Here is a 144,179-nt window from a genome sequence, read left to right as displayed (position 1 = left end):
AACGAGACAATGTGATATGCGCAACAACGACGGTTAGGGTTGAGAAGTATACAAAGGGAATTAGGTCATATGTGTTGGTCATGGGAGTCTGTCACTAGTGAGGCAGGATGATTAAGGCGAGGGAGACAACAAATTTGTATAGAGAACGAAAGATATAATCAGTTAGGGTATGCTTGGCTAAACAGGAGGAAACAAGGGAAAAAGAGGGAAAATGAAAAATAAGTGTGGGATTTTTAATTTTTAGTGAAAAATTGTAACAACCAAATATTATTGTTTAAGGGTTAAGGATTAGGACTTGTGGGTTATGACCTAAGGCTTATGGCTTAATGCTTATGGATTAGGGCTTTTGGCTTATGAGATATGGCATATAGCTTGTGTCTTAATCCTTAAGGCTTATAACTTATTGCCTAAAGCCCATTCCTACATTACCACACTACTTCCTACCCGACTACCCCACTCCACCTCAACACCATACACACCACACCCACCTACCCATCAACCCAACTCTGCCCACACCCATAGCCATACCACCACCTCGCCCCACATCTACATCCATATCCACTTTCCCACACCCACCAACCCTTACCCTATATAACCTACACCACCCACCCACATGCTTGACCCATGCACCACCTACCTGTCCAACCTCTGACTCACCTCATACATCCATAGGATAGACGCAACCCATACACCACTACCTACCATCCTCCCTACACACACACCCATCACCACACCTACATTCCCACCCCACCCTTACACCAACCAACCCCACTCATCCACCCACACTTACACTCACACTAACAACTACATGTATTACTCTATAAATATGTTTACGTTTCATTTTCATATTTAACCCTTCAAGTTAAGTTTATATATATAATATTTCACCATCAACCCACCTGCACACTTATCCCTACCCTACCCCACCTTACCCCTACGCTACCCATCCGAACATCCAAAACCACATACACATCGCCCCATTGAATATAGACTCACCCACTACACCTAACCCCTACACTACCCGTCCTAAATGTGAGTTATAGTTTTATATGTGAAGTATTAAAGACTAGCAAAACACATTTGAAATTGATTTTTAATCACAACAAAAGTATAATCTCCATTTATGTGTCTTGTGTGTGTGTCTGTGTATATATATACATATATATATATATATATATATATATATATATATATATATATATATATATATATATATATATAATATATGGTTAATTTATTGAATATTTATTTAATACTCAATATATATCAACAAAAACTTTGAGAGTTTAAGAATTTTTGTTTTTGTATTAATTTTCAAAATTAAATAAAATAATTTCAAGTTTTAGAGTTTGAAAATTTTATGTTTTTATAAATTTTCAAAATTAATTTGATAATTTTAGGTTGCCGCTCTCATTTCATTTCCCCCCTTCCCACTTTCAATTTTCCCCATTTGTAGATCTAATTCCATTTTGGAGCACACATGATACGCTCAACCCTCTCTAACCTACCCTCTATCTTCTCTCTAACCTACGTCGGCAACTCATATCATCGGTCCACACATCGTCCTCGCTTCTCATTGATGAATGAGTCGATTTCGGCTGCTAAACGAGGTTTTATAGTTTTTCCTTCCCAATTTCTTGCTTGATCGGCGTACAAGGAGGCGATAGTCAAGGAACCACCTGTAAAATTTGGTCGTCCGTCATGAGAACATTGAGAGAAACTTACTCTATCGGCAATTTCTCGTCCATTGATTTGGTGTTACACATTCAAGGTTGTTGGTATGAGTTCACTAATCCCTTTCAACCCTTCATCACATATTTAACCCTAGATCTTCTGATTCTTTAACAATTAGAGATCAATTGATAGGGAAACGTCATTTAACTCTTCCTTTTTCTTGACTTTTGTTAATTTTGGAATTAGGAGCAACCTCCGTCTTGCTAACACTTCTACTTCCCTCCCTTCAGCGTGATCGAAACCTCATAGAATCATAGGTCAGTATTCATTACGAAATTTCAATTATTTAGTTCCTGATTTGGTAAAAGAAAATTAAAAGAGCAAGCCCTAGTTTGGTTTAATTTCTTGGAGATGTTTGTTACAGGTATTTTGAGTTGTTTATTATATGGAATTGGACCTTGTTATTTACTGCTGAAGATTCCGTTTTAGAACTGGTTGAAACACGATCTAACAAAACAATATTAGTCCAACTGTTTTTTTTTCTTTTTTGCTTTAAAACCTAGTTCAATGGGGGTTAACCACTGCAGGTCACGGTCTAAGTAGTTAAAACTTGATCAAGTTATATGACTTTATCTTTTTAAGCACACGTGTCACTTTGACTTCCATTAAACTTCTTTCATTCTTTACATGCTAAGTAAGCATACTCCCAACACAAGTGTAAACCTTTAATTCAAGATTACATAATGGGTAATAATTTAAATATTTACCAGACCCATGAATGATGAATCCTTATGGGTCTCTCTGTTTTTTGTTTATCATTTGTCACCTTATACCATATCTTGATTTACTTCTCATATCTATAATATAAGTTCTGTTTCAACCATATTTAACATGTCTGTATTATTCATTAGACTTTAGACTTTGATCAGTGTTAATCGTCCTATCTTTATTGTATATTCACTTAATACGTAGTTTTGATTACCATGTGGCATTTTAGATTTTCATCAGTCTGCTTGTCTACTCTATATGGGGTATATACTTCATATGATTTGTAACACCAGTCAAATTTAGGTCAACAATAAATTGTTCAATAATCTTAATTGTGATGAACAAAGTGGTAGAGATTGTAACAAGGTTTCCAAAAATATAAAGAACACTGAAATCCGAGTTATAACGAAGAAGTTATGACCAGTCGAAGATCCGCGAAAAATCCGGCAAAACACTGTTCAGTGTAAAAAGTGAATTTTCAATAAAAGGCTTTTTAGCCATATTAATCTAAATGAAAGTTGTAGATTATGTTAAACCGAGAACTTTCATAAAAAGAACGTCAAAATCTGACTTCGTATGAGGAAGTTATGATTTTTCTAAGTTTCGGTTTAGCAGTAGACAGCTAAAAATTTAAAATAAAAATCAATCGATATTTAGCCGACACAACTTAAACGAGAATCGAAGGTCTCATCAAAAGTAGTACAATGGTAAAAAGACAGACGAAAACAGACTTCGGATGAAGAAGTTATGAATTTTTAACCGATTTCCTGTCCCGGTCTGTTAAAAATAATGATATTAAAAATAAAGTCAAAACTAGCCGACGAAGTCTAAACGAAAGTCGTAGAGTATAACTTTACCTACGCGTGCATATAAAGAACGTCGGAAACGGAGCTCGTATACGAAAATTGTGAATTTCGCAAGTTTTGGGCACTAAAATCAAAAAATGTTGGAAACCGGGAAATTTCGCATGGTCACCATTCGGGCACATCGCCTCGCATGCGAGGCTTCCCCGTGTCCGACATGCGTCGCCTTCTGATTCGACCGAAGCCGCGGTCCAATGGCCATCCGACATCCTTCGCATGAACAGTAACCGCCACACCCGGATCCGACACACGCCTCGCCTCCCTGTCTCGCATCCGAACTTCGGCCTCGTGGCCTTCACTGCTGATGACGCGTGGCTGCTGACTCATCTCCTCGGCCGAACCCTCGCCACTATATAAAGGGTGCGAGACTCTCTGGTTCCTTCACCATTTTTACACCATTTTTGATCCTTTTTCACTTCTTTCACCTCCCTAAACTTTCTTACACCCCCCCCCAAAGCCCCGGTATCATATCTATAACCTGAAGCAAGCCCCAAAGACCCGAAATTCTCGAGAAGCTAACCTCTTTCCAGTCGTAGTGCTGCCCACGTAAAGCCCGGTTTTTAATCAAAAACTCGCGGTTTCTTCGAGAAAGATCATTTATCGAAACGAAATGCTGCCCAAATCACCACTTATCAAGTGAGTTCATACCCCTATAATATACCTTTTTAAATGGTTCTAAATGCTTTATAAGGGGGGGAATACAAGTTTAACACAATTATATTGTGTTAATAATTCATGTGATATCAATCGCATAAAAGTTCTTCTTATGCTTTTAAATATGGACTTTAAAATAAAGGATTACCAATTGTTTCCAGAATAAATTGAAGTCATATAAATTCTTCTTTAATAACGTTAAACTCTTTTAAATGTTTTTATAACTCTTTAAACTTATAGTTGCCTAAATCATGTTTATATATGTATAAATATATAAATAAGATTTGAAGGGCTTAGGACTAATGAATTATCTTATTTCCTTTTCCTTGTTTGGATGTGGAATTAAGGTGGTGTTATTTGTCCAATGGTCGTTTCCTTTTTAATTATATATATATATATATATATATATATATATATATATATATATATATATATATATATATATATATATATATATATATATATATATATATATATATATATATATTATACATATATGAATATAAAAGATTACTTCATTCGGTATCATTATCTTTGTATCATGCTGAACAAAGGTATTCATCCATGAAAAATCATGCTAATCAGATAGAACATATAAATTATAATAGGTGTGATTTATGGGTCAATTCTCAATATCAATCATCTTAAACTTATATATGGAAAAGTTTCATCATTACTGTTAAAAGGCTTTTTCCACTGTATTACTCGTAATCTCGTTGAAACAATAAATTTGTGAGAGGCTTCATGGTGTACTTATCTAAGTACGACCTTAAGACCTGACTTATTAACCAGAATCTCCTTGAGGGAGAGCGTGAATTTGTGTATAGATCTATACGGGACTGACAATCCCTCACCTTAACTGTTTGCTACAGTTTGGCCGGCAGGCCTAGGGTGATAAATGTCATATCGTTTCCGACGCCTAAAGAACGTCGCAGCAGGCACATCAGTCATATTAGTATGGTTAATAGAACTCGCATGGAGAATACAACGATTAATTTACGTAGTAATATACTTCTTTTAAAATAATATGAAAAGATAATACATCATACCGGGTTTGCATTAACAGGGGTACAAATATAACGTACCAGGGTTAGCAAATCACAGGGTAATAATATACATCATACCGGGTTTGCATTAACAGGGGTACAAATACAACGTACCAGGGTTAGCAAATCACGGGGTAATAATACATCATACCGGGTTTGCATTAACAGGGGTACAAATACAACGTACCAGGGTTAGAAAATCACGAGGTAATAATACATCATATCGAGTTATCATTAACAGGGGTACAAATACAACATACCAGGGTTAGCAATCACGGGGTGATAATACAAACTGAATTAGAAACTAACGAGAAATCTATTTTTCTAAATAAGTATACGAGGTCTAAATTACTTTGTCAAGAACAGGATTAATATCTATGTTTTACTATAGAACGGATATAACTAAGAATACTTTTACAAATGGAACGGTTTATGGGATTAAACTACTTTTACAAATGGAAAGGTTTTATGGGGATTTAAAACTACTATTCAGAAACGGTTTTATAGGGATTTAAAACTACTATTCAGAAACGGTTTTATGGGGATTTAAAACTACTTACCAGATGGAACTTAGTCATTCACTCTCATTAGACTAGTATAACATAAAGGACCTTTAGTGGCTAATTCTATAATTCCTTGGTTTATACATCAGAGTCATATATAAGTAATATCCGATTGACAGTGAAATGTGTGACTTTCGCCTTACTTCCTGTTCCTTGTTTGGTTCTGGGCTTAGGGCAGATTCACCCATTTAACTTTCCATTCGATATTACGTTATATATAACTAGTATCAACTAAGTAAATGCAGAGGGAACTATTGAGGTTATCATTTTATCACATCAGGAAATATAGGTTTTTCTGGAGGAACCAGCGAACTTTTCTAGAGAACTTAGAGTATACTTTATAGAACTAAAATACTTATGAACTCACCAGCTTTACTGCTGATCTTACTCTTTCAAAATAACTTGTATTCTCAAGAATCCAGTAGACAGGTACACTCCCGAAGCTTTTGAGAAGACTACCTAGTATCGTACTGCGACTCTTGTCTTCTACTGTATCTACTTTGATGTTTGAATATGTAATGTTTAAACACTTATATAAAACTTATACTTATTAATGCAATGGTTTCTTGTACTTTGATTACTATATTGCATGTGTTGTGATACTTACATGACGTCCTCCGCCCCCGAACGTTTCCACCGTTTTGGTTTGGGGGTGTGACAGCTTGGTATCAGAGCATTGTTTATAGTGAACTCAATATATCAGTCATAAAAGATATACAACTATAAACCCATTGGGATAAAAACACTCTGACCAAGAGTTTTACTTTAAAAATATATCAGTATTTTATAAAAGTATAAATACATGCAGAGTATGTATATACTAAAATGAGTATCACAAGAAGAACAAAACAAAAGTATTTGGATGTTGGACATTACAGTTAAACTTGGACAGTTATGTAATCATATCTGGGATCAATATAGCCTGATCAACTATATTTATTTGAGATATGACCAACATGTGTTTAGGAGTGATTGTAGTGTTGCAACAAGTCTAAAACTTACCTACGTACCAGAAGAATTCTAGAACCAAACATAAAGGTTAAAATACTATAGGAGTATTTTAGGATGCTATAACAAGAAAACTGAAAACTTATCAACTTCTTATCCCTAGAAGTCCAAGAATCAAACTTATAATTAAAATACCATGGAAGTATTTTAGATACCATAAATAAACTTTTGGGAAATTTTAAAAGATATTTTCTGGTAAGTCTATAATTACTAGGTGGATACGTTAAAGTTATATATAGTTGAGATTTTATAGACTTAGAATATGTGATTTTCACTCTACTTCCTTTTCCTTGTTTGGATGTGGTTTTAGAGTAGGTTTACTTACTCAAAGGTCTATTTGATCTGGATTATATATAATCGGTACACACTATGTGATTATAGAAGGACCAGAAAGGATCACCTTCGTAAAAATTTAAATTTTCTCATAGATTCTTTAAACATTCCCATTCTCGTATAAACCCCTTAGATAAATGCAGTTACTCCAGAAATCAATAGAAGAGTCAAGGAGGATCCAACATAATTTCATTAGGAGAATTTTGAGAAAGAAACTGATGAGAAGTAAAGAAACTATAGAAATAATTTAGTGCCCTTACCCTAATAAGGACACCAATGGGAGGTTCGCATGAACTTTCGAGATTCAAAATCTTCATTACGAAGTAATGGGGATCAGTGTCAGAATCGGAAGTAAGACAGCTTAGGAATTCAATATACCTACGGAGGAGAAGGACATCCTATAGATACCAGGAGAGAACAAATCATTACCGCCCAGAATAGAACAGAGAATAGAGGAAAACCACGCGTGATTCATGTGAAGTGTTTGAGCGCGTTTTCATCTAAGTAATAACTAGTAAATCGATTCAACCTAGTGAGTTAGTATTTACATTACTCACATTAGGTTTTGAGCATATCTTCTTTTCCTGTCACGGCTAATAAGAATAAATCGGATCACGAAATCTCATATGATAGTGATTACTTCTCAAATTCATAAGTCTATTTTATGTAGACTTTATTATGAATTGTTTTCAAATCATTTCGAAAGTTGGAAAACGATATCCACCAATCGAAGGTAACTTAGTTCGGATGACACTCGGTTCACAACCATGCTAGAAACTTATTTCTGCTCCTTACCAAGACTGCATCATAGGGATGCAGGTCGAATCATTGAGAACAGTATAACAAAACGAAAGATTTATATGTAGATACAAATGATTAGAATACATCTAGAGCCAACGATAGTCGCTCACGAGCTCATTTTCTTATCATGTAACAAAATCATGCCTCCGAAGAAACATAACCAACCCACCAGCAAAACACCAATCCTTCAAATAGATGCAACTACGTTTCAAGCTGCAGTCACAGCAGTTGTAGCAGCTGTCATGGCACACCTTAATGCTAACAACGCAAATGTTAGTGGTAATGCTATCGGCAATCCCGATCGTGGTGATGACCAAGTACAGCAACGAGTACCTATTTGTAAGGACACTTCGACCCTTAAGCCTAATATCTTGAAACGAAAGTTCAAGAACAAGAAAGAGGGTTGTTCAACTCAAGAACCTAACAGAGGGCAACGAACTGGGGTAGTCAATACCCCCATCAGCCCTGTTATACCAGCACCAACCACGCCGTACTTAGGAAACCTCCCACACTGCAGCAAGTACAACTACCATCATCATGGAGTTTTCTGAGAGCTGCATTGCAATAGATGCAACCTGAAGGGGCACACCGCCTGCATCTGTAGAACTCCGATTGAGTTCATCACTTCAACTACCAATGTTGGAACCATTCCAATATGTCACCTTTGTAGTGAAATAGGACATTACAAGAGGGATTGTCCAACAGAGAAGAACGACGGGGCAGCAGGAGGAGTTTGACCCCAATGTATGGGAAGGCATCAAAGAACACTGCTATATTTTTGGTACGCTTCCAAACCCCAATAATTATCTATAATTATGATTACTCTCCCGTTCAAATTAAATCACAACATTCATATAAAATTTGAAACCCTAAGAGGTAAGCTATGATGACTTAGTGTATACATAAGGGTCATTTATAATTAAGATTTGTAGACTTAGAGTGAGTAATCCCGCCTCATTTCCTGTTCCTTGTTTGGTTGTGGATTTAAGGCAGGGTTGCTGAGTCAAACGTCTTACCAATCTTAATTATACATGACTTGTATACACCAAGCGATTTCAGATAGACCTAGTAAGGATCATTTCATGGAAGTTCGTAATGTCAAATTATCATAACCCTCGTATTGGTAGTACCTGCCAATTTCGAATCAAAAAGGAGGTACATAACAGTAATAACAAAATAAAACCGGAAGCGCTGGAAACTTAGGTACATAGGATAGTTCATCATCCTAGTAATCATTCCTCCCAGAACGACTTAATATCTATTTCATCGAGAAAATTCCGACATCCTCATTTGACATGGTTTGGCCTGGTCCTTACCATGTGAAAATTCTTATACTGTGTAAGAGAACTTTTTTTTCCTTAATCAGCCGCAAGATGAAATTCTTCCAATCCATAACACAAACCCTTAGGTCATCTCTCATTTCAAAACTTCAGAAGTACCCATGCGAAGGATACCCCACCTCCTAGCCTGCTCAGTAGATAGAAAACTTCAAACGAAAAGCACCGAAGTAGTCTTAGAAGTCAGTAACCACCGAAGTACCCTAATAGATCTCATAGGAAAATCATTGTACCGCAGGTCAAGTTCAAGAATAGAGACTAAGAACTCATTAGGTTAATCTATCGCTTCTAACTGTATACGCGAGAGTGGTATATAATTTAGATTTAACAAGATTTAGGATGTGTAATTTCGCCCTATCTCCTGTTCCTTGTTTGGTTGTGGACCTGGGGCAGAGTCACCCATCCGAACGTTTTGTGAAATCTAAATTATATACGACTTGTATACACGAGGTGATGGTAGATGAGCCAAGTATGAGTCTTATCATGAACTTCAGAGCAAAAGCCTTCATCATATATTCTACCAGGAGGAATTCAACGTGAGACCACGACAGTCGGTCGAGCTACTAAATGACTACAAATTCGAAATTCGTTATCATCCCGACAAAGCCAATATAATAGCTGACACCCTAAGTCGGAAAGAGTACTCAGGTCGTAGAGCCAATCATTGACTATGATAAGCCATTGCAATCTGTCCACACAAAGTAAGGAGGTCCAACAGGAAGCCTTGAAACCTGAAAAGGTGGCAGGTGAAACCTTGGGAAGAATGGATAAGAACTTGGAAAAATAAGTCAAAACCGTATACTTCATGCCATTAAAACAAACACGGAAGATAAAGAAACAAACTATTAAGTGTGTCCGAGAGATTAGCTAGACTGCACGGTGTTCCAAAATCTGTTATCTTTGTTCAAAATAGTAGAATCATCTCCTAGTTCAGGCAATCACTTCAGAAATCTCTAAGAACTAGGCTAAACATAAGAATAACCTACTAATCCACAAACCGGCAGACAAAATGAGAGAACGATTCAACCATTAGAAGTCATGCTAAGAATGTATGTGATCGACCTTGGTAAAGCATGGGATACCCATTTATCAATTATTCAAGTCCTTTATCATGTTAGCATTTGAGTTGCTCCATTCAAAACATTTTGTGGTCGCAAGTGCAGATCCTATCTGCACTGGACTAAATTAGGTGACACACAACTAGCTAAAGGTCCAATTTCCACACAGCACCTTCGCTGGTCCGGAATTCATCCGAGAAACTACCGAAAAGAAAATACGAATCAGGAAGCGACATAAAGCTTCCAGAGTTAATCAGAGAAGCTACAACTTCAATAAAAGAAAACCCTTGGAATTCTAGGTTTATGACCTTGTCATATGAATGTCTCACCCCGGAAGAGCAAGATACGCTTCAGAAAGCGTGGAATACAAAATCCAAGTTACATAGGATCATTCGAGATTCTTGCCAGAATCGGTCTTGTAGCTTATAAACTTAAACTACCACAAAAAGAACTTAATGACATTCATCCCACCTTTCACATATCTAATCTAAAAGAGGTGTCTATCCGATAAAACACTTGTTATTTCACTCGATGAAATCAAGTTAAATAAAAGTCTACATTTTGTAAAAGAACCAATAGAACTCATGGATAGGGAAATCAAAAGAACCAAGCAAAGCCTTATCCCGATAGTGAAGGTTCGTTGGATTGCAAACCGGGGACCTGAATTCACTTGGGAAAGGGAAAATTAGATGAAACGAAAATAATCACATCTTTTCCCTAGTCCATGAGTATCACTTTAGACTTAATTTCGGGACGAAATTCCCTATAACGGGGGATAATGTAACAACAGTCAAATTTAGGTCAGAAATAAATTGTTCAATAATCTTAATTGGGATGAACAAAGTGGTAGATATTGTAACAAGGTTTCCAAAAATATAAAGAACACTGAAATCCAAGTTATAACGAAGAAGTTATGACCAATCGAAGATCTGCGACAAAACCGGCAAAACATTGTTCAGTGTAAAAACTGAATTTTGAATAAAAGGCTTTTTAGCCATAACAATCTAGATGAAAGTTATAGATTATGTTAAACCAAGAACTTTCATGAAAAGAACGTCAAAATCTGACTTCGTATGAGGAAGTTATGATTTTTCTAAGTTTCGGTTTAGCAGTAGACAGCTAAAAATTCGAAATAAAAATCAATCGATATTTAGCCGACACAACTTAAACGAGAATAGAAGGTCTCGTCAAAAGTACTACAACGGTAAAAAGACAGACGAAAATGGACTTCGGATGAAGAAGTTATGAATTTTTAACGGATTTCCTGTCCCGATCTATTAAAAATATAAATATTAAAAATAAAATCAAAATTAGCCAACGAAGTCTAAATGAAGGTCGTAGAGTATAATTTTACCTACGCGTGCATATAAAAAACGTCGAAAACGGAGCTCGTATGCGAAAGTTATGAATTTCGCAAGTTTTGGGCACAAAAATCGAAAAATGTTGGAAACCGGGAAATTTCGCATGGTCACCATTCGGCCACGTCACCTCGCATGCGAGGCTTCCCCGTGTCCGACACGTGTCGCCTTCTGATTCGACCGAAGCCGCGGTTCAATGGCCATCCGACATCCTTCGCATGAACAGTAACCGCCACACCCGAATCCGACACGCGCCTCGCATCCCTGTCTCGCATCCGAACTTCGGCCTCGTGGCCTTCGCTGCTGAGGACGCGTGGCTGCTGACCCATCTCCTCGGCCGAACCCTCGCCCTTATATAAAGGGTGCGACACTCTCCGGTTCCTTCACCATTTTTACACCATTTTTGATCCTTTTTCACTTCTTTCACCTCCCTAAACTTTCTTACAACCCCCCCCCCCCCCCCAAAGCCCCGATATCATATCTAAAACCCGAAGCAAGCCCCGAAATTCTTGAGAAGATAACCTCTTTCCAGTTGCAGTGATGCCCGCATAAAGCCCGGTTTTTAATCAAACACTCGCGGTTTCTTCGAGAAAGATCATTTATAGAAACAAAACGCTGTCCAAATCACCACTTATCAAGTGAGTTCATACCCCTATAATATACTTTTTTAAATGGTTTTAAATGCTTTATAAGGGGGGGATACAAGTTGAACATAATTATATTGTGTTAATAATTCATGTGATATCAATCGCATAAAAGTTCTTCTTATGCTTTTAAATATGGACTTTAAAATAAAGGATTACCTTTTGTTTCCAGAATAAATTGAAGTCATATAAATTCTTCTAGAATAACGTTAAACTCTTTTAAATGTTTTTATAACTCTTTAAACTTATAATTGCCAAAATCATGTTTATATATGTATAAATATATAAATAAGATTTGAAGGGCTTAGGACTAATGAATGATCTTATTTCATTTTCCTTGTTTGGATGTGGAATTAAGGTGGTGTTATTTGTCCGAATGCCGTTTCCTTTTTAATTATATATATATATATATATATATATATATATATATATATATATATATATATATATATATATATATATATATATATATATATATATTATCAATATATGAATATAAACGATTACTTCATTCGGTATCATTACCTTTGTATCATGTTGAACAAAGGTGTTCATCCATGAAAAATCATGCTAATCAGATCGAACATATAAATTATAATAGGTATGATTTATGGGTCAATTCTCAGTATCAATCATCTTAACTTATATATGGAAAAGTTTCATCATTACTGTTAAAAGGCTTTTTCCACTGTATTACTCGTAATCTCGTTGAAACAATAAATTTTTGAGACGCTTCATGGTGTACTTATCTAAGTACGACCTTAAGACCTGACTTATTAACCAGAATCTCCTGGAGGGAGAGCGTGAATTTGTGTATAGATCTATATGGGACTGACAATCCTGAACCTTAATTGTTCGCTACAGTTTGGCCGGCAGGCCTAGGGTGACAAATGTCATATCGTTTCCGACGCCTAAAGAACGTCGCAGCAGGCACATTAGTCATATTAGTATGGTTAATAGAACTCGCATGGAGAATACAACGATTAATTTACGTAGTAATATACTTCTTTTAAAACAATAAGAAAAGATAATACATCATACCGAGTTTGCATTAACAGGGGTACATATACAACGTACCAGGGTTAGCAAATCACGGGGTAATAATACATCATACCGGGTTTGCATTAACAGGGGTACAAATACAACGTACCAGGGTTAGCAAATCACAGGGTAATAATACATCATACCGGGTTTGCATTAACAGGGGTACAAATACAACGTACCAGGGTTAGCAAATCACGGGGTAATAATACATCATATCGGGTTTGCATTAACAGGGGTACAAATACAACGTACCAGGGTTAGCAATAACGGGGTGATAATACAAACTGAATTAGAAACAAACGAGAAATATATTTTTCTGAATAAGTATACGAGGTCTAAATTACTTTGTCAAGAACAAGATTAATATGAATGTTTTACTATAGAACGGATATAACTAAGAATACTTTTACGAATGGAACGGTTTATGGGATTAAACTACTTTTACAAATGGAACGATTTTATGGGCATTTAAAACTACTATTCAGAAACAATTTTATGGGGATTTAAAACTACTATTCAGAAACGGTTTTATGGGGATTTAAAACTATTTACCAGATGGAACTTAGTCATTCACTCTCATTAGACTAGTATAACATAAAGGACCTTTAGTGGCTATTTCTATAATTCCTTAGTTTATACATCAGAGTCGTATATAAGTAATATCCGATTGACAGTGAAGTGTGTGACTTCCGCCTTACTTCATGTTCCTTGTTTGGTTGTGGGCTTAGGGCAGATCACCCATTTAACTGTCCATTCGATATTAGGTTATATATAACTAGTATCAACTAAGTAATTGCAGAGGGAACTATTGAGGTTATCATTTTATCACATCAGGAAATATAGGATTTTCTGGAGGAACCAACGAACTTTTCCAAAGAACTCAGAGTATACTTTATAGAACTAAAATACTTATGAACTCACCAGCTTTAATGCTGATCTACTCTTTCAAAATAAATTTTATTCTCAGGAATCCAGTAGACAGGTACACTCCCGAAGCTTTTGAGAAGACTACCTAGTACCGTACTGCGACTCTTGTCTTCTACTGTATCTACTTTGATGTTTGAATATGTAATGTTTAAACACTTATGTAAAACTTATACTTATTAATGCAATGGTTTCTTGTACTTTGATTACTATATTGTATGTGTTGTGATACTTACATGACGTCCTCCGCCCCCGAACGTTTCCGTCGTTTTGGTTTGGGGGTGTGACATGATCTCTTTAAAAATCCAGTTACTAATTGATAGGTTGGATGATATATTGATGTTGATATTGGTGTTGTTCAACCAAAACAATTGGAAATTGATATTAATATATAATATTTCCAAATTTCAGGTTCATATTACACCCTTTAATGGAACTTTGGCCAGAGTTGCAGACATACCGCTGCTTCAACAGGTATTATAGTGTGGTTTTTGTTAGTTTCTTGATAGTATATGTTATGCATGTACTATACTAATAAATAATTGATACAAAAACATGCTTCCTTATAGATTCTTTTTATATGATCATGTATGATTCGACTTATAAATGGTTTATTTCCATTTTCTATTCACAGGCATATTAGCATATATGAAGCCCTAGAATTAAGAGATGCAGATTTTGAGTATCTATGAAAAGGAGTGTTCTCATTTGATATTTTCTATCACAATTTGCATTAAGGAAATTTTTCAGAAGGATAAATGGTTATTAGATGTAGAAAGTTGAGTATTTTTGGCTTATGGTTTTTTTGTTTTCTTTACCATATTTTTAGACTTGTTATAAGTACAAGTTCTTTTTGCTATTTTAATTAGGGATCTTATGTATGGATTTGTATTTCAATTATTAATAATATTGATTTCTTTTTATCGTTTCATATTGTTGATTTATGGTTACTTTCATTTATATTGTTTTGATGTGTATGAAATATAACAAAAGTAACAATAAAAATTGAATTAATGTCACTGAATGTTAAACAATAATCACACTTTAAAATTTTCTTGTGTCTGTAATATAAATGTGGCCATGTTTTTAAGTTTTTCAATATCTCCACAATTATTCAATAGTCACTTTACATCATTTTTGACATGTGGCTAAACAGTTAACAATAACCATGATCTAAACTAAATATGTGTCTACATGTGCTTTAAGCTCATGTTTTTCTCAAGTTTTTGTGACGATAACTTAACCAATAACAACATCGAAAAAAATGATGTGTCAAATAAATCACATTTCACTAAATTCAATACTCTGTGACAAATAATTCATATATCGTCACGTCTAGATAATATTTGTGTGTCAGAATATATAAAAAAACGACATGTTAATATACATATAATGTGCCAATATGGAAGACAATAGTCATGTTCATCTATTGTTTCTATACGATAGGCAATAATCACAATAAAAAATTATTTTTGTGACTAATTAATACTAAATCGCCACTTATGAAATTAATTACACGTGGCCATTTAGCGAACATTGTCATGTTCACTATAATTACATGTTTACAAAAGATACTCAATAGTCTTAATAAACTTTAAACTGTGTGACAATATATTAGTAAAACACCACACTAAAAAAACATGAGTGTCGCAAGTTGGTAACATACATGCATTACAATTACTAAATAAATGTGTCCACTGACGGTTTAACACCACAATATTGGATAAAAGGATTGATTTTAGCAACAAAATTCCCTACCGAATAGCCAAACTTTTATTATACGGTTACATTTTTTCATATCATACGGACACTACATTTTAAAGTGACCATAAGACCCATACGATGATGTCACCTTCTGTCACACTTTTAGTGAAAAAATAAAATGTCACTATACATATATGGTCACACTTTTATGGTGTGTCTGTAGGTCATTTTTGTACTATTGTTACCATAGAAAATCCTATATTTTCTATAAAACCGACTGGTTGTCTATATTGTTCCAAGTTTGAAAATTACAAATATACTCAATATACATACTCAAATGACATCTAGTTTTGTTGATATGTTAATACTGAATAAAGTCTTGGTTGTTCTGGAAAACCTGATGTGACGATACTACCCTCATATGATCACTTAATACATACTGTAACATCCCAATTTCCAAGCCCAATTTTTTTTTTAAAATCAACATAGTTTAACAAAACATTTCCCATGCCATATCAATTGCAAACAAAACTATAACAATGTGTCTGAAAATCATAATGTCAAAGTAAAATCAATCAGAGTACAATCCTAGAAAACTCCATGCAGAAATCATGTGTGTGTGATGTGCTGCTACACTGCCGACTCCTTCCCCTTAGACGAAGAGGTACCTGAAACCAAAACTAAAACTGTAAGCACAAAGCTTAGTGAGTTCCCCCATCATACCACATACCATACAGACATATCGCATTCATACTGCCGGGCAATTCTGGGGTGCCCGACCTACCCAGTACGACCATTCTGGGGTGCCGACCTACCCGAGTCAAGCCATTCTGGGGTGCTGACCTACCCATGTCAAGCCATTCTGGGGTGCTGACCTACCCTTCGGTCCTATCAACCGAACCACGGGGACTATTCCACCCCCTACTGCTACTATCACATATATCATAACGTAAACATACTATCAAACGTTTCTGGGGTGTCCGACCTACCCTTCGGTCCTAACAACCGAACTTGGGGACTATTCCCTCCCTACTACCACTATCACATATAACATATCATGCCAGCATATAATCATATCATCACATACTGTCAGACATATCTGGGCTGTCTGACCTACCCTCCGGTCCTAACAACCGGACTCTACTACTGTCACATATACATATCATGCTAGCATATAACATATCAGGTAGTAGCAAACCTAGATGAATATCACAAAGACAATCATCCAACATACAACTCCTACTGGTGAGCCGGCATTGTGGCCGTAGACCCACCGCTACTGGAAGGTAACTCACCTCGAACGAGTAGCTGCTGATAATCTGTGCGGGAAATCCCTGTCTGCTGCTGCTCTGGAAATCCTCCGGCTATAATCCCCACAAAACACTTAATCAGAGTCTGATATCTATTCTTAGGGTAAAACGACCATTCTACCCCTGACCAAGTCCAAGTCAAAGTCAAAGTCAACTTCCAGTTGACCCGACTCGCCGAGTTGGGCCGCCAACTCGTCGAGTCCCTATCTCTTCAACTGTCCTCATCCACGACTCTACTCATTGAGTTGGTCCGCCAACTTGTCGAGTCCCTATCTCTTCAACTGTCCTCATCCACGACTCTACTCGTCGAGTTTAGCACGGACTCGACGAGTTCTCCTTCTAACACAACCCCGGATGAACCTTCATCCGACTCGTCGAGTTGTATGAACAACTCGTCGAGTCCATCTTCATCCTATGAACACGTCATGTCCTCGACTCGCCAAGTTGTATGAACAACTCGTCGAGTTTATCTTCAAGAGTTGGGAGATTGCCTTGGACTCGCCGAGTCGACTCATGCACTCGCCGAGTCCTATGAACTCCAGGACTATGGCTTATCCCGATACGTGTGGGTCACTCTCCTGGACCCTCTAAAACCTTTCTTTCACTCAACTGGGTCTCTTGGACCATAACAGAAAAAGGGAAGTCAAGTCTCGGACTCGCCGAGTCCCAAGAACGACTCGCCGAGTCGATACAGTCCCAAGTCTATTCCTTCGATTTCTGGTGTACTACTCTTGTCCAAATGATAGATCTAGGCCCCTAAACTCGATCTAGCACGTAAAGTTACGAACTTTACGTGCATGCATGGGACTTTGAGCCAAAAAGGCTCTAAAAGAGGCTCTTAAGTTGCATGGTGCTTCCATGGGTGCAAAAGCAGCCTTTTTCTGCCTTGTAACTCTTCCATGGGCCTAGATCCGAAGCCTCAACCCCCAACCATGCTTGCAATCATGGTTGGTTAACAAGAATGGCTTATAAAATCCCTAAATCTCCCCAAAAAGGGATCTAACGAATAAGCAAGAAAGGTACAGACTTTATACCTTTCAAACACTGCAAATGATGCACCAAACTCGAATCCTTCAGTCTCCTCTTGATCCTTCTATGCTCTTCCTTCTTCCTTGTGGTCAAAGCCCACCAAAATCACTCAAAAGCCTTAGATCTTGCACCAAAACACTTAGGGTTTGCTATGGAGGGTTTCTGGGAGCATAAAGGGGCGATGGAGGCTGTATAAGGTTGTTTAAATAGGGTGCAAACCCTCATATTAGGGTTTTGTCCAGTCAGAGCCTACTCGTCGAGTCCAGGACCTGACTCGACGAGTCCCCTACTTAAATCCCGCGTCTCATCCCGCTTCTACTCGGCGAGTTGGGCCTTCAACTCGCCGAGTCCCAGGCCAAAAATGCAAAATTGCTTAAATAAAATACATACCAGGAACCGGGTGCTACAATTCTCCCCCACTTATTTCAGACTTCGACCTCGAAGTCTGCTGCTCGATCCTGGAACAGCTCTGGGTAATGCTCCATCATCTCATCCACCGGTTCCCAAGTCCATTCCGAGCCCTTCCGGTGCTGCCATTGCACCTTTACCAGCTCGACCCTCTTGTTCCTCAGATCCTTCGACTTCCGGTCAAGAATCGCTACAGGTCGCTCAATGTAATTCAGGCTGTCATCGACCTGAATGTCCTCTAATGGTACCACTGCCGAATCGTCCGCCAAACATTTCCGTAACTGGGAGACGTGGAAAGTGCTATGAATCTGACTGAGTTCGGCTGGCAGATCCAACCTATATGCCACCTTGCCCACCCGGGCTATAACCCTGAAGGGTCCAATATACATGGGACCCAACTTGCCCCGCTTCCTGAATCGGATGACGCCCTTCCATGGCGACACCTTCAGGAGAACCATATCCCCGACCTGGAATTCCAGGTCCGATCGGCGCTTGTCGGCATAACTTTTCTGCCGACTCTGAGCAGTCTAACGTCTGCTCCGAACCTGCTGAATCCTCTCTGTCGTCTTGAGCACCACTTCGGTGCTCCCCATGACCGTCTGGCCAACCTCACCCCAACATATCGGCGTCCTGCACTTCCTCCCGTATAACATCTCGAAGGGAGGACGGTCAATACTCGCATGATAGCTATTATTATATGAGAACTCCGCCAACGGAAGTTAGGTATCCCAGCTACCTCCGAAGTCTAAAACACATGCCCGCAGCATATCCTCTAGCGTCTGGATGGTCCACTCGCTCTGACCATCCGTCTGCGGGTGAAAGGCAGTGCTAAAATGCAGACGAGTACCCAGCTCATCATGAAACTTCTTCCAAAACCTGGAAGTGAACCGCACATCCCTGTCGGAAATCACTGAAACTGGCACTCCGTGCCGAGCTACCACCTCTCGGATATAGATGTCGGCCAACTTCTCGGCCGAGATGCTCTCCTGGATCGGTATGAAATGGGCACTCTTGGTCAACTGATCCACGATTACGCAAATCAAATCCACTCCCCGTGCAGTCTTGGGAAGCTTGGTGATGAAATCCATGGTAATATCTTCCCATTTCCACATGGGAATATCTAACGGCTGCATATTGCCGTGTGGCCTCTGGTGCTCGGCCTTGACCTTCCTACGTCCCGTGCAGGTCAATCACCGCTCCACATACCATGCTACGTCCCGCTTCATGCAGGGCCACCAATAATCAGGACGAAGAACTCTATACATCTTCGTTGCTCCGGGATGGATAGAAAATCTGGATTTGTGAGCTTCCTCCATCAGGACCTGGCGTACACCTCCATGATAAGGGACCCACACCCTACGGTGAAGAGTCAATAATCCTCGGCTATCATAGTCGAAGGAGGAAACCTGACCCACTATACGCTCGCTCTTCCGATGTTCCTCCTTAATAGCCTCCTGCTGAGCCTCCCGGATCCGCTCCAACAGTGGAGTCACCACTGTCATCCTCAGACAAATGTCCCTGATTGGCGCTGCCTTGCGGCTAAGCGTATCGGCCACGACATTGGCCTTCCCCGGGTGGTAGAGGATCTCGCAATCATAATCCTTAACCACATCCAGCCATCGACGCTGCCTTATGTTCAGGTTCGGCTGATCCATGAGGTACCTCAAACTCTTGTGGTCCGTGTAAATGGTACAACGAACACCATAGAGGTAATGACGCCAAATCTTGAGGGCAAAAACGACAGCTCCCAGCTCCAAATCATGCGTCGGGTAATTCGCCTCGTGAAGCTTTAGCTGCCTCGAAGCGTATGCAATAACATGCCCTCTCTGCATCAGTACCGTGCCCAAACCTGAGATGGACGCATCAAAATATACCACAAAATCCTCCATGCCCTCTGGCAGGGCTAAGATTGGCGCCTCGCACAATCTCTGTCTCAGTGTCTCGAATGCGGCCTGCTGCTCAGGCCCCCAACGAAAGACCACGGCTTTCCTCGTCAGCCTGTTCAGGGGCACGACTATCTTGGAGAAGTCCTGAATGAATCTCCGATAGTAGCCTGCCAATCCCAGAAAGCTCCAAATCTCAGATGGAGACCTCGGAATTTCCCATCTCATCACGGCCTCAACCTTGGCCGGGTCCACCGATATCCCGTTCTGGTTGACAAGGTGCCCAAGAAACTGCACCTCGCGTAAACAGAACTCACACTTAGAGAACTTAGCATACAAGCTCTCCCTTCTCAAAGTCTCTAGAACCTCTCGCAGATGCTCTTCGTGCTCCTTCTGCGTCTTGGAGTAAACCAAGATATCATCAATAAACACTATCACCGACCGATCTAACATCGGTCTACACACGCGGTTCATGAGGTCCATGAACGCGGCAGGAGCATTGGTGAGCCCGAAAGGCATCACCACGAACTCATAGTGGCCATAACGCGTCCGAAACGCAGTCTTCTGTACGTCCTCCTCTCTGACCCTCATCTGATGATACCCTGAACGCAAATCGATCTTGGAAAACCAAGATGCTCCCTGTAGCTGGTCAAAGAGGTCATCAATCCTCGAGAGTGGGTAACGGTTCTTCACTGTTACCTTATTCAGCTCCCTATAATCTATACACATCCGATGCGACCCATCCTTCTTCTTCACAAACAGAATCGGGGCTCCCCAGGGTGAACTGCTCGGTCTAATGAATCCCTTCTCTAACAGCTCCTGCAGCTGTGTAGACAACTCCTGCATCTCAGGAGGAGCCAACCGATATGGTGCCTTGGCTATCGGAGCCGCACCAGGGACTAGTTCAATCCTGAACTCTACCTGTCTCTCCGGAGGTATCCCAGGCAACTCCTCGGGGAATACGTCCGCAAACTCTCGTACCACGGGCACATCGCTCACCGTTGCCTTACCCATCTACCTGGTATCCATCATATAGGCAACAAATCTTGCGTAACGCTGCTGAAGGTAGCGCCTAGCTCTCGCTGCTGAACATAAAGCTGGTCCTTGCTGTGACGCTCGCACTGACCGGTCGTCCGCAGTCTCGACCTCTAGAGGGCAATCCAACGTGCCCGACGACTCAGGAAACTTCTTGCTAAGCGCAAGAGAGACAAACGATCGGGTAGCACCCGAATCAAACAATACCTGAACTGGGATACCGTTCACATGGAACAATCCTAAACAAAGCACATACATAACATATCAAGATCACAACGCCATAACATAAAAGCACAAGAAAGGAATCATACCCGTCACTACATGAGGTGCAGCGCGTACCCCCTCGGCTTTCAACTGAAATGCTCGGCTCCGCACCACTGGAGCCTCTGTCTTGGCCTTCCGGCCATCTGCAACCCGCACTGTCGCTAAAACCGACGCCACTGCTGGCGCTGCTGCTGACGCTGCTGTCAATCTCGGGCAGTTGGCCTTTTTGTGGCCCCTCTGATTGTAATGGAAGCAAATCAGGTCTGTCATCTGTACTGTGGGGGCGGGGGCAGTACAATCCCTGCCAAAATGCCCCGTCTTGCCGCACTTGTAGCAGCCTGACGATCCTGCTCTACAAGCTCCCTCATGCGGCCTGCGGTACTTCCTGCAGCGGCTCTGGCCCGGCTGGCCCTTCGACCTAACGTCGGATCCCTTGGGTTTCTTCCCCGAAACCCTTGTAACCTGCTCAGACTCAGCTTTCCACTTCCTCACATGCTCCAAATCGAGCTCCCTCTCCCGCGTCCTGGCAATCATGGACTCCAGGGTCGGGCAGGCAGAGTAGCTGACGTGCAACCGAATATCAGCCCTCAACATATCATGGTAGCGGGTCTTCCGCATCTCCTCATCCCCCGCATACTGGGGTACCAACAATGCTCTCTCCCGGAACTTAGCGGTGATCTCCGCCACAGTCTCCGTAGTCTGCCTCATATCCAAAAACTCTCTGGCCAGCAGCTGAAGCTCTACAGCCGGCGCAAACTCAGCTCTGAATCTGGTCACGAAATCTGACCACGTCATAGCCTCGACGGCTGGGGCTCCCAATGAGTCACCAATCGACTCCCACCAGTCTCTAGCTCTATCCCTCAAACATCCCGCAACAAAGCGGACCTTCGACCCTTCCGGGCAGAAGCTTGTCAACTGCGCAGACTCAATGTCTGCGATCCATCTCCTGGCAGCGATGGGGTCTTTCACCCCGTGATAATCCGGTGCACCACTCCCACGAAAGTCCTTAAAGGACAGTGTGGGCGTACTCGTCTGGGTAGATGCCATATCACTCCTGAATGCCCAGAGGCGATCCTTCATCAGCTCAACAATCCCCTCCTTGATCGACCCGAAAATGACCGGGGTCGACACAAGAATGCCTCTCATGATCTCAGACGCGATGAACTCACGCAGCCCGTCATCAACCTGCTCGGATCCTGCACCCGAGCCTGATCCTGATCTTGATCCAGAACCTCCAGCTCCATGTCGCGTGGTCACCATACTGAAAAAAATACATGCATGAATGTCAAGATCACACATACTCTCGAGAGGTCTAACACACTCTCCAAGTTTCCCGGTTCTGTCTAAACCTTCCTTGATTCAAGTACGGATCCTCTGCTTCCAGTAGTACGGGCCCATACTACTTTTCACATCTATCCGTACTTTCCTCAAGGACTGTCTCGACTTCACCAGGTCCCTTTTCCAATATCCCTTTTCAACTAGTCTCATCCCTGGCTTTCCAAGGGCACTCTCCGACCTACTCTCCGCCATCAGCCGCACTAGGAGTCCCTACTTCCTTTCCCTAACTAGTGTGACAACCGTCAATTTTTGGCCAAGTCAAAGTCAACTAAAGTGAACAAGTCAAAACGGTCAACTCATCTGACCCTTGTATATTAGGGTTTCCATTACGTTTCTTATTGTACAACTCGCAATCCTAATACAAAGTATCACTTAGAGTTTTCACGTGTTCGGAAATTCTAAACCCTAATCAGGGTAAGTGATGAATCTACTCGATAAACCATTATTCCTTAACCCTCGGGGGCATATAACAATCATAACGAGACTTAACGAGGTTTACAAACCTTGCGTTATAAAGCCAAACACTCAAAAAGGTCACAAAAGAAGTCTCTCCCAAATCTCTCTCTGTATCACAAATCTCTCCAAGTATGTGAAATCTCTCCCAAATCTCTCTTGGAATGAGAAATCTCTCCAAGGATGTGAAATCTCTCCCAAATCTCTCTCTGTATGAGAAATCTCTCCAAGTGTGTGAAATCCCTCCCAAATCTCTCTCTGAATGAGAAATATCTCCAAGTATGTGAAATCTCTCCCAAATCTCTCTCGGGATGAGAAATCTCTCCAAGTATGTGAAATCTCTCCCAAATATCTCTATGTATGAGAAATCTCTCCAAGTGTGTGAAATATCTCCCAAATCTCTCTTTGAATGAGAAATCTCTCTAAGTATGTGAAATCTCTCCCAAATCTCTCTCTGTATGAGAAATCTCTCCAAGAGTGTGAAATCTCTCCCAAATCTCTCTCTGAATGAGAAATCTCTCCAAGTATGTGAAATCTCTCCCAAATCTCTCTCTGTATGTCAAATCTCTCCAAGTATGTCAAATCTCTCCCAAATCTCTCTCTGTATGTCAAATCTCTCCAAGTATGTCAAATCTCTCCCAAATCTCTCTCAAAATCTCTCTTAAAATCTCTCTCAACTTTTTATAATCACTCGAGGCATCCCGACCCTCGAATTTGACGACAACAGCTCGAAAACGGAAGTCTACGCGAAAAACAGTCTTAAGGAACCGAACCTTCTTAGGAACCGAACCTTCTTAAGAACCGAACCTTCTTAGGAGCAGAAACCTTGCATCAGAACCGAAACCCCCTCAGCCGAAATGGACCGAGGGTTCGGTCTATTTCGGTTCCCTGACCAATCCGAACTGAGACCTGACCTTCGGCTCTTCCCTTCCCACTTTCGGTCCGAGAGGCGACCCTGCGCAGCCGAACCCTACTCTCGGTTCCTCTTCTACTTTCGGTTGTAAGGGCTAGGACCGAACCTCCGGCCCTGAACTTCAGAAATTGGCAGTTTTTGCCTGGTTTTCAATATTTTTAGCGTTTTGAGCCCGATTTTCGAGATTTTAACACGGGATTTTCACCCAAACTCGTATTTTAACATAATAAACCCTAAATGTTCATATTTAATTATATTTTTAAGAAAATCCTTGCTTAGGAATAAAAATCTAATGGGTATGGCTTAGAGGTGGAGCGTTGACTTTGCTTTAGTGTATGACACAAGCAACCACCCCATGCCCACTCCATGAACCACCCTTGTCCTTCCACCATACCTAGTCATTCCATAGTACTTTCCCACCATTTGACCAGCTACACTCTTAGTCAAAGGCTGAAAACTCTTATCTCTCCTCATATTACTCTCATTTCTCTCATTCTCCACCAAAGAACAAACTCCTTTCTCTCTCACTTCTCTCTCTAAATTTCGAGATTCAAGGCTATTCTCCAGACTTTTCTTCTACATTTGGTAAGTATCTTCCTCCTACCTTTAGATATTCTACTATCCTTCATCCAAATGATAGATTGCTTACACAAATATCGTCATATTTGTTGTTAGATCTTCAAATCTTCAAGCATCTCCCAAGTGTTCTTGAGTTGAACACTCCTTTCCTTCATCATCCATCTACTGAATTCACTCAAGGTGAGTTCATACCCCTACATTTTCATGTTTTCTTCAAGTTTTAAGGGGGGAATACAAGTTAAAACACCAAAAACTTAACTAAACTCAAACAACAACTTTCATCAGAAAAGTTGAGTCTTATTCACGGACTGTTTTGACTATCTTAAACTTAATATGTTTCAAAACTGTTTAACATGCAAATAGTTCAGCTTCATACCTTTAAAATGACTACTTGCACATCTCCATACGATTTTTCTACGATTTATGGTGAGTTTTACAAAACTGTCTATCATTTCAGAAACGAATTCGGACTAGTCTGTGAATATGAACATTTTAACACAAGTTAAAACGTCTAAAAATCATAATAAAAATTATGAATAAACTAGACACATTTTGTGAACTCTCAGAATTTACGGATTCAGTTTTCGACTTCGTATGATTTTTCTATAATTTTTCTAAAACAGTATAGAAAGGTTAAAAACTAGTTAACAGCTTACAACTTTCATAACACTTTGTAGTATGTTGAGCAAAGTGCATAACAATAAGTTCTAAATAATGAATGTATTTTCATGTTAGTTTATCATCATAAACTGAAATTTAGTCATTCATGATAAGGTTTACTCATTCATTTCGAACATATATAATAAACTTCAATAAGCATAGTTTATGGATTTTTTACTACATGAAAAAGGTTTTACTCTCAAAACAAATGAGTTTTTCATATCCTACGTGATAAACTATAATAGTAATAGTTTAAGGATTTCATATCACTAATTTATTCAGAAAAGGTGATTTTACTTCCTCCACGGAAGAGGTTTTAATATCAAACTATGTGTAAACTAGTTAACTAAGGTTGTGAGGCAATTCTCTCCCCGTACGTTCGAGTACGGGATCCCAATTCCTGTAAGTTATATAACCAGAGTCTCTTGTAGGTAGAGCGTGATAAGTGTGTATAGATCTATATTGGGATTGACACCCCACACCTCGCTGCTAGCTACAGCCGGACCGGCAGGTCTGCGGGTGACAAGAGTCATAGTATCTTAACGTCTGAAAAACGTTGTGCATGTTATTTCTCGTCATAGTATGGTTATAGCGACTCGCATAGGCAGTTAACAATCTTTCAAGTTTACATGGAAAATTCTACTTTGAAAAGGGGTTTCACTTCTAAACTAAACGAGTTTATGTCGATTTAAACTTGCATGAATTACTTTAAGTATGGAAAAATACTTGTTTGTTCTCGGTCCTGGGATTTAGGACTACATAACTTTTATAAGGAAAATATTGGATTTTCTTTGGAAACATATTTCTATTAAAACTACATTTTCATTTAGAATTGTTAGACTTCAGCTATAATTGCTAAGTGTATATGCTAGAGTTATATAAGAATCTAGTCACAATCGACTTAGAATTGGTAGGCCCGCCTTATCTCCTGTTCCTTGTTTGGTTGTGGACCTAGGGCAGACCCATTATATTCAACGTTTTATTTATCTTAAATTTTATATAACTTATATACGCTGGGCGATTATAGAAGGAATCTACGGGTCCTTCTATGGTTCATTATCGCATAACATAGGAGCATTCATTCCACACTTAACTAAGAAAATATTGGATTTTCTGAAAATCATACTCTATCGCTTTTACAAGAAAAACTGTTTCTCTCTCAAACAAAACTCTTATTAACTCACCAACTTAATTGTTGACACTTTTTCAAAACTACTTGTATTCTCAGGAAATCGGTGAAACAGGAAAACCAACAGCATTTTGAGGATGGGACGATAAATCGTCAAACAGTTCATTTTGTCATCATAATGTAATAGATTTTGAAACATGTAAACTTATTCTATGGTGTAACCTTTTCAATTATATTTATGATGGTTGTATTTACTTTGAGCACTATTATACCCGTTGTTGTGATACTATACATGAAGTCCTCCACCCCCGGACATTTCCGCCATCCTTGGTTTGGGGGTGTGACAGATTGGTATCAGAGCATTGTTTATAGTGAACTAAGTATATCGAACCACGTAAGATATACAAACTATAAATGCATTGGGCCTAAGGTCTCTGAATTAACATTTTCAAATAACTATACTTTTAGAAATAAATAGTTTCTTGTTAAAAGTACATACATGCATACCGGTTTAGTGTCATGTCTAAGGAAAACGCAAAACTTAAAAATAGAGGAGTTGTGCAATGTGAATATGCCCTGGGATATGCAATCAAGTCTGGGAGGGATATAGCCTGATCAACTATATTCGTCCGAGAAATGACTAGCATGTGTCGGGGAATAGTCATGGTGGACAACAAGTCTATCAACTTACCAACGCCCATACAAGAAAATCATTAAGAACCAAACATAATATTAAAATACTATAGGAGTATTTGGTGATACTATGATCAACTTATGTGAAAACTAAAGACCCCTATTAGTAGGCCTATAATGACTGAGAGCATACGCTAAGGTTATACATAATTAAGGATATTATAGACTCATAATCTATGACTATTGCTCTACTTCCTGTTCCTTGTTTGGTTGTGGACTTAGAGTAGAGTCATTTATTGGAAGGTCTATTCTATCTCAGATTATGTATAACTGGTATGCACTATGTGATTATAGACGTGACTAATAAGAATCACCCCTATAAGTAATTATAGGATTAAACGTCTATTAATTACCTCTTCCACCCCTATTCTCGCACGAGCAACATGATGGGTAAATCTTAACGCCCGTACAAAACCTACTTCTACCCACTACCATAACTCCGTCTCAGGGACGTTAGCAGAAACACCGAGAATAGTTCAGTAAAGGTTATGTCTTCACAAGAAGGTAACCAGCCAGCAAGCAAGGCAGCAATCCTGCAGATAGACCCTGCTACCTTTCAAGCTGCAGTCACGGCAGCCGTGACAGCCGTCATGGCGCAACTCAATGCTAACAATGCCAGCAGAGATGGAAGCGGTACCGACGATACAAATCGTTGTAACAATCAGGAACACCGGCGGGTGTCTACCAACGAAGGCGCCTCAGGCCACAAACCTAAGAACAAGAAACGAAAGTTTTGGAACGAAAAGAAGTGTAACCTACCTCAAAAATTTGCTAGAAGACAGCAATCCGTGGCTGCCCCTGCCATTACAACATCAGTCACGACACATGCTTCGACACTAGCCACAAGGTCTGTCACCCCAGCACCGGTCAGACAATATATGGGAACACTCCCAAAGTGTAACAAGTGTAACTTCCATCACAATGGGGTTTTCCGGGTGATGCACTGTAAAAACTGCAACGAGAACGGACATACTGCCCGCTTCTGCAGAAACCAGACCCAACACCTCGCTTCAACCACCAACACCAGGGTAGGCCCAGTATGCTACCTATGCGGTGAGACGGGACACTTCAAGAGAGAATGTCCAACTGAGAAGAATGACGGGGGAGCAGGAGGAGTGTGATGAACAAACCAGCAGGAGCAACAAGGGAACCCTATTAGGACTTTTGTAATGTTTACAACGATAAAAACGTTTAAGTACCATATGTTTGTAATGAATTTGGTATGCTCGCTAAAATTACCGTCTTTCAAAAAGTAGTTAGAATACTCTCTCGTTCAAATCAAATCAAAGACACTCATATTTGACCTTAGGATCATTACCTGTAAGCTGTGATGACTTTGTGCATACATCGGGGTTAATTATAATCAAAATACTAAAGACTTAAAGCGAATAATTCTGTCTTGACTCCTGTTCCATGTCTAGCAGTGGGATTAGGGTAGAGCCACTCACTCGACGATTTCACCAATACCAAATTTCAAGCGACTTGCATATACCACTCGATCATAGAGTGACCGGTCGGGGATCATGATATAAAGTATCATTACTAGCTATTAGAACACACTCACCATCAGTACTAGTAACATCAATACGAAGCAATTGCAGTAACAATAACATCGATCAAAACGGAACACACTGAAAAGAAACACAAGATACTCTATCACTCCAACGAACATTTCATGCGAATACATCTTAACACATGTTTTACCTAAAAAGATATTGTTGTCATCATTCGATTTCGATTGGTATAGTCCTCACCTTCCCGATTAAACGGCTACGAAAGGACCCTTCACCTAACCCACCGAATATCGAAACCTTCGTCTCCCATAAACACAAATCCGACACGGACCTCCAGGTCATCTCTCGCTTTGAAACCCCAAAACACTCACCAGAGGAGTATTATACCTTCCGAAACCTTACCACAAGTATTTCCAGAAGACCCTTCGGGAATGTCACGCATGCAGCAGAGAAGGTTCAAGCACAGAAGCTTGGGACGAATACGGTTAGTCTATCCCTACTAAGTGCATACGCGGGGATAATATATAATTAAGATTCTATGGACATTGGATGTGTGTTTCCGCCCTATTTCCTGTTCCTTGTCTAGTTGTGGACTTGGGGCAGAGTCACCCATCCAACTGTCTCACCAACCTTAATTACATACGACCTATATGCGCAAGTTGATGATAGATGGACCAGGTACGAGTCCTACCATGAACTGCCAGACCAGGCTACCCAGGAGTGCGAGTGAACGTTCTACCATCCGAATAAGTCTAATCGTGTAATCCAAACGCATATGTTCCCTGCCGATCTAATCAAATGGGAAACACTAAAGCAGACCTTATGCAGCGCTCCGAGGAGAAGTTATCACTTATGACTTAGTACAAATTCGAGAAAGGTTCAAAGAATCTCGGGAACACGGCGAAACCCGAATAAGTCTTATCATCTATATAAAAACGCAGGGTTTTTACTGGTGAATCTATGATGGCTAGTGTAAACATTATGGTCATATATCATTAAGATTCTATGGACTTAGAATGTGTGATTCCGCCTCATTTCCTGTTCCTTGTTTGGTTGTGGGCTTAAGGCGGGGTCACTCATCCGAATGCCCTTACAATCTTAATGATATACGATTTGTTTACACCAAAGCGATTATAAAAGATCTGGTAGGACTTATAATGCAAGTTTCGTCTCAAATTGTTGAAGCATTCGTAATGCTGGAACTCGCTAACTACGTTATAAAATCTTCGGAGTAGTAATATCAAGAATAAAGCGGGGAGCCTAAAGGTACACATAGAACACACTATCCTCCCAAAACAATAACTCCTTTTACATCGACTCGGATCAAGTTACAATAAGAAATTCCAAGGTCGTCATTTAACATCGGGCGGGTTGGTCCCCACCATAATCAATTTCTTGTACTGCGAAAAGTTCCCCCATCTTTCCTCCAAATTCTTGGATTCCCAATCGAAACACTAATTTCGGGACGAAATTCTTTCTAACGGGGGGATGATGTGACAACTGTCAATTTTTAGCCAAGTCAAAGTCAACTAAAGTCAACAAGTCAAAACGGTCAACTCATCTGACCCTTGTATATTAGGGTTTCCATTACGTTTCTTATTGTACAACTCGCAATCCTAATACAAAGTATCACTTAGAGTTTTCACGTGTTCGGAAATTCTAAACCCTAATCAGGGTAAGTGATGAATCTACTCGATAAAACATTATTCCTTAACCCTCGGGGGCATATAACAATCATAACGAGACTTAACGAGGTTTACAAACCTTGTGTTATAAAGCCAAACACTCAAAAAGGTCACAAAAGAAGTCTCTCCCAAATCTCTCTCTATATGAGAAATCTCTCCAAGTATGTGAAATCTCTCCCAAATCTCTCTCGGAATGAGAAATCTCTCCAAGTATGTGAAATCTCTCCCAAATATCTCTATGTATGAGAAATCTCTCCAAGTGTGTGAAATCTCTCCCAAATCTCTCTTTGAATGAGAAATCTCTCTAAGTATGTGAAATCTCTCCCAAATCTCTCTCTGTATGAGAAATCTCTCCAAGAGTGTGAAATCTCTCCCAAATCTCTCTCTGAATGATAAATCTCTCCAAGTATGTGAAATCTCTCCCAAATCTCTCTCTGTATGTCAAATCTCTCCCAAATCTCTCTCTGTATGTCAAATCTCTCCAAGTATGTCAAATCTCTCCCAAATCTCTCTCAAAATCTCTCTCAACTTTTCATAATCACTCGGGGCATCCCTACCCTTGAATTTCACGAAAACAGCTCGAAAACGGAAGTCTACGCGAAAAACAGTCTTAAGGAGCCGAACCTTCTTAGGAACCGAACCTTCTTAGGAACCGAACCTTCTTAGGAGCCGAAACCATGCATCAGAACCGAAACCCCCTCAGCCGAGATGGACCGAGGGTTCGGTCTATTTCGGTTCCCTGACCAATCCGAACCGAGACCTGACCTTCGGCTCTTCCCTTCCCACTTTCGGTCTGAGAGGACTGCACCTTCGGTCCGAGAGGCGACCCTGCGCAGCCGAACCCTACTCTCGGTTCCTCTTCTACTTTCGGTTCTAAGGGCTAGGACCGAACCTTCGGCCCTGGACTTCGGAAATTGACAGTTTTTGCCCGGTTTTCAATATTTTTAGCGTTTTGAGCCCGTTTTTCGAGATTTTAACACGGGATTTTCACCCAAACTCGTATTTTAACATAATAAACCCTAAATGTTCATATTTAATTATATTTTTAAGAAAATCCTTGCTTAGGAATAAAAATCTAATGGGTATGGCTTAGAGGTGGAGTGTTGACTTTGCTTTAGTGTATGACACAAGCAACCACCCCATGCCCACTCCATGAACCACCCTTGTCCTTCCACCATACCTAGTCATTCCATAGTACTTTCCCACCATTTGACCAGCTACACTCTTAGTCAAAGGCTGAAAACTCTTATCTCTCCTCATATTACTCTCATTTCTCTCATTCTCCACCAAAGAACAAACTCTTTTCTCTCTCACTTCTCTCTCTAAATTTCGAGATTCAAGGCTATTCTCCAGACTTTTCTTCTACATTTGGTAAGTATCTTCCTCCTACCCTTAGATATTCTACTATCCTTCATCCAAATGATAGATTGCTTACACAAATATCGTCATATTTGTTGTTAGATCTTCAAATCTTCAAGCATCTCCCAAGTGTTCTTGAGTTGAACACTCCTTTCCTTCATCATCCATCTAATGAATTCACTCAAGGTGAGTTCATACCCCTACATTTTCATGTTTTCTTCAAGTTTTAAGGGGGGAATACAAGTTAAAACACCAAAAACTTAACTAAACTCAAACAACAACTTTCATCAGAAAAGTTGAGTCTTATTCACGGACTGTTTTGACTATCTTAAACTTAATATCTTTCAAAACTGTTTAATATGCAAATAGTTCAGCTTCATACCTTTAAAATGACTACTTGCACATCTCCATACGATTTTTCTACGATTTATGGTGAGTTTTACAAAACTGCCTATCATTTCAGAAACGAATTCGGACCAGTCTGTGAATATGAACATTTTAACACAAGTTAAAACTTCTAAAAATCATAATAAAAATTATGAATAAACTAGACACATTTTGTGAACTCTCAGAATTTACGGATTCAGTTTTCGACTTCGTATGATTTTTCTATAATTTTTCTAAAACAGTGTAGAAAGGTTAAAAACTAGTTAACAGCTTACAACTTTCATAACACTTTGTAGTATGTTCAGCAAAGTGCATAACAATAAGTTCTAAATAATGAAGGTATTTTCATGTTAGTTTATCATCATAAACTGAAATTTAGTCATTCATGATAAGGTTTACTCATTCATTTCGAACACATATAATAAACTTCAATAAGCATAGTTTATGGATTTTTACTACATGAAAAAGGTTTTACTCTCAAAACAAATGCGTTTTTCATATCCTACGTGATAAACTATAATAGTAATAGTTTAAGGATTTCATATCACAAATTTATTCAGAAAAGGTGATTTTACTTCCTCCACGGAAGAGGTTTTAATATCAAACTATGTGTAAGCTAGTTAACTTAGGTTGTGAGGCAATTCTCTCCCCGTACGTTCAAGTACGGGATCCCAATTCCTGTAAGTTATAACCAGAGTCTCTTATAGGGAGAGCGTGATAATTGTGTATAGATCTATATTGGGATTGACACCCCACACCTCGTTGCTAGCTACAGCCGGACCGGCAGGTCTGCCGGTGACAAGAGTCATAGTATCTTATCGTCTGAAAAACGTTGTGCAGGTTATTTCTCGTCATAGTATGGTTATAGCGACTCACATAGGTAGTTAACAATCTTTCAAGTTTACATGGAAAATTCTACTTTGAAAAGGGGTTTTACTTCTAAACTAAACGAGTTTATGTCGATTTAAACTTGCATGAATTACTTTAAGTATGAAAAAAATACTTGTTTATTCTCGGTCCTGGGATTTAGGACTACATAACTTTTATAAGGAAAATATTGGATTTTCTTTGGAAACATATTACTATTAAAACTACATTTTCATCTAGAATTGTTAGACTTCAGCTATAATTGCTAAGTGTATATGCTAGAGTTATATAAGAATCTAGTCACAATCGACTTAGAATTGGTGGGCCCGCCTTATCTCTTTCCTTGTTTGGTTGTGGACGTAGGGCAGACCCATTATATTCAACGGTTTATTTAAAATATATTTTATATAACTTATATACGCTGGGCGATTATAGAAGGAATCTACGGGTCCTTCTAGGGTTCATTATCGCATAACATATAAGCATTCATTCCACACTTAACTAAGAAAATATTGGATTTTCTAGAAATCATACTCTATTGCTTTTACAAGGAAAACGGTTTCTCTCTCAAACAAAACTCTTATGAACTCACCAACTTAATTGTTGACACTTTTTCAAAACTACTTGTATTCTCAGGAAATCAGTGAAACAGGAAAACCAACAGCATTTTGAGGATGGGACGATAAATCGTCAAACAGTTCATTTTGTCATCATAATGTAATTGATTTTGAAACATGTAAACTTATTATATGGTGTAAACTTTTCAATTATATTTATGATGGTTGTATTTAATTTAAGCACTATTATACTCGTTGCTGTGATACTATACATGAAGTCCTCCACCCCCGGACATTTCCGCCATCTTTGGTTTGGGGTGTGACAACTAGCTTGCGAGTACTGTTACATATCCGCTCACTAGTTAGTTAAAGTTAGCCAGGACCACTTAAGCACAAAGCAAGCAGCATTCGTGCATCGAGTGACCACATCAGGCATAACCTAATCAGGCTATCCTACTGCTGACTAAACAGTCCTAGCATACAGCTCGTACAACAGGCATATAAGGAATCCTTCCTAGATCCTTGGCCCTACTCTAGCATGCAGTTCTCAGAATCATATACATCAGGCATACAAGGCATCCTCCTAGATCCTTAGCCCTAATCTAGCATGCAGTTCTCAGAATCATATATCATATAACTTATTATAACAAGTATGGGTATCTTGGGGAAAACTTACTTGAGCTCGGCTGGTCGCACGCATCACACACCTTGTTCTTTCTCAAAACCCTTTGACTCAGATTTTAGAAAACCATTTTCTTTGTAAAAATCTTTTAAATCCCTCGGTTTGAGTCCAGACACTCCCGAGGGTGTGTCCGAATCCCTCTCAACATCCCAATTTCCAAGCCCATATTTTTTTTTAAATTAAGTAACTCTCAAAATAGTTTACCAAAACATTTCCCATGCCATATCAATTGCAAACAAAACTATAACAATGTGTCTGAAAATCATAATGTCAAAGTAAAATCAATCAGAGTACAATCCCAGAAAACTCCATGCGGAAATCATGTGTGTGTGTGTGTGATGCGCTGGTACACTGCCGGCTCCTTCCCCTTAGACGAAGAGGTACCTGAAACCAAAACTAAAACTGTAAGCACAAAGCTTAGTGAGTTCCCCCATCATACCACATACCATACAGACATATCACATTCATACTGCCGGGCAATTCTGGGGTGCCCGACCTACCCAGTACAACCATTCTTGGGTGCCGACCTACCCGTGTCAAGCCATTCTTGGGTCCTGACCTACCCATGTCAAGCCATTCTGGGGTGCTGACCTACCCTTCGGTCCTATCAACCGAACCATGGGGACTATTCCACCCCCTACTGCTACTATCACATATATCATAACGTAAACATACTGTCAGACGTTTCTGGGGTGTCCGACCTACCCTCCTGTCCTAACAACCGGACTCTACTACTGTCACATATATATATCATGCTAGCATATAACATATCAGGTAGTAGCAAACCTAGATGAATATCACAAAGACAATCATCCAACATACAACTCCTACTGGTGGGCCGGCATTGTGGCCATAGACCCACCGCTACTGGAAGGTAACTCACCTCGAACGGGTAGCTGCTGATAATTTGTGCGGGAAATCCCTGTATGCTGCTGCTCCGGAAATCCTCCGCCTATAATCCCCACAAAACACTTAATCAGAGTCTGATATCTATTCTTAGGGTAAAATGACCATTCTACGCCTGACTAAGTCCAAGTCAAAGTCAAAGTCAACTTCCAGTTGACCCGACTCGCCGAGTTGGGCCACCAACTCGTCGAGTCCCTATCTCTTCAACTGTCCTCATCCACGACTCTACTCGTCGAGTTGGGACGCCAACTCGTCGAGTCCCTATCTCTTCAACTGTCCTCATCCACGACTCTACTCGTCGAGTTTAGCAACGACTCGACGAGTTCTCCTTCTAACACAACCCCAGATGAACCTTCATCCGACTCGCCGAGTTGTATGAACAACTCGTCGAGTCCATCTTCATCCTATGAACACGTCCTGTCCTCGACTCGCCGAGTTGTATGAACAACTCGTCGAGTTTATCTTCAAGAGTGGGGAGATTGCCTTGGACTCGCCGAGTTGACTCATGCACTTGCCGAGTCCTATGAACTCCAGGACAATGGCTTATCCCGATACGTTTGGGTCACTCTCCTGGACCCTCTAAAACCTTTCTTTCACTCAACTGGGTCTCTTGGACCATAACAGAAAAAGGGAAGTCAAGTCTCGGACTCGCCGAGTCCCAAGAACGACTCGCCGAGTCGATACAGTCCCAAGTCTATTCCTTCGATTTCTGGTGTACTACTCTTGTCCAAATGATAGATCTAGGCCCCTAAACTCGATCTAGCACGTAAAGTTACGAACTTTACGTGCATGCATGGGACTTTGAGCCAAAAAGGCTCTAAAAGAGGCTCTTAAGTTGCATGGGCGCTTCCATGGGTGCAAAAGCAGCCTTTTTCTGCCTTGTAACTCTTCCATGGGCCTAGATCCGAAGCCTCAACCCCCAACCATGCTTTCAATCATGGTTGGTTAACAAGAATGGCTTATAAAATCCCTAAATCTCCCTAAAAAGGGATCTAACGAATAAGCAAGCAAGGTACAGACTTTATACCTTTCAAACACTGCAAATGATGCACCAAACTCGAATCCTTCAGTCTCCTCTTGATCCTTCTATGCTCTTCCTTCTTCTTTGTGGTCAAAACCCACCAAAATCACTCAAAAGCCTTAGATCTTGCACCAAAACACTTAGGGTTTGCTATGGAGGGTTTCTGGGAGCATAAAGGGGCGATGGAGGCTGTATAAGGTTGTTTAAATAGGGTGCAAACCCTCAGATTAGGGTTTTGTCCAGTCAGAGCCTACTCGTCGAGTCCAGGACCCGACTCGACGAGTCCCCTACTTAAATCCCGCGTCACATCCCGCTTCTACTCGGCGAGTTGGGCCTTCAACTCGCCGAGTCCTAGGCCAAAAATGCAAAATTACTTAAATAAAATACATACCAGGAACCGGGTGCTACACATACGAGTTGTATATAACCAAGACCTAACAGACAGTTGAATGGGTGAATCTTCCCCAAGCCCACAACCAAACAAGGAACAGGAAATGAGGCGGAAATCACACATTCCAATGTCTATCGAATTTCAGTTTTATCTAACCCTATGGTATGTACTGAGTAATCACATAGTTATTATCCCTTGAGATTTTTTATGAAACGTATATTACTACGTAAATATATCATTGGTATCTTTTATGAGTTTTACGACCATACTAATTTGACTAGTGTAAAACACGACGTATTGTAGACGTCGAAAAGAATATGACATTTGTCACCCGCAGACCTGCTGGTCCGGATGTAGCTAACAGCAAGGTGCGGGATTGTCAATCTCGTATAGATCTATACACAAATTCACGCTCTCCTTCCAGGAGACTCTGGTCGTAAGGGTAGACTTTCACTGGTACTTATATGAGTACTCGAAGACGTGTCTCACAAGTTAGATTAACGACTTTACAAGTAATAATGTGGAAAACCCGTTTTCTAAGTAACATATAAGTTTATAAAAAGATCCTTTTGTTCCTTAAGTTAAACTTATTAAAGTTTATAAGCTTATTTCTACGCTCTATTCAATGTTTCATGTTCTAAATATAGTTTATTGGTACAAAGACATAATAAGCAATTTATATTTTAAAACACAACATTTCTTGTGTTTTACTTGTATCCCCCCCTAAAACATTTAAAAAGTCGGACAAAGACATGGGGGTATGAACTCGCCTTATGTGGGTGATTCAATAAAAGGTTCGATATAGGATGATAAGTTCCACGAATGAAGTCCCGAGACACAAATGAGTCCTATTTAGCATATTATTACACATATATGTATATAGTTAGTGAATATATCTAAAAAGGTGCTTAGGATATAACTAAGGATGCAAGGATAACTCACCAAAAGAGTGCTAGAAGCAGGTTAGGAGGCTGAAGTGGTGTCCACGGCCCTAAGGAGGGTTCACAGCCCAAGAACACATTAATGTTCACGGCCCATGTTGAAGGGTTCACGAACCTATGAATGGTTAACGGCGCAATGATGTGAAGAACACTTGAAGATCTTGTGGATTGGTGAGTGTTTGGAGGCCCTTTTGTGGTATACCAAATAGATATAAAAGAAAATGGGTGTTTAAGGGATGAAAATGATGTTCTTGAATATGATACTTGAGAGAGAATGGGAAGGATTCACGACCAGAAGATGAATAATGAAAGAAAATGAAGTGAACTCATATATACATGGGAGTGTTTGCGGCCGAGGAGTTCACGGCCGTGAACCGAGGGTTCACGGTACGAGTTCACGGTTGTGAGGTTCACGGCTCGGATGTTCATTGATGCAAGGGTTTTGTGGTCCATGCGAGGGTTCCCAATTCCTAATACTTTTCTGTTCCAAACTATAACACACTTAGTTACAAGGCTTCAAAACTTATAAACCAATAATCCATATAATTTGAGTTAATGGAAGGAATAAGTTTGACCAAAGTTGACCTTATAAGAATAAACTTTTCGGGTTGTCACATGAAGTTCTTCAAGTTTCAGAAGAAAAAGTGACTCCAGATGTTTTTGTTGAGGGGAGTCAAGTGTTTCTACAAAGGCTTGTGATTCAACCTTACATTCCCGAATCTGGTGTTTCAAATAGTGAATCGTAAAGCAAATCTCCTGAAATCATGAAAGTAAAGAAGTTTTGTTCTATTGGAACTCAAACAAAAGATTTTTCATGTTCTGATGATGTTTTTCAAGGAATGGTTCCTTACAGAAAGCCAATCATTCAAGACGTTCAAATGTATGAAACTCAAAACGTTTGTGTACCAAAGGCTTGTGATGTTCAGATACCAATATGTGATGAGGTTGTTCAGATCCGAAAATCATTTCTGAAGCCTTAAAATCTCAAAAGAAAGAAGAATAAGAAGAAGAAGAAGAAGAAGAGTAAAGAGAAGAAGGTTTGGATGCAAAAAGCACAAGTCTCTAATGCTTGTGAAAAAGTTAAGAAAGTTGAAGCCAAGGATAGTGAAAGAAAACTCAATTCTCATTTTTGTTCAAATGAAGATATTAGAAGATGGAGAAAAGAGAAAAATGTTCATGGTTGGGTCAATGAGATTCTTAGAAATTTTTGTTTTCCAACTAAAAAGCGGATATCGTTTTCAGAAGATGATCATTTTTCTTCAAAGAAATGGGTGTGCAAGAAACCAACTTCAAGTTTGAATCTCAAATAGATCCCAAAGGTTTCATAAACCTTTATAAAAAAAGGACAAAATCTGACGAAAATTCAGTAAAAATGGTGAAAAGTGGTTTTTCTGCCAAAAGAGGAGGCTCAAGCTGTCATTTCCTGCAAAAAGGGCTGAAAAGTGTCTTTTTCTGGAAAAAAGAGGCTGAAATCTGACAATTCTGCAAAAAGGGGTGCAAGCTGTAAAATTTTTCTGAAAAAGGGGTCAGAATCGGAATTTTAATGTCTCAAGGGGTCAAATTCGGAATTATTGACAAAAGGGGTTACTTGCCGAATCTTGGGTGAAATCTGCCATTTCTTTAAAATTTAAGGGTTCATTTCGGAATTTGTGGTCAAAATCAGAATGCGTTCGAGGTCTGTTATCGGAATCGGAATTTCATTGAACATCAAAATCACCACTGGGAGCAAGCTATTCAGAAATCAGAATTACTGTTCATCTTCCGAGACGCGGAATCATTCGGAGTTCTGAAATCGGAAACTTGTCAATCGGAATTTACAACATCAAAAACCGAAATCAAAATTTCCGAAATCAAAAACTGAATTAGGTATTGAACAGGAGCTTGAATTCGGAAATCGGAAATCAAAACCGCAATCGGAACGAAACAGCATCAATACAGTAATCTGGTATGGTATTTGTTTCGGAATTGATTCTTCAATCGAATTGGAGTTCTTATTTCAGAAATCGAGCCTAACTTAAAATCGAATTCGGTATTCAATAGCAATCGGAATTTGAAAATCAAGATCGGAATTTTGAAATCGGAAGAGACTAATTTCGGAACTTGGAATTGTACATCAAAACCGAAACCTGAATTGAGTCTAAAATCCGAAATAGGAAATCAAATTCAGAAATCGATTTTGCATCGGAACAAAAACTGCAATCGGAATTCGTTCATCGGAACAAACTGACTCGGAAATCTGTAACTGAAACAAAACCGAAATCGGAATTATATTCGGTATTTGATGATCGCTATAATCAGAAATAAGGATCTGAAATCGGAATCTGAATGCAAATATATTTTAATTTTGACTTTTTTAGTCAAAGAACGTGTTCATAATCCATGCAACTGAAGAAGATGACACTTTTTTCAAATTAAGTCCCCAGTCTATCAGAAATTCACAGTTTCTACCCCATATCCAATATTCTTTACAATTTCTTGGATTTTACCACTTTTACCCCTTCTTCCAAAATATTTTCATTTCTTATCCTTTTCTTTGGTCTAATACATTCAAACCCTTCTAAATAATTGTTTCTTATTCTATTCTTTTTGTCTAAAATTAAAAAAAGCCGAAAAATACAAAATAACTTTTGTTATTTTTCCATTTTTATTTTCTGAAAACACCGAAAATCCAAAAAGAATTTATGTCAACATTCGTTCAAATCTGACTAGTTTTGAAGATCTATTTTGGCAAACTTGTTCCTTATGACAAAGTAGGTTATACGCAGACTTACACTATGAGATAGTGTAGGTTGTTGGTGATTCTTCTTAACTTTTCGGATTCTCTCCATGGTATTTGTTGAAGATTCAAGGGGGATTGATGATTATTCAAGGGGGAGTTCGCATTTGGAAGATGATATTTATTTCTCTCACTTTGTAGACCCCATGTACTGATGAGTCTCACAATTTAGGGGGAGAAATGCCATGAAGATCAAAAATCGTGATCTTCATCAATTTCAACATCTAGGGGAGATTGTTGAGTATTTTTGATATATTGAAACTGATTTGGCATTCTTTGTTATTTAGGGAAGCCTTTTTAGGGTTTTATATTTCTGGTAAATATTTTATGTTCCCTATAAATAATCATTATGTTAGCTTTTGATGTAAGCTTTTCCCAGAAAAGGGTTTCATTGTATGCCCCATTCCAAATCAATAAGAAACAAAACCTATGTAAGATTGCTTGCATATTATGGTGATTGATTCATGATTGTTCTTCAGATTCCGCATTCGTCATCTCGTCATTATTCCTAACAGTCGGTATATAAGGAGGTATAAGGAAACTGGTTATAAAATGGTAGTGGAATGGGTGTCCACTCTCACCCTCCGCTTCCTTGATTGGTGGAGGGTTGTTATTAGAACGAACTTGATAGGACATTAATTCTCATTAAAAGTATAATGATATTGAAAAGTACTAGAACCTTCTTTTATTAAAATCCGAAATCCAGTTACTTTAGGAAAAATATGAATTAGTATGCTAACCCATGAAACTGCACATTACACTTTATAAGTCGTTAGTGGAGCGTGTGTGGTTAACTAGCACACTAATAGGGACTAATAAAGAGTTGTAATGGGTATCTCATTAATTGTCATTGTTGATGGTGCGTGTGTGGTTTACGAGCACATCAATTGGGATGATAAATGACAATGAGGTTAACAAACACATTTTCATGGTTATTCACATCTTATTTCTGATCCTCGGTATCCCAGTCACAAATAAAAGAGCATAATTTGAGATTAAACACGCCATTGAATAGTTTCAATGAATCTCACAAGACCTAGAAATTTCACTTAACTTGATGTCATTTCCTATTGGTGGAATTGGTAAATCGTCATTTACCTACCTTTATAAACATTACAATTAGATTACGACATCCCTTTTCTATGTTGTGAATTATATAGTGGGATCCTAGCCTTAATATTTTATTTTTGGTTACTATAATAAGGATTATTCTTATCTAACTAAAACTGCCTTCCTTTTATAGATGTCTACTCCAACTGATGCTTCTGCTTCCTCCTCCTCCAACCACCATAACTTCCCCTTGCTCTCTATCTGCTCCAAATTCATATTCGATGGTTCCAATTATAATGATTGGATGCAAAATATAAAGATGGCCTTTCGATTTGAAAACAAAGAGTATGTTTCTCAAAAAGGAATTCATTAAAGTCGAAGAAGGAAAAGCTACTCCTGAAGAATACGCCTCCTACCAAAAGCACTATGATGATGCCATAAATTTGCTTGCATCATGGTAGCCACCATGACCCCTGAGTTGCAGAGGTTTTATGAGGACTAGTGACCCTATGAGATGAACAAGGACCTTATGGAAAAGTACCATAAGAGAGTTCATCAAGAAAAGTACAAAGTAGTCAAGTCCCTCATGGCATGCAAGATGAAGAAGGGAGAATCTGTCTGTGGCCACGTGCAAAGAATGCAACGCTACGTGGAGCACCTTGTGAAGCTAGATGTGCCTTTTAATGAGGAGTTGGCTATTGATATAGTCCTAAAATCGTTACCTAGTTGTTATGATCAGTTCATTATGACTTATCATCTTAACAACACTGAGACCACCTTGGCTCAATTTCACAAACTACTTGCAGACAACTGAAGCAGGAATGAAAGGGAAAAGGTTTAGCCTCCAATCCTGCTAGTGCTCCCGTTCTAGCCATTGGATAGGGAAAGGGTAAAAAGAGGAAAGATCCTCCCAAGCAAACCTGGAAGGGAAAGTCTCAAGCAGGGTCGTCCAGTAGTTTCCCTAAAGGTGTAGCATCCCAACCACCAGGTATCATTATTATTCCATTTAGATTTCATGTCTTAAGGTCTACTCGACGAGTTGACGCTGTGACTCGTCGAGTAGCAGCGGGTCAGGACACGTCATTTAATGAGTAACTCGACGAGTCGGCATGGAGACTCGACCAGTAGGAGCTAGCAGAGGAAACCCTAAATTTCAGGGTTTTTGCACCCTATATATTTAACCATTAGCGCCTCCCACTGTCCTCTATCACCCCTTGAGAGCCAGAAACCCTAATTTCCGTGAGTGTAAGCTTGGAGAGTGTTTTGGAGCTTTGGGAAGTGATTTTGTGACGGAAACTTGTAGATCAAGAGGCTAGAATCAAGATTTTCGTGTGGATCCAGAGTCTACTTTAGCTTGGGCACGTTTTGGAGGTAACAAGCTGTTACCTTGATCTCCTTTCTTCTAAGAATCTTTCATATGTGAAGATTAGGGCTTTCTTTAGCTATTCATGAAGGGATTATGGTATGGGAGCTAGATCTGAAGTTGAAACTTCAGATCTAAACCTTTTTTAAGTCCTAAGTCCATAAAGTTCTTAATAGGATCATGAAGGAACCCTTGTTTATGAGTAAAGTCCCATTCAAAGCTTAGATGTGGATTTTGAGTCATGCAAATACGTAAAGGTGGGAACTTTACGTTGCTAATGCACTCTAGGGACCTAGATCTACTGTTTCGATTAAAGGGGTAGTTCAAAATCGCTTGATCAAGAGAGTATGTGTATGGACTCGGCGAGTCTGGAACATGACTCGGCGAGTCGGGTAGGGTTTTGTCCAAATTAGTCCCGCTTGGACTCAGCGAGGTCTGGGAAATGACCCGACGAGTCAGTTTGGACTTCCAAGCTGAGTCGCGTATCGACTCGGTGAGTCTGCTAGAGACTCGGCGAGTCGAGTCAAGAAATTCTGGAATCAGGAGGGGCTCGAAGCGGAGAAAGTTATATTCAGCGAACAGGTCAACATGGACTGTTGACCATTGACCAGAGACTTGACTTGACTGTGGGATGTCTTGTACCTCCTAAGGGCATTGTAACACCCTGTTTATTTATTAAATAAATAAATAAATTAATGAACGAATGGTAGCCTAAAATAAATAATTATATATGCAGGGTGTTGGGTTCGAGGAGTTAATTGCCTCATTTTTAGAAGTCGGGGGTTAAAAGTGTAAGTTCCAGACTCAGTTTATAATTATTTATGAAGACAGGGGCTCTGTGGTAATTATTTTGAATTAATTTAAAAGGAAATGAGGTTGAAGGGCTGATTATGTCATAATTAAAATATCGGGGGTTGTTTGGAAAATCTTGTACCTAAGATGTAAAGTATTTTAATGCTTAGGGTTTAGATGGTAATTATCGGATTTAAGTTGAAGAAGATTTCCAAAGCCAGGGTAGAAAGGGTAAATTTTGGATTACATTTGATAAGATGCTTTAGGGAGGGGCCAAAAGTGTAATTTTTGCAAAAGATGTTGAGTGGTCAGGATTTATAACCCGCCACCCTTACCATTCAAACCCTAACCCTAAGAGACATCTTTCCATCCGCCACCATTCACCCTCTCAACCTCCGGCGCCGCCGCTATGTAGTCTCCGACCACCATCTGACGTCAACACCTCCGGACTTCCGTTCTTCTTCTCCTTCTCCTTTTTCAGTCGCTGCCACGAGAGGTTTCATCCCCCCACTACTTCGCAAACCGGAACGCCACCTCCACTGTCGTATCCTCCATCTGCCGCCGGTGTGCATTTTGTGGGGAGTTGTGTCCGTTTGGGTGGTCGGGAGTAGGCGACCGGAGCTATCGCCACTGTTGGAGCCCTAATGTCGCACCCCCAAACCAGAACGGCGGAAACGTTCGGGGGCGGAGGACTTAAGGTAAGTATCACAACACATGTAACATAGTAATCAAAGTACAAACAACCATTGCATTAATAAGTATAAGTTTTACATAAGTGTTTAAACATTACATATTCAAACACTAAAGTAGGTACAACAGAAGACAAGAGTCGCGGTACGGTACTAGGTAGTCTTCTCAAAAGCTTCTGGAGTGTACCTGTCTACTGGATTCCTGAGAATACAAGTTATTTCAAAAGAGTAGATCAGCATTTAAGCTGGTGAGTTCATAAGTATTTTAATTCTGTTAAGTATACCCTAAGTTCTATGAATGAGTTCACTGATTTCTCCAGGAAATCCTATATCTCCTGAGGTGATTAACTGATAACCTCAATAGTTTCCCTCTGTAATTACTTAGTTTATACTGATTATACATGACATAATATTGAATTGATAGTTAAATGGGTGTATCTGCCCTAAGCCCACAACCAAACAAGGAACAGGAAGTAAGGCGAAGTCACACATTTCACACTCAATCGGACATTACTTATGTACGACTCTGATGTAATAATTAATGAATTATAGAATTAACCACTAAAGGTCTTTTATGTTATACTAGTTTACAAAGATTGAGTGACTAAGTTTCATTTGATAAGTGGTTTAATCCCATAAACCGTTTCATTGGTAAAAGTGTTCTTAGTTATATCTGTTCTACAGTAACAACCTTAGTATTAATCATGGAGAGTATTCTATTATCCATAATACTGCCTTGTGGTTTTAAATGTTCAAAACCAGAAGTACAATACTTGATTTCATGATATATAGCTCTTAATGTAAGTAAAAGCTACTGAAGGTATATCTGGTCGGGATGTAATTAACTTTTCTTACTGTTATAAGAGAAGTATATTACTTTGTAATTCACTCGTTGTTTTATCCATGTGAGTCCTATTAACCGTACTAATATGACGGAAATGCCTGCAACGACGTTCTTCAGGCGTCAGAACGGTATGATATTTGACACCCTAGGCTTGCCGGCCAAACTGTAGCGAACAGTAAAGGTGCGGGATTGTCAGTCCCATATAGATCTATACACAAATTCACGCTCTCCCTACAAGAGATTCTGGATAATAGTTCAGGACTTAAAAGGTCGTACTTAGATAAGTACACCGTGAAGGGTCTCACAAATTTATTGTTTCAACGAGATTTCCGATGTATTATTATTATTACCCGATGAATGCTAACTCTGGTACTTTGAATCGTACCCTTGGTTAATGCAAACCCGGTAAGATGTATTATTACCTCGAGTTTGCTAACTCGGATACTCTGTATAGTACCTTTGCTAATGCCAACTCGGTAGAATGTATTATTACACGTGATTGCTAACTCTGGTACTCTGTATATCGTACCTTTGTTAATGCAAACCCGGTATGACGTATTATTACCCGTGATTGCTAACTCTGGTACTCTGTATATCGTACCTTTGTTAATGCAAACCCGACATTACCATGTGTTTGCTAACCCTGGTACTCTATATCGTACATTTGTTAATGCAAACTAGGTATGATGTATCTTTACTTCTTTAATATGTTGTTCGTATATTAAAGGTATTATACATATCTTGGTATAGTTGAATGAATTTTGGTAATTTCCTTGGAAAGTATACAGTTGTAAATCATACTTGTATCCTTAGTTTTGAATGATAAATTATACCTATTATAATTTATATGTTCTATCTGATTAGCATGGTTTCTCATGGATGAACACCTTTGCTCAGCCTGATACAAAGGTGAAGATACCAAAAGGAGTAACCTTTGGAACTCATATATGTATAATATATATATATATATATATATATATATATATATATATATATATATATATATATATATATATATATATATATATATATATATATATATATATATATATATATATATATATATATATATATATATATATATATATATATATAATTAAGAAGGAAACGACCTTCGGACAAACTATACAACCCTAATTCCACATCCAAACAAGGAAAATGATATAGGATAATTCATTAGTCCTAAGCCCTTCAAATCTTATTTATATATTTATACATATATAAACATGATTTTGACATTTATACTTTGAAATAGCTTATAAAATATTTTTCAAAGAATTTAACGGAGTTTTTACATGACTTTAAAGATTTAACATGGCTTCACGTTATTTTGGAAGTATTTGATAATTCTTAAAAGCATACGGAATCATTTTGTGTGATTATTATCACATACAGTTATTAACACAATTTAATATTGTGTTAAACTTGTATTCCCCCCCTAAAAAGTACTTAAAAACCATTGAAAAGGTAAATTATAGGGGTATGAACTCACCTTGATAAGCGGTGATTCAGGCAGCGTTTCGTTTCCCGTAAAGAGTTTATTTAACGAGAAATCGGCTCAAATTGGGCAGAGTTTCGACAGGAGAGAGGTTACTTCTCGGGAATATCGGAGCTTCGAGCCTTGCTTAGGGTTCGAGACTTGATACCGGGGCTTTAGGGGTTGTATATGAGCTTATGAGAGTGGAAAATGTGAAAGAGGATGAAAATTGGGGTGAAAAAGTGTAAAAATTCGGAAGCCCTCGCATGCATATATATAGTCCGAAGGTTCGGACCCGGAGCTATGCGAAGCTGACACGCGTCGGACAGGTGGCTTACTTCGGACCGAAGGCTCGCAAGGTGCTAGGCTCGGATTGGACCAAACCTCGGTCCAATGGGACGGGGCCACGTGCGAAGGAGGGTGTCCGAGGGGTGTCTCCGGGGCATCTCATGCGAAGCTGTTTGCTTCTAAGCGGACCTCGGCTGCGGTCCAATCAGGAGGTGCCACGTATGGGTTCGGTCCACTCAGCAGCTGCCACGTGCGAGGGTGACGTGGCATGCGAAATTGCCCGGTTTTTCCCATTTTTTCTTTATTTTTGTGTCAAACTTGCGAAAATCATAACTTTCGCATACGAGCTCCGTTTTTGGCGTTCTTTATATGCACGCGTAGGTAAAATCATACTCTACGACTTTCGTTTAAACTTCGTCGGCTAATTTTGACTTTATTTTTAATATTATTATTTTAAACAGACCGGGACGGGAATCCGTTATAAATTCATAACTTCTTCATACGACGTCCGTTTTTGGCTGTCTTTTTACCGTTGTACTACTACCGACGAGATCTTCAATTCTCGTTTAGGTTGTGTCGGCTAAAAATCGCTCGATCTTTATTTCGAGTTTTTAGTTGTACACTACTATACCGAAACTTAGAAAAATCATAATTTCCTCATACGAAGTCAGATTTTTCCGTTCTTTTTATGAAAGTTCTCGGTTTAACATAAACTACAACTTTCATTTAGATTGTTAAGGCTAAAAAGCCTTTTATCGAAAATTCAGTTTTTACACTGAACAGTGTTTTGCCGGTTTTGTCGCGCATTTTCGATTGGTCATAACTTCTTCGTTATAACTCGGATTTTAGTGTTCTTTATGTTTTTGGAAACCTTGTTACAAACTCTACCACTTGGTTTATCCCAATTACGATTATTGATCAATTTATTTTTGACCAAAATTTGACTGGTGTCACATTATCCCCCCGTTAGAGGGAATTTCGTCCCGAAATTAAGCCTAAAGTGATACTCATGGACTAGGTCTAATCTTTCCTCCCCAAGTGAATCCAGGTCCCTGGTTTGTAATCCAGCGAACCTTCACTAACGGGATAAGACTTAGCGTGGTTCTTCAGATTTCCCTATCCATGGTTTATTGTTTCTTCTACAGAGCGTAGACTTTTATTTAACTTGATTTCATCGAGTGAAATAACAAGTGTTTTATCGGATAGACACCTCTTTAGATTTGATATGTGAAAGATGGGATGAATGTTATTAAGTTTTTGTGGTAGTCTAAGTTTAAAAGTACAAGACCGATTCTAGTAATAACCTCAAATGGTCCTATGTACCTTGAGTTTTGTATTTCACGCTTTCCCAAGCGCATCTTGTCCTTTCAGGGTGAGACCTTCATATGACAAGGTCATCAATCCTGGAATTCCAAGGGTTTTATTTTATCGAATCCGTAGCTTCTCCGGTTAACTCTGGAAGCTTTATGGCGCTTCCCGATTCGTATTTTGTTTTTGGTAGTTTCTCGGATGAATTCCAGATCAGTGAGGGTGCTGTGTGGAAATTGGATCTCTAGCTAGTTGCGTATTACCTACTTTAGTCCAGTGCAGATAGAATCTGCACTTTTGACTGTAGAAGGTTTCGAATGGAGCAACTTGAATGCTAGCGTGATAAAGGACTCGACTAATTGGTAAATGGGTATCCCATTCTTTACCATAGTCAATACCATAGAATCATGACTATTCTGGTTCCTAGAGATTCTTGAGTGACTGCCTGAACTGGGAGATGATTCTATTATCTCAACGGAGATGACAGACATTGGAATACCGTGCACTCACACGTTTTAGTCATCTTCTCTACTTGCCACCTTTTCAGGTTTTAAGGCTTCTTGTTCAGCCTCCTTACTCTATGTGGAGAGATTTGAATGGGTTATCATAGTCCATGATTGGTACTATGACTTGGGTACTCCTTCCGACTTAGGGTGTTAGCTACTATATTGGCTTTGTCGAGATGATAACGAATTTCAAATTCGTCATCATTTAGTAGCTCAACCCTTCGTCGTGGTCTCCTGTTGAATTCTACCTGGTAGAATACATGATGCTGGCTTTTGCTCCGAAGTTCATGATCAGACTCATACTTGGCTCATCCATCATCACCTCGTGCATACAAGTCGTATATAATTTAAATTTCACAAAACGTTCGGATGGGTGACTCTGCCCTAGGTCCACAACCAAACAAGGAACAGGAGATAGGGCGGAAGCACACATCCTTAATCTTGTTAAGTCTAACTTATATACCACCCTCGTGTATACACTTAGCAGCGATAGATTAACTTAATGAGTTTTTAGTCTCTATTCTTGAACTTGACCTGCGGTACAATGATTTTCCTATGAGATCTATTGAGGTACTTCGGTAGTTACTGACTTCTATGACTACTTCGGTGCTTTTCGTTTGAAGTTTCCTGTCTACTGAGTAGGCTAGAATGGCGGGGTACTCTTCGCATGGGTGCTTCTGAAGTTTTGAAACGAGAGACAACCTAAGGGTTTTGTGTTATGGATTGAAAGAATTTCATCTTACGGCTGATTAAGGAAAAAGTTCTCTTATACAGCATAAGAATTTTCACATGGCAAGGGTCATGCCAAACCATGTCGAACGAGGATGTCGGAATTTTCTTGATGAAATAGATATTAAGTCGTTATGGGAGGAATGATTACTAGGGTGATATCCTATATGTTGGATTAGTGTCTAAGTCCATAACTATTTTGGTATGTACTTGACCCGATTATGAGCATGGTCCTTTTGGGTTGCCTTCACCATAGCAATATGTAGGATGAATTAAGGAGAGAAAGGTTTAATTATGATTTATTAATATATTATAAGAATAATATATTAAAGGAGAAATCATAATGTTTAATTAATATTAGTCAAGAATTAATTAAGAATTAATTTTGTGACTAAAAGAGATTAATTAAATTAAGGGGACTAATATTGTAATTATAAGATAGTTACAAAGTTGGGCTTAGGATCCATTAGATGGAAATGGACGAATTCTATATGGAGGACCATAAAGAAATCGTCCAAGGGCCTTCTAGAATGGTCCATTGGACTGCTTAGGGCTTAAGTAGTCAGATTAGGGTTTCCTAGTTGCAAACCCTAATAGCCTACATGTATATATAGGACCCCTATGCCCCAAAAACGTGGCTAAGAGTTCCTCTAGGGTTTCCAGCCGTTTTTGGTGCCTCCTCTCTCCTCCCTCTTCATCCAAGTTGCTTCGTGGTGTTTGTGACTCCATTAGAGGTGCAACACTTGAGGCACTAAGCTTTCTGAAGCCAATCAAAGCAAGGATTGATTGTTATTGCTATATAACAATCAAAGGTAATTACTAAACCCTTATTTCAGTTCTTACTTGATAGATCTAGGGTTTGTAAGTCTTGGATTCATTGCATGTACAATAGAGAAACCTAGATCCAAGCATTAGGGTTTGTATGAGCACATAGGATTGTTCTTATGCTTAATATCCATCAGTGGTATCAGAGACTTGATTGGTTTCTGTTGTATGCGATGCAATTGTCGTTTTACATGCTGAAAATCGTTTTTCTGCCTTCTGTTCGACTGGACTCGGCGAGTCCCTTCATGGACTCGGCGAGTCGGCCCTACTCGGCGAGTCCATGAGTGACTCAGCGAGTCGGATCGTCTGACAAAGGCAATATCGGGATTTCTTGCTGTTTTTGCTATGGAATAGTTGCCTAATATGTTTTTACTAATAAAATTCGAATTTTAATGATTTTGTGAGAATATCCTTGCCAAAAACAAAAGATATTTACTAATTGATTAGATAATAGATTCCTTATATGATTAAAATTGATTATTTGTATTAATTGGGTAACTTATCTTGCAAGAAATTGAATTAGGTCAAATATAGATAATCACTAAATTAATTGTTTGATTTATATTATTTGTTATTTGATCCCTAAAAGTTTGAATAGTTTCAAATTACTCCCTTTAGGTTTTATAGTTTAAATTTGAACTTAAAAGTTTTGTTTTTGAAATTTAAATAGTTAAACCCTAATGTTTTGAAAAGTTTCAAAACTTGCCCTCAAGTTTTGGAATTTAAAATTTTGATTAAAAGTTTAATGTTGAAATATTTAAATTCTAAAACCTAATGTTTTGAAATGTTTCAAAACTTGCCCTCAAGTTTTGGAACTTAAAATTTTGATTAATAGTTTAATTATGTAATATTTAAATTCTAAAACTCTAGTATTTTGAAAAGTTCAAATTACAGCCTCATGGTTTTGTTAAGTTAATTAAAAGTTTAATTAAAAGAGAAAGTTAATAAAACCACCTAGTATTTTAAAAGTGTAAAATACACCCTATACTATATATATGTAACATTAAAAGTCTAATATTATATATATGAGTAAAGAGTCAGTCTTACCGTTAGTAGGCCTCATTCACGAAGCTGGTCTATAAGGGGTGTTTAAGGAAATTGCCTATAAAATGGCGATTGAATGGGTATCCACTCTTACCCACCACACTCTTGACTAGTGGAGGGTCGTTAGCTGAACGGGTAGGATAGGACGAAACCTTCCATTATAAGTATAATGAAGTACAAAGTAACTAAATGCTTTTACAAATTCCCAATCTTAGTTACTTTAGGGCAAAATGTGAATTTGTATGCTAATCCATGTAATTACACTTCACACCCTTGCCAAACGTTAGTGGAGCGTGCGTGGTTAACCGGCACACTAATTTGGGGTTGACATTGGTTGTGAAGGGTGGCTCGATGTTTATCATAGATCAATGGAGCGTGTGTGGTTAACCGGCCCATTGATTAGGTGATAGTAGCAATTTGGTGCACCACGTGATTCGTATGGTTATTCACACCTTGTTTGTGATCCTCGGCATCCCAATCGCAAACTTGAAGGGCATAATCGAGATTAAACATGCCATTGAAAGGTTCAATGAATCTCAAAAGATCTAGGAGTTTCAATTCATTTAAAACTTAAATTTCTTTTTCGTTTTTCATGGTGGGAATTGGTAAATCGTCATTTACCTACCTTCAAATATTCTACAACTAGATTACGGCATCCCTCTTCTAGGTTGTAGAATGTTGTGTTGGATCCTAGCCTTGATGTTTCATTTGGGTGTTACATCAAGGATTCTTATCAACTAACTTGAATTTTCTCCCGTTTTGTAGATGTCTAAATCTTACAATGGTCTTCCCAAGTCCCTTGGAAAAAGCTTTCCAAATGAAGATGACGTTCCACGATACGATCAAGGAAATGAGAGTCATGCTTCACTTCCTCCACCTCCTCCAATTATTCTCCCAAACCCACAAGTTCAAAGGCTTGAAAAGTTCAAGCTCACTCAAGCCCTTTTGGCAAGTAAACACGAAGATGGGAAATCTGTGTGTGCACACGTCTTAGAGATGAAGTCACACATTGATAGGTTAAGGATGATGGGTGTCGATATCTCAGAAATGTTGGCTGTTGACTGGGTTCTTCAGTCACTTCCTGAATCATATAGTGAGTTCGTTAGAGAGTACTATATGATGGACCATGACGTGACCCTCATTGATTTGACCTATTTGCTTATAGCTGCTGAATCAGAAATGATTTGGCGTGCTGATCAAGCAAATTTGCCTGGCAAATCAAACTCCCAAACTTCAATGGACATTGAAAATGGTGACATTGGAAATCCAGAAAAGGTAAATTCTGAGATAGTTCCTTGTGCCATTCCAAAAGAGTCCATCTGTTTCTACTGCCAAGAGAAGGGGCATTGGAGACGAAGCTGCCCTGTTTACCTGAGAGATCTAAGAGATGGGAGAGTCAAGACGTATGGCTCTACTTCAGGTAAAATCTGTTAACTAACTCTATAAGTTCCTAATCTTTGATTCTTAATACATGATGTGATAAGATTACATTTTGATGTTTTTGTAGAAGCGTGTTGAATCTGATCATGAAGAAATGGATTTCGATCGCATGGACTCGAGGATCAGATTTTTCAGCTGCTACTCTACAGTTAGGATAGATTGATAAGAAGTATGTAATAGCATAGTTTTTCAGTTGAATTACATTGTAAGGACAAGTTTTTCCGCAATAAAATAAATTTTGATTTTGTCTTATTTATTTATCCTTGCAATGGTATGTATGAAAAATTGATGTCTAATTGTTTCTATAATGGATTTGATTCTTAATTATGTTATTTGTGGAAATGTCGAGAATTTGCCAAATAAGGGAAGATTCTCATCGCCCAAGTTTCAGTTGGACAGAAACTTGGAGACATGGAACTGGGTTGCGTGATGAATGAGAAACTTCATATTTGGAAAATTAGACTAATTCTTTGACAAAGTGTCAAGAGAAGGACTAGGAGATCGAGTACACTAGGTTGTGCGTTGATCAAGTCCACCACAAGAGTGATAAATATATTCGTCATGATTTACTAAAGTTTAGTAAATATGGTTATACTTATAAGATTAAGTATAATTCTGAGTTGATCGAAAGAGTATCAATCAATAGCAGAACAAATAAGAAGAATCAAGTAGGCAGAAAGATAAAAGTTTCTCCATTCCAAGAAGAAGGGAGAGTACCTTTTATTGTGTTTTTATGATAGGTTTTAATGATTAAGAACCATATCTCAATTGATCCTCTAAGTGAGTCTTAGTGCATTTGTATGTCTAAGAAGAGGAATCGAGAATTGTAGAAATGGTTAAATCAAGAAGCCAATCATACTTCGTTCCAATATCAAGTCTTAGAGTCAAGATTCTGACATGAGTGACAAGTCTTAAGTAGGTTTATAACACTCGACAAATGTGGAATTTGGAAAAGTTTTCTTATTCTTGCACATTTGAAATTGGTAAGTTGTGATGTCTTGCATAAGACAAAGACCAACCAGGACCAATTGTGTGAAGTGTTAAACTTGACAAAAGGCTACACTAACTCTTGAATATTTGTTTGTCAAGAAATGTTTCTTGACAAGAGAATCTTATATGTCAAGGAGTCAGTGGGAGTCTTAATGGTCTTGAAAAGTTTCAAGAACAAATCAAGAGTAAACCTAGTTGATCATCACTAGCACACGACTTGAGGTTTAAAGCCTATCGTGGATGACATACTCTTTTTCTGTGCCATTCCAATTGAGTTAATTATGCGTGTGAGTTCTATGAGTTCTCATTTGAATGCATAAATACAAAGCACCTTGATCAATGGAAAGTACATTGATATGAAAGGGTGAGTTGCTTGGAAGACATGGTGGGCATTCATGTTACCATGAGGCAAGAAATCGAGATTGAGCACGTTCGGTCCATATGAGTTTGGATTTGTCGCAAACTTTGGTTTTGACAAATTCACATGGATAGGAACACATACATCATGAAATCTAGGTGTCATAAGGTTTCCCTCCTTCATGAAAATGATTGTAAGGAAATGCTTTCACTAAGAGAGATTTTAAGAAGATTGCAATTGTGAAAATTGTATTCTCAAATTCGATTATGATTACGGCATCCCTCTTCATAGTTCGAATTGTGAGATTTGGCAATTAGTTTGAACAATCGAGACTTATTGCTATAAGTTCTGGAATTGTTTAGACACACATGTGAGCTATCTAAGGCAAAGGTGTATGAGCTTAAAAAGCTTAGATAAAGGCTTATCAAAGCATTAGGTATTAGAAATGTGCACTTAAGGAATTCAATAAGCATTGTTTTCTAGAAGTTCAATTGTTTTCTCAATACATGTCAAAGCTAGTGGGAGCATAAGTGTTATGCTGGTAAGACAATAATAATCATTTTAGTGGGAGCATGATTATTATGGTAAGTATTGCAAGTTAGAAATATTAATTATAGAAAATAAAGATTCACTTTGCAAAGTTAATTAAGGGAGAGAATATTATACTTCGTTTCAAAATTCTAAAGCTTAGATCGAGAAACGTTAATAAATTTAGTCAAGGATACATAATGCATTCTCAAAATTCGATTATGATTACGGCATCCCTCTTCATAGTTCGAATTGTGGGAACAGGGTACATAAAATATTATGGCAGAAGGCTAATAAAGTATCACGTCTTTATGTGAGACATTATGCATCGTGTCCAATACGCTTCGGGTATAGGATCGATTGCATATGCTATAATATTTGACCATTCTAAAATTTTCAAAATGCCTAGGGCATTAAGAGGGAAAAGGGACTAGAACTGGTTTTGACTAAAATAATTAAACAACTATCAAAGGACGATCTGAGGTTCACTGAGGATTTGTCGCTTGTGAGTAGTTGGAAGTATAGTACTGGATGGACTATATTGACATTATTATGAATACATAAGATTCTATTAAGAATGAGTTGTCATATGGCAAATATGGAAATGTTTCCATTAATGGGAGTTGGATACTAAGAAATATGTCTAGATTAGAAACTTTTATGCGAGAAGGATGTTCAAAGGAATGTACTTTGAATGTGAGACTTCACGTCTATGGAATTGTCTTGTAACAATTTCCGATAGAATACCTTGTAATTTCATTAGACGGGTCTTGGTGACTTTTGTGCTATGACATTACGAAAGAATCATTGCATAAAATGTTAGAATCTGACATATTCTAAAAGTGGCAAGAATTTGGTATTCTTATACTAATAATAAGGATTGGGGATTGTGAAATGAGTTTCATTGGAAAAGTTTTCAATTGATCTATTTCACAAAGTATGGACCATAGGAAACCAAAGTGTGTATGCTTGGAGCATGGGACAATTGTGGTTATAATTCGAGTAATAAGTTGATTTTCTGAAACAGTAAGCAATGAATAATGAGTAATCAATATGGTGTTTAAATAAAAGTGTTTTTATTTACGCTCAAAAGTTTTGGGACAATATAGGATTAATATTATTATTGCGTTTCATTTTGCATGTTTTGACTTCCAAAATAACTAGGTTATTCGAACCTCCACACTCGGTCATACGTTGGAAGTAGGTATGAAGGAAGACTGTCATGAATCTGTCTGTAGATTGTCTAAAGTGTTTAGACATAACACAAGTTTGTTGCAGAGTTCATGAGTGCTTTGATAAGATTAAAGTATTGGATTAAACCCACGCTCACTTGAATCACTTCATGGTTTTATCACGAGTGATTGGTGAGATGATAACATTGTATATTCTTGAAACCGAGACGTGTGAGTTGTTATTTGCTGGTCGGTTGCACATTGATGATAAGTAAACACACCAGTAACTTGGTGTTATAAAACTTATTGTTGTGTGTGATTCGATTAGTAGGTGCAAGAAAGCATTTGAGTCAAAGTTTATCCATTCCTTTTACCCAAGGTGGGATAAAAGCGATATCTGTGGGCCCTTCAATGATTTAGTGATGACAAAGGAAAGTGCTCGGCCGGGCCAGGACTGATTTGATTTGTTCAATTAGTCAGTTGTCATAAATCGGAAATCGGGAAACGACACATAGACTGAGAGAATGATTTCAATCCATGTCTCATGTATATACGATATCTTGTAGAATGGAGGAATATATGATCCCTTATCTAAAGGACACGCGTATCTGATAAGATCAGAGTTAACAACAGCTTTTGAAAGCTACAATTGCTGATTAGGTTCTGAAGTTATGCAAAATAGTTATTAGACTTATCCAAGTGGGAGACTGTTGGATTAGTGTCTAAGTCCATAACTATTTTGGTATGTACTTGACCCGATTATGAGCATGGTCCTTTTGGGTTGCCTTCACCATAGCAATATGTAGGATGAATTAAGTAGAGAAAGGTTTAATTATGATTTATTAATATATTATAAGAATAATATATTAAAGGAGAAATCATAATGTTTAATTAATATTAGTCAAGAATTAATTAAGAATTAATTTTGTGACTAAAAGAGATTAATCAAATTAAGGGGACTGATATTGTAATTATAAGATAGTTACAAAGTTGGGCTTAGGATCCATTAGATGGCAATGGACGAATTGTATATGGAGGACCATAAAGAAATCGTCCAAGGGCCTTCTGGAATGGTCCATTGGACTGCTTAGGGCTTAAGCAGTCAGATTAGGATTTCCTAGTTGCAAACCCTAATAGCCTACATGTATATATAGGACCCCTATGCCCCAAAAACGTGGGTAAGAGTTCCTCTACGGTTTCCAGCCATTTTTGGTGCCTCCTCTCTCCTCCCTCTTCATCCAAGTTGCTTAGTGGTGTTTGTGACTCCATTAGAGGTGCAACACTTGAGGCACTAAGCTTTCTGAAGCCAATCAAAGCAAGGAGTGATTGTTATTACTATATAACAATCAAAGGTAATTACTAAACCCTTATTTCAGTTCTTATTTGATAGATCTGGAGTTTGTAAGTCTTGGATTCATTGCATGTACAATAGAGAAACCTAGATCCAAGCATCAGGGTTTGTATGAGCACATAGGATTGTTCTTATGCTTAAAATCCATCACTATATACCTAAGTTTTCCGTGCTTCTGGTTTTATTCTGTTATTATCACTACGAACCCCTTTTGATTCGAACTTGGCGGGTACTACCAATACGAGGGTCCTGATAATTTGAAATTATGAACTTTCATGAAACGATCCTTACTAGGTCTCTCTATAATCGCTTGGTGTATACAAGTCATGTATAATTAAGATTGGTAAGACCTTTGGCTGAGCAAGCCTGCCCTAAATCCACAACCAAACAAGGAACAGGAATTGAGGCGGGATTACTCACTCTAAGTCTACAAATCTTAATTATAAATGACCCTTATGTATACACTAAGTCATCATAGCTTACCTGTTAGGGTTTCAAATTTTATATAATGGTTGTGATTTAATTTGAATGGAAGAGTAATTATAGATAATTATCGGGGTTTGGAAGCGTACCAAAATATAACAGGGTTCTTTGATGCTTTCCCATGTATTGGGATTAAAATCCTCCTGCTCCCCCGTCGTTCTTCTCTGTTGGACAGTCCCTCTTATAATGTCCTATTTCGCCACAAAGGTGACATATGGGAATGGTTCCAACATTGGCAGTTGAAGTGATGAACTCGACCGAAGTTCTACAGATACGGGCGGTATGCCTGTTCATGTTGCATCTATTGCAATGCAGCTCTCGGCAAACTCCATGATGATGGTAGTTGCACTTGCTGCAGTGTGGGAGGCTCCCTAAGTACGGCTTGGTTGGTGCTAGAATAACAAGGCTGATGGGGGTATCGACTGCCCCAGTTCGTTGCCCTCTGCTAGGTTCTTGAGTTGAACAACTCCCTTTCGTGTTCTCGAACTTTCGTTTAAGGATATTAGGCTTAAGGTTCGAGGTGTTCTTACAAGTAGGTCCTCGTTGCTGTACTTGGCCATCACCATGATCGGGGTTACCAATAGCATTACTACTAACATTTGCATTGTTAGCATTAACGTGTGCCATGATAGCTGCTATAGCTGCTGTGACTGCAGCTTGAAATGTAGCCGCATCTATATGAAGGATTGGTGTTTCGCTGGTGGGTTGGTTACACTTCTTTGGAGGCATGATTCTATTACATGATAAGAAAATGAGTTCGTGAGCGACTATCGTGTCTCAAGATGTATTCTAACCATTTGTATCTATGTATTAATCTTTCGTTTTGTTATATTGTTCTTAATGATTTGACCTGCATCCCTATGATGCAGTCCTGATAAGGAACATAGTTAAGTTTCTAGAATGGTTAGGAACCGAGTATCATTTGAACTAAGTTACCTTCGTTTGGTGGATATCGTTTCCCAATTTTCGAAAATATTCGAAAATAATTCATAACAGTGTCTACATAAAATAGACTTATGAATTTGAGAGGTAATCACTATCAATTAAGATTTTGTGATCTGATTTATTGTTATTAGCCGTGACAGGAAAAGAGCGTAAGCTCCAAACCTAATGTGAGTAATGAAATCACTAACTCACTAGGTTGAATCGATTTACTAGTTATTACTTAGATGAAAAGGTGCTCGAACACTTCACATGAATCATGCGTGGTTTTCCTTTGTTCTTTGTTCTATTCTGGATGGTAATGATTTGTTCTCTCCTGGTATCTATAGGGTGTCCTTCTCCTCTGTAGGTATATTGAATTCCCGAGCTATCTTACTTCCGAGTCTGACACTGACCCCCATTACTTCGTAATGAAGATTTTGAATCTTGGAAGTTCATGCGAATATCTCATTGGTGTCCTTAATAGGGTAAAGGCACTAAATGATTTCTATAGTTTATGTACTTCTCATATGTTTCTTTCTTGGGATTCCCCTAATGAAATTCTGTTGGATCCTTCTTGACTCTTCTCTTGATTGCTGGAGTAACTATGTTTATCTAATGGGTTTATACGAGAATGGGAATGTCTAAAGAATCTATGAGAAAATTTGAATTTTTACGAAGGTGATTCTTTCTGGTCCTTCTATAATCACATGGTGTGTAGCGATTATATATAATCCAGATCAAATAGACCTTTGAATAAGTAATCCTACTCTAAAACCACATCCAAACAAGGAAACGGAAGTAGAGTGAAAATCACATATTCTAAGTCTATAAAATCTCGGCTATATATAATCTTAACGTATCCACTTAGTAATTATGGACCTATCAGAAAAGATCTTTTAACATTTCCCCAAAGGTATGAAACATACCTCCATGTTATTTTAGCTATGAGTTTGATTCTTGGACTTCTAGATACAAGAACTTAACAAGTTTTCAGTTTTCTTGTTATAGCATCCTAAAATACTCCCATAGTATTTTAGTCTTTGGTTCTAGAATTCTTCTGGTGCTTAGGTAAGTTTTAGACCAGTTGCAACATTATAATCACTCCCCTAAACACATGTTGGTCATATCTCGGATGAATATAGTTGATCAGGCTATATTGATCCCAGATATGATTACGTCACTGTCTAGGTTTAACTGCAATGTTCAACATCCAAATACTTTTGTTTTGTTCTTCTTGTGATACTCATTCTAGTATATATACTCTGCATGTACTTATACTTTTATAAAATATTAATATATTTTTAAAGTATAACTCTTGGTCAGAGTGTTTTTATCCCAATGGGTTTATAGTTGTATATCTTTTATGACTGATATACTGAGTTCACTATAAACACTGCTCTGATACCAATCTGTCGCACCCCCAAACCAGAACGGCGGAAACGTTCGGGGGCGGAGGACTTAAGGTAAGTATCACAACACATGTAACATAGTAATCAAAGTACAAACAACCATTGAATTAATAAGTATAAGTTTTACATAAGTGTTTAAACATTACATATTCAAACACTAAAGTAGGTACATCAGAAGACAAGAGTCGCGGTACGGTACTAGGTAGTCTTCTCAAAAGCTTCTGGAGTGTACCTGTCTACTGGATTCCTGAGAATACAAGTTATTTGAAAAGAGTAGATCAGCATTTAAGCTGGTGAGGTCATAAGTATTTTAGTTCTGTTAAGTATACCCTAAGTTCTTTGAATGAGTTCACTGATTTCTCCAGGAAATCCTATATCTCCTGAGGTGATTAACTGATAACCTCAATAGTTTCCCTCTGTAATTACTTAGTTTATACTGATTATACATAACATAATATTGAATTGATAGTTAAATGGGTGTATCTGCCCTAAGCCCACAACCAAACAAGGAACAGGAAGTAAGGCGGAAGTCACACATTTCACTGTCAATCGGACATTACTTATGTACGACTCTGATGTAATAACTAAGGAATTATAGAATTAACCACTAAAGGTCTTTTATGTTATACTAGTTTACAAAGATTGAGTGACTAAGTTTCATTTGATAAGTGGTTTAATTCCATAAACCGTTTCCTTTGTATAAGTGGTTTAATCCCATAAACCGTTTCATTTGTAAAAGTGGTTTAATCCCATAAACCGTTTCATTGGTAAAAGTGTTCTTAGTTATATCTGTTCTACAGTAACAACCTTAGTATTAATCATGGAGAGTATTCTATTATCCATAATACTGCCTTGTGGTTTTAAATGTTCAAAACCAGAAGTACAATACTTGATTTCATGATATATAGCTCTTACTGTAAGTAAAAGCTACTGAAGGTATATCTGGTCGGGATGTAATTAACTTTTCTTCCTTTTATAAGAGAAGTATATTACTTTGTAATTCACTCGTTGTTTTGTCCATGTGAGTCCTATTAACCATACTAATATGAAGGAAATGCCTGCAGCGACGTTCTTCAGGCGTCGGAACGGTATGATATTTGACACCCTAGGCCTGCCGGCCAAACTGTAGCGAACAGTAAAGGTGCGGGATTGTCAGTCCCATATAGATCGATACACAAATTCACGCTCTCCCTACAAGAGATTCTGGATAATAGTTCAGGACTTAAAAGGTCGTACTTAGATAAGTACACCGTGAAGGGTCTCACAAATTTATTGTTTCAACGAGATTTCCGATGTATTATTATTATTATTACCCGATGAATGCTACCTCTGGTACTTTGAATCGTACCCTTGGTTAATGCAAACCCGGTAAGATGTATTATTACCTCGAGTTTGCTAACTCGGATACTCTGTATAGTACCTTTGCTAATGCCAACCCGGTAGAATGTATTATTACCCATGATTGCTAACTCTGGTACTCTGTATATCGTACCTTTGTTAATGCAAACCCGGTATGATGTATTATTACCCGTGATTGCTAACTCTGGTACTGTGTATATCGTACCTTTGTTAATGCAAACCCGGCATTACCACGTGTTTGCTAACCCTGGTACTCTGTATCGTACCTTTGTTAATGCAAACTAGGAATGATGTATCTTTACTTTTTTAATATGTTGTTCGTATATTAAAGGTATTATACATATCTTGGTATAGTTGAATGAATTTTGGTAATTTCCTTGGAAAGTATACAGTTGTAAATCATACTTGTATCTTTAGTTTTGAATGATAAATTATACCTATTATAATTTATATGTTCTATCTGATTAGCATGGTTTCTCATGGATGAACACCTTTGCTCAGCCTGATACAAAGGTGAAGATACCAAAAGGAGTAACCTTTGGTACTCATATATATATATATATATATATATATATATATATATATATATATATATATATATATATATAATTAAGAAGGAAACGACCTTCAGACAAATAATACAACCCTAATTCCACATCCAAACAAGGAAAAGGATATAGGATAATTCATTAGTCCTAAGCCCTTCAAATCTTATTTATATATTTATACATATATAAACATGATTTTGGCATTTATACTTTGAAATAACTTACAAAACATTTTTCAAAGAATTTAACGGAGTTTTTACATGACTTTAAAGATTTAACATGGCTTCACGTTATTTTGGAAGTATTTGATAATTCTTAAAACCACACGGAATCATTTTGTGTGATTATTATCACATACAGTTATTAACACAATTTAATATTGTGTTAAACTTATATTCCCCCCCTAAAAAGTATTTAAAAACCATTGAAAAGGTAAATTATAGGGGTATGAACTCACCTTGATAAGCGATGATTCGGGCAGCGTTTCGTTTCCCTTAAAGAGTTTATTTAACGAGAAACCGGCTCAAATTGGGCAGAGTTTCGATAGGAGAGAGGTTACTTCTTGTGAATATCGGGGCTTCAAGCCTTGCTTAGGGTTCGAGACTTGATACCGGGGCTTTAGGGGTTGTATATGAGCTTATGGGAGTGGAAAATGTGAAAGAGGATGAAAATTGGGGTGAAAAAGTGTAAAAATTCGGAAGCCCTCGCATGCATATATATAGTCCGAAGGTTCGGACCCGGAGCTATGCGAAGCTGACATGCGTCGGACAGGTGGCTTACTTCGGACCGAAGGCTCGCAATGTGCTAGGCTCGGATTGGACCAAACCTCGGTCCAATGGGAAGGGGCCACGTGCGAAGGAGGGTGTCCGAGGGGTGTCTCCGGGGCATCTCATGCGAAGTTGTTCGCTTCTAAGTGGACCTCGGCTGCGGTCCTATCAGGAGGTGCCACGCATGGGTTCGGTCCACTCAGCAGCTGCCACGTGCGAGGGTGACGTGGCATGCGAAATTGCCCGGTTTTCCCATTTTTTTTTTATTTTTGTGTCAAACTTGCGAAAATCATAACTTTCGCATACGAGCTCCGTTTTTGGCGTTCGTTATATGCACGCGTAGGTAAAATCATACTCTACGACTTTCGTTTAGACTTCGTCGGCAAATTTTGAATTTATTTTTAATATTATTATTTTAAACAGACCGGGACGGGAATCCGTTATAAATTCATAACTTCTTCATATGACGTCCGTTTTTGGCTGTCTTTTTACCGTTGTACTACTACCGACGAGATCTTCAATTCTCGTTTAGGTTGTGTCGGCTAAAAATCGCTCGATCTTTATTTCAAGTTTTTAGCTGTACACTGCTATACCGAAACTTAGAAAAATCATAATTTCCTCATACGAAGTCCGATTTTTTCGTTCTTTTTATGAAAGTTCTCGGTTTAACATAAACTACAACTTTCATTTAGATTGTTAAGGCTGAAAAGCCTTTTATCGAAAATTCAGTTTTTACACTGAACAGTGTTTTGCCGGTTTTGTCGTGGATTTTCGATTGGTCATAACTTCTTCGTTATAACTCAGATTTTAGTGTTCTTTATATTTTTGTAAACCTTGTTACAAACTCTACCACTTGGTTTATCCCAATTACGATTATTGATCAATTTATTTTTGACCAAAATTTGACTGGTGTCACACCTAAGACCACCGAGAATCGTCGTTGTTGTCCCACTGTTTCGTTGCCAGCCGACCACCGGAACCACCACCGATCCAAGCGCCGCTGTTGCCGGCTGTTGCTCCACCACCGTCGCCGCTAACCACAGGTGTATGATTTGGGTTCGTTTTCTGAGCAAGGTCTTTCTGGTGTTCGTTGTTGCTTGAATGGGAAACAAAAGAGACCACTGTCACCACCGTGAGGTGGTGGCTGCCATTGTAAAATCACCACTGTCGCCGCCATACGCCTTCAATGGGTGATTGGCTCCCCTTCCCGAATAAAGAAGTGAAGATGTGTATTTTTCAGTTGGTGAGTATGTGTGTACGAATGAAGTTCTCGGAAATGGCACCACCACCACCGCGAGGTGGTGGCTGCCACCATACACCACCGTGTTTATGTGTGTGTGTTAGTAGGTGTGTGTGTTTATTTGATATTTAGCATTGTAAAGTGTAATTACAAATTGGAATAATGAAAGGAAAACAGAAAACCACCACCGTGAGGTGGTGGCTGCCGCCACCGGTCGCCGTGTCGGGTGGCGGTGTGCTTTAATTGTGTTTTGAATCATTTGGAAGTTTGGACAAGGGACTAAGAAACCCTAATGGGCCCAATGAGGCTTAATGGGCTTAATAAACCCTAATGGGCCCAATAAAGCTTAATGGACCTAAAAGCCCAAACAGATGCCTAATGGGCCTAGCGAAACCTTAATGAGTCTAATGACCCTTAATTGATCAAAAGACATATCAATTGGGCCTATTGGGCTAAAATGGGGCTGGAAACCGTAATTAGGGTTTAGAAAACCCTAATATTGGATTTATGGGCTTGGACTTATTGGGACCCACTTTTGGGCCATTGGAATGGAATTGTGTGATTAAGCCCAATCACACCATATGACTTATTTAGAAGAATGATGGACTTAATGGATTAAGTCCTTAATGGATTAAGTCTTTAAAGGGTTAAGTGAGAAACACTTAACCCTAATCGTCATTTTATGTGAAACCCTAATTTCACTTGGGTTTATTGTTGGGCCTTTCTATTGGGCCTTGATGATTGGGTTATTAATGGGCCATCCAAAGTCAAGCAATTGGACTAGAATAATTTAATGGGCCTAGGGTAAGGCCCATGTAAGGAGTTTGGGCCCAATTTGGAAAATTGGGCCATAGATGGGCCATATTTTGGGCCTTAATGATTATATGATGTTGGGCCTTAGAATGAGACCATGTATAGGCCTGGGCCCAATTTGGAAAATTAGGCCATGTGTTGGGCTTTGATTCCTAATTGACTTTGGGCCTATGGATTGGGCCTTGGGCTTGCATAAAGCCAAACTTGGGGTAATGTAGTAATTATCCAAAGAATGCACTCATGGTTATGTAGTGGAACCCAATTATTAATTGGGTGTTATTTTTATTATTGACAGTTTAGAAATCTGTCATCCAGCAGCTGGGATTGAGTCTGCGAGACTTCAGCAGTGTGGGATTGTATCTACGGGACTTCAACAGTGTGAGGTGAGTTACCTTCCAGTAGGAGTGGGTCTACGGCCATAATGCCGGCCCACTAGTAGGAATTGGTTGTTAGATTATTGTCTTTGTGATAATTATCTGGTGTGTTGTTATCGAATATGCTATATGTGCTAGGATGCTATGACATATGTGTTAGTAGTGGTAGGGGTGATATAGCCCTAGTTACCGGTTGAAAGATACCGAAGGGGTAGATAGTACCCATGCATGCCTAGCAATATGATCATGATATGTTATTATGTGGTAGTAGTAGGGGGTGAAATAGTCCCCGGATACCGGTTGAAAGATACCGAAGGGGTAGGTCGGGCACCCAGATATACCTAACAATATATTCATGTATGTTATGCTATGTTATTATGTGGTAGTGGTAGGGGTGAAATAGTCCCCGGTTACCGGTTGAAAGATACTGAAGGGGAGGTTACCTCCCGGTTACCGGTTGAAAGAGACCGAAGGGGAGGCCAGCACCCAGATATGCTAGGCGGTCACCGGTTGAAAGAGACCGAAAGGGAGGCCAGCACCCAGATATGTTACGTGGTTACCGGTTGAAAGATACCGAAGGGGTAGGTCGGGCACCCAGATATGCCTGACAATATGTTAGTAGTATGGTATGTGGTATGATGGGGGAACTCACTAAGCTTCGTGCTTATGGTTTACAGTTTTGGTTTCAGGTACTTGTTTTTAAAGGAAAGGAGCCAGTTCGATCGCAGCGCATCACACTATGGTTTTCCGCACATGAGATCTTTGGGGATTACACTCTGATATTGTTTTATGATAACATGTTTTGATTACTTTTACTTTGGTTTTGACATGACATGATATTATGGATGTTTTCTTATACTGTTGGTTTTATAACAACTTATCTAAAAATGAAATTTTTGGCCTTGAATTTTGGGATGTTACAGGCATTTTGGTAATTTGAGTAATTATTGAGTGGACCACTTATTGGGTACAGGCGAGGTGGTTAGAGCTATATCGGGAGGTGTGGACAGTATCATTCCGAGCTACTAGCAAGGTGAGTTATCCTCACTATATCAATAGGGTCTAAGGCACCAAGGCCGACCCTTTTAGTTGTTATCTTGGTTCAGTATGGTACATATGGTTATGATCTGTTAGATCGGTAATAGGATAGACAGTATGTTGTTATGCTCTTATGATCCATTAGGATTGGTATATTAGTGACCTGGTTAGGTCGGTGCTCTGGTTAGGAGAGATGGCTATGATCGATGATGTGGGAGATAATTATATCTGATGTCTGTATATGCTAGCATATGTTAGCCTTGTGCACATGGTTTTGCTTGATGTTTGGGTTGAGGCGGTCCTGCTTTGTGCTGAAGGCCAACATACCCTACGAGCGGTCCGGGTAGACTATGGGCCCGTATGGCGGTCCAGTCATACCGAAGGCTCGGGATAGATCCAGATATACTGAAGGCCCGGTTGGGCGGTCCAGTTAGGCCGAAGGCCCATTATGCATGTTGTTGATTATCTGTTATTGATATGGTATTATCGGTGTGGTATTGGTATTTTGGGGGTAGCTTACTAAGCCCTCAGGCTTACAGTTTCAGTTTATTGTTTCAGGTACTTCCGGAGATTGTGGCAAGGCGAAAGCTTGACCGTACCGCTCCTCATCCATATGATTATACTTGTGGGACACTCTGATGAATAATATTTTGAAAACATTTTTGTAAAACACTATTTGGTTTTATGGTTGAAAAAGTTTAAATTTGGCTTAAAATTTTTGGGATGTTACAAGTTGGTATCAGAGCCTTGGTTTGAGTGAATTGGAGGAACACTCGTGTGAATCCAGTCTCAAATCAAGGAAATTTTTAGAATAAGTTCTAAAGTGGTTTTCAAAATAAGGGATGGAGGATGCAGAGTGTACGATCAGCCGGAGCCAGTAAGTAGATCCTAAAATACCATACAGTTATTTGATATTACGATCTGTTAGAACAGCATGCTAGTGTTAGGCTAGGGATCTTCAGGAATTGCATGATAGCTTGCCTGATTATATGATGCCTACTAGCCTAGGGTTTCTTTTATATGGAATTGACATCATTACTGTAGCTGTTTAGTGTAAGCATCACGGCTGTGCATAATCAAGATCTTATAGCCTAAGAATGTTTGATTCGACCTTAGGGTAGGATTGGATATTCGAAAGTCTATCGGGTCCAGCGTTATGTGTGGCTAGCATACGCTAATGCTGCAGGGTTGGTGGAAGTTTCATGGATGGATGGGTCGGGAGAAGCCGTGAGGCCAGTTGTGAGATAGTTTCACATTCCTCTAGGAGTAAGGGTTGAGCGCTTGATATGTTGATGTCTATTGTTAGGCAATTGTGGTGATACTTGAGACAAATATGGGTAGGTGTGGAAGGTAGTATGGGCCCGTACTACTGGAAGCACAGGACCCATACGTGTAGCAAGGAAGTCACAACCCCTAGTGTTTGTGGGAATTGGTCTCCCGATATTATGTTGTTTATCTGACGTCTTGGGCATATTTTTAGTATGGTGATGACGAGACGCTTTACGACCGGATCAGGATCAGGATCAGGGGGCGGAGGCCCGGATGAGCCTATAGCACTTGAGCCCGTGGTGCAGATAGGGACAGAGGAGTTGGATGCCAGGATTCAGGAGATCCTGCATGATGAGATTGCTGCTGCATTTCGAGCGCAACTACCAGAGATGTTTGGGTCGATCAAGACCGCTATGGTTGAGTACTTTGATGAGCGTTATGCAGCCTTAGCAGAGACGGCTGCCGCTACAGCCACGTCGGCTGTAACAGGTGCAGGGGGTGGAGGAGGAGGCAGCCGGGCTTTCTAGTACCGGGACTTCGATAACACGAAGCCCCCAACGTTTGATGGTACACAAGATACGATCAGGGCTATGAGGTGGTTATCTGACGTGGAGGGTTGTTTCTTCACGTGCTCTTGTCCTACTTGTTGGATAAGGTGTCTAAGTCCATAACTATTTCTGGTATGTACTTTACCCGACCCGACATGGTCCATTTGGGTTGCATGGCATCATGCATTTGGATAGACTAAATGAGAGAAATAACACTTGTGGTTTATTAATATATTATAAGTTCTAATATATTAAATTAGTATTGATCAAGAATTAATTTGGAATTAATTAAGTGATCAAAAGATGACTAATTAAATATATGGGTTAATTATGTAAATCATCCATAACTTGTATAGTGGGCTAAAAGGCTCCATGGATTATCAAGTTGGGTTAAACCCATAGGATGCTCCATGGAGGCTCCATGGGAGTTACAAACCCATGGGGTCATGGAATTGAAGAGTCATGTCACATTAGGGTTTACATGGTGTAACCCTAGATGTGACACACTCTATAAGGAACATGATACTCACCAAAATCGGTTACACGAAGAACAAGTGAGGGCCAGCCGATTTTTACAAGTGTTATACATTCTCTAAAGTTTATTCCAAGAGCATTTGGTGTTGTGTGAAACATTTGAGGCATCACACTTGGGGTGCTAGGCTCTCAAGGTTTTCAAGGAATCATAACAACTACAAGGTATGTAATTCTAAGCATCTTTTATGATTAAAGTTCCGCATGTATGCTAGATAGGATTATGAACCTTGGAAAAAGTATTTTGCGTGTATTTTAGACAAACATAGATCCAAGGTTTTCTAGGGTTGCATGTACACTTAGGAGTGTTAGAATGCTCAAAACCCATCAGTGGTATCAGAGTCTAGGCTTGCTTGTTTGATACTTGATGCAAAATAGTGAAAAAAGTCGAATTTCATGTTGTCTGCACTAGGGACTCGCCGAATCCATGGGGAGACTCGACGAGTCCAAGCTTAAAATCAACCAACTCGGCGAGTATGTTCGTGCACTCGATGAGTTGGTCAGTCAGAGTGCAGATTTTCGACTTTGGCTGCTGAAAATGGACTAGAAACATTACCCTAAACTGTTTTGGTGTTATAAAACTTGTTTTAGATGGTGTAATGTTTGTTCTAATCCACTTACAATGGCTAATATCAAAATTACATGATTATATGTGTTCATATGTTCTTGAAATTTTGATATGATTAATTCATGTTCTTATAAGTTCTTGATAGATCATAGGAATTACTTGTTAAAACTTGTTTAATGCTGAATTCATGATCTTTATGTGTTTTAATGGACTCCATAACTTGTCCTCAAGTTATGGATAACCAAAAGTCTCTTTGTATTAATACCATTAAAAGAACACACAAGTTACAAAATGAAGAGTCTTCATTTTAATAACTCATAAGTTATGAAGTGGAAAGGTTTTGTAAAGTTACAAAACTTGCCCTCAAGTTTTGGAACATGTAAATCCATCTTAATAAACTTTAGTTCCAACCCCTAGAATTTTAAAAGTTAAAATTCAACCCTTATACTTTATAATATTATAAGTTTAATAATATATATATATATATATATATATATATATATATATATATGTATACATATATATATATATATATATATATATATATATATATATATATATATATAAGATCAAGTCGTTTTACCGTTAGTATGCCTCATTCACGAAGCCGGTTTATAAGGGGGTATAAGGTTGTTGCCTATAAAATGGCAGCTTAATGGGTGTCCACTCTCACCCACCGCTTCTTTGACTGGTGGAGGGTCGTTAGCCGAACGGGTAGGACAATGACTTAAAATTCTCAGTAAAAGTATAATGATTATTATAAAGTAACTAAATGTTTTATAAATTCCCAATCTTAGTTACATTAGGAAAATGTGAATAAGGTGCTATCCCATGAAATTACACTTTGCACTTTGATTAAGTCGTTAGTGAAGCGTGTGTGCTTAACCGGCACACTAACTTGGACTTAACAAGGTAGGCAAAGGGTGACTTAAGGTTTTTCATAGGTCGATGGAGCGCTTGTGGTTTACCGGAACATCGATTAAGTGAAAATCATTAAGGGTACCAAGTAATTTGCATGGTTACTTCACACCTTGTTTTGTGATCCTCGGTATCCCAGTCACAAAACATGAAGGGCACACTCGAGATTGAAACATGCCATTGAAAAGTTCAATGAATCTCAAAAGAATCTAGGAGTTTCTAAAAACCAAATAAAACCTAATAATTTATATATTTCGTTTTCATGGTGGAAATTGGTGAATCGTCATTCACCTACCTTTCAAATATGTTTTAGCTTAGATTACGACATCCCTCTTCTAAGTTATAATATATTGTGATTGGATCCCAGCCTTAATATTACATTTGGGTGTTTTATTAAGGACTATCTTTATATCTAATCTAAACTTGTCTTTTCTTCTTTTCAGATGTCTACCAACAATGCTGCTCCTGGCTCAAACCCTACTGGCTCCTTCTCTCTCATGAACCTTTGTGGGAGAGTCATCTTTGATGGATCCAACTTTACATATTGGATCAGGAATATCAGGATGGTCACTCGATACGAGAACAAAGAATATGTTCTCGACAAGGAGCTTAAGGTACCCGAGCCGACTGCTACTCGTGAGGAGTTTGCTGAATATGAGGCACATGAAAGAGATGCTACCAAAGTGGCATGCATCATGATGGCCACTATGACAACCGAGCTCCAAAAGTCCTATGAGGACTACTATCCTTTTGAGATGCACCAGGATTTGATGGACCGCTACCATCAGAGTGCTCGTCAAGAGCAATATGAAATCATCTCCTCCATGATAACAACCCGAATGAAAGATGGTGAACCCATCACTGGCCACATGCAGAAAATGGAAATGTATGTGGACCGTTTGATGAAGCGGAATGTGAACTTCCCAGAGGAGTTAGCAATAGATATCATTTTGCACTCCTTACCATCGAGTTATGATCAATTCCGCATGACATACCACATGAACAAGGAATAAGTCACCCTCAGCAAACTTCAAGGACTCCTAAAGACCGCAAAATCAGGTCTTAAAGGTAATCCGGTTATTACCACTCCTACTCCTACTCCAAACTCCGCACCTGTCCTGGCAATCGGGAAAGGTAGAGGAAAAAATAGGAAGAACCCTTCGAAGGGTACCAAGGGTAAGACCCTTGATGGCTCCTCTTCAAGCGGAACCAAGAAAGGTTTCGTCACTCCTTCTGCTGACCCAAAAGAGGCTGAATGCTTCTATTGCCATGAAATGGCACACTGGAAGCGGAACTGCCCGGAGTACCAGCAAGATTTGAAGGATGGGAAAGTGAAACCAAACCATGCAGGTATTTACACTATGTTATCTAATAACTCACCTTATTCTAACTCTTGGGTCCTTGATACCGGTTGTGGTATTAATATTTGTTCTGATTTGCATGGACTAAGAAGAAGTGAGAATGTGGAGCATGGAAAGATAAACTTGATCATGGGGAATAGGAAAGTTTCACCTGTCACCAAGATTGGAGTTTATACTTTGTTGCTAAGTAGTGGGTTTACTTTAGATTTGAATAAATGTTGTTATTCGCCAGAAATGGCATGAAATGTTATTTCCTTTCATGCTTTGTACAAACAAGGGTTTACCTTTTCCTTTGATAATGAAGTTGGTGGAATAAATGGTTTCTTTAATAATGTGTTTTATTTTAAAGCATTACCTTGTGATGGCGTGTATGAAGTTGTGTCTGTTGTAGATAATTTAGGAAATAATGTGTTGTGTATTGATTCTACTAATGATAATAACTTGGATAAAGCATCATTATGGCATTGTCGTCTTGGACATGTAAGCAAGAAACGCATAGGCCAACTCCAAAAGGATGGAGTCTTGGAGTCATTTGACCTAAAGTCAGATGATAGTTACGAAACATGCTTACTTGGAAAAATGACAAAGTCACCCTTCACAGGTTCGTGTGCTAGGGGTGAAGGTTTGTTGGATCTAGTGCACACGGATATGTGTGTAGACCCTTCAAAACTGCCACAAGGTATGCTAATCGTTATTATGTGACTTTTACAGATGATTATAGTAGATATGGATATGTCTACTTAATCAAGCATAAGTCAGAGACTTTCGATAGGTTTAAAGAGTTTAACCAGGAAGTAGAGAATCAATTGGGCAGGAACATTAAGATGCTTCGATCCGATCGTGGTGGTGAGTATCTTAGTACAGAGTTCCTCGACTATCTTAGGGAATGTGGGGTTGTCTCACAATTGACACCTCCCAGGACACCACAGTTGAATGGTATAGCTGAGAGGCATAATCGAACCTTGTTGGACATGGTTCGTTCCATGATGAGTCGAGCTTCGCTACCAATCTCATTCTGGGGGTATGCCTTAGAGACTGCCGCCCATATCCTTAATCTGGTCCTTACAAAGAAGGTTGCCAAAACACCTCACGAGATGTGGACTGGAAAAGTTCCTAGTCTAGCCCACATCAAGATTTGGGGTTGTGAAGCTTTCATGAGACGCGAGACTCACGACAAGCTCGAATCTCGAAGTGAGAGGTGTATTTTCATCGGCTACCCACAGAAATCCTTTGGTTACCTCTTCTACAGACCTAGTGAGAATGTGGTCTTTGTAGCAAGGAGGGGTGTCTTTCTAGAAAGAGAGTTCATAAGCCAAGGAAACAGTGGGAGGCAAATTGACCTTGAAGAAATTCAAGATTCAAGTGGTGAAGGAACCTCAAACCCTAGCAGTTAACTTGAGGAGGAAACTCCTGTTGATCCAATTGACAAGTCTGTACCTCTGAGGCGTTCCACAAGGGTTAGGAATGCACCTGAGCACTACTATGGTTTCCATATTACTGCAGAAGGTAAGACACTTATCAGTGATGAGACAGTGGTAAGTATGGATGAACCTAACAGCTATGCGGAAGCCATGGCAGGCCCCGAGTCTGCCAAATGGAAAGAGGAAATGGACAACGAGATACAGTCCATGTATGACAATCAAGTTTGGAACTTGGTTGACAATGTACCAGGTCGTAAGACAGTTGGGTGCAAATGGATCTTCAAGAAGAAGCCGACATGGATGGTAATATACACACTTATAAGGCACTACTGGTTGCAAAGGGCTTTTCTCAAACTCCAGGAGTTGATTATGATGAGACCTTTTCACCAGTAGCCATGATTAAGTCTATTAGGGTGTTGTTAGCCATTGCTGCATTTCATGACCATGAAATATGGCAAATGGATGTCAAAACCGCTTTCCTCAATGGAAAGTTGGCTGAGGATGTTTACATGAATTAGCCAGAGGGTTTTGTCAGCACAGAGTACCCTAATAAAGTGTGTAAGCTTGAGAAATCTGATTATAGATTAAAGCAAGCACCTCGTATATGGAATCTTTGCTTTGATGAGAAAGTCAAAGAGTTTGGATTTTCGAGGAGTGAAGATGAATCTTGTGTATATGTCAAGGCTAGTGGGAGTAAAGTTAGCTTTTTGGTATTGTATGTGGATGACATACTACTCATAGGAAATGACATCCCAACCTTGCAGGAAGTGAAGTTCTGGCTTGGGAAGTGTTTCGCTATGAAGGACCTAGGAGAAGCTGCATATATCCTAGGGATAAGGATTCTGAGAGACCGGAGTAAAAGACTAATTGGACTTAGTCAGAGTACATACTTGGATAAAGTGCTGAAGAGATTCAGCATGCAAGATCCCAAGAAAGGAGAGTTACCCATCCAGAGTAACGCTAGATTGAGTAAGACTCAGAGCCCGAGTACCGAGGTTGAGATAACAGAAATAAGTCGAGTACCTTATGCTTCAGCTGTACGCTCGATCATGTATGCTATGACATGTACTCGTCCTGATGTAGCCTTTGCTTTGAGCATGGTTAGCAGGTATCAGGGGAACCCTGGTAAGGCTCACTGGACTGCGGTAAAGAACATTCTCAATTACCTGCGGAGGACTAAGGACTGGGTCCTTACCCTTGGTGGGAGTGATGACTTGAGAGTTGTAGGGTATAGTGATGCTAGCTTCCAGAGTGATAGGGATAATTTCCGCTCTCATTCGGGCTGGGTCTTTACCTTAAACGGAGGAGCAATTTCTTGGAAAAGTTCCAAGCAGGAGACAGTGGCTGATTCAACTTGCGAATCAGAGTATGTAGCGGCAAGCGAGGCAGCAAAGGAGGCGATATGGCTAAAGAACTTCATTGGAGACCTTGGAGTTGTACCAACTATAAAGGAGCCCATAGAGATTTTCTATGATAGTGAAAGTGTTGTTGCCTTAGCAAAGGAACCAAGGGATCACGAGAGATCCCGACACATTGACAGAAAATACCATTTCATCAGACATCGAATAGAAGAAGGACTCCTCGCGACAAAGAGGGTATCATTGGATGAGAACCCGACAGATCCCATCACGAAGGGACTGGGTAGGGTTAAGCATCTCCAGCATGCAAGGAGCATAGGGCTGAAGGATTATATTAGTTTTAGTAGTTAGATAGTTTTGAAATTTGTAAAGTGTAATTGACATATTATGATGAATAAAAGTTGTGTTTGTTTATGATTAAAGTGTTGCTATCTTTTGTAAATCGTTTACTATTATTTCTTTTGCATGTTTTGACTTCCAGAATATTTATGTTGTGTTTTACATATTATTCAAATTAGCCACAGTCGGTCATATGTTGGAAGTAGATACGAATTAAGACTGTCATGAGTTGGTTGTAGAGGTCTAAGATGTTGGACATGGCCTCAACACTCATGAGTGCTCATAAGTTCTGAGTATTGGATTCAACCCACACTCGCTGGTATCACTTCATGGAATTTATCTTGAGTGATCGCGAGACGGTAATATCATATAAGTCTTCAAACCTAGAGATATGTCTTGTTGTCTATGAGTTGGTTATACATTGATCATGCGAAAACGCATTGGTAACTCGATGTTATAAAACGTACGTTTGTGTGTGATTTAACAAGTAGTAGACCAAGCATATGAGTCAAAGTTTATCTGTTCCTTCATGGATTAGAAGCGATATCTGCGCCCCTCGATGATTTTATTTTAACCTATGTACCGGGCCCGGCCAGAACTAAGTTGATGTGTTCAATTAAGTTCTATGTCAAACAAATCGGAAATCGGGAAACAAACTGCTGGACAAAAGTAAGACATTGTTCCATGTATTTGTCCGGCTGATATCTAGAACAGAGGATTATATGATCACTTATCTTAAATTGCGTATCATCATCTTCTCAGTTCCGAGAAACCTTGAAAAGAGCTACGATTGCTGATCGGTTCCTGAAGTCACACTTGCAGTTATAGTTATTAGACTTATCCAAGTGGGAGACTGTTGGATAAGGTGTCTAAGTCCATAACTATTTCTGGTATGTAATTGACCCGACCCGGCATGGTCCATTTGGGTTGCATGGCATCATGCATTTGGATAGACTAAATGATAGAAATAACACTTGTGGTTTATTAATATATTATAAGTTCTAATATATTAAATTAGTATTGATGAAGAATTAATTTGGAATTAATTAAGTGATCGAAAGATGACTAATTAAATATATGGGTTGATTATGTAAATCATCCATAACTTGTATAGTGGGCTAAAAGGCTCCATGGATTATCAAGTTGGGTTAAACCCATAGGATGCTCCATGGAGGCTCCATGGGAGTTACAAACCCATGGGGTCATGGAATTGAAGAGTCATGTCACATTAGGGTTTACATGGTGTAACGCTAGATGTGACACACTATATAGGGAACATGATACTCACCAAAATCGGTTACACGAAGAACAAGTGAGGGCAAGCCGATTTTTACAAGTGTTATACATTCTCTAAAGTTTATTCCAAGAGCATTTGGTGTTGTGTGAAACATTTGAGGCATCACACTTGGGGTGCTAGGCTCTCAAGGTTTTTGAAGGAATCATAACAACTACAAGGTATGTAATTCTAGCCATCTTTTATGATTAAAGTTCCCCATGTATGGTAGATAGGATTATGAACCTTGGAAAAAGTATTTTGCATGTACTTTAGACAAACATAGATCCAAGGTTTTCTAGGGTTGCATGTACACTTAGGAGTGTTAGAATGCTCAAAACCCATCACTACTGACCAGAAGGTCAGGTGTGCCCTGAACCTGTTGAGGCTTGGGGCCAAGGACTGGTGGAGACTGACGATTGGGTCGTACACCGATGATCAGAGAGCTGCTATTACTTGGGAGTAGTTTAGGGATATGTTCCGCACCCGCTATGTTCCACGCGTAGAGCAAGAGCGGCTTGCTCAGGAGTTTTTGACATTGAGGCAGGATGGAGAGTCGGTGATGGAGATCACCCGCATGTTCACAGAGAGGGCTATGTTTTGCCCGGAGTTTTCTTCCGAGCAATCTCAGATGACCCGTTTTCTGAGTATGATCAAGACCGATATCCGTCAGTTTGTTGCTACGCAACGTTGTGATACTCTTCTGGATCTTCAGGAAGCCGCGAGGTGGCGTGAGTTGGAGATAGAGCTGCAGTTGAAGGAGCAGCGTCAGGTTCCAGCTCAGTCTCAGCCGGCACCTAAGCGGTCTAAGACCGCTGATACTAGGACCGGAGGTCAGCACAGCCGCACTTGTGGAAAGTGTGGCAGGGGTCATTATGGAGTTTGTCGAGTAGGTGTTGGTTGCCACAAATGTAGCAAGGAGGGGCACTATGCCAGGGACTATCGCCAGTCCGCCCCTCCGGTAGATATGAGGATATGTTATCACCTTCATCAGGTTGGTCATGTGAAGATCAACTGTCCGCAGCTCGCCGGCAAGCCGGCGTAGATTCCCGCACCAGCTATATTGAGGATTGCAGATGGGAGGCCAGTCAAGACGGAGCCTCCGAAGGCTCAGGGGCGTGCCTTCCAGCTCACGGCCGAGGAGGCCAAGGCAACACCGGATGTGGTTGCTGGTATGTTTCTATTATCTATTTCAGTTATCATATTTGTGTTATGCTTATCTTTTGTACCTATGTTTAGGTACGTTCTTAGTAAACTTTTTGCCTGCATTGGTCTTATTCGACTCGGGGGCGAGTCGGTCGTTTGTATCTCAGACTTTCAGTAGGGGGTTCAGTGTGCCGGTAGATGAGCTTGAGTGTCCGTTGCGAGTTTCTATCGCCAACGAACACGGGATTTATGCTTCTTCGGTCTACCGGGGGTGTGAGTTGGAGATTTTCGGGGTATCCTTCCCGATAGATTTGATTCCTATTCCCATGGGGGAAGTATGTGTGATCGTGGGGATGGATTGGCTCAGTCGGTTTGGCGCCATGATCGATTGTGAGGGACAGCGAGTAGTAGTTCAAAACCCAAGTGGGGGAGAACTGGTGGTGTATGGTGAGGGCACCAGAGTAGGATCAGGGTTTTGTTCGGCAGCTAGGGCTCGGCAGTATATTCAGCACGGGTTTGCCGGTTATTTAGCGTATGTGGTGGATACGCGGGTCAGGGATCAGACTTCAGTTACAGAGGTCCCGGTAGTTAAAGAGTTTACTGACGTGTTTCCGGAGGAGTTACCTGGAGTGCCTCCGGAGAGGCAGGTGGAGTTTAGGATTGATCTAGTGTCGGGTGCGGCCCCTATCGCTAAGGTGTCGTACCGGTTGGCACCGCCAGAGATGCAGGAGTTGTCATCTCAGTTGTAGGAGCTGCTGCGTAAGCAGTTTATTCGTCCGAGTAGTTCTCCATGGGGAGCACCGATCCTTTTTGTCAGGAAGAAGGGTGGTTCGTACCGGATGTGCATTGATTATAGGGAGTTGAACAAGTTAACGGTGAAAAACCGTTATCCACTCCCGAGGATAGATGATCTGTTCGATCAGTTGCAGGGTGCATCTTGGTTTTCCAAGATCGATTTGAGATCCGGATATCACCAGGTCAGGATGAGAGAGGAAGACGTGGAGAAGACCGGGTTACAGACTCGTTATGGTTATTACAAGTTCGTGGTGATGCCGTTTGGGCTCACCAACGCGCCGGAACTGTTCATGGACCTGATGAATTGGGTCTGCAGACCGATGCTTGATCGATCGGTCATTGTCTTCATAGATGATATCTTGGTGTATTCCAAGACCCGAGAGCAGATAGAGGAGCACCTTAGGGAGCTATTGGGAGTTTTGAGGCAAGAACGGCTTTATCCCAAGTTCTCGAAGTGTGATATTTGGTTGCGAGAGGTCCAGTTCCTTAGGCACCTCATTAACCAGGAGGGGATTTTGGTCGATCCGGCCAAAGTTGAGGCGGTTATGCAGTGGGAGATTCCGAAATCTCCCTCAGATATCAGGAGCTTCTTGGGATTAGCAGGGTACTACCGTAGATTCATTCGAGATTTCTCCAAGATTGCAGTACCCCTCACTCGTCTAACGAGGAAGGGGGTGGACTTCCGGTGGGGCCCTGAGCAGCAGAGGGCGTTTGAGACCCTCCAGCAGTGTTTATGCGAGGCGCCAGTGTTGACACTCCCCGAGGGAGTTGAGGATTTTGTGGTATTCTGTGATGCATCCATCACAGGTTTGGGGTCATTCCTCATGCAGAGAGGACGAGTGATAGCCTATGAATTGCGGCAGCTGAAGCCGTACGAGACGAGATACCCTACACACGATCTGGAGTTGGGAGCGGTGGTATTCGCTCTCAATATTTGGAGGCATTACCCTTATGGAGTCCGTTGTACCATCTACACAGATCACAAGAGTTTGAGGCACATCATGGATCAGCCGAACCTGAATATGAGGCAGCGCAGGTGGCTGGATGTAGTCAAGGACTACGATTGTGAGATCCTTTACCACCCCGGTAAAGCGAATGTGGTTGCAGACGCTTTGAGCCGCAAGTCAGCTGGGTCTTCTACCCCAGCAAGGTGCATGAGGATAGCGGTGGATTCCCCGCTTGTGACTTTGATTAGAGATGCCCAGGATGAGGGCATGAGGCCAGAGAACTGGAAGTTAGAAAAGGTCAAGGGCGAGAGCACCTGGTTTGTTCAGGATAGCCGTGGATTATTGACTCGATACGGTCGGGTTTGGGTTCCGATGTCTGGTGGGGTTAGGCAGATAGTGATGGAGGAGGCTCATAAGTCTCATTTTTCTGTACACTCAGGGGCCACCAAGATGTACCGCGATCTGAGTTTGAGTTACTAGTGGCCATGTATGAAGCGAGAAATCGCTTGGTATGTCGAGAGGTGCTTGACCTGTAGGATGGTCAAGGCCGAGCATCAGAGGCCGCATGGTAAGCTGTAGCCTCTAGAAATTCCCATGTGGAAATGGGAGCAGATCACGATGGACTTCATTACGAAGCTGCCGAGGACGACGAAGGGGTTCGATGCTATATGGGTCATCATGGATCGATTGACCAAGAGTGCCCATTTCTTGGCTATTCGGGAGAGTTAGTCGGCCAAGAAATTGGCTGACATGTACGTTCGCGAGATTGTCTCTCGCCATGGGGTTCCGGTCTCCATCGTTTCTGACCGAGATGTTAGGTTTACCTCCCGTTTCTGGCAGATGTTCCATGAGGAACTGGGTACGCGCCTGCACCTTAGTACATCGTTTCATCCTCAGACCGACGGGCAGATTGAGTGGACCATTCAGACCCTAGAGGATATGTTGAGGGCGTGTGCTATTGACTTTAGAGGGAGTTGGGATTCCCATCCACCTCTTGCAGAGTTTTCTTACAACAACGGCTATCATTCCAGTATTGGCGCCCCGCCTTTTGAGCTGTTGTATGGTCGGAAATGTAGAACCTCGATCTGTTGGGTCGGACGGAGGTAGTTTTGCAGACTACCGAAAAGATCCAGCAGATTAGACAGTGACTACAGACCGCCCATAGTCGACAAAAGAGTTACGCTGATAGACGCCGATCGGATTTGGAGTTTCAGGTTGATGATATGGTACTCTTGAAGGTCTCACCCTGGAAGGGCGTGATTCGCTTCATAAAAAGGGGAAAATTGGGTCCCCGCTATATTGGGCCGTTCAGGGTCATCGCCAGGATTGGTAAAGTGGCGTACATGCTGGAACTACCGGATGAGCTCAGCCGGATTCACAACACCTTTCACGTTTCGCAATTGCGAAAGTGCATTGTGGACCCAGAGGCAGTGGTGCCACTGGATGACATTCAGGTTGATGAGCGCCTGAATTATATTGAGAGGCCGGTTGTCGTTTTGGAAAGGAAAGTGAAAGTCCTGCGCAACAAGGAGGTTCCGTTGGTGAAGATACAATGGGAGCATCGGAGGGGATCCGAGTGGACATGGGAGTCGGAGGCTGAGATACGGGAGCATTACCCGGAGTTATTCGCTACAGCAGACTTCGAGGACGAAGTCTAAATTAAGTGGGGGAGAATTACAGCATCCCAACCGTCAAGTATCATTATTATTCCATTTAGATTTCATGTCTTAAGGTCTACTCGACGAGTTGACGTTGTGACTCGTCGAATAGCAGCGGGTCAGGACACGTCATTTAATGAGTAACTCGGTGAGTCGGCATGGGGATTCGACGAGTAGGAGCTGGCAGAGGAAACCCTAAATTTCAGGGTTTTTGCACCCTATATATTGGACCATTAGCGCCTCCCACTGTCCTCTATCACCCCTTGAGAGGCAGAAACCCTAATTTCCGTGAGTGTGAGCTTGGAGAGTGTTTTGGAGCTTTGGGAAGTGATTTTGTGAAGGAAACTTGTAGATCAAGAGGCTAGCATCAATGTTTTCGTGTGGATCCAGAGTCTACTTCAGCTTGGGCACGTTTTGGAGGTAACAAGCTGTTACCTTGATCTCCTTTCTTCTAAGAATCTTTCATATGTGAAGATTATGGCTTTCTTTAGCTATTCATGAAGGGATTATGGTATGGGAGCTAGATCTGAAGTTAAAACTTCAGATCTGAACCTCTTTTAAGTCCTAAGTCCATAAAGTTCTTAATAGGGTCATGAAGGAACCCTTGTTTATGAGTATAGTCCCATTCAAAGCTTAGATGTGGATTTTGAGTCATGCAAATACGTAAAGGTAGCAACTTTACGTTGCTAATGCACTCTATGGACCTAGATCTACTGTTTGTATCAAAGGGGTAGTTCAGAATCGCTTGATCAAGAGAGTATGCGTATGGACTCGGCGAGTCTGGAAGATGACTCAGCGAGTCGGGTAGGGTTTTGTCCAAATTAGTCCCGCTTAGACTCGGCAAGGTCTGGGAAATGACCCGGTTAGTCAGTTTGGACGTCCAAGCTGAGTCGCGTATCGACTCGGCAAGTCTGCTAGAGACTTGGCGAGTCGAGTCGAGAAATTTGGGAATCAGGAGGGGCTCGAAGCGGAGAAAGTTATATTCAGCAAACAGGTCAACATGGACTGTTGACCATTGACCAGAGACTTGACTTGACTGTGGGATGTCTTGTACCTCCTAAGGGCATTTTGGTAATTTGAGTAATTATTGAGTGGACCACTTATGTGTACAGGTGAGGTGGTTGGAGCTATATCGGGAGGTGTGGACAGTATCATTCCGAGCTACTAGCAAGGTGAGTTATCCTCACAATATCAATAGGGTCTAAGGCACCAAGGCCGACCCTTTTAGTTGTTATCTTGGTTCAGTATGCTACATATGGTTATGATCTATTAGATCGGTAACAGGATAGACAGTATGTTGTTATGCTCTTATGATCCGTTAGGATTGGTATGTTAGTGACCTGGTTAGGTCGATGCTCGGTTTAGGAGAGATGGCTATGATCGATGATCTGGGAGATAATTATATCTGATGTCTGTATATGCTAGCATATGTTAGTGTTGTGCACATGGTTTTGGTTGATGTTTGGGTTGAGGCGGTCCTGCTTTGTGCTGAAGGCCAACATACCCTACGAGCGGTCCGGGTAGACTGTGGGCCCGCATGGTGGTCTAGTCATACCGAAGGCTCGGGATAGATCCAGATATACTGAAGGCCCGGTTGGGCGGTCCAGTCAGGCCGAAGGCGCAGTATGCATGTTGTTGATTATCTGTTATTGATATGGTATTATCGGTGTGGTATTGGTATTTTGGGGGTAGCTCACTAAGCCCTCGGGCTTACAGTTTCATTTTATTGTTTTAGGTATTTCCGGAGATCGTGGCAAGGCGAAGGCCTGACTGTACCGCTTCTCATCCATATGATTATACTTCTGGGACACCCTGATGAATAATATTTTGAAAACATTTTTGTAAAACACTATTTGGTTTTATGGTTGAAAAAGTTTAAATTTGGCTTAAAATTTTTGGGATGTTACAAAAGGAAAGTCCAATTCTGATAACCCACCCTCTTCTGATCCCAAAGAGGGTATTTGATTTTACTACAATGACAAGGGGCATTGGAAAAGAAGCTGCTCGAAGTATCTGCAAGATATCAAAGATGGAAAAGTGAATCCAACTTCTGCAGGTATATACACTATTTCATTTAATAATTCATCATATTCTCGCTCTTGGGTCCTTGATACAGGATGTGGATTTCACATTTGTTCTCATTTGTAGGGGCTAAGAAGAAATGAGGAGGTAGACCATGGTAGAATAAACTTGATCATGGGAAATAGGCGATCTTCTCCTGTTACCAAGATTGTAGTTTATAGTCTAGTGCTTAGTAATGGTGTTTGTTTAGATTTAAAAAATTGTTGCTACTCGTTAGAAATGACAAGAAACATTATCTTTTTTCATGCATTGTTCAGACAACGATTCAGATAATCATTTAATGATTTGAATGGTTCTATTTCTGCTTATAAAATGGTGTTTTTATATTTGAAGCTTTACCCTGTGATGGTGTGTACGAAATTGTGACGTGTGTTGATAATTTAGGCAATAATGTGTTTTATATTGATTCGTGTAATGGTGTAGACAAAGCGTGCTTGTGGGATTGTCGTCTTGGACACATTAACAAGAAACGCATCGCCCAACTCCAAAAGGATGGAGTGTTGGAATCATTTGACATAAGGTCAGATGATACATGCGAATCATGTCTTTTGGGAAAGATGACAAAATCACCTTTCACTGGATCTTGTGAAAGAGGTGAAGGTTTGTTGGATCTCATACACACAGATGTGTGTGGACCCTTCAGATCATCCACAAGGGATGCTAATCGATTCTATACGACTTTCACTAGTGATTATAATAAATATGGTTATATTTACTTAAGCAAGCATAAGCCAGAAACCTTTGGAAAGTTCAAAGAGTTTGAACAAGAAGTCAAGAATCAATTGGGCATTAAGATAAAGATGCTTAGATCCGATAGAGGTAGTGAGTATCTTAGTATCGAGTTCAACGACTACCTATAGGAATGTGGAATAGTTTTAAAATTGACTCCTCATAGGACACCACAATTGAATGGTGTGATTGAGAGGCGTAATCGGACCTTGTTAGACATGATTCGTTCCATGATGATTTGTGCTTCTATTCATATTCACTTCTAAAGGGTATGCCTTAGAGAAAGCCGCCCACATCCTAAATCTTGTACCTACAAAGAAGTTACCAAAACAACTCACGAGATGTGGACAGGGAAGTTCCCTCGTTAGCACATATCAAAGTCTGGGTTGTGAAGCTTTTATGAGATAAGAGACTCATGACAAGCTAGCAGCTAGAAGTGAGAAGTGTATTTTCATTGGTTACCCAAAGCAGTCGTGTGTATATTTGTTCTACAGACCTAGTGAGAACGTGGTCTTTATAGAAGGAAGGGGAGTCTTTCGAGAGAGAGAACTCATATTCAAAGAGGACAGCAGGAGTACCATTAACCTTGAATAAATTCAAGAGTCACCCAGTGAAGGAACCTTAGATGATACTAGCACTCAATCAGAGGAATAAGTTGATGTTGAACCGATAGAAAAGTCAATACCTCTTAGGCATTCTAGTATAGTTAACATGTAACATGAGTTCTATGGCTTCCATATTACTACAGATGCTGACATGTTTGTCAGTGATAGGACACTGATAAATTCGGATGAGCTGGCTAGCTACAAGGAAGCAATGGTAGGCCCTGAGGCTGCTAAATGGAAAGAGGAAATAGAAAGCGAGATCAAGTCCAAGTATGACAACCAAGTTTGGAATTTGGTTTATAATGTACCAGGTAGAAAAAAAATTAGAATTTGGAGAAGTCATAAGAGTTGTGTACCTGATGTGACTACCATCAAAATTTAAGACAATTTTAGATTTAGATAAACTTAGTTGCACATTTATGCACGATACATACTAGACTTTGCGAGTAGAATCAAAGTTATAACCTACTAGAAACTTGGAAACAAGTAGAATCGAAGGATAGTTTACTTAGATTTCACATTGGTATGTGAATTCTACAACTACTTAACTATAGTGACTATCCAAATTCGGGTCATTCCTTGACTCAAGAATCATTGCATATTCATATAGACACATAATGCATTGACCTAGTAGTAGAAATTAGGTCAGAGTCTCGTAGGAACTCAAGTCAGATTTAAAAACTAGGACTAGTATACTTGATTCTTCAATTTCACTTGAATCTCGGAATCCCTACATAGAAATGCCAATAAACTGATAAAAATAAATTACAAACATTATTTCTAACTTGAGAAAGAGTTATGAAACTCTAAAATAGTTTAAAGTCTCAAAATTCAATTAACTTTGATATTCAAGGATTTACAAAATTCCTTAAAACCCTAAAAGCTCTAAAAACATAAAATTTATAAAATTTAACACCTAAGATTCCATAAAATTTGTTATGAACCTTATAATATCAATTTAACATATTTAAATTATGGAATATAATCAACAAGAAATAAAAATTTAAGTCATTAACATTAAACCATGTTTTCTAAGCCAAAATCAAGATTTTATGATTAAAAAAAAAAGATTTAAGTGCATATTTAATAAAAAATTGATATTTTTATAAATAATTTTAAATTTATAAAAATAGAAGAGAGGGAAACCCTCTCTCCTTCACAATATCGTTCTCCCTTCCCCAAGACTACTCTTCCCCAAAATCATAATCACTTTCACTCTCTTACACACTCCACCTCCCACTTCTCTCTCTAAAAACTTATCTCCTCCTTTTCTATAGAAAATAAGAAGTTAGAAGCAGAATCTGTAGGAGAGATTTTTTCAGTCGATAATTCATGAGTCTACATGCATCTCGGTATTTTGGTGGAGTATAACCCCAAAGAGATGACGAGGGAGATGAGCTATCCCGAGAGATAGAGTCTCTCTTTTCTCTCTTTTCTTCTCTCTAAAATCCCCAATCTTTCCCCCTCTCTCTAACCCACGAAAATAATCAATCAAGAAAATCGTTTTAATCAAAAATATTCATCACCTAGTGTTATACATCAAGGTAAAATCGAATCCATCACATTTCATTTACTTTACCTTCAAAGATTACAAGTTTTCTTCCATTTTCTTCTTCTTCTACACCATTCTTTATGAACCTTCATGTTCATAACCATGAATGTCGGTTTTGAAGAGGATGGTGGTAGGATTTCACCCAAAAACAACATGCATGATGTAAATGGTGAAGTCCCATGACCAAAACCTAAGTCAAAATCAACATAATGCACTTTTCTACAAGTTTTGGTGGAAAATCACCACATGCACCCTAAGTTTTCTTTCAAAAACGACTTTTAAACATTTCAAACTCATAAATGGTCTTCAAACCAACATGCATGTAATGATCTTCAAGCTTAGATGTTGGATGATCAAAGTTTGTTGTTAAAAGCTTTCAAAGATGTTCATAAAGGATTTATTCACAAATAAATATCCAAAACTTCTTTTCTATTCAAATCTAATTTTTCCTAGAATCCCACCAATAAAATGAGAAGTTTTGAAATTTTTCAGAAGATAACTTAATTTCCTCGAATTATTATAATTATTGCAAGAAACTATAGCTATAATTCACATAAACTACATACTGTGGTTATAAATTCTGGAAAAATGCTGATATTACCCATACACTGATTAAAGACGTTTCATGAAGTTTCATGCATTTATGTGACTGTCTTCTATTGATTTCGAATTTATTTTTTTGAAAGAAAAATAAATATTAAAACTAAGTTACCAATGTCCAAAGCCATATTTAACAATTTTCACATCTTTTATACATCATAAAGACTCCTTGCAAAAATTTACAGATTTTTCCATTAGTGTTTATTATTTTTCCCGATTTAATGAATGTTTAATGAGTTAAATTGGTAATAAATAGTTACGCTTGTCCAAAAATTATAAAGTTTTACTAGAATATCTTATAATACATATTAATCGTGAATAAAAAGTTTAATGAATTTCTCTTACTGTTTACTATTTTTTTCATGAATTAATGCTAATTTATGAGAATAAATCAGGGAAAAATAGTTAAACTGTTCTAAAAATAATAATAAATTTCCATAACATCGTGTTTTGATAAATTAGGAACAGGTTAAATTATTCAAAAATAAATTGGACAGTTTTCTGAACAGTTTAGTATTTATTTCAATTTTTAATAGAATAAATACACAAAAATTATATAAACATGTTAAATTATTCAAAAAAGAGTTGTGATATTTTTACCAGTTTGTATACATCAAATAATAATGTTATAAATTTTTTGAAGAATTATTGAATTCCTTTTCTATTTATGCTATATTTCTTACATTAAATGTACATAAATCCAAATCACGGACTCCAGTATATGAAAATCAATTTTGGTAATTTTCCCAGATTATGTACACATTATATGAATTTTCAAAAAAGTTTGGTAATTTTTATTTATTGTTTAATAATTATTCATGAATTAATTCTTATTTAAGTGAATCAAACAAAGAAAATATCTACATTATTTGGAAACCAAATTTTATATTTTCCGCAGCTTTTATATGTCTAATAACACTAGTACAAAAACTTTGACAAATTTTAGAAACTGTTTTCTAATTATCTCTCTTTTTATAAGAAATAAACCCACAAAAATCATAAAATTGGGTTAAACTGTTTTAAAATCCATTTGAGTATTTTTTTTCCAATTTATATACATTGTATAATAGTTTTACAAAAAGATTGGGAACTTTTATTAACTGTTTATTAATTTTCACGATTTTATGATATTTTCAAGGAATTAAATGGCGGAAAAATGGTTAACATATTTAAAAATCATGAAAAATTACAAGAGGATTCTAAATTATTGTTATAACTGAAATATAAAGTTTGGAAATTTTTAGAACTGATTTGATTTAGTTTTGGATTTTTAGCTTGTAAAGCCTTTCCAAAATTGCTAAAATGCATTACCAACAATAACACAAAATGGGATTTGTCAGTTGCAAACATTAATAAGTCAATTGGTATATGGAAATCTGAATTTTCATAAAAGTATTTGCAACTTATACAAAACCTAACTTTGACATAATATTGACATAATTCTATTGTAGAAGTTAAGTATACTAGAATTAGATTTCGATTAGAGACTCACTAGTGTATACCATTATTGTAGGAATCAGTAGTGGTACAAGTGGAACTTAGATCAAGGCGTCATTTTCATCATCTCAATGCATTGTGAGTATTCACGCCTTACCCTATTTTCGGTTTTTATGTTTTGGGGTGGAAAAGCATCTCCGAAAAACTATTTATTGTTCGTAGTATTTAAATTGATTTGTATTAAACTTGATTGCTATATTTTGCTATGTATGTCTATGCAACTTGAAACATGAGGCCTTATATTCTTAAGTCCCTTCCCTTACACTTTACTCCAACCATTAACTCTTTGAGCTAATGCTTATTATGGATAGCACTATTAGGAATTGACAACTCCTCACTCGCCCGATTGCTTGAGTGCATGATACCATATTCATCTATGGAACGATAAGTATAGATATTGATAGGGCATCAGTCATAGGCTTGGTTGGGAACTCATTGTTTGTTCATATACATACAAACTTGTAACTTATTATAGCAATAAACTTTGTTTCTCATTATAACAACGAACTTTTGTTAATAGAATCTTATTTACTTGTCTTAGCAACGAACTTGTTTGCTCCTTGTAGCAACGAACTTGTTTGCTCCTTGTAGCAACGAACTTGATTGCTCATTATAGAAATGAAACGTGTTTACTCGTTTTAGTAACGAACTTTATTTCCAATGAGAATATGTACGTTGCATCTCATTTGGGCAACATACTTTATCTCTCATGATGACAATGAACTTTGTTTATGCAAACTTATTTACTCATTTTTTGCAATATATTTTTATTTACGGAAACTTTTATCAAAACTTTGATTTCGATTCATGAAACCAATATTATTTTTAATCTGTGAACTCACCAACTATTTTGGTAGTTGACCGCTCATTTTACATGCTTTTTCAGGAACTCGTCTATAAGGTGGCACTTAGGGACACATCACTTTTAGGAGCATTCGCATGTGTTGTATTTCAATTACATTGTAATTTCTTTTAAAATTTGTTCAAACCCATTGTAAATTTGTAATGCTTTTTAATACTATGGTTGGTGTTGTCTTTATCTTTTGCTATGAAACCCGTTGTACTGTCACGCCCCGTATTTCCGCTTTAGCAGGGTGTGACCCCTGACGTCTTAAATATTAGAATAAATGTTCGGATGATATCTTGGGTAGATAGTACTTTTTTTAGTATCTTGAGGTATTTTCTTGGATAACATGTTTTTAAAATCTTGGAATATTCCCATTTTTTTAAATCTTTGGTTTTGACCTTTGGTACGATTGTCTCCGTCTTAGCGAACATGATCATGTTTTCACCAATTGACAACATATAAATGTTTCAAATCTTTGGATAACCTTGTCTAAGGATTTTTCCCTTGGGATTTTCCACATCCTTGGGATGTTCCCTTGGCTTAAATTTAACATGTCAATGTTAAATTCATGGGTATAAGTTCCTGGCTGTATGGCACGCTCATGTCATTCCATTGAAATTTACTTAAGTTGTAGTAAATAGCTAGTAATGTAGAGGTTGTTAGTTAGTAAATCATAAGTCGATCCACACACCCTTTGACTATCACTAGAAATCGTGCATCTAAGTGAGGTGTTTAAATCTAATCTCGTAGAAAGTCGTAAGTCTTTAAACCTTAGAAGGTATCCTAGATAGCTTACATGGTAGGAGAGGTGATCAACCCCTAAAATCTTGGTCAATATCTTCGATGTCTGCAAAATAAAATCTTGGTTAATGGGTGGGTGTTAGCTTGTCTAACACCCCTCTGATGCTTAAGTTAACATCAAGAATAAGAATTCATAATCGTTAACTAAAATTAGGAAAGAAAAAATACATGAATATTTTAGACCGATATTTTGTATCTTAGGAAAAATAGCTCTTAGGATGTATAGCGTTCCAGGATCTTGGTAATACTTGGTCATCTAGGGTGGATAGCCAATATTCCCATTTCTAGCCTTCGAATCTATGAGGAAAGGCACTTCCCACTTTAGAGAGAGTTTCCCCGAACTAAGTTTAGCTAATTTTTGTAAAACCTTTCTAAGGACAAGGTCTCCTACCTATAAGTTTCTTATTCTGATATTTTTATTGTAAGATTTGGATAGAACCAAAGCTAAACACTGAAATTCTAATACCTGAAAGAAATTATGAAATTTGGTGGAGTGCCCTGATAATAACAAAAAAAATTGCATAAATCAAACACAAATTAACTTAAATAAGTTAAGATTATAGCTCCAAAAATACACTTACAATATCTGTAGTCTAGTAATTTTACCAATGGTAGGAGACATAAACCCCCCAAGCTCCATGTATGCCAAGTTTCTGAAACAAATCACAAAACGAAAATCGAGTGTTAGAACTTAGAACTGTATACAATCTGTTCCGAAATTAGGTATTTCTGTCACTCTATTCATCCTCGAAATGTGGTCGGGACTCATCATCTACCGAAACGGTCAAAGACATCAAAGATCGAACCTGGAGTTCGGACCTGTGTTTGGAGAGATGGAGGCTAAGCCATAAACAAAGCTTTACCTATGCATTCATATCTTGGATTTAAAACAATGAAATCATTGAATTTTTGGTGAGAAACAATCAATTTAGTTTTGAGAAATTGATTACAGGAGTGGTACTGTTGGTTCAGGACTTACATCGAACACTTGGTGGGCATGATGAATTCTCAAATATTTGAACACTATAGCTGAAAATCAAGTCAAATAAACTTTGTTAAAATGAAAAAAATAGAAAAAAACATTAGTTCTTCTCACAAGAAAAGTCAAATCAGTAGTATCACAAGCATAAAGTTAGAGTCATGGTTGAACAGGATCATATAAATTGTAGAAAAAGAAATCCAATAAAATGCATTAAAAGTAGTAACTCACCTATTTCCCTTTACTGATGGAGTTGCTGTGAATTCCTCCTACTGTTGTCAACAGAAGATCCATGTCAAACCTTTCAGACTTATTGGAATGTAGCAACGAACTCCATGTCTGTAATCACATCAAAAAATTTAATTGATATTCAAAAGTATATAAAAGTTGATAAAAATTGAAATATCTTAGCAGACAACACATAACAGAAGACCTTAAATCTTTTTTTCCGCACTCCAAAAAGATTAAAATTATTCATGAAAACAGATTTAATAATATTAACAAACAAAAAGCGCTGAAACACAAAGGGAGAGCAACGCATACTTATGGGTGTGGTTGCCCATTCACCACCTGTTGACGATGAGAACATCAAACCCATACCGATTTCTACCAAGATGAAACGTGATAAATAAAAAAAAGAACATTGATTCTTCTTCTTCTTCTTTGTGAAGAGTCAAATGAAACAAACCCAAACAGCTCCATGTTTCAGTTCCAGTCAAGAACAAAGACCCATAAAACCCCATTCACTTACCTGGTATCGATCTGAACGACACCCAACATGCAGTCGGAACGCTGCCTGCCACCGCCATCATAACCCACCTCTTTATATCGGTCCTAACAGCCTCCCCCGTCACGATGTCACAACGGAACCACCATGCTTTCTCCATCTGGGTTTGCTGTCGGACTAACCAAACAAAAGAGGAAGAAGTGGTGGAGAAGCCTACTGTCGCCGCTGAGTGTCGAGACCTTTTCTTCCCACTGATCCAACCCCGTCGCACCCACGTCTTCATCTTCCGTCGAGAAAAAAGTCCACCGAAGACCCCGTCTTCGTGACTGCTACTGCTCGCGTCCTCCTTCGCCGCCTCTTCCCTTTTGCCTCGTCAAATCCCAGAGATCCCTTTCCCCCTACTTCTCCTCCCAAATCGAAATTTCATTCAGAGAGGCGGTATGGAAGGATATGGAGACTGATGGAGATAAGGTAAAGAAGAAATAGCAAAGGCAGAAGCAACACGTGTCCACAAAAAATATGGATATTGATAGAAAATGACCCTCAAGACGAATTTAAACATATATATAGATATATAGACAGAGGACCATTTCCGCCAAAAAAGACCACTAAAAATATGAAAACTTATGGACCGGTTTTGCCAAAAGACCAGCACGTTCACTATTTAATGAGTTGGTCATCTTTAATATATATATATATATATATATATATATATATATATATATATATATATAAGAATTTACACTTAACTAATTAAGACAAGATATCCTAAAGTGTCCAAAACTTTATACATGACTTATTAAATCACACCATATGATATAATAACTAGTTATACTCCCCTTTAATTATTATTTTCACAAAACAATAATTATTCCCTAATTAAATACAAGAATTGATATTATTTATTAATAACCACATTAATAATAAATATAAAAAATGTGCCAAATTGATAAAGGTGTTATTAGCAATATCACTCAATAATGACTCTTGATGATATAGATCTAACAATATCCCACTTGCTCAAGTTTCATTACAGACTGACATAGACAATAACTTGCGTCTACCAATGGGCTACTGCCCCTAACAACATATGAAGGGTGCCATCTTATCAACAGACAATTCCAGGAGTTCTAAGCTACAATGGTTACTAGAGGTATGATATCAGTTATTCCTTCGACTCAGACATCATGTTGAACATGAGATATGGATCACGATCAATCTTATTTAGTGTTCAACTTTTAGTAATGGCTTAGATGTCTAACTCTCAATGAATAAGAGGAACAAATGCCATATTGACTACATAATCCCATCATTGTATTTCATGTCATACCCAATGATGTCCCTTATGACTGCCTTTTACGGAACAACGTTAAACCATGTCAAAGCACAATAATTCCTACACTTCATGTCCTAAATGTATATCTCATGTATAAGAATACAAAGATACAACCTTGATCAAAACATCACTCTAGACTATGATCCATAAAGTGATTTTTATACAGGTCAGGCCCAATACTTATTATCCTAATCAAGTTCCTAGGAAGTTGGTAGCAGCTCTTGTTATTTTCATCTCCACGAAAATAATCCAATCCACTCATATTAGTCTTACCTCATAGATGCTCCCACAACTATAAATGACTATGGACATTTAGAATAACCAAGGTTATTCAAGGATAAAACATGCTAATATAGATCACACCAATTATTTAATGAAAGACTATATCCAATATATCAACTCATTACAATATATGTTGCTTGCACTTGTTCCAATATTCAAATACTAAATTTCAATTAGATGCATCCACTTAGGACAATAAGGTTCTATAACACTAGCATGACTTTCATGCTTTAGCTAATGAAGGAATTTTTTTAGGTAGATTTGACAAAGTTGATTTGTATAAACTTTGCGAATACCAACATTTTCAGTTGTGTAAATATAACTCATATACAGAGAAAACTATAGAGAATGTATTAGATGATTAAATATGACTTAGATACCAATACTTGCATAATGAAATTACTCATAGTCATAATGAACAATACATTAAGCATCTTAGTATGTGGTTACTCTAACCCTGATGTGTAACTGTACTTCAAATCTACATGGAACTACTATCCATGTAATTTCTCTTTATTTAAAATGAAGATATGCGTGATTTTGATTGAGAATCATCTCAATGTATTTGGAAGTTTAACATGTGTAACAACTTAAACACAACTTTCTTTCAAATACTCCACATATTAGGAATATTTCTTTAGTTCTCACAAGTACTTTAGAATGTTCCTTTAACTCACACCAGAACTTATTCTTGTATTATACTGGTATCATTTGACATGATCTAAGCATACGACTTATCTGGCCTTCATGCATAATCATGACATATATGATTAATCCAATTTCATGAGAATATGGAAGATAATCATATTACCTATTTCAACAGACATTATACTAGGATTTTGAGGAATTCTCAAAATCATGTTATGTGGTATTTGACAATATAACTCTCTCAGAGTCCTTTATCATAAGCTTTTTAAAATCCTTGACAATTAATGCAATTTTACTTAATCATTTAAGTTGCCATGATCTATCTATATAGATTATTATTCCAAGAATTAGTATTTGAATCACATATAAGACTATGAATGTTACTGCGCTTCCATTAGCTTCATAGAAAACACAAGATTCATCTTGATTTATAATTAAATCACACTGTGCAATTATCTTATAAGAAAGAAGATTCTTACTTTGAGATGTTAGCTTAAATCTTGAAAAGATTTTCACCCATGTATGTTTTCTCCTTTGAAAACTTACTCTTTATCTTCATAATATATTGAGGAAGATTAATCAAGTCCATACTTGATAATCATACATGAGTGCATATCTATATGTTCTATTAGTTTCTGGTGAACTATTGAGCAGATTCAACAATAGTTGAAAAACTTGCTAGTTCCAAACTGTGATGCATTTAGCTTATGGATCTTTAGCTCTTAAAGTTTCATATTGCTCCCACTTAGAAAAAGAATTTTTTAAGTATCTGCCTTCTCGAATGACAATTAGTGGCATGTTAGAAACTTCATCCTACACAATCATTTAGGATAGTTGACATAAATGCAATTAGTAGATCCCAGAGTAAGTTAAGCTTATTGTCTAACATAAGTTCTATAACTCTATACATTTCTGATAAGGATAAACCATTACATCCTTAGTCTAATGAAAGTATTCAATCTATTTGTTTGGTTGGAAATATATATGTTCAATATATATTTGTTGCAGCGAGCATAATTTCAAAAAGTTTATAAAGTAAATAATTCCATTAAAACATCATTTACTAGACTACAAGATCTATGTTTCATCCTCTTCAAAACCTTGTACTATCGACATTCAGCTAGTGGCCAGGTGACCCTATCCCACTAGAGAATACGAAGGCTACCTCGAATCATCAAAATAAGCATCCAAGTGACCAGGTGATCCTGTGCCACAAGAATTATACAAATGACAAGTGAGTGTTTTTGATGGAATGAGTTGTGAATCAATTCTACAATCTCTAAGATGTTCCAAGAAGACTTGGTTTACAAAACTCATTTTCTTTATCACAATGAAAGGTTAATGATGGTCTCACTAATTTGGATTTTAATCTTCACTATGAAACAATTTGAGTAAATCAAAAGTTTCAGAAATAACGAATAAAAGTCGTCATTGAAATTAATTAAGCATCCATCACCAATCTATTCATGGATTGAAAAGATGACATACATCACTTATGTCTAATTCTTTTTCAAGACTTTTGTTCTTTACCAACAAATTGATAAAGACACTTGCGAATCATCTTCTCATATAAATAGGATTCACATATGTTAAATAAATTAAGCTCATTTTCCTTCAAAAATTCCATCCTTTTGAAGTTGGTATATGTGTTTCACATTTATATAGTCATGATGAAAATAACATAGATAAGTTTGAATGAAATATCATTTGATTTTATAGGTGTTATATTTAGAACTATTAATTTAATGAAAGCTTATAGATTTACTTAATAAATAACATTATGAGAAAATATTCTTAACACATAATACATCATTTCAGAACATGAATATAAATATCCATTAAATGATAAGTAAATCTAAATTTATTCATAAATTACAACTGTTACATGTTCCAATAAGAATAGGTACAAAACATTTATTGTTTAAGCATAAAATATAACATCACTTGTTATATCTTCAAAACGAAATACCATTCGTCTGTAATCAGTTGATTATTTCTTCCAAAACATCAGCACATAATATCAGTTATTAGTATCACATGAACCATAACACACTCACGTGAATGATGGAAAAATAAATAGTTCTATCATATAGATATTTAAAGCGTTGGTAATGCCATACTTCCTCAACTTGGTGATATAAGAAGAGTAGTTCCTCTTTTTAGTGTCCAGTTTATTCCAATATAGAAACAACACCAATCATTTTGGTCATTTCTTGATTTTTTTGGTTTATGTTGTATTTCCCTTAACTGAACTATAGGTTTATTTGAGTACACAATCTCTTAGACTTCTTTTATTCAATGGTTGAACAAGTTTGAAGCATGTTCTACTGTTATAATTGATATTTTATGATGTGAGACACATCAATATAATCACAATAATACTTTCATCAATGGATCAAGATGTGACTGACTGGCTTGCAAAGGTTGTTTAGGTATGGGGGCTTTCACTATATATAATTTGTATTTATCCTTAAGGTAGACCCTCAAGGTATTATACCAGTTATAAAAATTATAACCATCAAATGTTACTATCTCTTGAAACTCAACAAGAGAAAGGTTTTACAGAGCGTACGAGTATAAATAGTTATTTACAGAATTTGAAAAAGTTTCATTTAGTATTTTCAGTATTAAGTCTTTAAAAATTAATACATTTTATTGTTTCTAAAACATTAATATACTAAAGCCTAGGATGCAAGTAACGAAACAAGTGAATGATTGGTGACCATTTATCTTAGTCACTTAATCAAACTTGGTATGTAGCGATTACCAATTGCATAAAGTATGTAATTCCAAGATAATAGGATCCTAAACAACTGTTGTTATACTTTGCATGGTTAATCCCATCTATGCCTTAGACCTCTCATGCTTAGGTGACATTTATCACACAAGATTCTGATCAAGTCTACCTACTTGAAACAACTTTTAGTATTGCAACTAACTACTGACAAGGTGACCCTTACGTCACTAGAAAATACAAAACTATCCCTAACATCCTAAGACAATCCTAGTGGTTAGGTGACCCATCGCCCACTAACACCATACAAATGATCTCTGAATGTTCTTCAAAAGGTCGACAATGACTTACATTTTTTAGAAAAAAGTATTATATATGTTTTACAAATATAGTTACAATGGTATCATGAATATTGCATGCGTCCAACAATTCATGAAACCCCTGTAAAAATCATATAACTTATTATAAGGTTCTTTAGGTAGCGAATAAAACTTCATTTTATTTAACATTTACCGCGATCATATATAAACTAAAATCCGAAATTTAAAGTTTAGTCGTAGAGCGCTTAAGAACCGGTTTCTAGTACTTTAATAAAATTTCATTTTATGCTTAATACATGGAGTTTTGGATGAGTTCCACAATTTTAATCTCTTTTTATAATCAAAATCTTACGACTTTATGAATTTATAAAATAAACTTATTTTATTTTATAAACTCAATTTTATACAACTCATGATAAAAGTCATATTTGGACAAACCAAAACTTAGGTGATAATACTTATGTTTTAAATCTTATTTGGCATGGATAAAACATAATATCACTATGTTGCGTTGAGTTTAAAAAATTAATATCATATATTAAGTTTCAATGTAAAAATAATCACTAGTTTTATTATTTGCCGTTATAACGCTATAAACAAATTTTAGTCTTTTTAATAAGGGAAAATGTCACTGTAGCACAATCAACTATCTTCATTTATCCGATTTGGTTACTAAAGTATTTTTTTTGTGCAATACGTCATTAAACTTACAACTTACATGTCTATTAAGTCACTTTCGTTAGTATTTAACAGATCCCCCGTTAACTAGCTATTCTAAATTACAAGAATGGTCCCTATGGTTTCAATTTCTTTCGTTGTTGGTCCTCACCAACACCATTCATCACCGGCACCACAACCATTCACTTCCGGCAACCACCACCTATCACGTCCGACCAAAATCCAAAATCTCCACCATCTTTGAAAACCAATATCATTTAGTTTCTCCTTGCTCGGTATAAACCGATGTCGGCGGGTGACCACATTACTAGTTATATATATGGAACAATGTATTTGAGTAGCCGAATAGTGAACACGCGCGAAAAAAATGTAAATACCACTCTGGTATTCCGACATCGATTGATCTTAGGGATAACATGAAGATGATACATTACAACTCTCAATAATAGAACATATCATTTTTGTGATATTAATGCTAGAACTCAAAACACCATTATTGTTATAGCAAACATGTAGACGTACACCACACAAATTTTTTAGAATATCTGAAATTTATGAAAGGAAAATAAAAGGAATTAAAAGGTTAATTGTAAAAACATGAACCTTTTGGTAAGGAAGTACGAGCAGAAGAAAGGGAAGTAGTGTGGGTTCAATTTAAATAAGAGTAATTTCTGAAAAGGATGCTTTAAGTGGCCAACAAGTAATTTGGTCCATAAATAGCCTTTGCTAAAATGACACTTATCGCATCTAACGTAGAATTATTTACATTCTTTAACATCTCATTTTAGAAATCGATCAATATTACAATTGAAAAATAGGGACATTTAAAAAACAATCATTCAAACGGATTAAAAATCACATGGAATAAAAAAGATCTGACCATACTATGATGCTATGATTTTATGTGTATTTACGTTATAAACAGATGAATGATGTTTCGAAAATGATTTTAAGATGAAAAGAAATTATATCTATTTTCAAAGATGGTGGAGATTTTCGATTTTGGTCGGAGGTGAAAGGTGGTGGCTACCGGAAGTGAACAGTAGTGGTGCTGGTGATGAACGATGTTGGTGAAGATCAACCACAAAAGAAATTGAAATCATAGGGACCATTCTTGTACTTTAGAATAACTAGTTAACGGGGGATCTGTTAAATACTAACGAAAGTGACTTAATAAACCGGTAATTTGTAAGTTTAATGACGTATTGCGCAAAGAAAATATTTTAGTGACCAAATCGGATAAATGACAATAGTTGATTGTGCTACTGTGACATTTACCCTTTTAATAAAACTCTTTATTTATTATAAAAACATGGAGTTTATATAATGTTTAAACACTTTTTAAAGCATTTTAAATATTTTAAAGTTGGTATTTATAAGTTTTACAAAAAAAAACTATTTCTAACAAAAAATCGATTTTTAACCGGTAACCGTAACCGGTAAAAACGTTTTTATAAATAGTCATTTATAAACATCTTATGTTATCTTTTAAATACTTTTTACTCAAAACTCAAAGTGATATTATCTTATATTAAAATGTTATTTGACATCTAAAACCTATTTTCATACATAAAACACAACATACAACAACATAAAATAAACATCACAAGCATGCATTAAAATGTGTATAAATCAAACCATATCTAGTATAATTTTAGTGAGACATCACAATAATTATTAAGTGTTTCCTAAAGGACTTAAGGGGCTCTTTAAAATGACTTCAAGCTCCCACTTACCAAGACAGTTGTTTCTTGCAAAGGAACTTCAAATCTTCATGTTGTAAATGTTGTAACACTTAGACCATTAAGACTATAATTAAGCCCAAAAGCAAGTGTAGAAGCTCATGTTTGGGATTATGGTCTCAAATAATTAAGCCATCCTCAAAATGGTCATATCTTTCTCTAGTTTCATTTTAAAAATAAAATACAACTACTCTAACTAATTTATTACAACAAATGTGTAACGCCCTGTTCCGAATCGCTTTCCTAATTCAGGACTGTAGCCTAAAGATAGGTTATCATAAGGCTTAGCGCCTTTGGAAAAGAGAGATCTAGACCCATTTAGGTATGCATAATGTAATTGAGGTGATCCGGGAGTTTGGGTTGTGTCTTGGAGCCAAGGGTTATATCGCTAAAGTGGCAGTTCGAGCTCTTTATGAATTTTGGATTTTCGTTCGGAAGGTTTTGAGGTGAGGATAAGTTGACAGATGTGTAGAGCTTCTCTCCATCTTTCTGTTGATATAAAGAACGTCAAAAACCGAGTTGAAACAAAGAAGTTATGGTTGTTTGAAGTTGGAGTGGTCCGGGTGAGCGCTCGTTGACTTGTTGACCAAGCTCATTTAAGGCTCACGACGTGAGCATGAAGTGCTCATGACGTGAGGAGCGCCTGATGCACCAAAACCCTTATTTTTGGGTATTTAATGGTATGATATGATTAGGGTTGCTTTTCCTCAGCCTCCTTCACCTCCTAGACCTCTGGAAACCCTAATGTCAGCTCCCATTGCAGTCCTTGGTCATTCTTGGTGTTATTCAAGAGATTTTGAAGCTTTGAAGCCCTTTGAGGAAGAAGAAGATCATTGGTGGTGCGTTTGTTAGCACCTTGGCTTCATCATCAGCTAGTTGAGGAGCTTTTGGACCTTTGTAAGTCCTCAAGCTCATGTCATTCCTTTCCTTGCTTACTAGATCTAAGTTTCCATGCATTTCATGGCTTGTAATGTTGGTTAGCATGCATGGGATCCTTAAATTTGGCAATTTTATGGATCATGGTGGTATCTTAAGTTCTATATGTTCTAGATCTGGATTTTGGTCTTGGTTTTGGACTCCAAGTTTGAGTCTTGGCCCTTTTTCCTTCATTGTGAGGAGTTCTTCAGAAGCTGATGGCAGAAGGGTAGAGATGCACACAAAAACCGGTTTCACTATTCAAAACCGAATCCAATCCGAAACCGGATTGGGTCAAAACCGGTTTTGACCAAACCGGATCGGATCGGATTTAAAACCGGATTTTCAATCGGACCCTAATCCTATATTCCAAATCGGATTTGATACCGGATCGTAAACCGGATTCGCTAAAAACCGGATCCAAATCCGCCCCAAAATCCAATTAAAACCCACTAAAATCGGTTTAAACCGGTTTCAAATCGGATTCGGATTTTGGTTGGAACCGGATCGGATTTTTGACCGGATTCGGATCGGATTTTGACCGGATCGGATTTTTGATGATGTAAGCGAAACCGGATCGGATTCGGATCCGGATCGGATCGGATCGGATTCAGGTTTTGTGCACCTCCACAGAAGGGTGTGGGATCCTAGGATAGCCTAGGGAGTATGTTAGTACGGTTGAGTAGGTTTCAGGAGTATTTTATGACTAGGACTTAGAGGACCCGGGATAATTCTTGAGGAAAGGATGGATAGGTGTGGAAGGTAGTATTGGGCCCGTACTATTTAAAGCACATGATCCATACTCGAATCAAGGAAGATCTCGGAGATTCTTAGGGCTGGTCAGGGAAGGTAGCATGGTTGGATACCATGGTTCGCAACAGTGGTTCTGTACCTGTCAATATTTTGGTTGTGGTTGCTCAGTCATGGGGATGGGCCTAGTATGTGAGCCCAGTGACATCTTGGATTTTGGGTTGTGTGGTGCAGACCTAGTGAGTTTTGGTTTGAGGCCTCAGAGGTTTTGCTCGAGGCCAGGAATGCGAGTCGCGGACTCAGGAAAGGAGCGATGATTATGATCGACTTGAGTTTTTAAGCTGGAAGTAGGATGGTTGATTGATGGATTGGAATTTCGTTATCTATGGAAAGGGTTGTACCCTTTCAGTTTTCCGAGTTTAAAGGAGTGAGCGGGCTTGTGACCCCAAGGTCAGGTTGTATCTCCAGCTCGGGGTCAGTTGATCGCAGTAGTTGGCGGTAGTATTCCAACGCTGGTGAGCGTAGGTGGATTGATGTGCAATGAGTATCTTGTGAGGCAAGTAAGAACCCCTAATCTCGAGAGACGGGAAAGTTTGGCGTCGGATTGTCATTGGGATTGCAAGCAGGGAAGGGAATCTTGTTGATTAGTTCATGTCACCTGGGATCAAAGTACTCTCAGGTTGGTCAGGGTAACTCCGGAGGAGGAGGTTTGGATTTCTTCGGATGCTTTGAGGGTGTGTCATTCCCTGTATTCTTCGGGGTTGTATCCTGAATTATATTGTGTTGGAATTTTGCTAGATTGGGTAAGTTATATCGCGAGTTGACTTTCTACTATTTTTAGGTTATTAGGGGTCGTTATATGCCATTCTGCATGCCGAAAGTCTTCAGCTGAAATTCAGGTTTCTCTTGGGTTCCGATTGATCTGTAGCGGGAGGATCATTTTGCATACATTATTCATTCCATGGTCAGGAATGATCGTACCTGGTTGAACCGGTTTGAGTTGTGAGTTGATTTCTAACCATTAGGTGGTAGTTAAAACCCTAAGTGGGGGAGAATTGATATTCTCAGGTTTAGCCTTTGAGGGTTTTTTCAGTTCGCTGTTTGGTTGCTGCTTTCAGATTTGTTGGGCAGATGTTGATCGGTGAACCCTTCCAAAGCGGGTAGGTTCGACTCCAGGTGGGTTGTGGTTTCTCTGGTTCAGGTGTCAAGGTGTCCTATACCATTGGTCGTTGAGTTCCTTATTCAGTGCGAATTCTCCGAAGGATTTAAGTGGTGGCAGTTAAAGGTCAATGAATGCGTTAGCTACTGTCCTGTACAATATATTCTATGTTCCTTCGGTCTTCAGGTGTGCTTATCCTCAATGGTAGAGTGGGAGCTTGGTTCATAGCAGACTCAGGTTTTGGTAACCTTCAGGATCATCTTAAAGGTCTGCTCGAGCTAGTGGTGTAGTGATGGAATCCGTTCAGTCTCACAAGTATGGGGTCTTTTTTGACCGATCCTAATGATATTTCCTGTTTTGAGTAAGATGAAGTTTTCGATTATCTCTGCTATTTCTTTTCTTATCGGATGAGATTATGGGTTTCTGAAATATGTGTATGGGGGTGCTACTCTCAAAGTTGAGCAAGAGGGAATTGACACTCTTGGTTCGAATTATGTACATGGTTCTCTTGGGTTTCAATTTCCGATTTGGGATCATGAGTGCAACTGTTATCCTATCCGCAGGTTGTGTGCGACTTTGTTTTCGTAAGGTTTTTCTTGGTAGCCGTTCTGTGGTGCTCAGTTGGCATTGTAAGGGAGTCGATTAGGTCCTTTCAAGGTATCAGGAAGTCTCTGTGGGATGTATGCATTACATTTCCAGTTGTTCGCAAGCTGTTGTTAGGGTTTTCATTTTCAAGATAGAAAATTGCTTATGAGGTCACAAGTCATAGAGCTCTTTATTGTGTCCCGAGTGGTTGTCCAGGTGGGGGTAAACCAGAGCTGATAGGAATGGTTGTAACGCGGAAATTTTTCGTCGATCATCTTTGCTCGTCGTAGCAGTGGATAGTAATGGCATAGCATAGATTCAAGAATCATTCAGTTATCCAGGAGGAAGCATGCTGTTTTAGGCAGTTCAGTGTTTTGGGTAGTCCAGTGTTTTGGGCAGTTCAGTGTTTCAAGCAGGTTCAATGTCTCGGGCAGTATTATAGTTTTAGGATTTCATGTATGGATGGAGTAACCGATTGCTTGGGTAATGATAAATCACCCACAACGAGATTAAATAATCTCAGAGTAATTGATTTGACTCTATTGCGCAACTATCGTTTGAGTCTAACCGTTGCAGGGACGAATCTTCTACTCGAAGGATTATCTCAGCCTTCTGTCAAGTATAATTGTTCAGCAGAGGGTTATGGTTAGTGTCATTGCTCTCGTAGATTCAGGGCCGGTCCAAACGTATATGGGGCCCGGGGCGAAAAGAAAAAAAGGGCCCCTCAAAGACAAATATAATAAAGATTAAAAAAAAAATATCATTTATTCTTCGGTTTAGACGTGTTCAATTAGCAATAACAAGCAAGCCAAATTGTTTATCGTTTGAGCTACTTTGAGTTTGAACCCACTTTACGCCCTAAAAATCATTTAGGTAATAACTTTTTTTATATATATACACTACATAGCCCATAAATTTTGGGCCCCCTGGAGACGTGGGCCCTGGGCGGTCGCCCGGGTTGCCCACCGTCTGGACCGACCCTGTGTAGATTGCAATAAGGTAATTAGGGTTGTAAGTGTTATGGTTGGCCGTTTATTCGATAAGGCTTGGGCATGGTAACATTTCAGCGTGGGTAGTCTGTCGGGGAGACAGACCATTATAGAATCCAGATCTTGGAAAGATGGAACTGGTTTTGCGGAAGTTTGAGGTTTGATTTCTTCGGGATGGGAGTTCGGTTTGAGTTTCGGTGGTCTTGGGAAGATTTCCTTACGCGCCGAATCATCGTCTGCGTTCCTCAGATCGTTTGTTTCGATATGGCTGTTAGTAAAGAGTGATTTCGATGACGAAGTCTAATTTAAGTGGGGGAGAGTTGTAACGCCTGTTCCAAATCGCTTGCCTATTTCGGGACTGTGGCCTGAAGATAAGTTATCATAAGACTTAGAGCCTTTGGAAAAGAGAGATCTAGACTCATTTAGGTACGGATAATGTAATTGAGGTGATCCGGGAGTTTGGGTTATGTCTTGGAGCCAAAAGGTATATCGACAAAGTGGTAGTCCGAGCTTTTTATGAATTTTGGTTTTTCGTTCGGAAGGTTTTGAGGTGAGGACAAGTTGATAGATGTTTAGAGATTCTCGCCACCTTTCTGTGGATATAAAGAACGTCAAAAATCGAGTTGAAACGAAGAAGTTATGGCCGTTTGAAGTTAGAGTGGTATGGGTGAGCGATCGTTAACTTGTTGACCAAGATCATTTAAGGCTCACGACTTGAGCATGAAGAGCTCACGATGTGAGGAGCGCCTGATGCACCAAAACTCTTATTTTCAGGTATTTAAAGGTATGAGATGATTAGGGTTGCTTCCCCTCAGCCTCCTTCACCTCCTAGACCTCTGGAAACCCTAATCTCAGCCCCCATTGATGTCCTTGGTCATTCTTGGTGTTGTTCAAGAGATTTTGATGCTTTAAATCCTTTTGAGGAAGAAGAAGATCATTGGTGGTGCGTTTGTTAGCATATTGGCTTCATCATCAGCTAGTTGAGGAGCTTTTGGACCTTTGTAAGTCCTCAAGCTCATGCCTTTCCTTTCCTTGCTTACTAGATCTAAGTTTCCATGCATTTCATGGCTTGTAATGTTGGTTAGCATGCATGGGATCCATAAAGTTGGCAACTTTATGGATCATGGTGGTATCTTAAGTCCTATATGTTCGAGATCTAGACTTTGGTCATGGTTTTGGACTCCAAGTTTGAGTCTTGTCCCTTTTTCCTTCATTTTTATCTAAGTCGGTGTTTAAGTCATGTATTGGACATATGTGACTAGAAAGCTTCGATTTTTATGGTCCTTGGGGTCAAGGAAGACCCTCTAGACTGTCCTATGTAAAGGCTTAATGGATTAGGAGCTTAATGCTCATTTTTGGTCAGATCCGGACTCACGACGTGAGGAGTGAAGCCTCACGACGTGAGAGCGTGTTCGAGGAAGTTTCTAGGCCAAAGTCACGAACTCACGATGTGAGCATCACCTGTGCAAGATTTGGGCTCTTTAATTGTTGACTACCTTGGTATTGGACTTATCCTTTGGTTTGGGCTCGTAATGGACTGAGGATTTTAGAGTAATGGACTTCTGGTCGGTCTTGCCTTACTAGGCTTGCCCTAATGGGCATTGGATGATGAATTGGGCCTTAATGAGCCCAATGTAGTTAGGCCTTGATTGGGCCCAATAAGGTTGGACCTTTGGGCCATCAGAAAATCATTGGTTCAGAAAAGTAAATGGGCTTTAGGGAAAGGCCCATGTAAGGGTTTGGGCCCAATTTGGAAAATTGGGCCATAGATGGGTTTTTATGGATTTGATAGTTTTGGGCCTTGGTTGTGAATGTTGTTGGGCCAAGGGTGTAACGGTCATTTCACCCCAAGTAAGGGTTATGGAACATGGTTTGGAACCTAATTGCTAATTGGGTGATATTTTGGTATTGATAGCTCGGGGAGTTGGTAGGGCTGTAGCTATGGACTTCGTGCAGTGAGCTTCAGCATTCGAGGTGAGTTTTCCTTATTGTACTAATAGGTTCGAAGGCACCAATGCCGACCCTTTTGGGATTGTTATTCTGGTTTATCGTATGCTTGTACGTTGTAGTGATCTGTTAGATCGGTATCCTGGTACATTGGATGTTGTTATGCTAATGTGATCTGTTAGATCGGTATCCTGGTAGATTGGAAGTTGTTATGCTGCTATGATCTGTTAGATATGTGTCCTGGTAGATAGGATAATGCTATGCTTAGTGACATATATAAGATCTGGCAGTTTGTCTGTTGATTGGTTATATGTTTATTGCTATGTATATGTCGACATGTGTGTGGTTGGATTGAGGCGGTCGTGCTTTGTTCTGAAGGCCAACAGACCCAGGGTGGTCCGGATAGACTGAAGGCCCTGCGAGGCGGTCCAGTCAGGCCGAAGTCCCGACGAGCGGTCCGGAGAGGCTGTAGGTCCTGCAAGGCGGTCCAGTCATGTTGAAGGATCGGGAGTGGTCCAGATAGGCTGTAGGCCCTGCTAGGCGGTCCAGTAATGACGAAGGCTCAGGAATGGACCAGACAGGTTGTAGGCCGGCTGAGGCGGTCCAGACATGCTGAAGGCTCCGTATGCATGCTGTTATTTGTATATGTGCTATTATTTGTGTGTTGGTACTTTGGGGGAACTCACTAAGCTTTGTGCTTACGGTTTCAGTTTATTGTTTCAGGTGCTTCAAATGTTTTGGCAAGGCGAAGGCATGATCGTACACATCCTCGTGTTTTGGACTTATGGTTTCTGGGAAACTCTGATAATGCGAATGTTTTGGAAAACTATGTGTAAATGATTCCGGTTTTAAATAAATGTCTTGGAAACAACGGTTTTGTAAAAACTTCTATAGAAAAAGGATTGTTTTGGAAAGTTTGAATTTTACTGAAATTTAATGGATGTTACAAAATGAAAAAAAAAACATATTTATCCATTGCATCTTATGAATAAATAAGTATCAACTAAACACAACACAAAGGTCCAAATAGCTTGTTTATACACAACAACATATCAAATATAATAACAAACAACTCTTTGTTTTTTCTAAGGAAACTTTTTATATAACCAAAATGAATAAAAATTGGTTATACATAAAAATAAACAATTTTAAACAAGTTGTAAAGAAGACAAATATGTATTTTTCTTAACCAGAAGTAATCCATGCTAGTTTTCCATGAACAAAATATTATCAAACATAAAAATCATTCTAACATACAAAAGATGTTTCTAATAGCACTGATCAGTTTTGATACAAATTATAAGTGTAGTTTTTCATAATAATCGGCAACAGAAGCTTTTAAAAATAACAAGTTTATTTTTGAGTTTATAAAAAAACCAAACCAATTTGGGTCCATTTATAGAGGTTCGAATGATATTAAAAACAACCATATAATGTTTTAGAATGACAACCTTTGGAGCCTTTGAACCCACTTTGTAACATCCAAAAATTCATGACCCAAAATTTTATTTTTAATATAACTAAAACACATTTGTAACTTGGTTCACACTTTGAAAAGCATTTCAAATAAAACATTTATCAGAGTTTATTCCCATAAATCACATATTATGGAAAACATAGGTATATGCGCTGTGATCGTCCTGAGCTCCTTTATTTGAAAACTGGAGGTACCTGAAACCAAAGCTGAAAACCGTAAGCACGAAGCTTAGTGAGTTCCCTAAATACCACATACCATACATATCAACATATTGCCTAGCATATCTTGGTGCTTGTACCAACTAGAAAAATTCTAGATCAATCAAGGTCCAAACTTCAACCATGTACCTGTAAATTCACAATGTAATAATCTAGGTCAACCATTCTAACTCGTTTTGAGGTAATGAAGATATAAAATAATTAAGATGAAAATAAGCGTCAAAAATAAAATGTAAGATAAACTTCATTTATATGAATGAAGTAGTAGTGGTCGTGACAAGGATAACGGAAATATAAAGAACACCAAAATCCGAGTTATAAAGAAGAAGTTATGACCAATCGAAGTTTCGCGACAGAACCGGCACAACGCTGTCTGACATAAAAAGTGAGTTTTCCATCGAATGCTTTTTAGCCTTAGCAACCTAAATGAAAGTTGTAACATACGTTAAACCGAGAGCGTGCATAAAAAAACGTCCAAATCTGACTTCGTATGAGGAAGTTAAAATATTTCTAAGTTTCAGCACATTAGTGTACAGCCCGAAATTCAAATTATAGATCGAGCGATTTTTAGCCGACACAAACTAAACGAGAATCAAAGATCTCGTCAATAGTAGTTCAATGGTAAAAAGACAAACAAAAACAGACGTCGGATGAAGAAGGTATGAATTTTTAAAGTTCAACGCCCAAATTACGAGGTTGGTCCAAAGGGGAACGCCCCGCGTAGAGAGCTACGCCCAGCGTTCGCGTTGCCTGGCGTCAGATTGACCACATCGCCCTTCTTCGCATGGTAGACACGTAGCAGACATGTTGGAAGCTCGGATTTCGATCAGACAACACGTTCCTTCACTATGCACAGCGTACAAAGGTACGCCCTGCGTACCGAGGTACGCCCAGCAGTGCGAGGCTTCGGCCACCTATAAAACGAATGCGAGGCTGCCCGGTTTTGGTTGCCATTTTTCTACTGCTTTCACTTTAAACACTCTCTCAAAGCCACTCTAAACCCCCCGAAGCCTCGGGAACCTCCCTAACACCCGAAGAAAGCCCTGAGCACCTGAAGTCCCCGAGAAATTAATCTATTCGGTTTGAAAGTCGGCCCACGCAAAGAACGGTTTTCAACAGAAACTCACAGTTTCGTAAAGGAAAATCATTTCTAGAAGAAGTGCTGCCCGAATCACCACTTATTCAAGTGAGTTCATACCTCTACATTTTCATAATTTTTTCTATGTTTTCATAACTTGTGTTAATATACAAATTATTGTTTTATATTTTATTACGTTAAAGTATCTTTACGTAGAAATATCAAACATGCGGAATAACGTTATTACCAAATTTATAAACGGTTACATGAAAAATACATTCAAAGGAGACAAATATCATTTTCAATTAATATATTTTAAACTGTATTAGGTATTGTTTCAGAAGCATTCACATCATTTTACCCTTTCAGGGCAAAGAAACGATTATATAAAAATACGGTTATTTTTATATGTTATAAACACAACAAAAAGGGTAACAATTACACACATGAGCACTTACAGGTCAAAAACACGTAAACTCATTGGAAATTTGTGAGTCAATGTCTTCGTCGTACCTACCAAGGTATACCAGCAAGTCCTGTTTTATAACCCGAGTCTCCTTCCGGAGAGCGTGATACTTGTGTATAGATCGATACGGGATTGATGACCCCGCACCCTGGCTGTTAGCTACAGCATGACCGGCAGGTTATGGGTAACAAATATCAACTATAACGACGCTTGAAGAACGTCGCGGCAGGCAAATCATTAGTTAGCACGGTTATGAAAACTCACATGATAAACGATTCTACATGGATTTTTACGTGAAAACACATCTCTTCAAATAGTTTTATATATAAATAAAACTAGATATAACTATTTTAAGTTTTGAAAATACTTGTACTTTTCGGTCTTGGATCACATTAGACTACAACTCAACTCATGGAAAATATAAGACTTTCCAGGATAAACATCATTACTTTACAAGGCAAGCACGTCTTCAAAGTAGTTTTACTTAATAAAACTACATGTTATCAAACTAATTATGGCATTTATACTTACATCTTTCGGTCTTGGAACCTTAAAGACCACTATTCACCTCTGTAGAAAATATAGGATTTTCTGGAAACAAATACAATTACTTATATAATTTCAAAGCATCATTTTTTTAGTGTGAGAAACTTATACAAATTTTTGTCTTAAGGTACTAAGACTACATTCCGTTCAACTAATAAGAAAATATATGATTTTCTGGAGGAAAACAATAACATTTTCCAAAGAACAAAGGATATACTTTCTACAACAAAAATGCTTTTGAACTCACCAAGTTTAATGTTGACACTTTTCAAACCAATTGTATTCTCAGGAAAGTTAGTAGACAGGTACCCTCTCAGGTGTTGCGAAGATGGAGCATGGTAGTATTACATCTTATCTGTTGCTATAGTTTTAATGTAAATTAGGCAATGTTTTGAACACAATGTAAACTTTATGTTATTAATACAATGGTTGTTGTTGCTTTGATTACTATTATACAAATGTTGTGATATTGTACATGACGTCCTCCGCCCCCGAACGTTTTCGCCGTTCTAGTTTGGGGGTGTGACAGATTGGTATCAGAGCATTGTTTATAGTGAACTAAGTATATCAATCCATATAAGATATACAACTATAAATACAATGGAACTAAAGCACTCTGACCAAGAGTTATATTTTTTTTAATATAAAAATATTTTATAAAAGTATACACGCGTACATATATACTAAAACAGTATCATAAGAAGAACAAAACAAAAGTATTTAGATGTTGGACACTACAGTCAAACCTGGACAGTTATGTAATCATATCTGAGATAAATATAGCCTGATTAACTATATTTATTTCAGATACGACCAACATGTGTTTGGGAGTGATGGTAGTGTTACAACAAGCCTAAAACTTACCAACTCTATACACTAGGAATACTAGAACCAAACATAAAGTTTAAAATACTATATGAGTAGTTTATGATACTATACAATAACAACGAGTCTAAGAATAATAATAATAATAATAATAATAATAATAATAATAATAATAATAATAATTTTAAATCGAAATGTTTTATTAATCTTATATTCTTTAGACACTCTCATTCTCGTACAACCAACACACCTAGACATCGCAAACAGCCAACAGAGGAGTCGAGGCAGAACCAAAAGAGAGTTCACGAGGAGGATTCCGAGAAAGGATCGGACAAAGAGAAAGGCATTAGAGAGATCATTAACAAACCTTACCCTATCAGGAACAAACTAGAGAGCACCGTATGCTTCACACTAATAACTAAGAAACTAATATAACTTAGTGAGTTAATGACTACACTACTCACACTATGTGTTAAGTTTACCGTACCTTACGTCTAGTAACAGTAAAATCAAGAGAAATACTCCCTTTCAAAAACTCATGAAACCCGATAAACTTAAGATTTCAATATCTATACTCTATTTGGTTAAACTTAACTTTGATACAATACCTATTTCTACTCTTTACCAGAAATACATCATAAGGATGTAAGTCGAAACATTGAGAATTTTACAGCAAAACGAGAAGTTTATATAAATAGATAAAGTACAACTAGCAATGACCATATTTATTTACAAACTCGTTTCACATTATGTAACAGAATCATGTCTTCACATGGAAATAATGGCCAACCGACGAAACGCAAATTCTACAAATAGACTGCGGTCACAGCCGCCATAACAGCCGTCATGGCACAATTCAACACTAACGACACAAACAGGGAAAGAAAGGGTGTCGACAATCCCAATCATAGTAACAATCAAATGCGTCCACGAATGACTATCTGCAAGAACACCCCAACCCACAAACCTAAGAACATGAAACAAAGGCCCTGGAGAAAGAGAAGGGGCAGCTCGACTCAAGGACCCGCCAAAAGGCAACAAGCTATAGTAGTCCCTACCCCTACTGACCCTACTACCTCAACACAAACAACACCATATTTAGGAAACCTCCCAAATTGCAGTAAGTGCAACTACCACTATTACGGAGCCTGCTGGGAGATGTAGTGCAATAGATGCAAGAAGAAGGGGCACACCGACGACCACTATAGAACTCCAACCCAATACATCATTTCAACCCTCAATGTCGGAATAAATCCAGTATGTTATTTATGCGGTGAAACGGGGCACTTTAAGAGAGATTACCCAACAGAGAGGAATGATGGAGGAGCGGGAGGAATTTCACAGTAGGATATGAAGAAGCAACGAGGAACCCTTCTGAGATTTTTGGTACGTCTCCCAACAACAATATTTAAGCATCGATTTTTCGCTGAAAATATTTGACAATTAAAATCAAAATCATAAAATAATGCATCATTTGTATAAAAGACTTAGGGATCCTTACAGGTGAGCTATGATGGCTTAGTGTAACATTAGAATCATATATAGTTAAGATTATGCGGGCTTAGAGTGAGTGATTCCGCCTCATTTCCTTTTTCTTGTTTGATTGTGGATTTAGGGAAAATTTAATCAGACGAATGTATTCTCAATCTTAACTATATACGATTTGTATACACTAAGCGATTATAGAGGGACTTTGTAGGTATCATATTACAGGATTTCATCAGTAATTATCGAAGTACTCTTAATGCCTATATTCATTAAATGCGGTATAAATATTCACAGTAACAAGGATAAAACAAAGAACACTAAATACATAAACATAGAAAGTATTACCGCTCTAACAAACACTTCTTCCTAATCGACTTAACAACCGTTACGATAAAAAGTTCTGATGTCGTCCTCAGAAATGGATTGCCTTGGTCCTCACCATATCAATTCCAGTGCTATAAAAAGATCATTCTCCTTAATCGACAGTTTAACGAAATCTTTTCAATCCATAACGACAAACCCGACACAAACCTCCGCATCGTCTATCGCTTTAAAAATCAGAAGTACCCATGGGAGGGGTACCATGCCTTCCTAACTCACTCCGTAACTTGAAACGAAAAACATCGAGGATGTTCCGGAAGTCAGTAACCTTCCTGAAGTATCCTCAGCAGACCTCCTAGGAATAGCATACATACTGCAAGGCAAGTTCAAGAACAGAGACTAAGGACCCATGCAACTAGTCTATCACTAATAAGGGTATATGGAAGGGTGATATATAATTAAGATTCTACAGATTTAGGATGTTTGATTCCGCCCTACCTCCTGTTCCTTGTATGGTAGTGGACTTGGGGCAGAGCCACCCATCCGAACGTCTTTTCAATCTTAATTATATACGACTTGTATACACGAGGTGATGGTGGATGATCCAAGTATGAGTCCTACCATGAACTTCAGGACAAAGCTACCCAAGACTATAAGTGGATAGGCTACCATTCGAATGAACATAGATAAGTAAACTAAACCAAGACTTTCTCCCATCTTAAGAATAACTTACCACCCCAACGCAGACAGTCAGACTAAACAAAACAAGGTCGCATACTATTAGTGAAGGTCCGCTGGAACGCCAAGTGAGGACCTGAATTCACCTGGGAATGAGAAGACCAGATGAAACAAAAATACCCACATCTTTTCCCTAGTCCATGAGTGTTCACTTTAGAACTAATTTCTAGACAAAATTCCATCTAACGGGGGATGATGTCACAACTATAAAAATTCTAGATCAATCAAGGTCCATAAATTCACAATGTAATAATTTAGGTCAACCATTGTAACTCGTTTTGAGGTAATGAAGATATAAAATAATTAAGATGAAAATAAGCGTCAAAAATAAAATGTAAGATAAACTTGATTTGTATGAATGAAGTAGTAGTGGTCGTGACAAGGATTTCGGAAATATAAAGAACACTGAAATCCGAGTTATAACGAAGAAGTTATGACCTATCGAAGTTTCGCGACAGAACCGGCACAATAATGTGTGATGTAAAAAGTGAGTTTTCAATCGAATGCTTTTTAGCCTTAGCAACCTATATGAAAGTTGTAAAATACGTCAAACCGAGAGCATGCATAAAAAGAACGTCTAAATCTGACTTTGTATGAGGAAGTTATGATTTTTCTAAGTTTCGGTACAGCAGTGTACAACCCGAAATTTGAATTATAGATCGAGCGATTTTTAGCCGACACAACCTAAACGAGAAGATCTCGCGAATAGTAGTTCAATAGTAAAAAGACAGATGAAAACGAACATCGTATGAAGAAGTTATGAATTTTTAAAATTCAAGGCCCAAATTACGAGGTTGGTCCGCGGGGAACGCCCCGCGTAGAGAGCTACGCCCAGCGTTCGCATTGCATGGCCTCGAATTGACCACGTCGCCCTTCTTCGCATGGTAGACACGTAGCAGACACATCCGAAGCTCGGATTCCGATCAGGCAACACGATCCTTCACTACGTGCAGCGTACGAAGGTACGCCTAGCGTACCGAGGTATGCCCAGCGTAGTGCGAGGCTTCGGCCACCTATAAAAGGTATGCGAGGTTGCCCGGTTTTGGTTGCCATTTTTCTAATTCTTTCACTTTAAACATTTTCTCAAAGCCACTCTAAACCCCCCCCCCCCCCCCCCCCCGAAGCCTCGGGAACCTCCCTAACACCCGAAGAAATCCCGGAGCACCTGAAGTCCCCGAGAAAATAATCTATTCGGTTTGAAACTCGGCCCGCGCAAAGCCTGGTTTTCAACAGAAACTCACAGTTTCGTCAAGGAAAATCATTTCTAGAAGCGAAGTGCTGCACGAATCACCACTTATTCAAGTGAGTTCATACCCCTACATTTTCATAACTTTTTCCATGTTTTAAAGGGGGGAATACAAGTAAAACACAAGAAACTTGTGTTAATATACAAATTATTGTTTTATATTTTATTACGTTAAAGTATCTTTACGTAGAAATATCAAACATGTGGAATAACGTTATTACCAAATTTATAAAGAGTTACATGCAAAATACGTTCAAACGAGACAAATATCATTTTCAACGGATTAATATCTTTTAAACTATATTAGGTATAATTTGAGAAACATTCGCATCATTTTACCCTTTCAGGGCAAAGAAACGATTATATAAAAACACGGTTATTTTTAAATGTTATAAACAGAACTAAAAGGGTAACAATTACACACATGAGCACTTACAGGTCAAAAACATGTAAACTCGTTGGAAATTTGTGAGTCAATGTCTTCGTCGTACCTACCAAGGTATACCAGCAAGTCCTGTTTTATGACCTGAGTCTCCTTCTGGAGAGCGTGACACTTGTGTATAGATCTATACGGGATTGATGACCCCGCACCCTGGTTGTTAGCTACAGCATGACCGGAAGGTTATGGGTGACAAATATCAAACATAACGACGCTTGAAGAACGTCGCGTCAGGCAAATCATTAGTTAGCACTGTTATGAAAACTCACATGATAAACTACTATACGTGGATTTTTACGTGAAAAAATATCTCTTCAAATAGTTTTATATATAAATAAAACAAGATATAACTATTTTAAGTATTTAAAATACTTGTACTTTTCGGTGTTGGATCACATTAGACTATAACTCAACTCATGGAAAATATAGGACTTTCCAGGATAAACATCATTATTTTACAAGGCAAACACATCTTCAAAGTAGTTTTACTTAATAAAACTACATGTTATCAAACTAAGTATGTCATTTATACTTATATCTTTCGGTCTTGGAACCATAAAGACCACAATTCACCTCTATAGAAAATATAGGATTTTCTGGAAACAAATACGATTACTTATATAATTTCAAAGCATTATTTTTTTTGGTGTGAGAAACTTATACAAATTTTTGTCTTAGGGTACTAAGACTACATTCCATTCAACTAATAAGAAAATATAGGATTTTCTGGAGGAAAACAGTAACATTTTCCAAAGAACAAAGGATATACTTTCTATAACAAAAATGCTTATGAACTCACCAACTTTAATGTTGACACTTTTTCAAACCACTTGTATTCTCAGGAAAGTTAGTAGACAAGTACCCTCTCAAGTGTTGCGAAGAAGGAGCACAGTAGTATTACATCTTATCGTTTGCTATAGTTTTAATGTAAATTAGGCAATGTTTTGAACACAATGTAAACTTTATGTTGTTAATACAATGGTTGTTGTAGCTTTGATTACTTTATACAAATGTTGTGATACTATACATGACTTCCTCCGCCCCCGTACGTTTCCGCCGTTCCGGTTTAAGGTGTGACAGTGTTGGCCTACCCCTTCGGTCTCTTTCGATCGGGTAATGTCTAGCATATAAGCACATAAATCACATACTGTCATACATAACCATGAGCCATACATATATCATAATCAATAAAGGTGCTATGTGCCGCACATAGTCTTGCCATTATGCCACAGGCCGCCACGTGGTCTTTCTTGCCAAGCTGGGGGCCACGTCCTAAGTCTTACATACAAGTGCCAAGAGCCACCTCCTGGTCTTCCATGCAAGCATCATAAATACAACTAGCATACATACTACTCTACTTAGCTAATTAGCATACAGTGTGCCAAGAGTCACCTCCTAGTTTTTCATACATAATGCCTAGGGCTAACTCCCAGGTCTTCCTACAGCACATAACCCAAATGGGTCGACATTGGTTCCTTCGACTCATACAAACAGTGAGGAGACTCACCTCAAATGCTGAAAATCCCTGCAAGAATTCCTTAGCTGCTGCCCTGACAACTCCTTGAGCTATCAATAGTAAAATATCACCCGATTAGCAATTGGGCGCCAATCCATGATCCATAATCCATACTTGGGGTAAATTGACCATTTTACCCCTGGCCCAACAAGATTCATAACTAAGTCCCAAGCCCAAGACTGAAAAGGTCCAAAACAGTAAAATCCATAAAAACCCACTAATGGCCTAATTTTCCAAATTGGGCCCAACCCCTCTAATGGGCCTTACCCTAAAGCCCAAACATATTCTTTGCCCAAAATATCTGATTTTTGTATGCATGGCGTACACAGCTGTATGCAGCGCGTACTGGGTTCGTGACTTTTATGTTGCGCGTACCAGCTTGTATGCCCAGCGTACTCCTATGTTAAGTCCCTTTTGCCATTAAGCACTTAATGCGTCAAACCAAGGGACCAAATAATAGATCTGAGCTCTACTTAACATCCAAACCCATGAAGTCACTGACTTGGTGACTTTGCATGCCCCACATAAGCCCAAACTCCAAAAATGACATTCTACTTCCATGAGAGTGACCTTAACTCATGCATGAACACATCAAGATCTTCAGGATGGCAACGTTCTGTCTTAGGGACTCAAATAGCACCAAGGGTGGCAACCCTAAGCCTAGAAAATGGATTTGAACCATAAAGCTTCATCCTTGGGACCAAAAAGGTCCAAAAACCCAACACAAGAGATTTAAGGAAATAACAACCAAATTTAAGACTTTATACCTCAAAAAGATCTGAAATGGAGCAATAATCCTGGATCTAGACCTTCTCCTTTGAACCACCACCTTACTTCAACCTTCACTTCCTTGAGGAATGGATCAAAACACTAATAATACTCTCAAAAGGCCTTCCAAGCACAAGAACACACAAAATATGGATTAGGGTTTTGTGGTAGCTGCTTGATGGTGAGAGGGTGGTTGGGCTTTAAGGCATATTGTTCCTTATATAGTGCCAAACCTTAGAATCTAGGCTTTTTGTATGAAAGGTGTACGCCCCGCGTACCTATTAGTACGCCCGACCTACTCAAAAACCACGTGCGACCAAATGTCTGGGTGTAACCTAGTTGACGTTGGGCATTCCCAGCTAGGCACATGCATGCATCCTTGCATGCATGGGACTGACCTGCCAAATATCTTCATTAGGGGCTAATTCTGCCAAAACCTTCAAAGTGCCATAACTTCCTTATCTGACGTCCGTTTCCAACGAACCTTATATCCACGAAAAGCCGGCGAGAAGCCCTACGCTCTTAATAGCTAACCCAAGCCTTAAAACCTTCCTAACAAAACCCAAGACCCATAAAGGACCAAGTCATCAGGTTACGGTTATACCCTTGGCCTCCGAAGACACAATCGAATACTTGGACCACTTATACCATGACACCCATATCCGAACTGAGCCAAATCCTTCCTCTCTTAAGGCCCTAAATCTTATGACAACTGATGATTCGGCCACAACCCCGAGCAACGAAACACATTCAAAAACCAGGTGTTACAACTCTCCCCTACTTAAATGAAATTTCGTCCTCGAAATCGGTCCCTACTAACACCCCAATCAAAACCACAATCTGGAGATAACCAACCCCGAGCCTCTGAAAGAAGCCATCTTTTACCTTTCTGAAACCGGAAATCTGTATTGGTTTGACATCCTGACAGACCACTCATGATGAGCTTTACCATGCTTAATCTTCCTCGAATGACCCACCAAATGCACACTTCCAACCTTGATTATCTCGATGCTACCATTAGAAACAAAATCACTGACCATAACCACTATACTTATACTTGACAAAAGTCTCAGATAATCCTTTGAGTAGAAGATTCATCCCTGGAATTGTTAGACTCAGACGAGAGCTGCGCAACAGGGTCAAATCAATTACTCTGGGATTATTTAATCCCACTGCAAGTGACTTAGCACCTTTGATCATCAAGCTACTCCACACACACGAATCCCCAAATCACTACTACTGTCCGAAGCATCACACTGCCTCCTATCTGCTTTCCCAAGGCAAACAAGACCTCTCTGGTCCCCAACTTATTTGGTATACTGAATTCATGTCCGGTTGCTAAGCCAAGGGCAACCTCACAGTCGCCCCATGTGACTTCCGAAGATAACATCGCCTATCGAAATCTGCCCTAACCATATTGTCAATCATGGCTCCATTATTCCTTCTGATCTTCCCAATCATAACAGTCTGAATACCTGTCGCCATCGAATCTAATACGAAACGTGAATGCTACCAAAACCACTGTAGTCTTACATCACGCCTGGTCTCCAACGACCTACCATTTCCCGAATCTGATCATACTGTGGCTTACTCACATGTGTGCGGCTGACCCGCCTTGACCTAAATCATCTGAAGGAATCCGTGAGTGAATCACAAATCTGTCACATTCTCACTGTCGAATAAGGATCGGTGAATACTACGGGCCACCCCGCAGTCTTACAACACTCCCATACTAACTGACTACTAGTGAATGCTACGGGCCACCACCGCAGTCTTACTATACGACTATACTAATGGCTAACTAACGAATGCTACGGGCCACTCCTACAGTCTTACAACGTTTCTACTCTATATGCCGACCAATGATTGCTACGGGCCACCCTGCATTCTTACAACACCTCTACTCTTTCTGCCAACTAGTGAATGCTACGGGCCACCCCGTAGTCTTACAACACTTCTATACTACCTGGTAACTAGTGAATGTCACAGGCTACCCTGAAGTCTTACAACACTTCTACATTGTCTACTGACAATGTTGGATTAATGTCTAAGTCCATAACTATAATTGGTAAGACTTGACCCGACCCGGCATGGTCCATTTGGGTTGCATGGCATCATGCATTTAGATAGACTATAATGAGAGAAATAACACTTAAGGTTGGTTAATACATTATAAGTTCTAATATATTAATAAGGTTATTTAATTAGTATTGATCAAGAATTAATTTGGAATTAATTAAGTGATCAAAAGGAGACTAATTAAATATATGGGTTGATTGTGTAAATCATTCATTCTTATATATGTGGGCTTGTGATCCAAGATTCCTTATGTTGGACTAAGTCCATGGGGTGACCCATGGATACTCCATGGAGGTTAAAATCCATGGAGCATAAGGAATGGGTAAAGTTATGAGTTACATGGTGTAACCCTAATAGCCACCATATAAAAGAATCCCATGGCTCAAGAAACCGTGCACTAATGTGTGAGTGTGAGGGCTAGACGATTTCAAGGACTGTTCAAGTTTCTCTCAAGTTATTCCAAGTGTATTTGGTGTTGTGTGAACCATTTGAGGTGTCACACTGGGGGCACTAGGCACTCAAGCTTCATGAAGACATTCTACATCAAAGAGGTATGTATTCTATCTTGTTATATTTATTATTTTGTATGCTAGATTAGGATAATACTTTGGATGTTCATAATTGTATGTATAATAGAGAAAACATAGATCCAAGGTATTTAGGGTTGCATGTACACTTAGGAGTGTTAGAATGCTCATAACCCAACAGTGGTATCAGAGCCATGTTTGTTTTCTTGTTATACTTGCAAAAGTAGCTGAAAAATCGAGTTGGATGCATATATTCGATTGTTTTGGCTGGAATTGGACTAGGAACATTACCCTAAGATGTTTTTGGACTTATAAACTTGTTTTTGATGTGGTAATGTTCATGTTAATCCAATTTCTAAGATAATTGTCATAATTTCAAGATTTGTATTAGTTTGTATGTTCATGCTAATTTCTTAAAGATTGATGATTTGAATTATCTTGTTCTTATGAGGTTCTTAGATTAATAGAAAAGTTGTGTGAAATAGTTGTTTTCAATCCATTTTAATCTAAGAGTTGATTCCAAAGTGTGTTTTTGTAACTTGTCCTCAAGTTATATGAAAAGTCAAATTTAAGAATCATAAAACTCATAAAAGTTGGCAAAGGTTACAAAATGAAGAGTCTAGTTCTAATTAAATGGTTTTATGACTCCATAACTTGTCCTCAAGTTATGGAGGTTCCAGAGTCTCTTCATTAAATTAAAAAAAAAGTGTAACCTTAATTAGTTCCATAAGTTACAATAAAAAAAGTTATTTTTTTATTAATTAGTTTAAAGTCTTCCATAACTTGTCCTCAAGTTATGGAACTTGAAGAGTTTTTTTTTTTTAATTAAAACTACTTTAAACTCATAAGTTATGGAATTAATTAGTTTTGAATAGTTTCAAAACTTGCCCTCAAGTTTTGGAATTTGAAAAGTTTTCACTTATGAATACTTTAATTCCAAGTTAGCCCTTAGAATTTTAAAAGTTAAAATTCAACCCTTATACTTTATAATATTATAAGTTAATAATATTTATATATATGTATAAGAGTAAAGTCAGTCTTACCGTTAGTAGGCCTCATTCACGAAGCCGGTCTATAAGGGGGTATAAGGTTACTGCCTATAAAATGGCAGTTTAATGGGTGTCCACTCTCACCCACCGCTTCCTTGACTGGTGGAGGGTCGTTAGCCGAACGGGTAGGACAAGGACTATAATTCTCCTTTCATTAAAAGTATTAATGATAAATACTAAGTAACTAAACTCTTATTAATACCCAATCTTAGTTACTTAGGAAAATGTGAATTTGGTGCTAACCCATGAAATTACATTTTGCACTTTGCTTAAGTCGTTAGTGGAGCGTGTGTGGTTAACCGGCACACTAACCTGGACTTAACAAGGTAGGCAAAGGGTAACTTAATATTTATCATAGTATCGGTGGAGCGTGTGTGGTTAACCGGCACACTGATTAAGGGGTAAATATTAAGGGTACCAAGTATATTTGCATGGTTATTCACACCTTGTTTTGTGATCCTCGGCATCCCGGTCACAAAACCTGAAGGGCACACTCGAGATTGAAACATGCCTTTGAATAGTTCAATGAACCTCAAAGATCTAGGACTTTCAAATCCAATTAAAACCTAATAAATTATTTCGTTTTTCATGGTGGAAATTGGTGAATCGTCATTCACCTACCTTCAAATATTTTATAGCTTGGATTACGGCATCCCTCTTCTAAGCTATAAAATAGTTTGTTGGGTCCTAGCCTTAATATTTCATATTGGGTGTCATATTAAGGACTTTAAATAAACTATCTTGAATATCTCCCAAAAAGATGTTTGGTCTAGACATTTATGATCTTCCCAAATCTCTTGAAACAAGCTTTCCTAAATGAAGATGATGTCCCATGGATATCATACTTCTTTCACCTCCTCCAATTATTCTCCCTAACCCACAAGTTCCTAAAAAGTTTAAGGTCACTCAATCCCTATTGGCAAGGCAAGGTCTAGGTGTGATCACATCTTGGAGATGTAGTCACATATTGACAAGTCGGGAGAGTTGGGTGTCAAAGTCTTGAGAAAGTTGGTGGCTCAACTACTTTCTAAGTCACATAGTGAGTTCTTTTGGGAATCCTATGAAACAGACTAAGACAAGACCCTTAATGATCTTATCTATTTGCTAAAATCAACTTCCTAAAACGCTATGGACATTGACAATGATGACATTGGATATCCAGTAAAGCTCTCTCTTCCCAATGGAAAGGGATCGGCCATAGTCAACTCGGTTGACACAATGGTAAAGAGAGAGGCGAAGTCTGAGATAGTCCTATTATCAAGGGTCCATAGGTAACTATTGCCAAAAGAAGGGGCATTGGTTACGAAGCTGCCAAATTTACCTAAGGATGTTAAAGTCAATAAGTTTGGCTCTACTTCAGGTAAAGTCCACTGTCTAACTCTATTAAGTACATGCTGATTCTGATCGCGAAGATGGATTTCAATCGCATGGTTCGGTGATCAGAATTTTGGGCTATTACTTAAGAGTTATGATATTTATATTGCTTAGGAATATATAACAACAAGGTTTTCATATGGATTGTAAGGATAAGTTTTTCCGCAAAGTTTTAAAATAAAAGAAAAAGGTTTTGATTTTATTTATTTTAAATATCCTTACAATGGCATTTGTGAAAAGTTGTTGTTTATAAGATTCCATTGATAGCAATATTGGAAAAATGGATTTGATTCTTTCGGTTGTGGTAGTGTCTAATATTACCAAATAAGGAAAGATTCTCATCACCCAAGGTTCAATTGGACCGAAACTTGGAATCATGCAAGTTGTATAGTATGATGAATGAGAACTTTCAGCTTGGAAAATTAAGACTAATTCCTTATGTGAATAAGGAAAGGACTAAGGGATCGAGTACACATTCTTGTGCACTGGTCAAGTCCACCACAAAAGATCAAGAAGACTATTCGTCATGATTTACTTAAGTTCAGTAAATATGGTTATACTTATAAGTTTAAGTATAAGTCTGTAGCATTGGAGAAGTTTCAATGTGAGACAGAACGAATAAGAAGAATCAAAGTATGGCAGAAAGATAAAAGTTTCTCAAATCTGAAAAGATGGGAGAGTACTTTAGTATCATGTTTATGATCATCTTAATGATTAAGATACCATATCACAATTGGTCCTCTAAAGTCATCTTAGTGCATTCTTATGACTAAGAAGAGGAGTCATGAATTGTTGAAATGGTTAAATCAAAAAGATGAGTCATACTTCGTTCCAAAACAATTCTTAGAGTCATACTCCAAGATTGTAACTTGAGTGACATATCTTAAAGAGGGTTTGTTAACACTAGTCAAATGTAAGAGTAAAAGGTTATCTACTCTTGTACATTTGAAATTGGTAAGTTGTGATGTTTTGGATAAAACAGAGACCAACTTAGGCCAATTGTGTAAAGTGTTAGTCTTGATAAAGAATCCGCACTATCTCTTGAATATTTGACAAGGGAGTCTTATATGTCAAGAGGACAGTGGGAGTCTTAAAGCTCTTGAAAGTTTCAAGACTTAATCAAGAATAAAACCTAAAGTCCTTCACTAGCACACGACTTGAGGTTTATAACCTACCGTGTTGAAATTTTTGTGCCTATTCAAGTTGGCTTTGCATAGGAGTTCTGAGAGTTCTCAATTGGTTGCACAACTACTTGGAAGCAATGAGGCACCTGAGCTGCCAAATGGAAAGAATTTAAGATTGCACAAGTTTAATCAATATGAGTTTGGATTTGTCACTAACCTTGTCTTGTGATTATGGTTTTGACAAATTCACATGGATAAGAACACATACACTGTTAAATATAAGTGTCATAAGATTTCTCTCTGATTCATGAAAATGATGGTGAGGAAACACTTTCACTAAGTAGATTTTAGCTAGATAGCAATTGTGATATTTGCATTCTCAAAGTCGTTAGTGGAGCGTGTGTGGTTTACCGGCAGACTAACATGGACTTGTGAGAAGTGGCAAAGGTCTAAACAATTGAGACTATGATTACGGCATCCCTTTTCATAGTTCTAAAATTGTTTAGACACACATGTGAGCTATCTAAGAGAGGTGTATGATTTTGATAAAGTTTTATCAAAACAATCTAGTATCAGAAATCTGAACTTTGGTAAGAAAGTCAGCTGATTTCTGAGTACATGTCAAAGCTAGTGGGAGCATAAGTGTTATGCTAATAATCATCATGTTAGTGGGAGCATGATAATTATGACAAAGGTTGCAAGTTAGCAATGTTAATTATAGAAAACAAAAGTTTCAATTCGTGAGGTTGCAGGGGTTGAAAAAGTTGTTTTGCTATAATTAAGGGAGAGGAAATTATACTTCATTTCAATTCTAAAAGCTTAGATTGAGATTTTAATCGTATTTAATCAAGGATATATATATGAATTTCATGTTGGAATGGCTCAACATAAGGAAATTCTATATATGGGTCCATTATTTGCGTTCTAAAATTCGATTATGATTACGGCATCCCTTTTCATAATCTGAATTTTGAGAACTTGGCAAATTGAAATGGAAATATTATAGCAAAAGACTGGTTTAGTCTTTATGTGAGACATCATGAATCGTGTCTCATATGCTTCAGATATAGGATCGATTACATCGCTATATTCATCCTTTCTAAAATTTTCCAAATGCCTGGGGCATTATGAAGGGAAAAGGTCTAGAATTGGATATGACTAAAATGATTAAGCAATTGTCGAGGACAATCTAAGGTTTACCAAAGATTGGTTGCTCAAGGACAGTTGGAAGTATAATGTTAATTCTGGAAGGACCATATTGACATAATCTGTAAGGAGGCAACTCTTGTTCAGAAGTGATAGTCAAAATGGAATATGGAAATGTTTCAAAGTTAGAAATTATTCAATATGTGTAAGATTAGGAAAATTAATGAAAGAAGGATGTTTCCAAGGAGCTGATCTCCTTTGGAATGCTCTGTAATGATTGTTGTCAAGTCTTTCTGACTTCGTGCATAATCATTAAGAGGATCAATGCATATAAGTTTAGAATCTAACAGATTTCAGTAAATGGCATGAATTTGGAATTCTTGCATTTGCAGTAAGGATTTGGGATTGTGAAAAGAGGATCATTGGAGTGATGTTCAATTGATCTAGTTTACAAAGTAAAGATCATAGACAAACATAGTATGCATACTTGGTGTATGGCATGACTAGTGTTTAGAAAACATAGTGTACATGCTTGGAGCATGGGACAACTATTGTTTTAAATTCAAGTATAAAATTGATAAAACCGAAACAATGAATAATGAGTAATCAGTATGGTGATAAATAAAAGTGTTTATTTATATTCATAGGGTTTGATACCATATTTGATTCATTTATTCTTGTGTTTCACTCTGCATGTTTTGACTTCCAGAATAACTAAGTCGCTCTTCCTGAATGATTAAGTTATTCAAACCATCCACAGTCGGTCGTATGTTGGAAGTAGATATGAATCAAGACTGTCATGGGTTGGTTTGTAGAGGTCCAAGTTGGTGGACAAAGTGGTGCTACAACACTCATGAGTGCTCATAAGTTCTGAGTATTGGATTCAACCCGCGCTCATTTGAATCACTTCATGGATTTTATCACGAGTGATCATGAGACGATAATATCTTATATTCTTCAAACCTAGAGATATGAGTTGTTACTATGAGTTGGTTATACATTGATTGCATGAAAACGCATTGGTAACTCGATGTTATAAAACGTGCCTTTGTGTATGATTCAACAAGTAGTAGAACAAGCCATATGAGTCGAAGTTTATCCATTCCTTTTACCTTCGGGATAAAAGCGATATCTGTGGGCCCCTCGATGATTTAAAGATGATACATGTGAGTGCTTGGCCAAGCCAGGACTGATTTGATTTGTTCAATCAGTCAGTCATCATGAATCGGAAATCGGGAAACAACAAATAGACAGAGAGAATGATTGATAATCCATGTCTCAGTCCATATGATATCTAGAATGGAGGAATATATGATCCCTTATCCACTGGACAAGTCATTGACAAAGGTCAGAGTTCATCGACAAGGTCAGAGTTTGATAGAAGCTTTTGAGAGCTACGATTGCTGATCGGTTCCTGAAGTCATACGCAATAATAGTTTTAGACTTATCCAAGTGGGAGACTGTTGGATTAATGTCTAAGTCCATAACTATAATTGGTAAGACTTGACCCGACCCGGCATGGTCCATTTGGGTTTCATGGCATCATGCATTTGGATAGACTATAATGACAAAAATAACACTTAAGGTTGGTTAATATATTATAAGTTCTAATATATTAATAAGGTTATTTAATTAGTATTGATCAAGAATTAATTTGGAATTAATTAAGTGATCAAAAGGAGACTAATTAAATATATGGGTTGATTGTGTAAATCATTCATTCTTATATATGTGGGCTTGTGATCCAAGATTCCTTATGTTGGACTAAGTCCATGGGGTGACCCATGGATACTCCATGGAGGTTAAAATCCATGGAGCATCAGGAATGGGTAAAGTTATGAGCTACATGGTGTAACCCTAATAGCCACCATATAAAAGAATCCCATGGCTCAAGAAATCGTGCACTAATATGTGAGTGTGAGGGTTAGACGATTTCAAGGAGTGTTCAAGTTTCTCTCAAGTTATTCGAAGTGTATTTGGTGTTGTGTGAACCATTTGAGGTGTCACACTTGGGGCACTAGGCACTCAAGCTTCATGAAGACATTCTACATCAAAGAGGTATGTATTCTATCTTGTTATATTTATTACTTTGTATGCTAGATTAGGATAATACCTTGGATGTTCATAATTGTATGTATAATAGAGAAAACATAGATCCAAGGTATTTAGGGTTGCATGTACACTTAGGAGTGTTAGAATGCTCATAACCCAACAACTAATGCTACGGGCCACCCCGCAGTCTTACCACATTCACCATGCTATATGTCTGCTGGTGAATGTTATGACTATCCCGCAGTCTTACAACACCTTCCATGCTATCTGGCTGCTGGTGAATGCTACGGCTATCCCGCAGTCTTACATCATTTTCCACACTAACTCAACCACTGACCATGGTCTTACTGCTGATTACCAATCCGAACACACCCAAAGTCGAGCATACACACAATCTAACATCCCACATTGAACTCATGTCCTGACTGGGATCCTCAACCTGGTTCTCCATAGTATGTGGTCCCAAAGTCGAGAAGTTTCCCGAACTTCCAATTCACATTATCCTCCATACAGGCAGCCACTTGGGCCACCTTTCCTATCCTGATGGGGCTACGAGCTCACCCTGTTGGGATTAAAACCCTAATTTTGATGAAAAAGATGCAGAAAATAAGAACAAACACAAATAAAGAAGATATGTCGAATGATCACTCGATTTATTCAAAACATGAGGAATAAATTACACTTTTAGAATAGACTAAAGAATCTAACTCTACATAAGAAACCTCACAACGTGGCGGCTACATTTTGCTTCACTCTTAACCCTAATTATGAATAATACATGACTATTTATAGGGAAAAGACAAGTCTTGGGCTTTTAACCTACACTTCATCAAGGGGGCCCATTGCCATAATCCATGGAGTACTTTGAAACCCTACAATATCCCCTCAAAGTATGGAATGGATGACAATGCTTCAACTTCCAAAACAAGCATCTAGAAAATAAGAAATGATCTCGCAACGAGGAATATTTTAAGAAATCCACGAATCTTGATTCTTCTATAATCTTCAAAAATGGGTTCTAGGATATATAGAAACCAAGAACTGAAGTAATGTCTTTAAACTTCATTTTCTACTATAATCCCAAACATCTTCAATAAAGCCAAACCCACCATAAAAACCATTTCAGAATTAAGAAACCAAATCACTTCTAGTCTTTGAAGAGCTCCCCCTCCAAGTCACAATGATCTTCAAATAATATAAGCCACAAAAAATTATCATGTAACAACCCAAATTTTAAGATTCGTAACGCCACTTGATCAAGAAAATACTAGAAGTCGGGGATATAACAAGTCCTTAGAAGAGCTCGATGAAGAACTGCTACTGTAAAGGATACTTCTTTGTAAAAGCTTTAGAAGAGCTCGATGAAGAACTGCTATTGTAAAAGCTACCTTCATAATTCTACCACAAGCTTTATCAAATATCTTCAAATTTGAAAAGTCACAAATCCAATTTCGAATGGCCATACCAAATTCTCCCCCGATTTATAAAAAAAACGTGATTATAAAGCCTTCAAATGGTCATGAGAATGATCTTGAATGGATAAATAATTATTGTGCTCCCCCACGACAAAATGATATAAACAATGAAGTTTAAAATCCGAAAAAGTCGAAAAAAATTTGGACTTTCCGAACCACCAAGACTTGATGGTTGTTGATGATGAAGAAGAAGAAAGTGAAGAATATCATCTAAAGCGAAAAACACACGAACATGAGGTAAACGAAAGTGCTAGCATTGCGAGAGAAGCTGAGGAGAAGGAAAGAAAAGAAAAAGAAGTTCACGACACTTTGGAGAGCAGAAAAAACGCTCTTTCCATTATGAACGTTGGAGAGATTGATGCATGAGGCAGTTGAGTTCCCAAGTGTTCACTGGTTGGAGCCAATAATTTCTTTTGATTTGGCTAACATGAAGGATTCTCAGTTTGATATGCCAATAACAAGAAGAGCCTTCGTTTTTCACTGTTTTGATTTAATTGCTGATGTTCCCTCTCCTGATGCGAAAGTGGATAAAACCTTAATTGACTTTTATCTCACTCATGGCAAACCTCAGTATTTAACCTGGAGTGCTCAGAAGCTAACAACAGTCAAGGTCACTGGGCCAATCGCTACGGGAGGCTTCGTGAATGTGAAGTTCAAAGCAACAAGGGGTTCAGAAAATGTTATGCATGAGTTCATGCTTGTTGATCTGCCCAATCTTAATCCTCATGATTGGATTTTGTTGCTCAACCTCCTGCTGACTGAAGAGCAAAAATACAAACCCATTCTGGCTCATCTGAAGCGAATGTTGGTTTCGTATATATATGAAGTGGCAAAGCTTGACATTGAAATAGCTAAAGTTCTGAAGCGAAAACCTACTATCAATCCGATTGGGAAAGCCAGCGATATGAGCGAAATTAGTATGGGTAAGATTGATACAGTCCACTTGACTGTGATGTTCTAGCGTGGGACTGAAGTTCCTAGAGCTTTCCAGAAGTACCTCTTCGCTTTACCCGACAAACACTTGTTCTCCACAACCTGCTTAGAACATATTTTGGAGATTGTTAACAACTGTAACCTGAATGATGCTGTTGTCAAGAAGAACTTCAATGATATGATTCGGTGGTACATCCTATTTCGCAGAACTTTGCTCGCTGTGATACCCAAGCTCTTCAAGACAATTAAGAAGACGCAACAATGAAGCATCTCTCGCCTCAATTGACGCAAAGGGGGAGATTGTAGGGTAATAGATGTTGCATCATTGGGCTTATTAAGTTAGTCCATTTTGTAAATGGTATTAGGCCTATCCAACCGTCTCATTAATTAGGGTTTAAGTATTTATAGTGCATGCATGCACCGTAGATAGTTAACGTTTTCAGCATAGATATCTTTTGTAAACCCTAACATGCCTCTACAGTTGAAATTCTTTATCGAGTGCATCTAAGGCGTGACTTTTAATCAATCAACATTTGTTTGATCATCTTTGTATTCTTTACTTACCTGTTTGAATCTAATCGATCATCAAGGATTTTCATCCCAGCACACCCCAATTTCACGCTTGCTTTTGTCCTGGGTACCTGAACGGTTCTCCCCCACTTCTATCCGATTAAGTCTCCACGTCATACAAGAAATGGAAGGATTCCCGATCCTTCCTACCTTCCAATGATCGATCCTCTGATAACCAGCGCTTACTAATGCTAGCGATTCATTACTATCCAAACTTACAAGACCATACAACCCCTAAAGACTAGATGAACATTTTCTGAATTCCAACAATACTGATAACTCCAGATGCCTTGAAATGATACTATACCAAGATCTTGAAGTCCAATTAACCGATGCTCAGAGAAAAACTTCGGTAGTAGACCACTTCCCTTGACGACCCCATGAGTCAATCTGAGTACAATGACTGAGCCCTCCGAATCCTGATAAGGGTAAGTAACCACCCTGCTGAACACTGACCGCAGACCTTCCACACAATGCCCCTGAACTGATCTCGACCATAAACCAAGATGGCACTGAACACTCCGAATCAGCAAAAGGATAATTACCTTACACTAACCACTAACAATTCACGGTATGCAAATGGCATATGACACTACTTGAAGATATAACTTATACATGAGTAAGAAATGAACCGGATGTATGCTTTATGCAAACTGATGCAATATTTCAACAACCATAAACACATATACAAATAACCTAAAAGAAGACAAAAGATACATACCTGTAAAACTCAACTCCTCTCTGGTGGGGATCCTGCCCTACCTTCTCGTCCATCGGTGATCCTCAAAGAAGCCGGATCAGGCGCGTTCATTGCTCCTTCCCTCAACGTCGGACATTCGGCCTTCATGTGGCCCACCCGATCACAGCGAAAACATAATGGGCTTGCCCCCTTAGGGAAATCCCTGCAGACGTGACCAACCCTGCCACACTTGTAGCAACCCAAACCCCTGGAACGACAAACTCCATCGTGCAGTTTCCTGCACGTGTTGCACATAATCCAGTCCTGCAGGCCTCTCAAACGCTGATCGGATGTCTTGGATCTCTTTCCAGGACCCTCCAACACGTGCACCTGATTTGACCCCCTATTCCTGATGTGCTCCAAGTCAATCTCCCGCTCTCGGGCTCTAGAGATCATGTCATTCAGGGTCTCGCACCCTTAAATACTCACGAATTTCCTAATGTCATACCGCAGCATATCATGATACCTCACTTTCTTCATCTCCTCGTCTGCTATATATTGCGGTACTAATAAGGCCCTCTCCCGGAACTTGGCAGTGGTCTCTGCTACAGTCTCAGTAGTCTGCCAGAAATCCAGAAACTCTCGCGCCAACTGCTGCACCTCTATTGTCGGTGCAAAATCATCTCGGAACCTGGTCGAAAAGTCATCCCATGACTTAGCATCAACCACATCATCACCGAACTCACAACCAATCTCCTCCCACCAATCACGTGCCCGATCCTTCAACAGGCAGGAATCATATCGGGCCTTCGCCTCCTCGGAGCAGAAACTCGTCCTGAACGCGTTAGCCATATCTGCTAACCACCTCCTACTGATAATGGGGTCCCTCTTCCCATGGAACATAGGAGCTCCACAAGAACGGAACTCCCGGAAAGTCAGTGTGCGAGCTTCAATGATAGCCATAAACTCCATACGGAACGCGCCCAAGCGCTCATCCACTATCTGTCACACCCCAAAACCGGAACGGCGGAAACGTTCAGGGGTGGAGGACGTCATGTTCAGTATCACAACAATGCATATTAGTAAACAAGCAACAACATCATCCATTTCATTAATAATATAATTTCATACATGCGTGTTCTGTAAAGTTATAAGACACCAAAAATGTAAATCAAAATATGAGATGAGTCTTGAACGAGCTCCATCTTCTCAAAAGCCTGGCATCGGTACCTGTCTACGGATGACCTGAGAATACAAGTTATTTTGAAAGAGTTGATCAGCTTTAAAGCTTGTGAGTTCATAAGTATTTTAGTGTCTTTGTTTGTATGAAAGTGTTTTTATGTACTTGTTGTAGAAGTTTGTAAATGTTTGTAAATGTTCGTAAATGTTTGTATCTCCTAGAAAATCCTATATTTTCTACTAAACGTAGCCTTCTACCAAGGCATCAAATGAAATGTATGTTTGTTTCTTGTAAATGTATGTATTTTCCCAAGTATGACTATCCTTGACCAAAAATATAGTTTTTACATTACCGTTCATTGTGTGAAGATCACAAAGTGAATGCAATGGGGAAATAATAAAGTACTGTAGTGTTGTATTAAGTAACTACTGTTGTACTAATTACCTTAAACCAATTTGTTATTTAAAGTAACATGTGATATGCCTGTACCATACTACCGACTGAGAACACGACGATGAAAAACGTCGGAAGAAATGACATTTGGCACCCGTAGACTTGCAAGTCCCACTGTAGCGAGCAGCAAGGTGTAGGATATTCAATCCAGTATAGATCTATACACAAACTCAACGCTCTCCACTTAAGGAGATTCTGGATACAAAACAAGCCATGACAGGTGATGTCATGCCCCGTTACGTGGCTCACATAACTGTTGTAATGTTCTTGTATATGTATTGTGTGTACTAGCTGTATTGTATGTTCTCTCTCTGTCTAGTATGTATGTATGTTCTCTTTGTTTCTCATAATAGTATGTTCTCTTGTATAATGTATAGTATGTACTAGCTGTGTTGTATGTTTCATTGTTCTAGTAATAGTATTTGTAACTTCCTAAACTATAGCTATTATAGTTTACTAGCAATGTTGTTTGTATAAATGAACATGTTTGTATACCTTTGCTACCCAAAGGTATTGAAATGAAAGAAGTAACTTTTATATCTATATACATATACATAATATATAACTAGAATTCAAACGACCTTCGGACAAATAATCGATACCCTAAGTGCACAACCAAACAAGGAACAGGAAGCAAGGCGAGCTATCAGTCCTAAGTCCTTTCAATCCTACTTATATAACTATATCTATATAGATACACATTTGACAAACTATAAGTTTTAAAAGAGTTTGAATAGAAAGTATTTAACATGTAAAAGAGTTTGCAAAACAGTTTGAAGTAGTTTGATTGATAACATAGTTTGAAAAGTAAGAAATCCACTTGTTTGGTAGTTATTAATCATATGTGATTGATATATAATAACTATAATAGTTCAACTTGTATTCCCCCCATAAAAGCATTTAAAATCATTTAAAAGGTTTATTAAGGGGTATGACTCACCTGAAATGAGTGACGCGAATGTAAGATCGGAAAAAGGATGCTAAGTGCCAAGTGAAGACTTGAGCACACACACGGATCCTATTTAACATATATTGACACATATATGTATCCAATTAGTCACTTAACAACTAATTAATTAAGTAAAGACACCCTAAAACATGGATAACACTTTGATTCAAGTGCTAGGAGTACATTAGGGTTGCATCTAAGGGGAGTATGGCCACTTAAAGGAGTTTTCGGTCCTAATAGTATTCTCGGTCCAAATGGTTCTCGTTCCAAGAGGTTCTCGGTCCAAATGGTTTTCGGTCCAAGAGGTTCTAGGTCCAAATGGTATTCGGTCCAAAATGGTTCTCGGTCTGAAGAGGTTCTCGGTCCGAAGAGGGTTTTCGGTCCAAATGGTTGGCCGAAAAACTCATTAAGTTTGGTGATTTTTAAGGGCTTTCCACAATCAACGAAGTGTTCTAGACTCGGTACTAAGCATTGGGAAAGGCCTAAAGTCATTTTGCACCTTTCATAAGGGTTTTCGGTCTAAGGAGATGCACTAGACCGAAAACACCTTTTGTTCTTGAGAAAAGGATGTTTTCAAGGCCCTAAATCAAGTATCCTTACTAGATAACAAGTATAGGAGATAGATACTTACAATATGGAAGCAAAGAAGGGTGTTTTCGGCCCAAAACACTAGTGTGTGTTCTTGGTGTTCTTGAAGAACACTTGAAGATCTAAGAAAACGGAATGATTTCATGGATGAAATCATGTAAGATCACTAGATAATGGAAAAGATCAGCTAAACAAGGAAGGAAACACTTACAATCTTGAAGATCTTGACAAAAATTCGGATGATACTTGAGAGAGAATTGTTCATGACTTGGAAATGGGAAAAATGGCTAAAAATGACTAAGTGTCATTTATATACCCTTTAGGGTTTTCGGCCCTAACACTATTTTGGGCCAAAAACTCCAAACTCTTGGAGTTTTGTCACTTAAATGTTGCACAATTAATCCGAAAGTATACTTCCTCTAATTTGTTCTCTCAAGAAAATAAATATTAAAAATACTCAACCGGACTTTAAACCGAGCTAAAAATTAGCAGAAAAGAATTTGACTTTTATTGAAGTGCTAGACGGTAGAGTCTGTTCAAATGGAAATTTCGGGTTGTCACATCACCCCCCCGTTAGAAGGAATTTCGTCCTGAAACTAGAGTTTAAGCAAATAAGTAGTTACAAATAACTAAGTAAAAAGATGAGGATATTTCAGTTTCATCTGATCCTCTCACTCCCAAGTGAATTCAGGTCCTCGCTTGGCGTTCCAGCGAACCTTCACTATCGGGATACGGCTTTGTTTCGTTTGCTTGACCTCCCGGTCCATGATCACTACAGGTTCTTCCACGAAGTTGAGGCTCTCGTTGATCTCGATCTCGTCGAGTGGGATTACAAGAGTCTCGTCGGACAGACACTTTTTCAAGTTTGAGACGTGGAAAGTAGAATGTACGTTACTGACCTCGCGGGGTAAGTTAAGTTTGTAAGCTACAAGGCCGATTCTAGCGAGAATCTCGAAAGGCCCTATGTATCTTGGATTTAGCTTTCCACGCTTTCTGAAGCGTATCAATTCCTTCATGGGTGAGACTTTCAATAGAACACGGTCTCCCACCTGGAATTCCAACGGTTTCCTTCTTTTGTCAGCGTAGCTTTTCTATCGGTCTCTAGAGGCTTTTAATCGCTCACGAATCTGAATGATCTTCTCTGTCGTTTCCCGAATGATTTCCGGACCTGTGAGAGTACTGTCAGGAACTCGTCCTTTAGCTAACTGGGTATCACCCACCTCAGCCCAGCACAGAGGGGATCTGCACTTTTGGCCATAGAGGGCCTCGATTGAAGCAACCTTTATGCTCGTGTGATAACTGTTGTTGTAAGAAAATTCGACAAGGGGTAAATGAGTATCCCATGCTTTCCCAAAGTCAATCCCACAGGCTCGCAACATATCTTCCAAGGTTTGAATAGTCCTCTCACTTTGTCCGTCGTTTTGTGGATGGTAGGCTGTACTCATGTCCAGCCTAATTCCTAGGGAACTTTGTAGCAACTGCCAGAACCTCGAAGTGAATCTACTATCTCTATCCGAGATAATGGATATGGGAACACCGTGCAGTCGTACAATCTCCCGTATGTAGGTTCTTGTAAGCTTCTCCATCTTGTATGTTTCTTTGATAGGCAGGAAGTGTGCGGACTTGGTCAATCTGTCGACGATGACCCAAATGGTATCAAGTCCACCCGTTGTCTTGGGCAACTTGGTTATGAAGTCCATAGTAATCCCCTCCCACTTCCATTCTGGTATCTCCGGCTGTTGTAGAAGACCTGAGGGTTTCTGGTATTCGACCTTGACCTTGGCGCAAGTAAGGCATTTACTTACGAAGGTAGCAATATCTGCTTTCATGTTAGGCCACCAGTATAGCTTTTTAAGATCCAGATACATCTTATCTGAACCTGGGTGGACGAAATATCGAGTGTTGTGCCCTTCAGTCATGACCAAGTCTCTGAAACCACCGTGTTTCGGTGTCCAGATCTGATCCATGAAATATAAGGCTCCGCCACCTTTGACTTCCAAGTTCTTATCCATCCCTCGAAGGGATTCACTTGCCACGTTTTTAGGTTTCAATGCATCGAGCTGAGCTGCCTTGATTTGTGTTGATAAGTGTGAATGGATAGTCATAGTCAAAGATTTGACTCTACGACCAGAGTATTCTTTCCGACTTAGGGCGTCAGCTACTACGTTGGCCTTGCCGGGATGATAGCGAATTTCACATTCGTAATCACTGAGTAGCTCGACCCACCGTCGTTGTCTCATGTTGAGCTCCTTCTGGACGAATATATGTTGTAGGCTCTTGTGGTCTGTAAAGATAGTGCTTTTTGTACCATACAGGTAGAGTCTCCAGATCTTCAGAGCAAACACAACTGCTCCAAGCTCAAGATCGTGTGTGGTGTAGTTGACCTCGTGTGTCTTCAGCTGTCTCGAGGCATAGGCGATGACCTTACCTCGCTGCATCAGAACACAGCCGAGCCCTTGATTTAACGCATCGCAATAAACAACGAAGTATTCTATCCCTTCGGGGAGGGATAGTATTGGTGCAGTACACAAGGCTCGCTTGAGCGTTTGGAACGCTCTCTCCTGCTTCTCTTCCCAGTCAAAGGCTACGCCCTTCTGGGTCAGTGTGGTAAGAGGTTTCACAATTCGGGAGAAGTTCTGAATGAACCTGCGATAGTAGCTAGCGAGGCCTAGAAATTGACGAATTTTTGTAGGCGTCTTCGGTGCTGACCAGCTCTCAATGGCTTTGATTTTGGAAGGGTCCACGTGTATTCCCTCTTTGCTAACCACGTGCCCTAAGAATTCGACTCTTCGGATCCAAAATTCGCATTTCGAGAACTTCGCATAGAGCTTCTCCGATCGTAATGTTTCCAATACTTATTAAAGATGTTGACTATGCTCCTCCTTACTACGAGAGTAGATAAATATGTCATCGATGAAGACGATGACGAACTGATCCAAGTAAGGATGACACATCCTATTCATTAAATCCATGAATACTGCGGGCGCGTTGGTTAATCCGAACGGCATCACTACGAATTCCTAGTGTCCATAACGAGCTCGGAAGGCTGTCTTCGGAACATCCTCCCCTAGCACTCGTAGTTGGTGATACCCGGATCTTAAGTCGATTTTTGAAAAGAAGTTCGCCCCTTGAAGTTGATCAAATAAATCGTCTATGCGAGGCAGAGGATAACGATTTTTGATGGTCAGTTTGTTGAGCTCCCTGTAGTCGATGCACATACGAAACGATCCGTCTTTCTTTTTGACGAACAAGACTGGAGCTCCCCAGGGTGAGAAGCTTGGTCTTATAAATCCCTTTCTGAGCAGTTCGTTAAGTTGACTGGACAGTTCTTGCATCTCTGCCGGTGCTAGACGATAGGGAGAGTTGGCTACTGGGGTAGCCCCTGGAACTAAGTCGATTCTGAACTCGACTTGACGTTGCGGAGGTAATCCTGGGAGTTCTTCTGGAAAGATGTCGGGAAAATCACGTACTACTGGAATGTTCTTAATAGATTTCGTTTCTTGGCTCACATCGACAACATGAGCAAGGAATGCGCGACACTCCTTTCGCAAGAATTTCTGGGCTTGTATGCTCGAGATGAGGCGAAGATTAGTGTCGGGTTTGTCGTCGTAGAGTACTAGAGTTTCACCAGACGGAAGATTTAGACGAACAGCCTTTTCATAACACATGATGTCGGCACGATGTAGACTCAACCAATCCATGCCGATAATGACGTCGAAACTTTTAATTGAGACCGGCATGAGGTCGATCGAAAATGAGTGGCTATCTAGAGTTAGAGTGCATCCAATATATATGCAGCTAGTACTTTCTGTCTTTCCAGTAGCCATTTCTACTGTGAACGGTTCTTTAAGTGCTCGTGATTTTTGCTTAAGTAAATGAGCAAATTTTTGGTTCACGAAACTCCTCTCCGCTCCACTATCAAACAGTATGCATGCATAAGAGTTATCGAGGAGAAACGTACCAGTGACCACTGTGGGGTCGGCAACCGCTTCCTCATGGCCTATAGCCAGAACTCTTCCTACTCCGTCGGCGATCCCTGCCTTCGGGCAGTTCCTTTTGTAGTGGCCCGTTTCGCCACAATTGTAGCAAGCTTGGCCCACTGCAGCGCCGGGGACTTGGTTGATTGGCCTCGCCGGAGCTTTGCACGGGCAGTGTGCCCCTTCCTGTTGCAGTTTGAACACTGCATTTTCCGACAGGCTCCTACGTGGTGGAATATACATTTGTTGCACTTGGGCAAACTTCCAGCGTACTGCTTTACCGGAGCAGTAGCGGCAGGTGCTATCGCAGCATGAACTACCACGACCTGCTGCTTTTTGGCAGCCTTCTTCTTCTTCTTGTCATCCCAGAACTTCCGCTTGTTGTCTGCGGATTTGGAGGGTTCCGAGATGGCTAGGGTTGTTGTTGTTGATGGGGTACGGACCCCATGGTCAATGAGTCGTTGTGCCAACCTCTTGGCACTATCGAAAGTGGTGGGGTTTGAGGCTAAAACATTCCCCTGAAATGGAGGCACCAGCCCCCAGATGTATCTCTCTATTTTCTTTCCCTCTGTGGGAACCATGTTGGGACAGAGGGCCACCAGCTCGCAGAATCTGGCGGTGTAGGAGACTATGTCGGAGCCCTTCATGGTTAGGCTCCACAGTTCTTGCTCCAGTTTCTGGATTTCGCCTCTTGGGCAGTATTCTTCAATCATTGGCTCTCTCAGAGCTTCCCAGCCCATGGCATTTGCCACTACTAGAGATAGTGACTTGACATGGCTATTCCACCATGTCAGAGCTTTTGCCTCGAAGGTGCAAGCAGCGAACTTGACCTTGCTCCCTTCTGGACAGGAGCAGATTTCGAAAACCGATTCGGTTTTCTCGAACCATTGCGAGAGGGCAATGACCCTGCCAGTCCCTTTAAAGGACAGTGGCTTGCAGTTGGCGAAGTCCTTGTAAGAGCACTCTCTTAAGCGTACATGGATTTCACCATGAGTAGATTGAACGGGTGTTCCACCTCCGGTGGAACCGGAAGAATGATATTGAGCCATGGCTGCTGCTACAGCCGCAGCTACTGCAACATTTAGTGTTGCCGTATCGATTTGAGGATTAGGTGGTGGTGTTGGAGTTATCGGAGGATTGCGTCTTGTTGATCGGCGCGGAGGCATCTTTTAGCTATAAGTTTACAAAGATGACAATATGGGTAAGAATAGAGAAATTGATGAGAGTGACTCATGGACTAACTCTCCGTAGCCCAACAACACAATCGAATAGTATGATTGAATGTAGATCTAGTACTAACAGATGATAGCATTTGGATAATAATTTCCATGAGATTAGATATCTGTCAATAATACTGGAATTACAGATGTAACAAGTTCGGGAAAAATGACCTAGAAGTAGGCCTTACATCAACCAAGATGGGAAAATTTTGACATAACTATGACCTAATCAAGACCTAACAGGTCCAAGTTTTAACAAAGATAGGAAATTAGACTAGAGTTTTACATAACTAAGTTATATCCAAAAGAGAAGGTTGAGTAGGCTCTATCTACGACGAGAGCCACTAGAGTGAGTCCTTGATTCTGACAAACGACGCTCCATGTCTCTCATGCGCCTTTCTATCATTTCCTGACGAGTTCGAAGTTCCCTGACTTCAGCTCGGGTTTTAGTAAGTTCTCTCTGTAGGGCTGCATTATGGACCTAAGTCCTTTCATGAGCAGACTCTAGCTGACGAATGCGGACTGTGTTAACGCCAGAGTTGGCGTCAATCTCCACTACTCGGTCGATAGTTGCTCGACCTTGCTCGGTGTTCCGAGCAATCCTACTGACCATGATGGGTAGGACTTGGTCAGCTGAACCTCCCTCGTTTAGGTTGTAAAAGCTTATGTCCCCATTGTAGGGAATGGGTTGACCGTGTTCCTGACTCCATCTATTCAAGTTTGTGGCCCACAGGGGTGTGAGTCCATGAAATGCTGGACGAGGGTTCGGGTTTGGAGCTACTGGGGGTAGGTTGTTGACTTCAGGTTCTGAATTAGAACCATCAGAAAAGCCTTCAGCATAGTGATCATCCAAAGGGATTGGATGATCATCTTCTCGCTCTTCTTCAAGCCATCCAGCATTGCCGTCGTTTGGGAAGTATGGATCTCTGGGAAGATGGAATCCAGCCATGATATCTACGCGAGAAAGGGGGTATAAGAAATAACTAAATAGACGCACTAATTAGATAATTATAAGATGATCTTTATCGGTTACTTTAATACTTGTTTAGTGCATACCAGTTATATGTACTCAAAATAGGATAGACCTTCGAATAGGTGACCCTAACTCTAAGTCCACAACCAAACAAGGAACAGGAAGTAAATCAAAGATCACAAATTCTAAGTCTATGACATCCTAGTTACATATAACCTTAGCGTATCGACTTATCAATTAGTGACCTACTGATAAGGATCATTAACTCTCAGATAAGTAATTATAGTAACACAAATACTCCTATAGTATTTTAGGTTTATGTTCTGTTCTAATGTTTTCATTGTAGTAGTGTTGGTAAGTTTGTGGACTTGTTGCAACCTCACAACCATCCTTAGGCACATGCTAGTCACTCATCGGATAATATAGTTGATCAGGCTATATCTTCCCAGGGTTGACCATATGTCTCTAAGTCTAATTGTGTTGCCCAACAATCGTAATACTTTTGTTCTGTCCTAGTGACACTGATTTTAGTATGAATGCAGGTATGTATACTTGGTTAAATATTTTATTATTTAAAAGTATGAACTCTTGGTCAGAGTATTTTAAACACGTTGTGTTTATAGTTTGTATATCTTTTATGGTTTGATATACTCGATTCACTATAAACAATGCTTTGATACCAATCTGTCACACCCCAAAACCGGAACGGCGGAAACGTTCAGGGGTGGAGGACGTCATGTTCTGTATCACAACAATGCATATTAGTAAACAAGCAACAACATCATCCATTTCATTAATAATATAATTTCATACAAGCGTGTTCTGTAAAGTTATAAGACACCAAAAATGTAAATCAAAATATGAGATGAGTCTTGAACGAGCTCCATCTTCTCAAAAGCCTGGCATCGGTACCTGTCTACTGATGACCTGAGAATATAAGTTATTTTGAAAGAGTTTATCAGCTTTAAAGCTAGTGAGTTCATAAGTATTTTAGTGTCTTTGTTTGTATGAAAGTGTATTTATGTACTTGTTGTATAAGTTTGTAAATGTTTGTAAATGTTTGTAAATGTTCGTAAATGTTTGTATCTCCTAGAAAATCCTATATTTTCTACTAAACGTAGCCTTCTACCAAGGCATCAAATGAAACGTATGTTTGTTTCTTGTAAATGTGTGTATTTTCCCAAGTATGACTATCCTTAACCAAAAATATAGTTTTTACATTATCGTTCATTGTGTGAAGATCACAAAGTGAATGCAATGGGGAAATAATAAAGTATTGTAGTGTTGTATTAAGTAACTACTGTTGTACTAATTACCTTAAACCAATTTGTTATTTAAAGTAACATGTGATATGCCTGTACCATACTACCGACTGAGAACACGACGATGAAGGACGTCGGAAGAAATGACATTTGGCACCCGTAGACTTGCAAGTCCCACTGTAGCGAGCAGCAAGGTGTAGGATAGTCAATCCAGTATAGATCTATACACAAACTCAACGCTCTCCACTTAAGGAGATTCTGGATAGAAAACGAGCCATGACAGGTGATGCCATGCCCCGTTACGTGGTTCACATAATTGTTGTAATGTTCTTGTATATGTATTGTGTGTACTAGTTGTATTGTATGTTCTCTCTCTGTCTAGTATGTATGTATGTTCTCTTTGTTTCTCATAATAGTATGTTCTCTTGTATAATGTATAGTATGTACTAGTTGTGTTGTATGTTTCATTGTTCTAGTAATAGTATTTGTAACTTCCTAAACTATACCTATTATAGTTTACTGGCAATGTTGTTTGTATAAATGAACATGTTTGTATACCTTTGCTACCCAAAGGTATTGAAATGAAAGAAGTAACTTTTATATCTATATACATATACATAATATATAACTAGAATTCAAACGACCTTCAGACAAATAACCGATACCCTAAGTCCACAACCAAACAAGGAACAGGAAGCAAGGCGAGCTATCAGTCCTAAGTATAAGTTTTAAAAGAGTTTGAATAGAAAGTATTTAACATGTAAAAGAGTTTGCAAAACAGTTTGAAGTAGTTTGATTGATAACATAGTTTGAAAAGTAAGAAATCCACTTGTTTGGTAGTTATTTATCACATGTGATTGATATATAATAACTATAATAGTTCAACTTGTATTCCCCCCCCCCCCCATAAAAGCATTTAAAATCATTTAAAAGGTTGATTAAGGGGTATGACTCACCTGAAATGAGTGATGCGAATGTAAGATCGGAAAAAGGATGCTAAGTGCCAAGTGAAGACTTGAGCACACACACGGATCCTATTTAACATATATTGACACATATATGTATCCAATTAGTCACTTAACAACTAATTAATTAAGTAAAGACACCCTAAAACATGGATAACACTTTGATTCAAGTGCTAGGAGTACATTAGGGTTGCATCTAAGGGGAGTATGGCCACTTAAAGGAGTTTTCGGTCCTAATGGTATTCTCGGTCCAAATGGTTCTCGATCCAAGAGGTTCTCGGTCCAAATGGTTTTCGGTCCAAGAGGTTCTCGGTCCAAATGGTATTCGGTCCAAAATGGTTCTTGGTCCGAAGAGGTTCTCGGTCCGAAGAGGGTTTTCGGTCCAAATGGTTGGCCGAAAAACTCATTAAGTTTGGTGATTTTTAAGGGCTTTCCACAATCAACGAAGTGTTCTAGACTCGGTACTAAGCATTGGGAAAGGCCTAAAGTCATTTTGCACCTTTCATAAGGGTTTTCGGTCTAAGGAGATGCACTAGACCGAAAACACCTTTTGTTCTTGAGAAAAGGATGTTTTCAAGGCCCTAAATCAAGTATCCTTACTAGATAACAAGTATAGGAGATAGATACTTACAATATGGAAGCAAAGAAGGGTGTTTTCGGCCCAAAACACTAGTGTGTGTTCTTGGTGTTCTTGAAGAACACTTGAAGATCTAAGAAAACGGAATGATTTCATGGATGAAATCATGTAAGATCACTAGATAATGGAAAAGATCAGCTAAACAAGGAAGGAAACACTTACAATCTTGAAGATCTTGACAAAAATTCGGATGATACTTGAGAGAGAATTGTTCATGACTTGGAAATAGGAAAAATGGCTAAAAATGACTAAGTGTCATTTATATACCCTTTAGGGTTTTCGGCCCTAACACTATTTTGGGCCGAAAACTCCAAACTCTTGGAGTTTTGTGACTTAAATGTTGCACAATTAATCCTAAAGTATACTTCCTCTAATTTGTTCTCTCAAGAAAATAAATATTAAAAATACTCAACCGGACTTTAAACCGAGCTAAAAATTAGCAGAAAAGAATTTGACTTTTATTGAAGCGCTAGACGGTAGAGTTTGTTCAAATGGAAATTTCGGGTTGTCACACTATCTCTGCAACACGGCAAGAAATCTCCGATGAGATGAACTCCCGCAACTGCTCGCTAATCACCTCAGCACCTGCACTTGAGCCGGAACCCAAACCTGAACCATTTCTATGCGAACTCATCTCCCAACTGAAAAGCGACAAACCAATAGTCAGAACATACTCACGAATCCACCTCCCATAAGCTTCTTAGATTCTCCAATACTCTCACTGATTTGAGTATGGATCATGTGCTTTCAGCAGTATGGGCCCAATACTACCTTCCACACCTGATAAGACTGAAATTCTTATAGATCGAATAGATTCTAAACAAGTATAATATGAATACGAAGTAAAGTAAGAACACAGAATGAATCAATCAATGTGTCGAATGATTAAAAGGCACAACCTCAGAAGAACTCCATTTGAATTGCTATTGTAGAGGTGTGCTAGGGTTACAATCAAAATGATAAGATCGATGATAATTATGGTGCATGCATGCACAATATATACTCTAAACCTAATAATAAATAACGGCTGGACAGGGCTATACCATGTACATAATGGACTAAGTAAACAGGCCAATGACGCAATCTATTATACCTAACAATCTCCCCATTTGCGTCAATTGAGGCGAAAGATATTCTATTGTTGTGTCTTCTTAACCGCCTTGAAGATCTTTGGTATCACAGCAATCAACGTCCTGCGAAATACGATGTGCCAGCGAATCATGTCATTAAAATTCCTCTTCGCAGCATCGTCATTTAAGGTGCACATGTTGACAATCTCCAGAATGTGTTCAAGGCAGCTTGTGGAGAAAAGGTGTTTTTCACGCAAAGTGAAAAGGCATTTTTGAAAAACACCAAGAACCTCAGTTCCTCGTTGAAACCTAACAGTCAAATGAGCAATATCGATATTTCCCATCCTCATTTTATTCATGTCGCTCGCCTTCCCGATTGGATTCACAGTTGGCTTTCGCTTCATTACTTTAGCAATCTCCACATCTAACTTTGCCACCTCATATATATATGAAGCCAACATTCGCTTCAAATGAGCAAGAATGGGTTTATACTTTTGTTCTTCTACCAAAAGAAGATTCAGCAATAGGATCCAATCATGTGGATTAAGGTTGGGCAGATCTTCAAGCGTGAACTCAGGCAAATAGTTATCAGATCCCCGTGTCGCTTTGAATTTTGCATTTACGAAGCTTCCAGTTGTGATTGGCCCTATTACCTTGAATGTGGTTAGTTTATGAAGACTCCAAGTTTGGTATTGAGGCTTTCCATAAGTGACATAGAAGTCAATCAAGGCTATATCTACTTTTGCGTCTGGTGAGGGAACATCTGCAATGGAATCAAAGCAGTGAAAGACGAAAGCCCTTTTCATTATTGGCATGTCAAACTGATTATCCCTCGTGTTGGTCAGATTGAACGAAGTCACCGGCTCTAACCAATGAATGTTGGGAAATTCAACAGCTTCATACATCAACTTCTCCAAAGTCCACGACGGAAATAGCGTTTTCTTGCATTCCAACGCATCATTAGCTTCTTTTTCTTTTCGTTCTTTCTCTTTCATTTCCCTCGCAATTCGTGCATTTTCATTAACCTCATCTTCTCGTGACTTTCGTTTTAGTTGAGTCTCTTCAGTTTCGTATTCTTCATCATCGAACCCCATTGGATCTTTTCCTTTAGAACCTGAAGCTACATTAACCTTCAGTTCTTTTGACTTTGGTTTTTCCCCTGTCTTAGACTCTTTCTCTTCTCCCCCTTGTTTCGGAAGGACATAGCCCTCAGGAACACCTTTAAGCTGGTTTAGAAGAGCGAAGGCAGGACGAAGCTTATCAGCTAAGTGTCTACGAACGGTGATGCTCAGAGTGGAATCATGTGCTTCAACAAGATTGGACAGAAGGGATTTGACATCACGGATGCATGACTTCAAGACCGCTCTTTCAGTCTTGAGCTCATCGATTTCAAACTTTGCGTGCTTGTGATTTATAGATTGAGCACGAAGTTGAGTAGTGCGAAGAGAGAGCTTGTCCATGATCTTGCTTTCAAGGGCCAAATCATCCTGAAACTTATGGAGCCTTGTAGAAATTGAGGAGTGAAAGGCAGTATTATCGTCAGAGATACTGGAGCGAAGCTTTTCCAGTTTCTCGCGTTCAGAAGTTAGCAACGTGTTGAGCTTGGAATCGGACTCATTCTCCTTGGCAGTATTACCTTCAGCAGCAGTGTTGAGATCTGTGAAAAACACCTTCGTTTCTAAAATTAGTTTATCGACTTTTTCGGTTGCTTGATGGTTTAAGAGAGTGGAATCTTCAACTGCTTTGTTCGCTTTATCAAGGTTCGCTGCATGCTGCTTGACCAAAGAGTCTAACAAACTCTTAACATTGGCTTCAGAATAAGCGTTACTTGAAGAAGCAGCGGCAGACGCAAGTAGAGTATCAAGCT

The sequence above is a fragment of the Lactuca virosa genome, chromosome 8, assembly GCF_052849685.1.
Source record: "Lactuca virosa cultivar CGN04683 chromosome 8, Lactuca_virosa_CGN04683_v6, whole genome shotgun sequence".
NCBI classification, from domain to species: Eukaryota; Viridiplantae; Streptophyta; class Magnoliopsida; order Asterales; family Asteraceae; genus Lactuca; species Lactuca virosa.
Note: the sequence above shows the minus strand (reverse complement) of the source record.